General features: G+C 51.8%; 5 protein-coding genes across 18 annotated transcripts; 1 reads left to right on the top strand and 4 right to left on the bottom strand.

The window, feature by feature from the left end:
- Window positions 1–7,594: 7,594 nt before the first annotated feature.
- On the top strand, window positions 7,595–24,488 carry TBC1D20 (TBC1 domain family member 20). 3 transcript variants are annotated; one of them, XM_047852344.1, is made up of 9 exons: window positions 7,645–7,804; window positions 8,040–8,263; window positions 15,393–15,578; window positions 17,245–17,325; window positions 21,064–21,250; window positions 21,449–21,550; window positions 22,484–22,625; window positions 23,436–23,623; window positions 24,130–24,488. In XM_047852344.1, the coding sequence occupies exons 3-9, from the start codon at window positions 15,479–15,481 to the stop codon at window positions 24,383–24,385; spliced, it is 1,056 nt and encodes a 351-aa protein (XP_047708300.1). In that variant the 5' UTR covers window positions 7,645–7,804; window positions 8,040–8,263; window positions 15,393–15,478; the 3' UTR covers window positions 24,386–24,488. The 3 variants fall into 3 exon arrangements, with proteins under 3 accessions (XP_047708299.1, XP_047708300.1, XP_047708301.1); XM_047852343.1 differs by lacking the exon at window positions 8,040–8,263 and having other exon boundaries at window positions 7,595–7,804; XM_047852345.1 differs by lacking the exons at window positions 7,645–7,804; window positions 8,040–8,263 and adding an exon at window positions 9,300–9,419.
- A 5,028-nt stretch (window positions 24,489–29,516) lies between these two features.
- On the bottom strand, window positions 29,517–46,725 carry RBCK1 (RANBP2-type and C3HC4-type zinc finger containing 1). 10 transcript variants are annotated; one of them, XR_007150827.1, is made up of 13 exons: window positions 46,281–46,447; window positions 45,972–46,061; window positions 44,745–44,889; window positions 39,699–39,792; window positions 39,353–39,551; window positions 38,047–38,168; window positions 37,751–37,924; window positions 36,441–36,601; window positions 35,186–35,297; window positions 32,244–32,418; window positions 31,646–31,744; window positions 31,197–31,340; window positions 29,517–30,220 (listed from the first exon to the last, which is right to left on the bottom strand). XR_007150827.1 is itself a non-coding variant. In XM_047852335.1 (13 exons), the coding sequence occupies exons 2-13, from the start codon at window positions 45,991–45,993 to the stop codon at window positions 30,140–30,142; spliced, it is 1,572 nt and encodes a 523-aa protein (XP_047708291.1). In that variant the 5' UTR covers window positions 45,994–46,061; window positions 46,680–46,725; the 3' UTR covers window positions 29,517–30,139. The 10 variants fall into 10 exon arrangements, 8 of the variants coding, with proteins under 8 accessions (XP_047708291.1, XP_047708292.1, XP_047708293.1 ...); XR_007150828.1 differs by having other exon boundaries at window positions 31,197–31,301; XM_047852335.1 differs by lacking the exon at window positions 46,281–46,447 and adding an exon at window positions 46,680–46,725 and having other exon boundaries at window positions 31,646–31,788.
- Window positions 46,726–53,920: 7,195 nt separating this feature from the next.
- Window positions 53,921–63,127, bottom strand: TRIB3 (tribbles pseudokinase 3). Its single transcript, XM_047853042.1, has 4 exons — window positions 62,988–63,127; window positions 59,126–59,416; window positions 57,088–57,380; window positions 53,921–55,141 (listed from the first exon to the last, which is right to left on the bottom strand). The coding sequence occupies exons 2-4, from the start codon at window positions 59,414–59,416 to the stop codon at window positions 54,649–54,651; spliced, it is 1,077 nt and encodes a 358-aa protein (XP_047708998.1). The 5' UTR covers window positions 62,988–63,127; the 3' UTR covers window positions 53,921–54,648.
- Window positions 63,128–85,787: 22,660 nt separating this feature from the next.
- NRSN2 (neurensin 2) lies at window positions 85,788–98,828 on the bottom strand. Of its 3 annotated transcripts, none has more exons than XM_047853583.1 (5): window positions 98,676–98,828; window positions 98,410–98,476; window positions 95,081–95,515; window positions 89,886–90,080; window positions 85,788–87,436 (listed from the first exon to the last, which is right to left on the bottom strand). In XM_047853583.1, exons 3-5 carry the CDS (start codon window positions 95,168–95,170, stop codon window positions 87,011–87,013), a joined length of 711 nt encoding a protein of 236 aa, XP_047709539.1. In that variant the 5' UTR covers window positions 95,171–95,515; window positions 98,410–98,476; window positions 98,676–98,828; the 3' UTR covers window positions 85,788–87,010. The 3 variants fall into 3 exon arrangements, with proteins under 3 accessions (XP_047709539.1, XP_047709541.1, XP_047709540.1); XM_047853585.1 differs by having other exon boundaries at window positions 95,081–95,279; XM_047853584.1 differs by lacking the exon at window positions 98,410–98,476.
- Window positions 98,829–102,756: 3,928 nt separating this feature from the next.
- SOX12 (SRY-box transcription factor 12) lies at window positions 102,757–107,759 on the bottom strand. The gene has a single exon (XM_047854232.1). It carries the CDS (start codon window positions 107,332–107,334, stop codon window positions 106,390–106,392), a length of 945 nt encoding a protein of 314 aa, XP_047710188.1. The 5' UTR covers window positions 107,335–107,759; the 3' UTR covers window positions 102,757–106,389.
- Between the last annotated feature and the right edge of the window lie 13,286 nt (window positions 107,760–121,045).

The raw sequence follows: 121,045 nt of genomic DNA, 5'->3' as shown, positions 1-121,045 counted from the left end.
TATCCCCTTGCCCTTCTGCCTGGTTACACTTGAACGTTGATTGTATTGTTGTCTCTCTCGGCCTACACGTAAACTCCCGCTGACCTTGTAGGTCTTACTAATCTGTGTATCCTCATAAAAACTTTTCAGAAAGTATGCCAATATCCCTGAGGATGGAAGAGGATTGAATAGAGTAGCACAGGGAAAATGCTTAGCACCATACCAGGCTCATAATAGATGCTCAGTAAATGGTAATTCCATCCTCGGCTCCCACTTCCACCTTCCCACACACACGCACACATTCCACCACACGTGTGTGCACGCGCACACACAGTAAGTAATAAAAGTACTACTGCATAAAGGGCATCTCAGATCAGAAGAATCTGGCTCTTAAGTTTGCGGCTGTAATTATAAGCCACAGGCCAGACTGAACTAACGTGACAAGAAAATGTTTATTTAATGAGGCCTTGGTGAAATCGTAAGTGGCTGAAGACTAAGCAGTGATCCTTACCAATTTAGTAGACTTGGATGCTAAGGGAGTCCTGCTTTCCACCATTGTATATAGTAATAGGAAATTCAGGCTGTTCTCTGGGTAAAATAGATGTATAGTGGGTGTCACAAGATAGTCTGGTTCTGGAATCAATCTTCACGTATTCAAGTACTTTCTAGATTTTATACCTTACTATGATGCTGTGCTAAATGTCAGAGAAATAACCTAGTAGAACTTAAGTGTCCTGGTTCTAAACAGAGTTCTGTCTGGGTGTATGGTTTGGGGTCAGTTAGTTAATCTCTGAATCTTCACAAGTGATTTAAATTACCATATAACACTTTGGACCTGTGCCAGTTACAAAGAAGCTATAACACACCCGTGAGCCTACCGTTCAGGTTAGGTCTGCATTACCAATACAGATGAAGCCCCCTTTGCCCTTTATTTCCTGATCACATCCTCCTCCTCTCTTCCCCTCTGCCCCAGAAGTCCTAACGTTTTCTGCATCTGTAAAATTGAGGTCTAAATACCTGCTTCATAGGGTGGTGGTTCAGACTCAACAGTCAGTGCTTGGAAAGTGCCTGGCACACGCTGCAGGCGAACTCCATGCTCCTTTCCACTCTGAATTGTACAGTTGTGCAGATTCATATGCAGAAAGACAATGTCACATGTATAGGGAGGCCATAGATTTGTGCATTCATCCCTACAGTTTCACAGTAGATGATTGTAAAGTGTCTTCTTTAAGGAAAAAAAAAAAAAAAAAAATCCAGGGCGCCTGGGTGGCTCAGTCGGTTAAGTGTCAGACTTCAGCTCAGGTCGTGATCTCATGGCTTGTGGGTTCGGGCCCCACGGTGGGCTCTGTGCTGACAGCTCAGAGCCTGGAGCCTGCTTCGGATTCTGTGTCTCCCTCTCTCTCTACCCCTCCCCTGTTCATGCTCACTCGCTCGCTCTCTCAAAATAAAATAAACATTAAAAAAAAAATCCATGCATTAAATGTGACAGATTTTTAACAATGTAAGTCGTTTCTAATTAGCATGTAGGCCAGCATTACCTTGTCTGCGCCCACCCCATCTCACTCATTTCCCTCTAAGACTATCATTCTGTCGTCTTTGAATTTTTAATTAATCTTCTGAAAGCTAAATAATCTTGCAGTATAGCAAATTTCAGTGTGGATTTGCCTCCCTGTGGCCATGATAATCACCAGGGATTCTTCGTGGTCTCGCTATAATGTCTCCAGATGGGAGTTTATAAAATGGCCAATCCATTTCTTGGAGAAGTTCCTGAGGGGATTGGGTATTTCTGAGTCAACTTCATTCTTGCATCACCCGCTTTGACGGAGTTTTCTTGCCTTCTCTAATGAGAAAAAGGAAAAGCAGCAGCAGCTGGTAAATGATTTCCTGGTCTCACCCTGTGAGTCAGTCTCAGCTACAGATTTGTAGTCGTCCCCAGAAAGGGAGGACCTTGCTTCTCTCTGTATGAACAGTTCTGGGAACCCCACGGTGAATTTCCCACGAAGAAGCTTACATACCCACAGCTCTCCACACTCTGATAAATACTTTCTTCCGTTCCCTGCTCACCCACTCAGCTCCGTCCCCCTCAGCCCAGTGTCCTTTATACATTCACCTGATTGACTGGTCTTTCCAGACGTCATGTGTTTATATGAGAGGCCCTTCAGCAAACATTAGTTGGTGTTCGTGAACCTGGCCCTGTGCTAAACAGTGGAGATTGAAAGAGATGAGACATAAGCCCAAGGGGAAACGTGTTCTTGTCAAACAGAAAAGTGGGAAACAAAACTGTGCAAATGGGGCACCTGTACTCAAAAGAAAATGTTTCCAGGAAAAATCACATTGCCAATCAACATAGTAGACCCAGCTAACTGCCTCTTGTTCTAAATACATGAGGATGCTGACTAAAATAACACTTTACTTTCAAGTACATAGCCAATTTCAAAGAAAGAAATGGAAATTCCCAGGTGGCAGAAGGGAAGACCATTCATTCTGAAGGTAAGTGGATTTTGGAAGTCACAGTGACCCCCAAGACCCCAGGCATGGAGACAGATGGGCCACAGAGGCTAGGGGGTAGGGTTTGAATGCCCCGAGGGAGATAGGAGACAGCCTCAGGGCCTTTCAAGGTAGAAACTGAAACAGACTGCCCCTAAGAAAAAGATTGGAAGAAAATAAAATACTAGCTGTAGTCGCCTCTGGGAGGTGAGGTTAAGATAAATGTCAGAAAAACTCAATCTGCAGAAAGGAATCCTGAGCACTTGGGGCAGAGAGAACAGTCAAGGAAGCCTTCCCAGAGGTAGGGCTGCTGGAGCTGGTTAGGAAAGCGGCTCAGCCTGAGCAAGTTTGAGCTACCACGGCCTGCACCTGGGATCAGACCCCATGTCTCCCGGCCCAGTTCTTCCTGGACTGCCTTTCCATAGCTGCACTGCCGAGAATCTCTGTCCAGGTTTCTAGCCAGTCATTATAAACTTTTTCTTTCTCTCTTTTGCTCTCTGTTCCTTTCACCAAAAACACTAACTCTTCACACAGATCTCTAGGTCAACTGTAACTATAGTTCAGCTGATCTAAACTGGATTCAGCCAAACAGCTCTGCTTCAGGTTAAGGCTGGGCCGGGCTCCTGTGTTTTTGGACTCTGGTTTGCTCCATGTGGTTCCTTTTGGGACCCATGCCGAAGCTACCCAGGGTATGCTCTTCTCACGGTGGGTTGTTGGAGCACAAGAGGCCAAATGAATTCATACAAGCAAGGAAATACTTGAAGAAATAAAGGTTGGGAATTTTCCAGTATTAAGGACAGACGCCAAGCCACAGATCCAAGAAGTTCAGAGAACACCAAACAAATCTATACACACACTAAGCATTTCAAAAATGCTAAAACAAAGAATCTTAGAGGCCAGCCCAGAGGGAAAATAACTTATGATATACCGGGGAAGCCAAAAATTACCAAATGATGCAAGACAGAAGACAATGGAGTGACCAGTGCTGAAAGAAGAAAACCTATCAGCCCAGAGCCCCACACCCAGTGAAAATATCCTTGAAAATAAAGGACAAATAAAGCCTTTTCTAACTAAAAAAGAACTGGAGGGATACATTGCCAGAAGATCTGTTTCTACAAGAAATACTGAAGTTCTTCAGGGAGAAGGAATATGAAACCAGACAGAAATGTGAGCGAGCCTACCATGAAATACAGAGTGCCGGAAATGGAATAAATGAAAGCAAAATTTCAAAATTTTGAATTGCCTTAAGTCTAAAGAGGTCAGCAAGCCTATAAAGGAGCAGGTAAATATTTTAGGTTTTGCGTGTCCTCTTGTAAGCACTCTAACGCTGTGGCATGAAATGAGTCGTAGACAATAGGTAGATGTGCATGGCTGTGTTTCAATAAAACTGTGGACTCTGAGATTTGAGTTTCATGTAATATTTATGTGCTACAAGTTAATGCTTTTGACTTTTTCCCCCAAATCATTTAAAATTGTTTTAAAGCCATTCTTGGCTCATGGGCCACCCTTTAGAATGTGTATTTATAGCATATGTAAAAATAAAAAATGTGTATACATGAATGGTGGTATATCTGTACAATGAAATACTGAGCAATAAAAGGAATAACCTTATCCAATAACATGGATTGGTTTTGAAATAACTCTGAGTGAAAGCCAGGCAAAAGTATGTACTGTTTGAGTTCATCCATGTAAAATTCTAGAAAATGCAAACTAATCTCCAGCGACAGAATGTGGTTTAGTAGTTCTCTGCAAGTGCAGGGTGGGGGCCAGGGGTGGGAGAAGGGGAAGAGAAGGAAGGAATTTAAAGTAGTAAAGAACAGGAGCACCTGGGTGGCTCAGTCAGTGGAGCCTCCGACTTCGGCTCCGGTCATGATCTCGCGGTCTGTGAGTTCGAGCCCCGCGTCGGGCTCTGTGCTGACAGCTGGGAGCCTGGAGCCGGCTTCAGATTCTGTGTCCCCCTCTCTCTCTGCCCCTCCCCTCCTTGCACTCCGTCTCTGTCTTTCGAAAATAAATAAACATAATTTTTTTTTTTTTTTTAAGGAATAGGGGCGCCTGGTGGCTCAGTCGGTTAAGCGGCCGACTTCAGCTCAGGTCATGATCTCACGGCCCCACGTGGGGTTTGGGCCCCACGTCGGGCTCTGTGCTGACAGGTCAGAGCCTGGAGCCCGCTTCGGATTCTGTGTCTCCCTCTCTCTCTCTGCCCCTCCCCCACTCGTGCTCAGTCGCACGCTCTCGCGCTCTCTCTCTCTCTCAAAAATAAACATTAAAAAAATTTTTTTTAGTAATAAAGAATAAAGTATATGACCACAGCATGAAGAACAGAAGGGAAGAAATGGGAATCCACTTTTTTAAGGCCTTATACTGTACACGAAGCAGGATATCCTTTGAAGGCAAACTGGTTAAAGAGGTGTGTTGTAAATCCGAGGTCAATCACTAAAATTGGTCTCTCCATCTCTTTCCCACTCTCAGCCCGAGTTTGGTACAGGGTTCCACCCTGGCTTAGTGGTGGAGCAGGAGACTCAGGCCTAACCAATCAGCATGTAGAGGCCACAGTGACTGGTCCAGGCCCAGGCAGGTGGCAGCGCCAATGACACATGTTCTGGCTGTTCTCGGGAATTCTGGGACAAAGACAAATCCACTGTTATTTCACAGAGTCAGACGTAGAACTATGTGAGACCCTGCCAGAGGCACTGCCAGAGCCCTGTTGTGACCCAAGACCTGTAGGTGAGTGCAGTCAACAGGAAGGGGCGAGCAGCTGAGAGATGGAGAGAGGACACAGAAGGGCAAGAGCCTTTCAGTTCTGTGAGCCAATAAGGCTTTTGGCCTGAGTTTGTTTGGGCTGCGATTTTCAGTCACTTGCTGTGTAACAAAGTACCACAAATGTATTCTCTTTCCCACGGCTCCGGCACCTGAGTGCGGGTTAGCTGGGTCCTTTGCCCTGGGTCTCACCAGTCTAAAATCAAGCTGTCCACCAAGTCTCTGATCTCAAATGAGGCTCAGGGTCCTCTTCAAGCTTACTGTTGGCCAAATTCAGTTCCTTGTGGTGTGGAACGGAGCCCCTCCCTACCTAGAGGCTGCTCGCCTCCCTGCCACGTGTCCCTCTCCGCAGCATGGAAGTTTACGTCTTCAAGGTGAACAAGAGAATGTCTCTGCTGCTTTGACTTTCTCCTGCAGGAAGGCCTGCACCTTCTTTTGAAGGACTTCTCTGATGAAGTCCACCCAGGCCAATTTCCCTTATGACTACTTCAGAGTCAACTCATTTGGAACCTTCATCATGTCTGCGTAATCCCTTTACCTTTGCCGTGTAACATTGTGTATTCATGAGAGAAAAACCCATCATATCCACAAGTCCTGCCCACACTCAAAGGGAAGGGATTATTCAGCCACGTACACCATGGAGTGGGAATCTTGGGGACCACTTTAGAATTCTGCATACCACAGACACCTGATGCCCTTGTGCCTTACACTCAGTCATGAATCCGTTTCTGGAATTTTCCATGTTCTACTAGACTTCAAGGTTGTTTCCTGTCTGACCTCTTTTCACTTGGCTTTACAATTACCTGGTTACTTGTCTCTCTTCCCCATCAGAAGCTAAAAAACCGAACGAATATTCATCATTCTACATCCCAGCTCACAACCTGGCTCCATAAACATTTGTATGGATAAGTGGAGGTGATTCTTACACTGAGGATGAGGATTAATCTAGATGGCTTTAAGGACCACACTGATTGTGAAAATTCTTTAATCCCACCCTGCTGACTGCATCCAGTCCAAACTCAAGTATGGTTTAAGAGGTCCTACTGACTTGCCCCATGCACACTTCTCTGCCCTCACCACGGTCAAAGTCCACTTCCCTATCATACTATGCTGTAAGAAAGAACATTAAACCACTTCATTTCTAGGCTATGGTTTGCTTAGTTGTTTCCTTAGCCTAGAACGCTCTTCCCTACGTCAACTGACTTAATCCTGCTGTTCATCATCTAAATAAACAGAAATCACCACCCCAGGAAATTTTTCTTCATCACCCTCTCCTGCCTCTGTGTGTGGCTGATGCCCCTCCCTGGGCTTCTATAGCCCTCTAAGCTTCTTTCCCGCTTTCCTAGAACTTGGTATCTCTTGTAAGTTGAGTCCACCTCCCCTACCAACTTGAGCTGTCCTGGAGAGCAGAGAACAAAGCTTCGTTATTTGGGGTCCCAACACTGGCCTGGTGTGGGTAAGGACCACGAATAGTTGTTGGACAAAGAAATGCGTTCCATCTCTATTTTGTGATTTAGGGTCTTTCAAGATATTCATACTTCTCGGTGTCCTGGGCCCCGGGGCAGGCCAGCCTAGCAGGCCCTGGCTTACCTACAGGTTCCAAGCCCAGGCCACAGGGCAATGGGCATTGGCCATCACAATGTTCAAGCGACAGGCTGGTTTCTATTGGCCCGGGAAGGCTTTTTAAAAATTCTCGTTCACCACCTAGTGCTCCTTTCAAAAAGAATAGGCATGGGGAATTATGAGGCTGGTATTTCTGGTCCTGCTCTCACTTAGAGCTTCACGGTGATGAACTGTAGTTAGACAACGTGCTGCCCAGAGATGAGGAACCAGCCTGAGACAAGAACTGGTTACCTCCTCTGGGACACCTTGTTCCAGTTGCTGAGCATTTGACAGTAGCTTTTCCCTTTCCCTTTTCCCCGAGAGCCAGCCACTCCCCTGTTTTACAGAGCATCAAAGTTGGCCCAAGCCTTGCTAGGACCACACACTTTAGCCCTAGAGCTGTGACGGGGAGGAGAGCCTGTCTCGGTCCCATCATTCCCGCAGGCAAGAATTGAGCTGTGTCCCTGTGCTCTACACTCAATCACGAGTCTCGGTTTCTGGGATTTTCTATATTCAAAGACCTGGTTAAGACAGTACTTTTATCATCATTATCATTTTACAGATAGGAAAAGCAAAAGAAATGACAAAATCTGGTCCCGTACACACCTACTCAAGTGTGCCGCGCGCTATAGCTCGGCTAGAACTCCGGGGCGCGCGCTTCCTCTCGCCGCTTAGGGCGCCCGCGCGCGTGTCCCCCGACAGCCGTCGGCCTAGCGTAGCGGCTGGTCACGTGCAGGCGCGGGGGCGGGGCCCGCGCGGACGCCTGCGCGCCTGCGCGCTTGCGCGCCGCGGGCTGACCGATCCCTACCCTGTCCGGCGGAGCCGGCGCTGGGTCCCGCGGCCATAGCCGCGTCTTCTCTCGGCTCTGCCACCAGCCGGGGCTCGGGCCCGGGCCCGGGCCCCCGGGACATGGCCCTTCGGAGTGCGCAAGGCGACGGCCCCACCTCCAGCCGCTGGGACGGCGGCGCCGAGAAGACAGGTACGGAAGCCGGCGGGGGTGCCGAGGAGCGGCCTTCGGGGACGACGCGAGGGGCAGGGGCGGCCCTGCGGGTGGAGAAGGGGGGAGGCAAGGAACAGCTGTCGGAGGAGCGGCCCCGGGCGCAGGCGGCGTCCAGGAGGGGCCCGAGGGACCGCGCGGGGTGCGCCCAGCGCCGCGGGCCGGGGTCGGGACGGCGGGAGAGGAAAAGGGTGATGGGCCCGGTCACGTCTGAAAGGGAAGCGATCCTGGAACTGGGGAGTCAGCGGATGCTGAGACCACAGGAACCCTGCTGGCAGACTGGCGTCCCCTGTGCGAAGGAAGGGCGGGGGAATCTGGTCCGGCTTCGTCACGTCTGGAGAGAATTGGGTCTCCCGGAGAACTGAGGCCAAGCCTCCACCCCCGGCCCGAGGCTGTCCGGCCACGTCCGCACGCTCCTGGTGCCTCCTCCCTAGTTGTAAGGCAAGTTTCCCAAACTTCATTCATCGCTCACCCGCTTGATTTACGCGGTGTACGTGTACCACCTATTTGTTTTAATTGCCATAAAAATCCAGCCTTTTAAAATGTCCAGTTCACTGGTTCTTAGCACATTTACAGTGTTGTGCAATCATAGCCGCTGTCTGATTCCGGGACGTTTCTAATTCCCAAAAGAAATCCATCACTCCCCATTCCCCAGTCTCCACAGCTCCTGGCAACCACTAATCTACTTTCTGCCTCAGTCCTGTGCCACCTATTTGAATGTTACTTAATTTTGTAGGAGAAAGCGATTCTCCCAAGTTTTCATAGTTTCATACCAAGCAGTAATTTCTGCGAAACCATGGTTTCATTGTGCACTGGTTTTGAATATGTTTTACGGACAGTTAAAATACGGCACTTAAAATTATTCACGTTTACTCTGTACCGAGTAAAATAATCTCGTTGTCCCCTAAGACTAAGGTAACTTTCCCACCTTTCCGTCCTCTGATGGGCGCTGCCCAGAATAGAACCAACCAGGTATTCAACCCACATTTTTGGTGAAGCACCTGGTGTCCACACTTTGTTTCTCTGGGCTCATTTTCTGTTATTTTCTTTTTCTCCTGTTCTAATCCTGGATGGAAGTGGAGCTCACTCGTATTATTTCTTTGGGCTCTTTGGCCTTTGTAAACCCTTTGCTGGTGTTTTAGTATGACTGGCATCTGTCCTCATGGCGTAGTAGTGCCCCAAGTCGTATGGGTTTTGTGACCTGTTATATCGTGTGGCTGTGCCTAGGTTGTGAGACCTAGTTTCCTTGATGTTTTGCTTCTCTGGATGAATGGGAGGAATTTAGAGATGAGAGTTTTTGTTTTTGTTAAATGTTTTTGTTCTGTTTTTAATCCTATTGGAGACTTGGTGGCAAAGTTACTAATACTGGAAGCCCCCCTTTGTAGACTTTACGATCAGAGTGGTTTACTCTCTAGAATATTTTTTCTTTATTGTTAGGGTAAAGCAGTCTTTCTTAATACATACTTGTCTTCATGTTTCAGGTAGTTAATGGATCTCTGCTAATTTGGATACTGTTTGTTGAAACTAATTAGGACTTCCAGAAACAGAGGCTACTTTGTTTTCTTTTGTTTTTAATAGGAACCTTACTCCAAGTAAGGTAAGGCGTTCCTCTCCCACTGTCTTTATCTGGTACAGATATGAAGTTCAAACATAAAACTTTAAGTTATTTTCCAGTGTCAACATTAGGAGTTCAAGGGATGGGGCAGGGGCGTGTCTGTTTAGGGGGACTCTCTATCCCCTCTGGCCGGGCCTTCCATTGTTTTGATTAAGGCTAGCGTTGCTTGATTTGAGTTTGACTTCTGTTTAAAAGCTGTCAAGCTTTCTCAGGGTGCCTGGCTAGCTCAGTCGGTAGAGCATGAGACTCTTGATCTCAAAGTCGTGAGTTTGAGGAGGTAGAGTTTACTTAAAAAAAAAAAAAAGAAGAAGAAGAAGGCTAAAGCATTCTTGATATGCAAACTTAAACCGAATAATCGGTATGGAATTTTGTACTCTCACACAGATTTCGTTATTAAGTGTCTAGCATCATTTACCTCATCTAAGTCACTAATATGTATTGTGCTGATATGGAAAAACTTTTAGAGGAAGCATAGCTAGTGTTTGTTTATCTTTTCTCATTGTCCTTTCCCTGTATATTAAGGTATATCTTAATATACCATCTGTATACATCAGATGGTTTTGGGAGATACTTATTGCTTAGAGGATCTTTACCTGGGTTCTGCAGCCAGAGTTGAGAGAGGTGTGAGAAAGTAATGGGTTCAGCCATCCTTCTCTGAACTGTTAAGAACCACTGTTTCAATTCTCTTATTAAAATAATTTTCACGGAGAACAGGTCAAATAGCACTTATATCATTGTTCCCCCTTTGTTGAGGGAATTACTTTTCAGATATCAGGCTTTTTTTTTTTTAATAGCAATGTCTTACATTTTGCAGCCAGTTGTAGGATAGTTACTTCATTCTGTCATGGTTATGATAGCCAAGACCTCTACTGTAAAGGAATTTGGAAGTATCAGCTTCGGAATATATATATAATACATCTCTCTCTTAAGTGGGGGCAAAACGAAACTGGAGAAGAAAGGATTCAGGGGACTTTGGATGACCTATATGCAGATGTCTCAAGTGTAGCAATGTGCGTCTCACCCCAAAATCCATACATAAAATTTCTCTTGAAGTAGATCGTAGATGTTAAACCTCGGTGTTTTCCTGCACATCCCCAGAATAGGACTATGATTTTTCTCTCTGAGGTCAAATTAGCTGTTTAGCTGACACCACTAACCTTTTCTTCCTTGTTGTGTAGCTTAGCAGTTGACCTTATCACTCTGTGCTTTCTCCGTCTGCAATTCACTTGAGTTTTCTCGTTTCTCCTTTTTTACATCACAACGAGAGCCTATATATTAGGTGCAGTAAATATTTGTTGAAGGAGGGGAGTGGCACACACAGGCGTGCCTTTGATATTGGACCCTAAATATCAGCAGCTAAAGTCCACATTGGAGCAGTATCCTACTCTGGGAAGTACCAGTAACTTTAGAAAAAGGCCAAAGAGTCTAGAAACCTATGTAGAGTTGTGCAGTGTGCCCGTTCTTAACAGGAGCATGGGGAAAAAGAATGTCATTTGCTGTAGGCCAGTTTTTCCAGAGGAGCAGTGGCTGAGCTAAATTATTTATTTTATTCTGCACATATTTGTTGGGTTCCCACAGAGTGCCAAAAACCAAGAAGACAGGAGTGCATTTTGAAATGCAGGATTAAAAACAAAATCAGAGTAGAGTGTTAGGAGAGATAAGTGTTGGAGCTGTGGTTCCGAATTAGTTAAAGTTCTGGCAGATTATTTGCCAAAGCATAATGGGAATCTGGCTGATTGCAGACAGTGTTATTTCCCCCAAGTTACTAGCAACAGTTTTCCTTTCCCTCAGATTGCCAAGCAGCTTACTTGGGAAGAGGGGTGATATGGATAGATATCTAAACAAATTGAGGAGATCTTTCCACACTCTTAACAAGTAGGTTAACAAGATTTCTAAATGTCAGCTTACCTCAAGCAGTATTCAGTGTTATCATTCTAAGTGTTCTTAGTTTGTGATGTGTAGAAAGTACAAGGGCACTCTAAATTGGGGGGGGGGGGAATATATATATAAAATATCTGCTGCTTTTTCTTTCTTTGCCAGAACTTAATCCAATCCCTGCCATATTTCGTCCCAGCCTATGTTGTTATATAAAAAGTCTTCTTTTCGGGGCACCTGGGTGTCTCAGTCGGTTAAGCATCTGGTTTCGGCTCAGGTCGTGATCACAGTTCGTGAGTTCGAACCCCATGTCGGGCTCCGTGCTGACATCTGGGAACCTGAAGCCTGCTTCAGGTTTCTGTGTGTGTGTCTCTCTCTCCCTCCACCCCTCTCCTGCTCACACTCTGTCTCTGTCTCTCTCGCAAAAACAAATATTTAGGGGCGCCTGGGTGGCTCAGTCGGTTAAGCGCTGACTTCAGCTCAGGTCATGATCTCACAGTCCGTGGGTTCGAGCCCCGCATCGGGCTCTGTGCTGGCAGCTCGGAGCCTGGAGCCTGTTTCAGATTCTGAAACAGAACCCTCCCCTGTTCATGCTCTCTCTCTGTCTCAAAAATAAATAAATGTTAAAAAAATTAAAAAATAATAATAAATAAATAAATACTAAAAAATTTTTAAATAAATAAACATTAAAAAAGTCTTGGGGCTCCTGGGTGGCTCAGTCAGTTAAGCGTCTGGCTCTTGACTTCGGCTCAGGTCATGATCTCACAGTTCATGGGTCTGAGCCCCAATTGGACACTGTGCTGGTGGTGCAGAGCCTGCTTGGGATTCTCTCTCTTCCCCCTCTCTCTGCCCCTCCCCTGCTTGTGTGCTCAGCCTCTCTCTCTCTCTCAAAATAAATACATAAACTTAAAAAAAAAAAAAGTCTTCTTTTCTTCCACATGTCTACATGTCTTCTCCTCCAAAGGATGGCCCTTTGACCATCCTTCCTTGTCTTCCTCTTGAGTGCAGGATAAAACCCAGACTCATTTATGACCCACATTTCCTGCAGTCCTCCCAGGTTCTGTTTTCTCTCTTTACCTAACACTTGAGCCTCACAGACTCTCTCTGTGTTTTCTGGACATGGTGGTGTTTCTCTCATGTGATAAGGTCTTTGCACGTACTCTTTCCTCTGCCTGGAATGCTCTCCAGCACAGTCTTCCATGTGCAAAATTTGCTTTAAGAAGGTGGCAGAATATATTTTCATTGAAGCCTTTCCTGATTGCCCCAGGAGTAGGCATTCTTTCCTCTGGATTTTCATAATTCGTCATGATTCTGTTCTATCATGATTGTGTTCCTCCCCAACGTGAGCCTCTCAAAGGCTGAGGGGTCATATTCATCTTTTTATCCCAGTGTGGTGCTTAACTACCAGTAGATGCTCATTAGGTGATGGACTGATACATGGATGGATAGACTAATGAGTGGCTGGGGAGACGGAAGGGAGGAAGGAAGGAGGGAAGGACGGACGGACAGACGGACACACACTCAAGCCAAGAACTTGAAGCACCTTATAAACAAACGTCTGACTAGCTAGGTGCTCTGCTAACAGAGGGCATTGGGACTTGTTTTTTCATGATTTCTAGGTAGAGTAACCATTTAACTGAGCATCCAAACTGGGACGTTTCTGAGAGTGCAGCTGGCAGGAAGGATTTACGTGGATGATTATACTGGGACTCTAGGCGCAAACCAGGAATGTCTCAGACAAATAGGAGCAGACGGTCATCCTACTAGGTGAAAATAACAGTCTAGCCAGGAGGACAGGTTTCCCCGGGGTGAAGAGTCACCTGTGTTGCATTTGTAGCTGCACCTCCGGTTGCATGTGACCGCAGTGCAGTGATACCTGTTTATGTGGTTAGTGTGTCACAACTGTGGTAGGAAGGTAACCAGGACCACCTTTCATTGGTGTTAATAATGTGCATCTTTGTCCCGGAAACAGTTTGTGGACTGTTGTCTCAGAATAAACTACTACTCAGGAAAGTTGCTTTGTGGCTCTCCTTTTTTTGTTTTTAATTTTTATTTTATTTAAATGTTTATATTAGAGAGAGCACGCAAGCCGCAAGCCAGGAGGGCTAGAGAGAGAGGGAGACAGAATCCAAAGCAGACTCCAGGCTCCTGCGGTCAGCACAGAGCCTGACACAGGGCTCGAACTCATGAGCTGTGAGATCATGACCTGAGCCGAAGTTGGATGCCTAACCGACTAAGCCACCCAGGCATCCCCCCCCCCCTTTTTTTATTTTAATGTTTATAGTTGAGAGAGAGCGGCTTTGTGGCCCTTCTAAAGCCTAACCGACTTCCAGCGTTCATCTTCTCTAAAGCCCAAACTTCTTCCAGTGTTACCTTCCACTTACATTAAGTGTAGTGTCTTGCACCTCGTATTTGCTACGTAAACATTTTTTAAGGAGTCGATTTACGTTAGATGGAAGGGACTTGTGTTTCTTATCTCTCGGCCTTTCTTCTCTCTACCCTGCCCCCTGCCTCTTGAAATCCTCCCCTTCCTTTTGAAATTGCACTCTCCGGTAATGCCTTCTCAAGTTAGCCTGACCTACAATGGTCTCTTTGAGCTCTTGGTGTCCGCACATCCCTTTTTTGGGGCAATTATGGTACACTGCTTTGTAACATCTCTTTGGTATTGGCTTGTTTAACTTGCGTTTGCAGTTCGCAGTTCCGAAAGTTAGGCATTCCACATTAAATTGTGAAAGCATGTTTTCTGCGTTATTTTCTTTTCCTTTTTTTTTTTTCTTTTAAGGAGATGGCTTATTTATTTATTTATTTGTTTATTTATTTATTTTTAAGTTGATGTATTTATTTTTGAGATAGAACATACCAGCAGGGGAGGAGCAGAGAAAGACAGAGGATATGAAGTGGGTTCTGTGCTGACAGCAGAGAGCCCAGCATGGGGCTTGAACTCATGAACCGTGAGATCATGACCTGAGCCCAAGTCGGATGCTTCCGCTAAGCCACCCAGGTGTCCCTCCACATAATTTTCAATAGAAAAATTATAATATGATACACATCAACCACAAATCTCAGCCAATTTCCTAAAAAGGAATTTAAACACAGTAAAATGCCAGTGTATAAATAAACTATCACATAGGGATGTAAGATGCTTAGAACATCACCCTTACTTAATATGGTCATCAGGAAACAGTTGCTTTGTGTGCAACTATCATGCCTGTCTTATCACCAGCCACGCTGGAGACCCAAGTATACCCTTTGATCTTTTTTTGAAAATATGTAGGGTCTCCTGTCTGGCTCAGTTAATAAACTGTGCAACTCTTGATCTCGGGGTCGTGAGTTCAAGCCCCATATTGAGTGTGGAGCTTAAAAAAAAAGAAAGGGGCACCTGCATGGCTCCATTGGTTGAGCATTGGACTCTTGGTTTCAGCTCAGGTCATGATCTCATGGTTCGTGAGTTCGAGCCCTACATCGGGCTCTGCGCTGACAGTGTGGAACATGCTTGGGGGCACTCTCTTTCCCCTGTCTCTGCCCATTCCCTACTCGCTCTCTCTGTCTCTTAAATAAACTTAGGGAAAAAAAAGAAAGAAAGAAAATGTCTCTGTGTAATTCTGAAATGTTACCAGTTGTATTAGCATGTAACTGGAAAATTTTTGTCTCGTGGTTTTATTTTAAAATGCAGTATTGAATTTTGGCGATATGCATATAAACAGGAAAATTATTATATAAAGAGATATATATGTTCTGTGAAGTTTGGGATTAAGAAAGAACAAGCATTGTATTCTATTCTGTCCTATCCTATCCTATCTTATACTATACTATCCTATTCTATCTTATCCTAAAACATTAACAGTAAATGTTAGATGTGCCTGAGTTTAATGAGCACTTACTGTAATTGTAATTCCTTGCTTGTTACTTACATGGTATATCTCCTTAGTGTTTTGCACATTATGTGCTAATTACATGTTTGTAGGTGGACTTTAAGAATATCTACCTGTACCCCAAATCAAATAAGGAGGTTGAGCCCTGCGCAGAAAATGTACACATGCTGAATACGTGCCTAATGCCTTTTTCCCCTTTGTTTTGCAGACTTCACTGCCAAAAGGAAAAAGAAAGTGGCAGAGATTTACCAGGCTCTGAACAGTGATCCCACTGATGTGGCTGCCCTTAGACGCATGGCTATCAGTGAAGGAGGGCTCCTGACTGATGAGATCAGGCAGAAAGTGTGGCCCAAGCTCCTCAATGTCAATACCAATGACCCACCTCCTATATCAGGTAATGGTGGGGAGTGTTTGTGAGGGGAACTTGTCTAAGATGCGAGGACAAAAGAATTTCAGGATCTTTCATTCTTAATGCTCATTTTAAACCAGTTGTAGATGAGTAAATCTGAAGCATTTTAGGGCCCACTCTAAAAATTGGGCCCACTCTGAAAATAAGGCCAAACTGATAAGACTTTTCTTCAAAAATGGAGTGAGCTTTTACGAGGTTGATAGGTAGCTTTTATCGGCTAAGTGGTGGAGTTTATATTCTGGTCTGTGTTCACTTAGAGGTGGGTTGTAGGAATCTGTATTTTAACAAGCACCCCAGCTGGTTCTGGTGCAAATGAACTCCATTTTGAGAAACTTTAGGCCATGGGGAGAGAGAATATTTCTCCGGTCCTTAAGAAAAACAAGGCCAAACGAAACTTTTTTGTTGGGAAATACTAAGATTCTTTTGAAAGCTCAAATTCTGTAACTGTATGAAAAGCTGTTCCTTAACTAGTTTGCAAGGCCCATGCAGTCGAAGGAGTTTCTTGGAATATAGCACAACATACGAAGAAAGTACTGTGAAATAAAGAATCCGCTTTGTCATTCGTTCACTCAACACTGGTGGCTTTCCTGCCGTGTATAGCAGAAGTCCAGGTGCTGGAGAGTCTTCCACTCATTTGGCAGGTGGTCCTTGTGCTCCTGTTGTGCGCCAGGTACTAGAGATGATTAAAACAGCCTCTGCTGATCAAAAGCTCGCAGTGTCACGGTGCACACTGCAGCCGAGTGGGTGTTAAGTCGCCTCTTGTTAGTCTCTTTGAAACCGGCTGCCTCGGCGCAGTCAGCTGTGGGTTGGAAGGAAGAGACATCACCGTATTCACACCCTTAACTCCTGGGATGATGTCCTTCTCTCAGATCGCAAACTTCCCAGATCTTTATAAGATGAAGTCTGTATGTGGGGATGTGTTACACCTGCTCCTCGGTAGCTTTCGGTTGTAGTTGTGATGGAAATGCGCACTTGTTACAGAACAGTCGGTTCAGTTGAGGGAAGTGTGCGCTTGCTGCGTATATACAGCAGCTAGAGGCTGCCGCACTATTTTCAGTGTTGGATTGGCAGCTGAACACAAGGACCCGCTCCTGTTTGCACTCAGTCCTAGAATTTCAGGGTCAAGAGAGGTGAGGTACTTCTTTGTGTGCGTTTATCTTAATACTCCTTTCTGAGCAGCTCAGTGCTCCCTAGGCTGTACAGATGTTTGAGTTTCTCCAGCAGTCTGTGGTTTCCCCATCCGCGATCTCAACTGATCCTTGCAGTGACCTGAGAGGTGCATATGGAAGGAAATATCCCCATTTTACGGACGTGGACCTTGAAGTTCAGGGCCGTCCCCTGGTGACACACGGTAGCAGCCTCCAATAGGCCCCTGGCCTCCTGACTCCTTGTGCACTGCTCCTTCTGTCTCAGGGTTGCCTCCTGGACAGTCCGTGTCCCTCCGCTTACGGTCACTTTAGCTTGAATGAAACGGCGGGTTTGGAGCTAACCTGGGGGTTCCTCTCCCCACGTTGTCTCTCGTGTCATATGTCCTCTTGAGGAAAAAGCTTAAGTGTGCCCTCCCGGCCTTTGGTGCCATAGCAGAATGTTCTTGTCCCTGCTCCGGCTTCTCAGACTTTGCTGCGGTAACGCGTTCCTTTTCCTCCCACAGGGAAGGACCTGCGGCAGGTGAGCAAGGACTACCAGCAAGTGCTGCTGGACGTCCGCCGGTCCTTACGGCGCTTCCCGCCCGGTGAGAAGCAAGTGCTCCCTCGGTCTTGCCGCCCCAGGAGCTCCCGCCCCAACTGCACCCAGCGGGACCCGGTCGGGGACCTTGTACTCACGACTGGGTCACCTTCAGACCCCGCACTGCCAAAGTCTGAGCCAGAAGTCCTTTCTCTTGGCCTAGAGGTGGTGGGTGAAAACCCTAGGGGTTTTTCCCCCTTCAGAGCCACGGGAGAGACTCCGTAGGGACCGCTGTAGCCATTGTCTGGCTTTAAAGAGCAGCTTGGCTGACCAGTGGGCGCTAACAAGAGCCAGGCATACCTTCATCCGATTGGATTTCTAAGTAGGGATTTCTCTCACATGCCTCTGTTGGGTCCCTGGACTGGAAGGGAGGCCATTCCCTGCGTGGTTAAAGGGGCTGTTTGAGAAACTGCTTCCCACGCTGGGGAGAAGGAGAACAGTGGCCGGCTCTGGTCTCTGTCTTCGCAACAGAGGAAGCTGGGCGACAGACCTCGTGCTTCTGATCCCGTCCTCTCCCTCTGGCGGCCTCGCCTTTGCGTAGGTCCGGGGAGGAAGGAGAATTGCTGCAGGGGACGAGAGCCTCTAAACCCCTTGCCTCCCTCTTCCAAAACCGTGCTCTGGCTCAGATTTTGCCCATTAAAGCACCTTCTTCGCCGCTTGCAGCCTTGCTCCAAGGCGGTGACACTCGCCATCCCTGTGTGGCCGGTAGCTTTTAAGAACGTGTGCCCGTGGCCCAGTCCCCTTTCCCTGGGCTACAAGTCCACATCAGACTGCACGGGCCAAGGCCCCATTTCCCCCCAGCTAATCTTTTCCTTGGAACCCTTTCTGCTTCTTCCGTTTGTGGACCGATGGTGCGTGAGGCTCTTTGTATGGGCTGACCTTTCCACGTGCTTTCATATTCTTCTCGCGTCCGTGTTGTTCTGAGCTTAGCCGACCTCTCTTACTCTGAAACTTCAGAGTTTAGGTTAGTCTCTCTGCCTTGATTACTTTCCCTAACCATCGTAGCTGGTCTGCTCCATTTTCTTTTTGGCTTATCTTTTACAGTATGCCTTTTTGAGAAGAGGTGGTGTAAACACGAGCAACAGATGAATTTGCTTTTACCTTAAACCCTTTGTTCAGGGTCGTTTGGGCGCTTCCATGAACTGTTTTCTCTCAATGTCTGTCGTAACTGGAAGGGCTAATGGTGTGGGAGAGCGGTGCTGGGGCCACTCCTCCAAAGCAGCTCACAAGGCCACGTTTTGGCAGTTTCCTTCTTTCTTCCTTTCTCTCTCTCTCTTTCTTTCTTTCCTTTTTTTTTTATTTATTTTTATTTTTTCTTTAATGTTTATTTTTGAGAGAGAGAGCAAGAGAGAGAGAGCAAGCAGGGGAGGGGCAGAGAGAGGGAGACCCAGAAGCAGGCTCCAGGCTCTGAGCTGTTAGCACAGAGCCCCACGCAGGGCTCGAAATCACGAACCGCGAGATCATGACCTGAGCTGAAATTGGCGGCTTAACCGACCCTGCTACCCAGACGCTTTTTTTGGCATTTTCTTTTTAAAAATTTTTTTTTTTTTTTCAACGTTTATTTTATTTTTGGGAGAGAGAGAGAGACAGAGCATGAACGGGGGAGGGGCAGAGAGAGAGGGAGACACAGAATCGGAAACAGGCTCCAGGCTCTGAGCCATCAGCCCAGAGCCCGACGCGGGGCTTGAACTCACGGACCGCAAGATCGTGACCTGGCTGAAGTCGGACGCTTAACCGACTGCGCCACCCAGGCGCCCCATTTTTGGCATTTTCATACTAAAAGCCACATGAGAGGCACCTGGGTGGCTCAGTTGGTTAAAGGTCTGACTCTTGGTTTCGGCTGTGGTCACAATCTCATGGTTCTTGAGCCCCGACTCAGACTCTGAGTAACAGCAGGGAGCCTGCTTGGGGATTCTCTCTTCTCCCCCCTCCTTCTCTGCCCCTCCCCAACTCACGCAAGCTCTCTCTCTCTCTCTCAAAATAAATAAACTTCCAAAAAATAAAAAAATAAAAGTCACATGAGCAGAGGAGCCATACTGACCACTGCCAGAACCAGCTGCGTTATCTGCACTATCTCCTGAGGCAGGCGCCCCCATTTCTGGAATATCTTAGATCAAGATATAGTCCTGGGGGAGTGCCTAAGTTGGTCAGGTGTCGTGATTCTTGATTTCAGCTCAGGTCATGATCTCACGGTTCAAGAGTTCGAGCCCTGTGTCGGGCTCTGTGCCGACAGTGCAGAGCCTGCTTGGGATTTTCTCCCTCTCTCTCTAACTCTCCCTGCCTCACATGCATGCGTTCGCTCTCTCTCTCTCTCTCTCTCTCTCTCTCTCTCTCTCTCAAAAATAAACTTAAAAAAAAGGGGGGGGCGCCTGGGTGGTTCAGTCGGTTGAGCGTCTGACTTCGGCTCAGGTCATGATTTCATGGTCTGTGAGTTCAAGCCCCGTGTCAGGCTCTGTGCTGACAGCTGGGAGCCTGGAGCCTGCTTCGGATTCTGTGTCTCCCTCTCTCTCTCTGCCCCTCCCCCATTCATGCTCTGTCTCTCTCTGTCTCAAAAATAAATAAACATTAAAAAAAATTAAAAAAAAAAGGTTAGATTCCTGTGATGCTTAGGTTGGCTTAAAGGGGAACACACAATTCTTAAATTTTTTATTTTTATGTAGTTTCATACCTATAGAAAAGTTGCAAAAATAAGACAAATGATTCCTCATAACTTTTACCCAGATTTCCTTATATGTTAGCATTTTACTATATCTGTTTTCATATTGCTTTGTGTCTTTCTTACACACACACATACACACACACACACACACACACACTTTTTTTTTCTGAACTATTTAGGAATAAAGTACAGACCTGCTGCCCCTTTACCCCTAAATATTTCAAGGTGTGGTTCCTAAAACAAGGCCCTTACATAATCACAGTGCACTTATTAAAATCAGTAACACACTGAAAAATACTGCTTCTCGTGTATATCTTATTCAGGTCTCACCGTTTACTGCAATAATGTCCTTCACAGGAAAAGGAGATACAGATGCATTCATTTCCCATTTAGTCATTGTTTCTCTTTAGCCTTCTTTAACCTGGAAGAGTTCCTTTGTGTTTTATGACTCAGTTATTTTTGTAAAATTTCCCTTGGTTTGGGCTTGTCTAGTATTTCCTTATGATTAGATTCAGGTTTGTGTGCTTTTTTGTTGTTGTTTATTTATTTTTGAGAGAGAGCACAAGCGAGGGAGGGGTGGACAGAGAGGGAGACACAGAATCCGAAGCCGGCTCCAGGCTCCGAGCTGTCGGCGCAGAGCCCGACGCGGGGCTCCAACTCCCGTGCCCTGAGATCCTGGCCCGAGCCGGTCAGACGCTCAGCCGACTGAGCCCCCAGGCGCCCCAGGTTTATGCGCTCTCGATGGGAATTCCACGGAAGCGATCCTGTGTTCTCGGCGCGCACATCAGGAGGCTCGTGCCGTCACATAGCCACACCCCTGGCAGTGTCCGCCGCGGGGACCTGGTTAGGAAGGCGTCTGCGGGCTCGCCCGCCGTGAGGTGGCTGCTCTCTGGCTCTTTCCCGTGTGCCAGGTGCTATCGATGGTGTGTGGATTCCAGCGTGTTGCCCAATTGTTCCTAATTCGGTTTTTTGTTTTTGTTTTTGTTTTTAATTAAACGCTTTGGAACTCCTTTGCTGCGCGTCCTAACCTCCTGGTTACCAGGCTGCTTGCTGTGTTCAAGTGCATCTCCCCTCCCCCCTCCGCAGGCATGCCAGAGGAACAGAGGGAGGGGCTGCAGGAGGAGCTGATCGACATCATCCTGCTCATCTTGGAGCGCAACCCCCAGCTGCACTACTATCAGGGCTACCATGACATCGTGGTCACGTTTCTGCTGGTGGTCGGCGAGGGGCTGGCGACATCTCTGGTAGAAAAATTGTCCACCCACCACCTCAGGTACCGGTGCAGAGGAACAGAGGAGGAAGGCGATCTCTGCTCGAGCCCCACCCCCACCCCCGCCCCGCCCCCGGGGAGAACTCCTCGGCCCAGTGGCCCAGTGTCCGCTCATTGTTTTCAGCGTGGGAGCCCCGTTCTGCCCCCTCAGCCCGATCCGGTGTCCGGTTGGACCGAGCTCAGTGCGTTGTCTCCCTCTAGGGATTTCATGGACCCCACAATGGACAACACCAAGCACATATTAAACTGTCTGATGCCCATCATCGACCAGGTGAATCCAGAGCTCCACGACTTCATGCAGAGGTATATACGCCCCTCCGTGCACGCACAGACGCACCCCTTCGGCTTTCTCCTGGCCCGTGTGTCTTCCCCGCGAGTCTGGCTCGGTGTCCCCATCATTGTATGTTGATGAGCGTTAAGTTCTTCCAGGTCGTCCTTTCTGTCTGCCAGCGACCTGGATAATCCAGTTCTGTACATTCTGGGAGCATTTGGGGGGTACCGTGCTCCTGTGGGGATACAAGAGATGTCACAGCACAGGCCCTTGAGGACTTTACATCTGGTGAGGAGAGGTCGGTGAGGTCCGCGTGCCGAGGTAGACTCTGAGGTTACTACCACCAGAGAAGTACATAACTACTGTGGGATGCCCAGGCGTGAAAGACAAAGTCAGCTGTGGGTGGTTTTACTCACCAGATACCAAGGAGAAGAAATATTTCTTTGCAAATCTCACGGGACTTTTTTCTCTTCTGTGTAATTGGCAATGTGTCTTTGACCGGCACCTCACCCTTTTTTTTTTTTTTTTTTTTTTTTTAAATAGTATCTGTGTCTTAAGGTGTTTCAGTGATCTCTTAACTGAACAGTTAATACAATTATGTCTTTAAGCCTGAGAATATGTATATTGCCTGTGCCCCCAGACGGATATATGACTTTCTCAGAAGGAAAATGATGGTACATTGTGAAAACAGCTACTTCTTCTTGTATATGACATTTTTTGGCCATTAAGAAAACACCCAGTGAGATAAGGCAACCAGGACCCTATCATAGTATTAGTGTCATGATGGTGGGTATGTTTTAAGGACTTTGTATTTTGTGAGAAGACGCTGAATTCCTCGGTGGCTGAATTTTCCAGAGAGTGTCTTTCTCAAATTCTTCTCATAAGCGCGGAGGACAAAGACACCCCCGACAGTGGGAAGGGACAGCCCAGCAGGGAACCTAACATCTGGATTTCCTTGCCCCTAGTGCCGAGGTGGGAACCATCTTTGCCCTCAGCTGGCTCATCACCTGGTTTGGGCATGTCCTGTCTGACTTCAGGCACGTTGTGCGGTTATACGACTTCTTCCTCGCCTGCCACCCGCTGATGCCCATTTACTTTGCCGCCGTGGTAAGTACAGGCCGTGAGCCGGCAACTAGGTTCACCGTCCATGATCATTTTCCCTCAAGGGAGACCTGGTGACGAGGGAAAGATGGGAAAAACAGCATTTCCCAGACTGACGTCCCTGGACACCGTTCCGTGCATTGTTAATGGGACTGTCATGGGAAACGAAGGTTCTGTGTAAAATAGGCTTGCTAAATGCTTGGTTGGACCAAGTGAAACCAGTCTGTTGACCGCATGTCTCCTCTGAACCTTTAAAACGCTCGCGTGCGTTAGGGATGGTCAGTGTTCCTGTTGACGTCTTCCGGAAGTGGTATAGACCGCAGCTCCAGACTCGGGAAGAGGCGAGGTGCGGTATGACGAGAGGACACTGACGTGGCCTGGTGGGGGCTCCAGTTAGGAGGGCCTGGATCGTGGAGGTCAGAGTGGAAGTGGGAGCACACGGGAACCCTTCGCTGTTTTGGGGAGGGGAGCAAGCCTGTTCTTTCTACTGCTTTGATCCATTTCTTCCGTGTCGGAGCTCCAGGGATCTCCCCGATACCCCTTTCCCTTCTTCCCCCCGAAAGAACCTCGCTCATTTTATTGGTCAGCCTTCCACATCCCGGGGTGGGAGTTTGCCGGTTGTAGGAAGGACGAGCTCACCGGGAAAAGCACTCGGATACGTGCGTTATTGCTTCCTAGATGGACACGAGACTTTGTTGAAGGTGCAGGGCCAGCCCAGTCTGTCACCAATTTAAATTCATCGCTAAGGAGAATGACGTGCCAGTGGCGAAGGCCCCGTATGTTCTGGTCTCTGACGCAAGGCCTTGCTCCCCACAGATCGTGTTGCATCGAGAGCAGGAGGTCCTGGATTGCGACTGCGACATGGCCTCGGTCCACCACCTGTTGTCCCAGATCCCTCAGGACCTGCCCTACGAGACACTGATCAGTAGAGCCGGAGACCTGTTCGTTCAGTTTCCCCCGTCCAAGCTGGCTCTGGATGCAGCTGCCCAGCAGCAGGCCGAGAAGTGAGTGAGGCCAAGGCTCCGGTTGAACCGGGGGTGTTTGTACGTGAGCAGGAGCGGTGAAGACCGTGTCTGCTGGGGACAGGGCTGGGCCGTGTTTCTAGAGATCTAAGCTTACGCCAGCAGGACCCCCACTTTGGTCTTCGTGAGTCTTTATCAAGAAGAGCCTTCGGGGGCGCCTGGGTGGCGCAGTCGGTTGGGCGTCCGACTTCAGCCGGGTCACGATCTCGCGGTCCGTGAGTTCGAGCCCCGCGTCGGGCTCTGGGCTGACGGCTCAGAGCCTGGAGCCTGTTTCCGATTCTGTGTCTCCCTCTCTCTCTGCCCCTCCCCCGTTCATGCTCTGTCTCTCTCTGTCCCAAAAATAAAAATAAACGTTGAAAAAAAAAATTTAGAAAGAAGAGCCTTCGAAGCAGTGGGTGGCTCTGCCCTCAGCCTCTTTCATAATCCAGTTTTTCTTTCCTTGTCTTCTTTCGAGCCATCTCGTTCTTTCCGTCTTCTTCCCTCTGCAGGACGGCAGCCTCTACCTTCAAAGACTTCGAGCTGGCGTCGGCCCAGCAGAGGCCTGACACGGTGCTGCGGCAGCGGTTTCGGGGCCTTCTGCGGCCTGAGGAGCGAACGAAAGATGTCCTGACCAAACCAAGGACCAACCACTTTGTGAAACTGGCGGTGATGGGGCTGACGGTGGCGCTCGGAGCGGCCGCCCTGGCCGTGGTGAAGAGCGCCCTGGAGTGGGCCCCGAAGTTTCAACTGCAGCTCTTCCCCTAGACACCAGAGAGGACGCTTCCTCTTCCGTGACATTAAGGTCTCACCCTTCCATGGAAGGATTGGGAGGGGGTGGAATTTCCTTTATTAAAAGGGTTTCTGTCAAGGGTTTTCTATTCCTGCCGGCCCTCCCTCCCTGCCTGTGGTTTGCCTTTGCTTCAGAGGCCGAGAGGGGAGCCCGCCTGGCATCTGGCGCCGGCACTTGGAGGCCTGGCTGCGGACTCCTCTCCTTCCGGGGGGGTTACTCAGCGTCCGCCCCCACCCCCACCCCCCCCCCCACCCCCCCCCGCTGCCACCTCTCGTGTTGGAGGAACTGGGTTTCTTGAGCTGCCCACGGCTGTGGGAACCCGCTGGGCCTGGTGCCTGGGGACCCTCTCGGCTGCCCAGTGGTAAGTAAGCTGGGCCACCGAGCGCCCGCCTCACGGCTCCTCCGGTTCTGTCTGCGGCAGCCGGTCAGACACGGAGGGAGCCGCTGCTGAGGAAGTCGGACCTTGGAGCAAAGGCGAGGACAGAGGCTGCCGGCCGGGACCAAGACCGGCCCCTCTCAAGAGCAGCTCTGCTAGCTGGCGGAGCTGGTCAGAGATCAGACAGGCGTGAACTAGATTCCTAGGTAAATCCTGCCTGTTTTCAACCTAGAAGGCACTTGGGCATCTCCAGTCGAACAGGAAGGGACATCAAGTTGTAGGGCCCAGATACAAACTGGTTTTGCCTGCCTTGTTTCTTTTTTTCCTGTCTGTTCTCTTGCACACGCCACATGATGTTGCTTTTAAAGGACATTTTTATTACTGTTTTTAGAATTACACATACCCAACGTGTAAAGTGCCCTCACTTTAAAAATGATAGTTCCTTCATGGGAAAAATAGTTCTCATCAGAAGGATGAGCTTCTAAGACCCTGAACTTCCTTTCTCCCCAGTTATTTAACACCTCACTTGGGGCGCTCGAGTTGCTGTGTGCTAACAGCCCCGCTCCTCCGGAGTGCCCACGTGCCCAGCTTTCCTTCCTTCCTGTTTCCCTCAGACCACTTTCCTGCTCCCATGTAGGCACCCGCTCACCACGCTGGCTTCATTTGGGGGGGTTCAGTTTATGCCCTCGACTGCTGGTCTCTCTTTCCTGGTTGGAGATGTCACTGGAAACTCGTCAGCAACCAGAAAGGGACACACTGCAGCCTGCAGAGGTTGGGGGAAGCCAAGAGCAGCCAGCTTCCGCCCTGAGCTTCTTGGGGACCCTCCAGGACTTAAGGGACAAGATGGATCGTTCGGTCCTTCCTGGACGGCTTTTCCCGTAAGCGAAGCCAAGTTTCTTTGAGATTAACTCTGGCTTGAAAACAAAAGTGCCTTCTGCTGCTCTGAAGAGTTGAGGCGTATGGTATGAAGCAGCAATGTCCTTTCATTTCCCTGGTCTCTGGGGCACTGTTCTCTTGGCAGGTGTTTTCTTAACGTGAACATGCCAGAAGTCCTCTCCCTTGGCGTACCCAGACCACAGAGTGGAGTGCATGTAGTGTGCCAGGCAGCCAGCGGGCCCAGAGCAGTGGGGAGTGGTGTCTACGCCAAGTCACGTGAAGTGACACTAAGCACTTTAAAACAGAAGGTCAAAGTGATGGGTCATTCTCTGTAGCAGGAGCCCCACTTGGGGTGAGTGTAATGTGGGTGGGTTAATCTAGACAGTGGGGGATTCGTGAAGACCAAGGAAATTCTTCCAGGACCCTGAGGTGGTGATGTGACAGATAGTCCCAGTCTTCTCCCCCCAGCAAGTTTGTCCCCTGTCATCTTTACGGACAGATGGCAGCACGGGCGCCTCCTGCCCCAGCACTGGGGCCTGGAAGGAATTGATGGGGAAGAGGGAAGGAGGGCATGTGATCAGGGTCCCAGGGCCACGGCCTTCAGATGCCAGGAAGCAAGTGTCATATGCTCCCGCCGTGGCCTAAGGAGGGGGTTCGTTTGTTTTGTGGCTTTGCTGACATCAGGGTTCCCCCTGCCAATGAGAGGAAAGCATTATCCTTTACCTTCAGGTGGTTTACTGTTCTGTAAAGAATACATGTAAATATTTTGTACAGTGCCCTGTATAAAATAAATAGCCATATGTGGTTACTAATCAGTCTCCTGACATGGTGTCCTGCATACCACTTGTGGGGAGTAGACTCTGGCCTTACGCACCTGGCCTTGGGGCGCTCCCTTCTTCCACCTCGGGCCTGGGACTGCGCTGTAGTCTGCAGACTCTTGGTTGGCCTTGACTTGCCTGGGGAGCTTGGGGATTACCTGCCACCGTTTCTCTTTCAGCCGCACACCAGGTGCTGCCTGGGGGTACTGGTCACCGCTGAGCAGCGCAGGCCACGTGGGGTATTAGTCTGGGGTTGTCTTGCCTATTCTCCACATATTTCTGGAGATGCCTTTGGCTCTAAAGGCAAGGCTGACATTTGGTTTGGGACCTTCATCGGAGTCTGATGTGAATGTAACTTTATTTCCACATGTGATTTCCAGCCACAGAGGAGCCATCGAGAGCTATTCTTGCCAAGCTCCTCCAACATCCTCAACACTCCCAGCCGTTGGGTAGTGGGGGCCCAGGGCAGTGCCAGGTGCCCGTGGCCTCCACCTTGAGGATGGGGCCATCCTGGAGGAAGCATCTGAGTTGTCTGGGATGCTCGTTAGCGTTTCCCTGGCCCAGAGGGGAGGGGCACCCGAGACGGAGCAGGCACCGCTCAGCTCTTGGACCTTGCCCCACCACCGCGGGCCAGCTGCCCCTTGACCCGAAGCGATGCAGAGCACGGGGCTGGCTGGGAACTGCCCCGCCCATGGGAGCTCATGCACCAGACCACTACATTGAACAAGCAACTTGTTTTGAGAGGCAGATTTGGCGTCTGTTTCATCAGAGTTGATGGTTAAATATAAAGAGAATTTTGGTCCTTCCAACATTGAAGGAAGCGTATGTGTGGCATAAGAAGAAATAACTGCGTTTTGTCCCCTAAAAGCCTTGGAATTTCCCGATAGGAGCGTCTTTTGTTCACGGTGATTCCGTTTGATTCCCTGTGAGTTTCTGCTAATGAGGTGATGAGGTGGGATCACTAGAGTTTCCAGAATGGACAGGTTTGGAGGGTGGGACTTTTACCCTTCCCACTGACTTCCAAGGAGGAGAGGGGACTGGCGGGGGGGGGGGGGGGGGGGGCGCGGCGGGGGGAGGGGGCAGTAGCTGGGGAGCCATGGCTACACCAGCTCCGGATTCAGAGATTTGGAAAACTTCTGGATGAACACCTCACAGTGCCAGGAGGCGATGCACCCAGAGGGTTTGGGGGCGCTGCACCTCCCTCCCCTAAGCCTTGCCCCCTGCGTCTCTTCCATTTTAGTTTGGGGAGTTGTATCCTTTATAGTTGGTAAATGTAAGTAAAGTGTTCTGTGAGCCCTTCTAGCAAAGTATTGAACCCGAGGGGGTGTTGTAGAAACCCTTGAATTTGTGGTTGACCGGAGAGAAGTGTGGGCAGCCTGGGCGCCCCATTTGCGGCTGCATCTGAAGTGGGACCCAGTTAACCTGTGAGGTCTCCAGGTAGTGTCAGAATTGAGTTGTATTGTTGGGCCAGTTGGTGTTGGGGAACTGGAGAAGCGGTGTCAGAAAATGCCACGTGATAGGCGAGTAGAGGGGGAAATAGTGTAAAAACAACAGCCGACTAAAGTGTGGGTGGAGGGTGCCTGGCTGACTCCGCTAGAGGACGTGCGTCTCTTGATCTCAGGGGTCGTGAGTTGGAGCCCCACATCGGGTGTGGAGCTTACTGGGGAAAAGTGTGGTGGTTTTATAGAGATGAAGTAGGTCATGCCAGTGGAAGGGGACTTGGGGTTCAGGCCAGGGACAGCTCTGAGCCCTAGAGAAGGGAGCTGGGACTGGGTGTGAGAGAGCTAATGGTGGCATGATGGCTGGTGTGTCACTTCCTGGCAGTGTGAGCTGCTCTGAGTTGCACCGTCCCTGAGACTCAATGTCAAGAACAGTAAAATAGGGATAGTCCCATCCCACATGGGCAGTTTAATGAGACGAGCTTTGTGGAAATGTACAAACTGTGAGGCGCTGGGAGTGTTCTAATTCGGTGGGGGTGAACGTTTATTGATCCATAAACGCCTTTAGCCAGCCCGGAGCTAGGACCCCCAAGTTCACCCAGGGAGCGGGCGGTGCCTGCAGGGAAGAACAGGCGGGAGGCTTTTGCCAAATCCGACCAAGAGACCATGGGGCCTGAGGCTCAGCCTGGCTTTATCTTCTTTCCCTGCCCCGCCTTCTCCTGCAGCCTTCATTCCTGTCCTTACAAAGGCCCTCCAGTTGCTCGGAGTCTTTTCTCCACACTTCCATGTGCTGGGATCTGCCCAGCAGCCTTTGTGAGCCAGCAGGCCTGTGGGCTTGCCTCCAGCTTCCTGCCTTTTAAGCGAGTGGCTTTGATGCCTGCCCCAGACCCTCAAGGAAGATGTGTCGCCTCCGGCAGGGGCTGTGAAGCCCATCCTCCGCTTCCTGCCCATACCAGCAGCAGCTGCTCTTAGCAGCGGGCTTCCTCTTGTCTTCCCCTGCTCTGGGAGAGACAGGCTGTCCCGCAAGTCCCACAAGTCCACGGGGCCTCCTGCTGCTTCCTCGGGCAGGTGGCTTGAGTCCAAAGCCCATGGGGTTTGGTTGCAAGTCCGCCCTGGTGAGCTGGCACGGGGCTGTCTGTGGTCAGGGCCCCCGGAAATGGGCTGTCCCCTTGGGAGTAGAGGCATCTGCACTTGACCCACAGTAGGGAGCACTTGCAGCCTGCCCATCTAGGATCCTTCACCCGCTGGCACGGAAGGTGCTGGAGGCCGGAACCTGGGCCAGCCCTGCACCCCTCCGTTTGTACTCCTGACCCTCTCTGCTTGGCTGCAGTCAGACTCTGCTCTGTGCACCCTTGCCACCCTGCAAACTGCCTGTCCAGTTGCGATTGGCCCAAGAGCATCCTGCCCCTCAAGGTGGGCACAGGGGCGCCTAGACGGAGCGAGGACCCCAATGCTCCATCACGCCTTCGCTCCACCACTGACAGAGGCCAACCTATCAATTTCCTGCTGCAATTCCCAGATGGCTGGGGATCCCGCCTGCGTGTAGAGTCCCAGCCCACCGCCCTTTCACTCCCTCTCACGACATCATACTCATCCCTTCCTGAAAAGCCATTTTAATTAGCTTACACAGCAGCAGAGAGGGAGCCATGGACGATGAACCCGATGGGCTGTGCTTTAGAAACCGCCAGGTCTCTCTCGGGGCTCTGAACAGGACTAGCAGCAGTTCTATAAGAGGCCCCAGGCCTCTGACCGCAAAGGCAGGGAAAAGCCGGCCCCACAACGCCGCTGGCGAAGCGGTGGGCTACACGTGTTCAGCAGACGAGGGTGGTGGAAGCGAGTGTGGACTCACACGAGGCTCTCAGAGATTCCATCCTGCAAGACCTCTGGCCAGGGCCGTGTTTAAGTCTGGGTCAGGCAGAGTTCCGAAGAGCCACAGAGAAGAGCTGAGAGGTCTGGCCAGCAAGCCCCAGAGGGAGGGCAAAGGCACTGGGGCAGATGCAGCCAGGGACAACACGCACTGGGAGCTCAGGCTGCAACATCCCTTGCAAACAAAGCCATCCACGTAGCTCAGGGGCCTTGGTCTCCACAAGGCCTCCGTCTCAGCCAAGCACAACGGGCATCTCCCAGGCCACAAATGAGAGCCAAAGCACCAGCCCTGTCCCACAGCAGCATGGGGATGGATGGGGGGCTGGGTCAGCGTGGGGACCGGACCATCCTCAGCTAGTGGCAGTTCTGACAGCTGGGGTGGCAAGGAATCCCATTCACCCGGCAGCGGCAGCCCCCACTGGTGTCTCCTGGGCCCTAGAGGATGGGGAGGAGAGAAGGTCATGGCAGTGAAAACAGTGGCCCGCCCCGCTGCTCCATCACACCCTCAAACCCCTGCACACCCCCACTCCGGCTCTTCGCTCGGGCAGGGCCGCCTGCCATGAATGGCTTTCTTGGCCTCAGCTACCTGGCGGAGGCAGTCAGTTAAGATCTTTCTGGGCTCCCGCAGCACCCCTAATTACAGGGTCCCAGTCTGTGCTCCCCTAGACCCAGAGCAGGCAAGGGACGTGATGGCTGTCTCCAAATCCTGGGTGGGTCGGCACATTGGCAGCTTGAGAGACGCTCCCTCTGCCTCCGTCCGTCCCGGGGTCCACCCGGATACAACTACGTGCCCCCGACCCCAGGAACTCAGCCCTGATAAACACCGCTGCCTTTGGCGGAGCCCTTCCCTTGCATGCTTTCATTTGGTTTTGAGGACAAGCCTGCAAGACGCCTGCCATCATCTCCATTTCACAGATGAAGAAACCGAGGCTCAGAACAGCCTAACCACACAGCCGGCGTGCACCAGAGCCGGGGACCCGCTCTGCCTCTGAGCCCAGACTGAATCCTCACTCACTGCCCTCTAGGGTGCGGTCAGCAAACTTTTTCCGCAAAGTGCCGCTTCCATCAGGTGTCTGGGGCCATCGGGTCTCGGCCTTTGTAGTGCAAAAGCGGCCACGGACGGTACACAACGAATGCACGCGGCCGTGCTCCCAGAACACGCTGCTTGTGGACGCGAAACTCGCGTCTCGCATCATTTTCACGTGTCGCACCAAACAACTTCTTTTCTCGATACTTTTCAACCGTTTAAAAAATGTAAAAACCGTCCTCACTTTACAAACTGGACGGATCCAGGCAGGGAGTTGGATTTGGCCCAGGGGCTGTTCCCCACTCTGGGGGGAGGCGCCCGGGCGCCTCCCCGTCATGCTCCCCAGCCTCTGCTTCCGCCCGCCCGCCCGCCCCCAAGACTCACCCCAGGCCCCCAGCGTGGGCCCTTGGTGACCCAGCAGATTTCGGTGTGGCAGACGGTGCAGCGGATCCAGTCACAGCCGTCCTTCTTCTGCACCACGATGCGGCACTGTGGGCAGTGCATGGCCTCGCCCTGCTGCAGCATGGACTGGGGCACGGCAGGTGCCAGCCTTCAGCCAGGCTGGGGCGGCTGCCGGCCGGAGCCCTCCCTGACCCCCGGCCCACCGCAGGGACAAACCGGCTGGCCCTCTGGGGGTGTGGGGTCACTCTCCTACGCTCTCCTGCCTTTTGTAGACGTGCTCCCCGCTGCTCACCCCGTGACCGCTTGTCCTAAGCAGTCCCGCTTCTGGATGGCAGTGACCAGCCCTTTCTGAGAACTGAGAAGCCCCCAACCCACGGACCGAACCCTCCCAGAACCCAAATCCCCAGGCCTCAGCCTTGACCCTGCCTCACCCTGAGCATCTCTGTTGTCTGCCTGGCGGCCACATCGTTCTGGGCCCGCAGGGCCAGGTCGTCCTGGTACTCCTTGCAGTTCATCTGCTCGTGGATGGCCTGTGGCGGGCGAGGGGCTCGATGTGAGAAGGCTGCAGACCAGTCTGGAGAGACCAGAGACGGGCATCGTCTCGTCTGGCCTCGAGACCAGTCTCGTTAGGGGTCAGCCACTGAGCCGATGAGGGCGGGGAGCGGCCTGAGGTCAGGGTCCGGCAAGACTCAGTCTGGGTTTGGGGTCCGGGCTCAATTCAGGACAGGGGTTGAGCATCAGTCTGGGGCCAGGGGCGGGTTGGTGTGTGACTAGGAGGCCAGGGTCAGGGCTCAGTTTCGGGCCGAGGCTCAGGCTAGGCTGAGGTTCCATCGAGAGCCAGGGCTCGGTCCAAGGGTCAGGCTCAGTTTGGGGCCCGGACCAGGCCCCGCCATCGACGTGCGGCTGTCCGTGGTGAAACGACCAGGCTGGGGTCACAGCTCCCTTGCCAGGAGAACAAGCACCGAGGTGCAGTGAGCTCCTGGCAGGACTAGGGTGACTGGACAGCGTGGGCCCCTGTCCCCACCTTACACAGCAAGCAGTTGACGTGGAAGCACACTGGGCAGGTGAACTCGTTGACATCATCCTCAAAGAAGCACCATCCCTTACAGTCCGGGGTCTTGCAGTGGTAGCTGAAGGCACTGCGGTTTTCCGCGATGGAGACGCCCAGGTCCAGAAATCGCTGGTAATCCTCGGGGGGCAGCAGCTGCCGAGAGGCCACAACCTTGTTTGCTCGGGGTTCAGAACAGCTGACGAGGGCCCTCCCAGCCACCAAATATCCTCCAGGAAGCCCTCGACCCATGAAGTCCAACCCAGCCCTGCTCCGTGTTTAAAAACTCCATTCAAGGGGCGCCTGGGTGGCTCAGTTGGTTAAACATCCAACTTTGGCTCGGGTCATGATCTCACGGTTCGTGGGTTTGAGCCCTGCATCGGGCCCTGTGCTAACAGCTCAGAGCCTGGAGCCTGCTTCGGATTCTGTGTCTCCCTCTCTCTCTCTCTGCCCTTCCCCTGCTGGCACTCTGTCTCTTTCTCTCTCAAAAATAAAAGCATTAAAAAAAAAAAACTTTTTTTTTAAATAAAAACTCTCATTCAAAAAGTGGATTAGAAGTTCTGGAGATGGACAGTGGTGATAGGTGCACAATGTGAGTGTACTTAATGCCACAGACCTGTACACTTAACATGGTAAAAATGGGGGGAAAAAAGAAAAGAAAAACGGTAAAAATGGGAAATTCTGTTATGTATATTCTACAATTTAAAAAAAAAAAAAGGAAAAGTGAACAAAAATAATAACCAGCAATGCTGGCGAAGATGTGGTTAAACTAGTATCCTGGTATATGGCACTGGGAGACAGCGGTGTGGCAATTATGTTTCAACAAAACTTCTCTGACCCTTTAGGACTCACTCCCCATCTACAGGTTCATCCCAAGAAAATAATGTACAAGAAGAGACACCATTCAAAAAGTTCTTGAAGCGTTCGTTACAAACTGAGAAACTGGAATTATTAAGAGAAGAGATATAAGCAGGATACATGCCATAGAGATTTATAATAATCCTCAGAAAAGTTCTATAGCAACATAGCAAAAGGTGTATCTATGCTGGTCACAAGTAAAAACCATGCCTACATTCCCCATGTTGACTGGGGGCTGATTACGAGAGTTACGTCTGTCAAAATTCACCCAACTGCATGCTTACAGTGGGTGCTTTTTATTGCCTGCAAAGTTCACCTTAGTAAAGCTGATTTAAAAAGGAATAAAATCATGTCTGCCCACAGACACCAAGGGAAACGGAAAAAAATGTATCCAGGGATTTTCTGGGATGCGGGGGTTGTGGGTGACTTTTCTCTTTGATTTCTGTTCCGGTTCTATGTGGTTTAGGCATGTTTTTTGTAAAGATAAACTCCACTGCGTCACCCTGCTGATCTCTGCCCCTTTCTCCCTCTGCCACACCTGAGCATTCTGAGTCTTGGGTCAACTCCCAAGGCCTCTGGGGAAGTACGGGGCCCTGCGGCCCCCTGGAAGGAGCTCTGGCCCCATCACAATGCCCTTGGCAGGGGTGGACCTCAAGGGAAAAACCCCTGGATGATGACCATGGGTGCCGGGACATCTGGAAGGACTCTATGTCTGGGGGCCTTTCCAGGCCCGGGTGAGAAGGCCTCAGCAACCACCCGGAGCCACCCTTCCCCGGTGCCCCACAGACAACAGATAAAAACGAGGCTGTTCTTGGATGTGGGGAGAAGTTCCCCAAGTTCTACCCTTTCTGCCTCCCCTTTTGGAGCAGAGGTAGACCCCTTGGGCTCCAGGAAATACTTGGTGCAGTCAGGGACGTTCTCGGAAGCAGGATCCTAAGAGAGAGGCAGGAGGTACAGAGGTCTCGCGGATGTGCCTGTTGTCGGGGAGGGGGGGGGGTCTCCCATTTGGACCTCAGCCACTTTGACCCTGCCTCCATGTTTTGGTCTGGGAACCCCAAGATGCCCAATTCTGAGAAGGCCAGTCCCGAGCAGTTTAAAAACCACGAATCAGGCCCAGCAGTCGATTTTCCGGGGGGGGGGGGGAATGGAGACTCCGAGAAGGGTGGGATCTTGATGACAATCATAATAGTAACAGCGAACACACTCGTGCAGATGTGTGCAACACTGGAATGGATTGCTGGAGAAAGGGCCCCGATTTATTCGTGTCTCCCTGACTCCACACCCTTGGATGGTGCCCTCGCGGGGACTATGGGCTCAAGCATGCTCACTGGGATGGCAGCAAGTAAAAAGAGCAGACGCGTGGCAAGGACTCTTGCACTGGAGCTCCCTGCTGGCTGCTCCGGGACCCTGGAGGCCACCAGCCCGGGAGCAGGCCTTGGCCAGCCTGCCGGTGGGTGACAGAGCACAGCGGAAACAGGCCCAGCCGCCCCGCCATTGCAAATAAGGCCATCATAAATCAGCCCGTGACAGCTGATCCATCGGCTAAACCCACATGGGACCAGCCAGGCCCAGCTGGAGCTAGAAGAATCATCTGGCTAAGTCCAACCTCGATGACTCACTTGCAGATTCGTGAACTAAATAAACAGTGGTTGTTTGAAGACACTACGTCTGGGATAACTTGTCAGGCGGCAAAAGCAAACGGATGCGAGGCCTCACCCATTACTCTGAAGTCTTTTACACATACACTCTACTATATTCTTCACAACCTTCGAAGAAGCTAACTGCGACCCTAGCTGAGATGAGAAAACCAAGGCACGGGGTGAGGATCTGACCGGAGGTCACCCAGGCCAATGGCCCCAGAATTTCCCCATTCTTAATGGCTCTGCTGTCTTTCCTTCCCAAGAGTCCTTTCTTTACCGCCTACTTCCCCCAAGTCCCGTCCTGTTCACTGCTTGGCCCTCAGCAGCCCACACAGAAGGCTCCGGATAAATGTGTGCTGAGACCGGTGCCCCCAACCCCATCCCCACCTGCCAGCTCAGGGTGCGCCCTCCGCCCCTGGCCTTACCGCCCGGATCTCCCTCTCCAGCAGCTTGCCCGAGCACGAGTACGTGTTGTCAATGAAGGGGCAGGAGACCTCGGCCTCCTGGCTGTTGCGGATGGTGCCCTGCAGACACTCCCTGGAGGGGGTGAAGGGCGGGAGGGGGAGGTTAGGGTCATCTGAACCCCATCCACCTGGATTCCACCCCTCACGTAGTGAGGCCTGACCCCAGGTGGGCTTCTCTTCAATTCCCCTCTTCCTTCATATCCCTCCCATAAACCCATCTCCAAAGCGTCCACTTCTGTGCACCCCACAGCCACCCCCCATTGCTCTGGTCCAGGCCCCCATCACTCCTTGCCTGGAGCAGAGCAGAAGCATCCTTCCCGGGTTCCCTGGGCCCACCTCGCCCTCCGACACCATTCCCAACACACTGGCCTCACAATCCCCAGCAGCCCCCATCCGGATCCGCCCAGAACAAACCTGCTCGCCTCGCTACGACTCACAAGAGCCCTGAGGACTTGTCCTCTCTAACTAATCTCTCGGTCCATCTCTGCTCCAGGCACACCGACACCTGCTTGGCCACAGACAGGCCGGGCACACCGCTGCAGCAGACCCCCGGGTCTCTGCTCAAATGCTACCCCCTTAGGGGCTCTCCTGACCCGCTCCTGGAGCAGGGCCCCTGTTCTTTGATCAGAATCCACTAATCACAATCCGCTGGTGCTTAGCATTTGACACAATTTACAATTCCATCAGCGATTATTCAATTAATATCAGACTCTCTCCACCGGAACGTAAGCTCCAAGGAGGCAGGAACTGAGCTTCTTTGTTCCCTCCTGGATCCCCAGGCCTGGCACAGTCCCTGGCACCCAGGGGCCGTGCGAATGTCCGCTGTGGTGAAGGCGGACATGGTCTGCACAGCCCAGGACCGGTGGCCTGGCGGAGCCTCAGAGAAGGACGGTCTGCCCACCAGCCAGGCGGAGAGCGGGGCTGGCTCAGTCTGCCGGCGATAGGGCCTCAGTGCCCTTGGCTGGGCCTGCCGCAGAGAGCGGCAAAGGGCGCAGGCTCTGGAACCAGAATGCCTGAGCAGTGTGGCCTTGAGCAAGCGGCTGGCCTCCGAACCTCACATTCCCCCTCTGCAAAATGGGGAGACAGCGCCTACCTCGCAGGTTTTTGTGAGCGTCCAATGAGATGTAAGCGCACAGGCCCCACCCACTCTCAGCCCTCCGGTAATCGGCGGCTGCGACAAACGCTGCGTTGCTGGGGGTGGGGTTGGGGGCCGCACCTGCAGAAGGCGTGCAGACACTCACGCAGCACCACGGCATCGCCGGGCGCCAGCACCAAGTAGCACACGGGGCACTCGGTGGGCTCGGTGTTCAGCACCAGGCTCCTCTGATCCAGCTGGACGTGTTGCAGGTAGTTTCCCTCCTGCTGCTGCTGCTTCCGCTGGGCACACGGGGCGGGGCCGCGGGGCGGGTCAGGGTCTCGGGGGAGGGTCAGACCAGGAAGGGGGCAGGACCAGGGGGCCAGGTCAGACCCCGGAGGCGGGGCAAAGCTGGGGGAGAGTCAGGATCCCTGGGTGGGGGTGGAGGTGGCCTGGCAGTGGGCGGGAGACGAGATGATGGGAAGGATGGGGCCAGGGCAGGAGGGGAGGCGGGGAAGCCAATGACAGGAGGCGGGCCAGGCAGAGGCAGGTTGGAGCTGCAACCAGGGGTCAAGCCACGAGAGGGAGTGATGGCAATAGTGAAGGGAAGGAGTCTGAGGAGGTAGTCTGGGGGTCTTAAGAGAGTTCACATCCCCGCCCAGAAGCAGGGCGGAGGGTGGTGGAGTAGGAGCCCGTCAAGGTCACAGAGTGGGTCAGGGGTATGCGGGTGGTGGTAAAGCTAGAGAGCAAAGCAAGACCGGAGAGAGGACGGGGTCTGGGCCAAGGTTGTAGGTAAGACCACGAATGACGTCATGGCTGGGGTGGGGCAAGGGCAGCACTGGGTCCGAGGAGAAAGCAGGTGGGGGGCATCCAATCAGAATGGGGGACACTCAGGGTCTGGCATCTGTGTAATCAGGGCTTGTGTCAGGATCGGGGGGCATAACTACGGAAGGGGCAGGACAGAGGGCGGGGCCAATCTTACAGGGAGCAGTGAAGGGCCCGGTCCAGGCTCCTAGGAAGTCAGGGGTGAACCCCAACAGGGAGGGAGGAGGTCGGGAGTAGCAGGGTCCAGGGTGAGGTCATGTCTAAGTGGAGCAGTAACTATCACAGGTGGGTAAGGGGAAGGTGGATACGAGCGTGGTCGGAAACAGGGTGCGGGAGTCACAGCCTGGGGCAGTCGTGTGCACAGTGGGTGTGTGTCAAGGCTAGGGGCGGAGCCACAGCCGAAGTGGGGGCGGGGCATGTGATCACAGCCTGGGAGCAGGGTCTCAGCACTTAAGACCTCCAGGAGAGGGCGGGCCACAGTCAAGTGCGGGGTCAACAGCAGCGGGGGGGTCAGGAGGGGGCAAGGCAGCCACGGGGTTGGAGCGGCAATGCGGAGGTGCCTCCCGTCCCACCGTACGCCTCCCCGCCCGGTCCACAGGTGTTTGGTCCGAGGCCGCCGCGCCCACCTGCTGGTACTGGCGCAGCGCCTCCTCCTCGCCCGCCAGGCGCGCTCTCTCCTCCTCGTCCGGCTGGTACGAGGCGGGAACCTGGTAGGCCTCAGGCCGCGCCCGGCAGCACATCTCGCAGCCAGGCCTCGTGGGCTTGTTAATGAAGGTGCAGCCGGGGCACTGCCAGCCCACCTGGGGGCAGAGTCGGAGGGTGTGGGGCTGAGCACGGCGCGGGGAGGGGTCCGGGAGCGTGGAGGCGGAGTCGGGGGCGGGGCGCGCGGTCAAGGGCGCGCGCCGAGGTGGGGGCGGCTTACCGGCGGGGGTTCGGGCGCGGCTTCGGGCTGGCCCCGCCCCGGCTCCTGGGGGGCTCCGGACTTGGTGGGGGCTGGCTCCAGGGGGCCCCGGGGCTGAAGCGTGAGGTCCTTGAAGCCCAGATCTAGGGAGGAGGATTTAGGGCGTGGCAGATCCACGCAGCCCACTTGGCACATATTCTGTGCCGGCCGCGCGCCCCGCACAGCTCCGCTCCTCGGTCCTCTCCCTCCTCCCTGGGGGAGTCTCCAGCTCGGTTCGCCAGGTGAGCCCAGACCTGGCTGAGTGTCGGGCTCCCACAAAGTCAGAGTCCCTCCTCCACCCGTGAATGCTCCCGCGTGCTCCCGGCTTAAAACCCCGCCGCCTAAAGACAGGCCTCCTATGCTCAAGTTATGCACCTAGAGGGACAAACACTTCAGTCCTGCTCCTGCCAAATCCTGAATCTGCATCCATTCATGAAGGGCCATCGGACAGAAAAGCGGAAAAACAAACAAACAAACAAACAAACAAACAAACAAAACTGGCTGGAGTCTTCAAGTATCAGGACAGTCACAGGAAGACTAGGGCACCAAAGACTGAAAGACCCTGGGAGACACGACGCCACGGCCAGGTCTCCTGCTATAAAGGGCATTAGTGAGACAACTGGTCAAATCTGGGTAACATGTGTGGATTAGATAACAGTACTTTATCATTGTTGGTTTCCAAAATTTGGTAGCTGTATGTGGTAATGTAAGAAAATGACCCTATTTTAAAGAAAATGCACACTGAAATTTTTAGGGGAGAGGGATACATCATGTCTGCACTTCAGAACCGTTCAGAAAACAGGAGTATTTATGCATATAAAAACAGTTGTGTATAGAGAATGATAAAGCAAAGCAGCTGTGGTGAAATGTTAATATTTGGGGGAATACACGCGAAAGGTCCTTGGGAATTTGTTATGCAATTCTTCGTACAACTTTGCACCTTTTCTGTCTGTCTGAACGATTTCCAGATAAAAATTTTAAAAATTGAGAATAAATGCTATTATTATCATGGTATCCAATTTACAGATTTAGAAACTGAGGAGTGGAGACAGGAAGGGACTGGCCCAAGGTCACACAGCTGATAAATGCTGGGGCCGGGGGTTGGACTCAGCCCCTCTCCCCCAGACCGCCGGCTCCAGAAATGGCTCCCTCCGGGGGGGGGGTGTCCTTTGTGCACTATGGATAAGGTCCTCCTGGCGAGAGTTCCTGACCAAAAGTCCACGGACTCTGCTCCCTCTTGCCCTGCGACCTCAGATGAGTCCCGTGCCACTCAGAGGCAGAGTCTCACCTTCCAGCATCCGCAACTGCCTCTCCCGCTGCAGCTCCTGAGGGTTAAGTGAGGTGTTGCAGGCTGACAGCAGGTAGAGGTAGGCGCTGTCCCCATTCCGCCGCACCCCATGGGAGTGCAGGGTTTCCTGGTCCCGGGCCAGCCGCTGCCCAATGACCCACTGCTGTAGGACGGGTGGAAAGCCGTAGTCCAGGAATACCTGGCGGGGACATGGAGAGAGGGAGAGGGGAAAGGGAGGACCAGAGTAAAGAGAAGTGGACGTAAAATGGGAAGCGTCTGCCCTGATGTTTCCCTTTCGTGTACCCCCTCCACTTCCGCCTGCACCCCCCCCCCCCCCCGAACTCACCATGTCCTTGAGGGAAGCCACTGTCATGTCCGGACGCACTGTGAGCCAGATGGTGACTGTGTGCATCTGAGCATCCTCCACACTCACCCACAGCCTGCGGAGAAGGTCACAGGTCCAACCTCAGCCACCAGCTGCTGGCACGTACCTGTCTGCACGCTTGTGCACGCAGCTGCACGTGTACATATACACGCGCACGCGCCCACAGACGCCCAGTCTGGGTTAGGGGGCCTTTCCTGGATTCCCGCAGCCCTGTGCTTCCTCCTGAATCAGAACCCGCTGCTTAAACCCCTGCGGTGGCTCCACGCTCTTCTGAGAATCCAATCCGGACTCACTGCGGCACACGAGGGCCTCCGTGATCCGAGCCCCTCCCTACTCTCCAGCCTCCTGTCATTCCCTCCTTTGCTCTTTAGCCAAACCACCAATCGTTGTTATTTACTATATGCCACGATGCTTCAAAGCACTAAATATGTTTCTTTTTAAACATTTTTTTAAACATTTATTATTGAGAGACAGAGCATGAGCAGGGAGGGGCAGAGAGAGGAGGAGACACAGAATCCGAAGCAGGCTCCGGGCTCTGGGCTGTCAGCACAGAACCCGATGCGGGGCTTGAACGCACAAACCGCGAGATCGTGACCTGAGTCGAAGTCGGACGCTTAACCGACTGAGCCACCCAGGCGCCCCAGCACTTAGTATGTTTTAGCCCGTTTAATCCTCTCCACAAACCCAGGAGGCAGATACTGTTGTCACTGCTGTTTTACAGATAAAAACACGAGGCACGGACAGGTTACGCTGAGGCTACCAAGTAACACTGAGACTGTGAGAGGCAGAACTTCAACCCAGTGTTATTCCAGAGAAACACCAGCTTTCTCAAGGAAGGACCCTTCAACATTTCTGGAAGATCAAAAGCACGAAAGGGAAGGGCTACGATGAAAAAAACCAGAACTGGATCCCAAAGGACACAGACACATCAGAGCACAGAACAAGAACAGCAAGAAACAATCAGTAAATGAGGACGAGTTCCTGGAAATGTACAAAGTGACTCCGGACTAACCTACCCTTTAGATCCAACTACAAGTTCACAAGAAAAACTGGAGATACTTAAATGACACCCCGAGGTGGCAGTTAATAAATCCAGCATGTGGGGGAATTCTGGAGGACCAAGACCAAGGTTCTTAAATTAATGGCATAAAAATAAAGAGGAGGAATTAAAAAGACAAGATTAAGAAAGGATACATGTCGGGGCGCCTGGGTGGCTCAGTCGGTTGAGCGTCCAACTCCGGCTCAGGTCATGGTCTCGCAGTTCATGAGTTTGAGCCCCGCATCGGGCTCTGTGCTAACAAACAGCTCAGAGCCTGGAGCCTGCTTCGGATTCTGTGTCTCCCTCTCTCTCTCCCCCTCCCCTGCTCATGCTCTGTCTCTCAAAAATAAATAAGTGTTTAAAAAAAGAAGAAAGAAAGAAAGAAAGGATCTGTGTAGATCTTCTCTGGCTCCTAATTGGAATAACCCAACTATAAAAACTGTCAATGAGATAATCAGGGAAATTATACTATAAACTGTATTAGGGGAGTTTAAGGGATTACTCTTAATTTTTTAGATGTGATAATGGTATTGAGGCTAATAAGCAAGTCACAGGGAGGTAATGTACAGGCATGGTGACTATCGTTAACATTTCTGCCTCATGTATCTGAAACTGCAGGCAATAAAAATAATAAGGGCGGCTGGCTGGCTCAGGTAGAGCATGTGACTCTCGATCCCAGGGTGGTGAGTTCAAACCCCATGTGGGGTATAGAGAATACTTAAAAAAATAATACGTAAGTATGTGAGGCAATGGATGTTAACTTGCTGTGTTCATCACTGCCCAATTACATACATGTACCAAGTCATTATGTTGTGCATCTAAACTGGTTCCGAGACTCGATTTCCAACGTGTGGATGGGAAGAGGGAGGCTCCTGCAATTCTCAGGCACCAGCAGGGCGTCCTCCATTTCAACTCAGTTCTGACCCGATCTACCCAGAAACAGCAGCAGTGTCCGCAGCTTGAGGGCTCAGTCCTACGAGACCGCCCCCTCTCAAATGGCAGTCGTAAGCCGGTACTGCGTCATCGGATACAGAATCGGGAGTTCCAACAGCCCACTCCTGGGATTCCATTAATTTGCTAGAGCAGTTCACGGAACTCAAACATTTTGCTTACGAGACCACTGGTTTGTTATGGAAGGGCATAATTCGGGGACAGCCGGATGGAAGAATCTGGAAGAGATGCACAGTGCGAGGCACACCATCCGGGAAAGGGTGGTAGCTTCCCTGCCCTCTGGAGTGCTCTAGCGTCCCCAGATCTCTACGTGTTCACCAACCCAGAAGCTCTCTGAACCCCGCCCTTTTCAGTTTTTATGAAAATCTCATTACATAGGCGTGACTGATGAGACCACTGCCACTGGGGACTGATTCTACCTCCAGTCCCCGTCCCCTCCCAGGAGGTCAGGGGGATGGGACTGAACACTCCAACCCTCTAATCACACTGGCTGGTTTCTCTGGTGAGCAGCGGCCCCCATCCTTAGGTGATCTAGGGAGATTCCAAAGGTCACCTCATTTGCACAACAAAACGCACCTTTACCACTCGAAAAAACGTAAGAAGTTCCAAGGAGCTCTGTGCCAGGAAAGGACAAAGACCAAGAAAATATTCCTTATTATAAATCACAAGATCACAACACCTTAAACTAATACAATGTCCTGTGTCCATTACAGCTCGGTAAAACTCAAAAAGAAGACTAGGCACGAATGTTCACAGCATCATTATTCACGTTAGCCCCCAAGCGGGAAAACCCCAAATGTCCAGCAAATGATTAATAGAGAAAATGTGGTATAGTCGTACAATACGTTATCATCGAGCAACAGAAAGGAATAAAGTTCTGATACGCGCCACCACACGGATGAATCGAGAAAACAGGATGCTAAGTGAAAGGAGCCGGACACAAGAGGCCACATGCGGTATGATTCCATTTCTGCGAAATGTCCAGACGAGGCAAGTCCCTGGAGATAAGGCTGGGGTTGGGGAAAGGGAGGGAGATGAGCAGAGACTACAAATAAAAGCACAGACCGGGGTCCTTTACAAGGCGATAGAAAGTTACTAGGCAGCAATGAAAAAGCAGGGGGGGGGGCGGGAAGATAAGCACCACGATTCACTGAGTGACATGTGCCAGGCATTGTGCTAAGCATTCCGAGAGCAATTCGGTCTCCTGGGGAAAGATGACCAGCCTCCGTTCTCCCTTGCCTCTACTTGCTAACAGAAACCCTGAGTTCGGGGCGCGTGGGTGGCGCAGTCGGTTAAGCGTCCGACTTCAGCCAGGTCACGATCTCGAGGTCTGGGAGTTCGAGCCCCGCGTCGGGCTCTGGGCTGACTGCTCAGAGCCTGGAGCCTGTTTCCGATTCTGTGTCTCCCTCTCTCTCTGCCCCTCCCCCGTTCATGCTCTGTCTCTCTCTGTCCCAAAAATAAATAAACGTTGAAAAAAAAAAATTAAAAAAAAAAAAAAAAAAAAAAAAGAAACCCTGAGTTCTAGTTGGATGCCTGGTCGTGTTTCACAGCCTCCCTTCAAGCCGAGCGTGGCTGTGAGAATACCTTCTGGTCCGCAGGAATTGAGTGGAAGAAGTGTGTGCAACTCTCTGAGCTGTGCCCTCAAGGGTGGGAGCGGGGGTCCCTCTTCCCTTCTGCAAGGCCGCTTTTGGCCAACAGGCTTGAACGGCAACTTGAGTTAAGACAGACAGAAGGGGCCACAGCGACCATCACCGCGCTGAATGCAAACAGGCTCATTAAGCAACCCACCTCGAAATATCCCTAAGCCCCCGCTGACAAAGGGGTCACTCACACCAGGCACAGTGGCCAAAAAAGGGGAAACTCCAAACGTCCCCATATTCTCTCATTCTCCCCTGTAGCTCTAGCCCCCCACAGACAGTCCCTGCTTTGCTGTCCTGCCCACCGCCCCCTGGTGGTGTCTTCAATACAGTTCTCTTTTGTTCTGCACCTGCACAGCCAGCTTCTACCCAACTGGGTCGCCCCACATTTGGGGGCCCCCATCTGGCTGGGAGACACCACACCTTCCTCCCTACCGGCAAGAATGCTGATGGGACGGCCGGAGCTGGAACAGCCATTTTAGACCATGAAGCGAACCGCAGAATGGAGCCCATGAATGGCAGAGCAACAAGACAGAAGCCTGAGTCTCCGGGGACTTACAGGAAGCACAGCCCCCACATACAGACTGCCTGCCATCAAATTTATTTATGCCACCGTTACTATGTTTTTTCTGTTATATGAGGACCAACATTCTATATGTGTTGTTTTTTTTTTAATGTTTACTTATTTTTGGAAAAAGAGAGACAGAGCACGAACAGGGGAAGGGCAGAGAGACAGGGAGACACAGAATACCCAGCAGACTCCAGGCTCTGAGCTGTCAGCACAGAACCCAACACCGGGCTCGAACTCGCAAACCACGAGATCGTGACCTGAGCCGAAGTCGGACACTTAACCGACTGAGCCATCCAGGCGCCCCGAGGACTAACATTCTAATACACCTTCTAACAATCCTATGAGATGGCTTACTATTATTGCCTCATTTTTAAAATCAAAAAACCTCTGAAAATTCTGAGAGGTGAAGTGACTTGCTATAGATCTCACAGTGGATGACAGACAGAGCTCGGGTTTGAAGCTAGGTCTCCTGACACCAGAACCTGCCATTAAGAATAACTGGCAAGAGGGGCGCCTGGGTGGCTTAGTCGGTTGAGCCTCCGACTTCGGCTCAGGTCATGATCTCGCGGTCCGTGAGTTCGAGCCCCGCGTCGGGCTCTGTGGTGACAGCTCGGAGCCTGGAGCCTGCTTCGGATACCTTCGGAGCCTGTGTCTCCGTCTTTCTCTGCCCCTCCCCCGCTCATGCTCTGTCTCTCAAAGATGAATAAACATTAAAAAATTTTTTAAAAGGAGAATAACCGGCAAGAATATACTGCGGCCCACTGGGTTTCAGGAAGCCCTAAGACTTAGGCCAGTCGTGCCCTCCTCACCTGATGTCCTGTGTTGGGGAGACCTCAGGCTTCAGTTGCACACTCAGGGGCACCCGTTGCTCTGCCAGCCAGATGGCACACTGCACTGCCACGTGTTCATCCCCGCCTGCCACTGCTCGGGTGAGTCTCAGGGCCATCTCCTCGGCTGAAATCCAGTACAATGGAAGCAGGTTAGCACACGGTTTATTTTCCAGGAGCTGGGGGAGAGGGAGGTGGTAGTCCCTTGCACCTACTGCTTCCTCTGTCTCCCTGGTGAACTCCTACATATCCTTTAGCACCCAGCTTAAAAATCCCTTTCTCTGATACTCCCCATTCCCCCTCCCTGTTCATTTAGTTCTATTTGTCCTTCAGACTCCCAGGCCCCCAAACTTCCATTCATTTATGTGACAAGGATTTACTGAGCTCCTACTGTGTACCAGCTGCTGTCCCAGAAACTGGGATTCGGCAGTGAATAAGATAAATGGGTCCCTGTGCTGACGGACCTCCCGGCCCAGCAAGGAGATAGACAACAGAAAAGAATTCAGGTTGTGAACCACGCTGGCAAGGAAATAAACAGCATAAGGAGATCAGGGAAGGCCTCTAGGAGGAGGGGACACTGAAGCTGAGACCAGGAAAAGCTAGATGTGTCCAAACCCGGTTAGGGAAAAGTATTCCTGGTGGAGAGAAAGGTCAGGGCAAAGGCCTTGAGCCAGAAATGATTGGATGGGAACAGAAAGAAGCCAGTGGGGCTCCATCAGAATGAACAAGGGGGTGAATGGGGTAAGACTGTGAGGTCAGTGAAGCCAGAAGGGAACTGTGGGCTAACCGAGGGCTCTGGCCTAAGAACACAGAGGGACACAGGGTGGGTTTTGAGCAGGGTGATGACATGACCTGACATGTTCTACAATGCTGGGTGGAGGGGGCAAGAGGGGGCGCAAGGACCCCTGGTATTTAGGTCAACTGAGATCTGTCTCCTGCACCAGGCCTGAGAGATCTCCTGTGTTCTCTGGGAGCTCTCCACCCCATCACAACACAGTGCTGGCTCGTGGTGGCCTCAGGGACACGCCATAGTTGAAGGACCAGCCCCTAGAAGCAACCAGGCCCCAAAGAAGGAAACTGAGGGGCAGGTGGATAGAGGGAGGGTGCGGTTAAAGCCACCTCTCCCACCCTTCAGGGCAGGGGAGGCCAGGTCCTGCCGGGGCCCACCGCCTAAAGGAAGTTTCCCAGCCGCTTCCAGGCTGTGCCCACCTTTCTTGGTCTTCTCGTCCATCTGGTGTGGTTGCGCCCATGCCCCCAGGCGGGGGCAGCAGCTCCGGAGAAATGTTATCCCTGGGTCACCTGGGAGAGGGCGGATGACCACAAGTAATTCAGTCGCGGCCGGTGGCCTCCGGCCCGGCCCGAACCCTCTTTATGCCTTGGTGTCCCCGGATGGGATCGGGTAACATCACAAGCACCGGAGACCGGGTATGGGAACGGGCTGGGACCCTGCGTGGGAGGTGAAAGGGCAAAGGGCACCGAGCCAAGCCCACAATGGGCGACAGAGGAAGCGGGACAGACCTGGTGCAGGGATGAGGGTGACGCCGCACAGCCGGGCGCTGTTAGTCCCTGGGGAGGGCCCTCCCCCCAACTTCTCGCTTCTGGGAACACCCCTGGCGCCAGGGATTGCAGCCACACTCCCTCCCCTGCGGGGCGGCCCCAGACAGTCGGGAGGGGTGGGGAGCAGCTACAGCGAAAGGGAAAGTGAAAGTGGAGGCCCCGGAAGTGGGGCAGCAGACTGTCGGGACATCCGGACACCCTCCCCCCTCAACCGCCCGGCACACCCGGCGGCGACTGGCACCTACGCAGTCCCCGGCGGCGCCCGTCCTGCGCCGGGGTCGCGGTGGTCCGGGGTGCTCAAGGACCTTGACCGGGGTGACCCCTGTTGGGCTGATCCGGGACTCCCTGACCCTCACTCACCCGGCAGGCCGCGCCCGCACGGCCGCGGGAAGGGGCGGGGGGCGGGTCTGGAGGGGAGGGGCGGGGCAGTGGCCGCCGGGGGCGGGGATTGGACGGGATGGGGGCGGGGCTCAGCCCTGCATACTCACCGGCACCCAGGAGGGTCAGCCCCATCCTCAGCTCCGTTTGCGAAACACAAACCGAGGCTCTATCCGCATTAGGCTTCTTGCTTCTCCTTTTGGCCCCAACAGGGCCCCAGCCTGCTGCCAGACAGTCCCTAGAGTGTAAATCAAACCGCGTCACTCCTCAAAACACTCCCGATTCTTTCCAACACTCTCATAGCAAAGTAAAAACCGAGATCCTCTCCACAGCTGCAAACTGCCTCCCCTCCTCTTACTACTTTAAGCCTAAAAAATAAAATAGCCAGTTATTTTCCAAAAAAAAAAAAAGGGGGGGGGTTATTCAGGAATAGCCAAGAGTTGCAGTTTGGGACATTCAAGCTGTGAAAAGCCATGGGCAAATCTAACAACGCATAGAAACATTACTGAGATGGAGGGAATTGGGAGGCATGTTTTGAGCCAAAGTCCATTGGAGAAAAGCAAGAGTTCAGGGTGATGACACTTTCTCATTGGCTGAGTTACAGAGGTAGTGAATTTCTTGTAGGAGATCCAATGCACATCTTTTCCCTGTTGGGCTTGTAGTTGAGTCTTTCCTGTTGAGGACTCTGTTGGGGTATGTAATTGACAATTCTTCCCATAATAGACCTCCGCAGTGGTACCTGTCAGAGCTCCCCTTCCTGGATTCCCCACTCCACTTCCGGGAGGAATGTTCAACCCATGGCTCACCCCACTCAAACCCACTGGCCTCCTAGGTCCTGGAATAAGGCAGACACACTCCACCTCGGGATCTTTGCATGTGCCATAACCCCAGTATCGTCATGGCTTGCTCTCTCCCTTTAGTTTAGTCGTTACCCAAAACTCTTCCCTGTTCACTCTATCTGAAGTTTCATACACCCACATACATTCAGCATTTAATTTTTTTTAATGTTTATTTCCTGAGAGAGACAGACAGAAAGACAGACAGAGTGTGAGCGGGGAGGAGCAGAGAGAGAGAGGGAGACACAGAATCCGAAGCAGGTGCCAGAATCCGAATCTGAGTTGTCAGCACAGAGCCCAATGTGGGGCTCGAACCCACCAGCCACAAGATTGTGACCTGAGTCGAAGTTGGACACTTAACCGACTGAGCCACCCAGATTCCCCTTTCCAGCATTTTATATCCTCCTTCCTGGCTTCATTTTTTTTTTCTAAAGCATATACTACTGGGGTGCCTGGGTGCCTCAGTTGGTTGAGTGGCTGACTCTTGATTTCACTTAACCAACTGAGCCACCCAGCTGCCCCTGATCTGTGTCTGGTAATATTGCCATCTGAACTCTGAGTGTCTGTTTCTGCTGATTTTCACTTCTGTTGCCTTGTTTTCCTCTGGTGACCATTGCTGGTTTTTGACGGTCGTGGTCCCTTCAGCCCTGAGGTTACCTGCACAAATGTGTATTGAGGGCAGATATTTTCTTTCAGGTGTTCTTGTCCTACCCTTGGGCCTTCAAGGGCAGAGCTGGCAGTCACTTTGGACATCCTTCAACCCCGTGGGGAGACTCTTTGGTCATTCAAACCTGGGTTCAGCCCCGCTGTTCATGATGTACGTGACCCTGGACAAGATCCCCCCTCTCTGGGCCTTAGCTTCCTCCTCTGTACAATGGTGATCGTGATGGTCCCTCCTTCGTAAGGCTCTTTTGAGGATCTGTCTCAGTTCCTGGTTATTGATGTCTAACAAGTTACCCCAAAATTTAGGGGCTCAGAACAACAACAAACATGTAGATCTCACACAGTTTCCGGGGTTTAAGAATTCAGGAGCTTCTTAGGTGGTTTTGGCTCAAAGTCTCTCAGCGGTTTTAGTGAAGATGTTAGCTGAGGCTTCAGTGATCTGAAGGCTTGACCAGGGTGGAAGATCGGCCTTCGAGAAAGCTACGCCTATACCTGGTTGGCGCTGCTTTGCGGGATGTCTAAATTCCTTGCCACCTGTGCCTCCCCGAAGGGCTACTTGAGTGTCCTTGAAACATGGCTGCTGGCTTTCCCAAGAGCAGATGATCCTGGAGAGCAAGGCAGGAGCCATGGTATGTTTTATGGCCCAGCCTCCCTCCTTCAGACGGACAGTGGTCCCCATGACCCGGGAGGGCAGAGTGACCCCTGTGCGGGACTGAGGCATTGCTACAACCCTGGGCCACGAGTTCCAGGATCTGACACGGGTGCAGCACGTGACCACCTACAGCCTTGTTGCCCTGCGAGCACCGCCTTCCCGCACAACTTCGGCAAGGCCATCCCCAGCATTCGGTGCCACACTCGGGCATGCATCTTGGATGTCGTGCCGCCATTTGTAGCGTTTTATCCTGTCTACACACGGGGGACCCAGGAGTTTGTGAAAGCCAAGCGGAAGAATACGGCTGCTTATGAGAATGACAAACGAGCCACTCATCTGGGTGATGGCTCCCTGGGCCGGAAAGATCCTTCTCTGGGAGAAGAGCCTACACTGTAGTGTCTTGAAGACATAATACACTTCATGGGGCGCCTGGGTGGCTCAGTCGGTTAAGCGGCCGACTTCAGCTCAGGTCACGATCTCGCGGTCCGTGAGTTTGAGCCCCGCGTCGGGCTCTGGGCTGATGGCTCAGAGCCTGGAGCCTGCTTCCGATTCTGTGTCTCCCTCTCTCTCTGCCCCTCCCCCCTTCATGCTCTGTCTCTCTCTGTCTCAAAAATAAATAAAAAGTTAAAAAAAAAATAAAAAAAAAAGACGTAATACACTTCTTGTGGGAAGCAAAAAAAAAAAGAAAAAGAAAAAAGCCATATTCTTTCATTTTCGTAATATCCTATTTGTTACACCTATCGACCCGGCTCAGGATGGGAGGGAACTACACAAAGGCATGGATTCCATGTGTCAAGGATCATAGGAGGCCATCTTGGAGGCCAGCCATCACATGCCAAATGAGATAATGCGGGTAAAGCGCTTAGAACCATGCCTGACACGTGATGTGACCTCAGTAAACACGAACCATCCCTAACAAGTGCCCTGCTTTGTTCGGGGCATATAGCAACCGCTTAATTTAGTCATTCAACAAACATTTATTGAGCAGCTCCGTGCGCCAGGCACTGTTCTAGGAGCCGGGGAGACTGCGGTGAACAAAACATAGCCCCTGGCCTCATGAAAGTCCCAGACATAGAGTGTCCTGCCACGTGGGGCTAAGTGCTATGACGACTGGCCTCACAGGCAGGTGGGACTTCGACCCATTTTATACCTGGGCCCGGGGTCAAACAAGCTCTGCGAGGAGCCGAAATGAGCTCTGAGTCCCCAAGGAGTTCAGGATTTCACCAAACACAGAGGTTCTCCAAATTGGCTGCTCGGTCGCATCGCCCCGGGGAGCTTGTTAAGGCGCACACCCGAGGCAGTCTGACTCACAGGTCAGGAGAGAGTTTGGGGATCTGCCTTGTAAACAAGCACCCCAGGGGACCGATGCAGGCGACTGACCCACCACCTCTGAGACTCTGTTCTGCGTGAGTCAGTGATGCAGGGCAGGGCCAGTCCTGCTCCAAGGAGGGTCCAGCCTCCAAGGAGGGGCAGGGCTTAGCCACACAGAGAGGAGGGGAACTGGCTGGAGCCCAGAGACACGGAGCAATTTGTCCAGGGACACACAGCCTGCAGGGGCAGTTCGAAGCACACGGTGGTCGGCTTAGTCAGTTGATCAAGTATATCCCGTGTTGTGTATTTAAATCAATCCATCAATCAATAGCCATAAATTCTTTTCAGGGACTCCCAGCAAGAGGGAGAATCTATTTTCCCACCTCCCGAATCTGGCTTCGGGGCACGCTTTGGCCAATGGGACATTTGCTGATGCAACACAAACACAACAAGCACCTTGGTCCCTGCCCTCTCTTGTTTTTTTGAAACCCAAGAGCACGACAGGAGGGGGCCCGGGGCTAAGCCTGTTGGAGGCTGAGACTTCCTGGAGCAGAGGTGACCCACCCAGGTGGGCATCCCTACAGCCTGCTGACTGACAGACAACGGGGCTGTGAGTGAGCCTGGGCGCCCCTCTAAGCAGCAGCTGCCTGGGGCGCCTGGGTGGCTCAGTTGGTTACGTGACCAAGTCTTGATTTCAGCTCAGGTCATGATCTCATTGTGAGATCAAACCCCATGTCAGGCTGCGCTGAGCATGGGCCTACTTGGGATTCTCTCCCTGCCCCTCCCCTGCTCTGTCTCTCTCAAAATAAAATAAATGTTTGTTTGTTTTTTAAAAGAATTGGCGGCCTGCCACAGTGCGAGTGAGCCAGCTGAGCCCAGCCCAAACTGCTGAGCCAGAGAATCAGGGACCATTAAGTTTTGGGGTTTGCAATGCAGCAAAGACCTGCGACAGCCTAGTTATGGGGGGGGGGGGGCGGGGGAAATTTCCTCCCTTCACTTGGGGCAAACTGTCCTTAGTCGCGGTCATTAACACTAACTGCCCAACAGACAAACTCCAGATCACCAAGATCTCACACAGGAAGCCTCGTGTGTTGCTCAGTAAAATCCAGTGTGGATCTGGTGGTCCTCCTCCAACTTGTAGCTAAGGGCACCGGGGGCCTCGAGGTGGCCTGCGTCAGGGACAAGAGGGGTGGAGGCTCACCAGCTCTCAGCGCCCTCACAGTGGGCGTTTCCAAGCACGCACAGCCCCCCATTGGTCAGAACTGGTCACATGATTGTAAGGTGGGGCAGGGCAGCTAGGGGAGCCCTTGAAGTACTGGGGACGCCCACCGCCCTACCTTAGCCACAAAGAACTCACTAACCGCAGATGTCATTAGTTTTTTATTTGTGTGGTTACTTGTTTCACAGCTGGCTTCTCCATTAGACTGAGTCCATCTGGCATGATGCCCGGCCTGTAGCCACCGTCCATAAGAGTGGTTGAATGGCGGGCTAAGCGAGCGAATACAATACTGTATTCGAATACAATACTGCGAGGTCGCAATACTGTCGTTTGTATTTAGCCCCCAGTTACAGAGAAAATCCCCAGTTAGATTTCCTAGAGCCCCTCACTCCCGATATACTCAGAATACACTTGCACTACGTTTGATTCTGTAAAAGTTTTATGATGATCATTATCTGGGTATAAATGGAGCGTGGAAGTGCTCTGTAATCGCGGCCATGTGCGTTACTTGGGGAGAGTGGATTTTACATTTTTACCTGTCCGTTGACTGAGCAGCCTTGTGGAAAAGTTCCTGCTTCGCGGCAAAACCAGGTGAGTCTTTTTGTCTGCTGTGTCGTCTTGGACGAGTCTTCTGCTCTCTAAACCACATTTTTCTTACCTGTAAAGTGACCGGCGCATTTACCTTACAGGGTCGTCCTGAGAATTAAAGGGGGTCTCTAGGTGTAAGCCAGGAGGGGAAAGAGGAAAGCTTGGGGGACCGCCTGCCCCATGAGACCCGAAACACAGCTGGGCCCTGCCCCGGGGAATGCTGGCTGCACACAGATGAGGCTGACTTCTCCCAGTCTATCAGTTAGCTTTCGCCGCCTAACAAAACACCGCAAAACTCAGAGGCTTGAAACAACGATCACTTTATTTAATTCATGATTCTGTGAGTCAGCTGGGCAAGTCTTCCGGCCTCCATCGGCCTGACCGATCTCTGCATTTGCGGACTGGTGGCCGGGTGGTCCCGGGATGGCTTTCGTGACATGTCTGCAGCCAGCAGGCTATTGACCTCAGTGCTCGTGCTTTCTCCCAACTATCTCCCCTCCCACGTGTAGCGTGAGCCTCGGGGAGGCTGTACCCACCTACAGCTGGGGGATTGGCGTGGTTAATTAGCGGGACTGCATTTCCCTTGCTGGTGATTGGTCAGGAAAGGGCAGGTGACCCAGCTCTGGCCAATGAGCTATGTGGGAAAGTCTGTTGGGCGCGCTTCTGGGAAAACTTTGCCCGTCCCGAGAGAGAGCTGTGGGGCTCATAGGAACAGCTAACCCTTATGGAGGGTTTAAGTGCTTTACGTGAAATAACTCATTGAACTCCCGTGAGTTAGGCACTGTTGCCCTCATCGCAGAGATGAATCATCTCAGGCATAGAATAGGGTGGTTAAGAAACAGAGGGTCAAACCGCCAGTGAGTGCGGGAGCCAGGATTTAATTCCAGGCAACCTGACTCCAGAATACTGAGTTGTTCGGTACTACGGAGCTGCCCTCCTGCCTCCTCTGGTCGTGGATCGCTTATGTGACACCTGGGACTTGCTGTGGCCGTTGTGCCAGTAGTCACCAGGGACAACAGAGCAGAGACGGAATGAGCCTGGAGAGCCAGAGTCCTTGCTGACAGTTCTGAGAGCTGAATCAACCAGCCCAGAAGCCCATCCCATCTCCTGACTTCTTGCTTTGTGTGAAATACATTTCCTTCTTTTATTTCTATTATTTTTTTGTGTTTATTTTTGAGAGAGAGATAGAAAGACAGAGCATAAGCAGGGGAGGGGCAGAGAGAGAGGGAGACACAAAATCCGAAGCAGGCTGCAGGCTCTGAGCTGTCAGCACAGAGCCCAACGCAGGGCTTGAACTCACGAACCATGAGATTGGGACCTGAGCTGAAGTGAGACACTTAACCCACTGAGCCCCCAGGCGCCCCCTTCCTTTATTTATTTATTTTGTGAAGTTTATTTATTTATTTTTAAAAATTGTTTTTTAACGTTGTTTTTATTTTTGAGACAGAGAGAGACAGAGCATGAACGGGGGAGGGTCAGAGAGAGAGGGAGACACAGCATCTGAAACAGGCTCCAGGCTCTGAGCCGTCAGCACAGAGCCCGACGCGGGGCTCGAACTCACAGACTGTGAGATCATGACCTGAGCCGAAGTCGGACGCTCCACCGACTGAGCCACCCAGGCGCCCCTGAAGTTTATTTATTTTGAGACAGGGAGAGAGAGAGAGTATGTGCACGAGTGAGTGGGGGAGGGGCAGAGAGGAGGAGAGGGAGGGAGGGAGAGAGAGAGAGAGAGAGAGAGAGAGAGAGAGAATCCCAAACAGGCTCCCCACCGTCAGTGCAGAGCCTGACTCGCGACTGGAACTCACGTACTCGGGGCTGGATCATGACCTGAGCCGAGACGTTAAGAGCCCAACGCTCCACCAACTGAACCACCCAGGTGCCACCATTCCATGAGAGGCTAGAAGGAATGTCCCGGAGAAATTAAACTATCTCACCACTCCTTTATTAGGCACAAGGTAAAAATAGATTCTTCTGGCATCCAAAACCCGTAGTATTGGTCCAAAACCCAGAACAGGGCTTGGGACTTTCCAGGAGGCCAGGGGGAGACGACCGTGTCCCCTCCATCCCCCAACTCTGGTGCTCAGGCCAGAGGTGGACAGGCGCGGGCCCTCGCTCCAAACCGCTCCTTGAGTTAGGCGAGGACCAGCCTCATAGTCTGAACTGGGGCTCCTCCAGCCCAGTCCTTGGCTCGGAGAAGAGAGCGGCTGGGAGCCCAATTCCCAGCACGGCCTGGGCTCTGGAGTCCTGAGTTGCAAGGGAGAGGCCAGCAGCCTTTGTTTGGCACAGGGATTTGTGAGAGGCACTGTCCCAGGTCGGAAGTGCCTGGGCACCAGCACGAGTGGATGCGGACACCTGTGCTGAGAGGGCCCAGTGTGGACACTGACCGTGGGCTGGAGATGTGTCGTCCGCAGGAGCTTCGTCTTTTGTTCACTGCGGCGCTCCCAGCACCGAGAACAGGGCTCGGCGCGCAGTGAGCTCCCAGGATTTGTTAAATGCGCAAGCCTGTGTGCACAGGTGTGCGGAACCACACAGGTGTGCATACAGCACACTCCACACATGCCTCCTTTCTCCCTTCTAGAAGGCACTAAGGTTTGGCTCAGTGCAAAAACAAAAAAAGGCAGGAGAGAGCTTGGAGATGCCCCAAACTCAATTCCACTGCTGCAGCTGCGAGTCCAGGGCTACCTAGCCATATAGACCAGCTTCTCTTACCCCCTCCTCTTCCTCGGCCTCCTCCAGCCCCGGCCCTTCAGGGACCACCTGATCGGCCTCCCAGAGGTGGGATCGGGGTGGAGCTGAGGGGATGGGCTTCTCCCGCAGCCAGGGATGCAGCAGGATGCCCGTGGCCGTGAGGCGTTCGGCTGGCTCCCGTCGAAGGAGACAGCGGACCAGGCAGCGAGCGGGAGCCGAGAGGCCCTCGGGCAGGGCAAAGGCACCGCGGCGGATCTTGCCAAAGAGCAGGGCAGGCTCTGAGTCTTGGAAGGGGTAGTGGCCAGCCAGCATGGTGAAGAGCGCCACGCCCAGGCTCCACACATCGGCCGCCTTGCCTGAGTAGGATGCCCGGGAGCTGAGGATTTCAGGTCCCACGTAGGCCGGGCACGCGTGTTTGTCCCACAGGGAGTCGTCGGGCCCGTTCAGCACACAGGCATCCTCCAGGTTCTCCAGCACCAGCTTTGTCCTGTGGCAGGTGGAGAGACAGAAGGGTCACCTCCTATTGGGCCCCCGGTGCCCCCACATGCCCCCACGCTGTCACCCTTAATGGCACCCACTTCCTGAGTGCCTGCTGGCATGGGGCAGAATTGAGCCAGTCTTGGGTCGCCCGGGGGGCTCAGTTGGTTAAATGGCCGACTCTTGACCTCGGCTCAGGTCGTGAGCTCGTGGTTCGTGAGTTCGAGCCCCGCATCGGGCTCTGTGCTGACGGCATGGAGCCTGCTTGAGATTCTCCCTCCCTGCCCCTATCCCACTCATGCTGTCTCTCTCAAAATAAATACGTTTAAAAAAATAATAGTAATAAATAAAAATAAAAAAGAATTGAGCCGGTCCTATGAGGCTGGTTGACCGACCTCATTTTCCACATGAGGAAGCCCAGGCTCAGAGACATTAGTCATTTCTCAAGGCCACAGAGCAATTCAGTTCGAACTAGGACTCTGAGAGGAGCACATTTCCCAGTAGTCCCTTGGAGAGGCGGCTGAGATGGGTGGGGGCCTTAAGGCTCTTCTAAATATTTATTTATTTATTTATTTATTTATTTATTTATTTATTTTAATGTTTATTTATTTTTGAAGGAGAGCGAGAGAGAGACAGAGCATGAGCGCAGGAGGGGCAGAGAGGGAGGGAAACACAGAATCCGAAGCGGGCTCCAGGCCCTGAGCTGTCAGCACAGAGCCCGCCGCGGGGCTCGAACTCACGAACCGCGAGATCATGACCTGAGCGGAAGTCGGACACTTAACTGACTGAGCCACCCAGGAGCCCCCTGGCTGGTACTCTTCTAAAGTGTCAAGGTCAAGGAAGACAAGGAAAGACTGAGGAACAGTTTCAGACTGGGGGAGACTAAGGAGTATGACAACTGAATGCAAGCTGGGCTTCTGGACTGGATGCCAGACAGGAAACGAGTATTAGCGGGAAACTAGCGAAATTGGAATCAATCCGTGGTTCAGTGAATAGGTACTAGACCCAGGTTAATTTCTTAGTTTTGATGGCTGTTCTGTGGTTGAGAAGTTAATATTAGGGGAAACTGGGTGAAAACAATATGAAAACTCTTGGCACTATTTTTGCAACTTTTCTGCACGTCTAAAACTATTTCAAAAAGTTTAAAGGGTACGATGGGGTCACCCTTCTTCTCCCCACTCCCCCCCCCCCACAAAAAAAATCTTGAAATGAAATTCATGCTCCTGATGGATGTTCGCATGCACCTGATTGGCTTGGCATGCTCCCTGACACGTCCTGCCCCCCCCCCCCCCCGGGGAGTCTAGGGGAGGGGACAGAATGCCAGGTCCTCCCTCCAAAAATCACTGATCCTCAGCGTCACAGAAATAGTTCCCATGTGAGGAGCTTCAGGGCCTTTTTGGCTTGTTGTCTGTGGCCCTGACATCCTGGAAGCATCTTGACAACCTGGCCCTTTCCCCTACCAGTGGGGAAACTGACGCCCAGAGACTCCGGGTCACCCAGAGTCAGCAGGTAAGGCCAGCCAGACTCCCGCCTCTCAAGTTTAAGGTGAATTAGGACCTCTCTGGAGTCACCTCTGGGGTCAGTTCCCAGCTCTGCTATATATTTAGCTGTGGGGTCTTGGGCCTTACTTGACTTCTCTGGGCCTGTTTTGTCCCCTGACCTAGAGGAAGCAATACTAGCCCGCCTCCTATTCGTAAGGATCCCAGCCAAGTCAGACAGGGCAGCCAAGCTGCTCATCACCGTCGTCGGGTACTGTGACTGTCACAGAGGCAATGCTCCACCTCAGGGGCTTTGCATTCGGTCTGAGTCAGCCTTTTCCTGGGGCCCGGGCGGAGGTGCTCGTCCAGGCTTCTCCATTCCTTGCGTAAGTTACTTTACCCTCCTGGGCCTCGGTTTCCCCAGCATGGCTCACCTCTCAGGCGTGTCTGTGCGCAGGGTCTCTGTGCCCACACTCACCTCTCCTCGTTGGTGAAGACAAAGCGCCGCAGCTTGAGATCGCGCAGGACCAGGCCGTGCTGGTGACAGTGCGCCAGGGCGGCGGCCATCTGGCGGAAGAGCGCGGCGGCCTCGGGCTCGGGGAGGCGGCGGCGGCGGCGCACCAGGCTGTGCATGTCCCCGTGCGGCCGTGGGAAAAAGGTGTAGAGGTGGCGGGGGCCCGCCACGACGTCGGCCGGCCGCGCCACGTGTCCCCGCGGGGGCAGCCTCGAGTAGGGCTCCAGCACCGCCTGGGCCTCGCGGGCCGGGTACACCTGTGGGCGGGGCGGGGCGGGGCGTGAGCGCAGGTGGGGGCCGCCCCGCGGAGCCCGGCCTGGCCTTGGAAGCAGTCACGGCCAACCATTCAGGCACTGTGTGCTCGGCACTGTGCCACGCCAGCGAGCCGCTCCACCCGGACGAAGCTGAGAGGCCGCACAGCCAGCGGGCGGCAGGCCTGAGACCTGAATCCGTGCTCCACGGTCTGTGCCCTCAACTGCTACCTTAGACGCCCTTAAACTTCAGGCAACTGGGAAATGACAGGGAACCCAAACGGAAATAGCCCAAGGCCGTGGAAATGCAGAAGAGTAGATAGCCCACGAGTCACTTTATGCATAGCATCCGGTGCTCATAGCTATTCCGTTCCCTAGGATGCACCGCCTGCCCGCTCTCTCATTCACTCCACAAGGAGACACTGGCGGCTGCCTGTGCCTGCCTTGGGGATCCAACCTGGCTGACGGCCGTGGCCCCTGCCCTCCTGATGCCCACGGTCCAATACAGGAGACAAGGAAACAAGCCAACAGACAACATATTTACAAATTCTCATGAGCATCCTCCAGAAAGATGTTGGAGGAGAGAATATTTTGGAAGGGGGCACCTACCCGGAAAGGTGTGGTCTAAAAGGGACTCTGGGGAAGTGACCTGAATGATTCAGAGATGCCCACGGGATAAGCTTTCCAGGTGGGGGACACGGGCAGTGCAAGGGCCCTGAGGCAAGAAAGCGTTTGAGCCACTTCAGAAAAACCAGCCCAAGATCAGTTCAGCTGGAGTGGGGCAGGGGAGGGAAGGGGGCAGTGGTGAGTGTGGTGAGGGTGTTGGAAAATGTGCTCGGGGCTCTACGGACATCAGATGGAAACCTCCCCACAGCCCTGAAAGGTGTGTTCCGTTTTACCGATGGTGAAACTGATGTTCAGAGAAGGAAGGTCACCTGTGGGAAGCCATACAGCTGACCAGAGGCGGAGCTGGTATACTGACTTCGTCTGCCTTTAAACCCTTCCCATGTTATTTTGGCCATGCCCACACAGAAAATAAAAATAAATAAAGCGCATACATATTTAATTCATGAAAAAAAAAAGTAAGCATATGTTTAAAAAAAGAAAAGAAAAGAAAAGAAAAGAAAACCAAACAGCTGGGTGGCACGGAAGAAAGAATTCAAAAAAACAGAGACTACTTTTTTTTAAGTCAGGGTAAACATTCCTGCCTCTGTGCATTCGAACTTGCCTGTCCTGCCGCCGGAATGCTCTTTCCTAGAGACCCACAGGGCTGCCCCCCCCCCCCCATTCACATAAGTCACCGCTTGAATGTCACCTCCTCAGAGAGGGCTTCCTGGACTAAAATCACCTGCTCCCCCATAATCCCTGTCCCCCTCTCTTTCAGCTCCCAGCTTTCTCTCCAAAGCACTTACGATCCCCCTTATTCTCTTGTTTACTGTCCATGTCCTCCACGTAAGCATCGGCTTGATGAGAGCAGGACTCGGTCTATGTTAGAGCCACAGCAGGGTGCATGGCACCAGGTTTGTTGAATGAATGAATAGGTGATCCTCTACAGACAGGCCGATGATCCTTCTGCACACTGACCAGAAAAGCCTAGGCGATGGGGAAAGCTGGAGGCTCACTGGCTGCTTCCCCAACAAACACAGGAATAAAGTAATATAAGGACCCCTCAGCCCTGGCAATCCTCTAGAGCCAAGGCCCTTTCCAGGCCCCCTGTGATGCTGGGGGAGAATGACCCTGGGGGAACGTACCTTGCAGGTGTACTCGGTGCCTGAGGGGCAGTGCAGGGCCCAGTAGGCCCGGCCACCCTCCTCAGGCTCCAGGAGGACATAGGGCCCAAGACGGGAAGCAGTGGTCCCAGCACAGGCACGGGCTGGAGCAGGAAGTGGGCTCGGGGGCAGCGGGCAGGAGGGCAGCCTGGGCTGGGGCCCGATTCGCGCTTGTTTCCGGATGGGACACTCGGTGTCTAGGTCATTGTCCAACTCCCACCGCTTCCTCCTGGAGGGGGCACCCGCAGCAGCAGCCAGAGGGGTGGCTCGCATCTGCAAAGAAGAGAAAAAGCACTGAAGTGAGGCTGTTTGGAGCCCCCCCCCTCTTCCCTAGCCTTTATGGAGGAGGACTTGGCAGTGTGCATCAAAGTGACAAACGCCCTTAACCTTGACTGCGTGTCCCGCTTCTGGGGATTTATCCTCCAATTAAAATGCCCACCAAAAAATTAAACATGTCAAGGGCTGTTCATCAGAGCCTTGCATCCAATAGCAAAAGGCAGGAAACACCCAAACGTCCAGCAGTATGGGGCTGGTTAAACGCCATGATACAAGCCACATGGTGGAATATTATACAGCCCCGGAAAGGGACCAGCAAGCCCTGTACACACCGATATAATGATGTCGGTACACGGTTATCCTGCACCCACGTGATAGAAACCACTAAATGTCCATCATTGGGGAACTGGTTAAGTCAATTATATGTCATCCGTACATGAAAAAACTGTAGCCATTTACGATTAAGAAAACTCTTTAGGGGCACCTGGCTGGCTCAGTCAGTAGAGCATGAGACTTTTTTTTTTTTTTCAGTTTATTTCTTTCTTTTGAGAGAGAGAGGCAGAGAGAAAGAGAGAGAATCTCAAGCAGGCTCCGTGCCGTCAGCATAGAGGCCAACATGGGGGTCCATCTCCTGAACCATGAGATCATGACCTGAACCAAATCCAAGAGTCGGATGCTTAACCGACCAAGCCACCCAAGTGCCCTGCATGTGACTCTTGATCTCAGGGTCGTAAATTCAAGACCCAAAATTTTAAAAGCTTACTGAAAGAAGGAAGAAAGAAAGAAAGGAAGGAAGGAAGAGGGAAAGAAAGAAAGAAAGAAAGAGCAAGGAAGGAAGGAAGAGGGAAAGAAAGAAAGGAAGAAAGAAAGAAAGAAAGAAAGAAGAGAGAGGAGCGCCTGGGTGGCTCAGTCGGTTAAGTGTCCGACTCTTGATTTCAGCTCAGGTCATGATCTCATAGTTTGTGAGTTCGAGCCCGCATCAGGCTCCGCGCTGACCGTGCAGAGCCTGCTTGGGATTCTCTCTTTCTCTCTGCCCCTCCCCAACTTGTGCTCACGCTCTTTCTCAAAAATAAAATAAATTGGGGAGGGGGGAAAAAAATAAAATAAAATAAAATAAAATAAAATAAAATAAACCTAAAAAAAAAGAAAGAGAAACTCCTTATGTGCTGATTAGAAAAACCTTCAGAGTGAACGGTTAAGTGGAATTAAAAAAAAGCAAAGTGGAGAATTGGCCTTGGCGGTGAGAGGAAGAGAGACTTTGCGCTCTATCTGCTGAGTGGTGTGGTGCAGGGAGCTATTACCTGGGGCCGGGAGGGAGGGATGATGCATGAATGAGGAAGGTATGAATGTACATATGAATGCGGGCTCTGGAATGGATATGTTGTCCAGTGCACAAAGTAAGCTGCTATAGGACAGATATACCCTGAGATGATTGAGACGATATCATTCATGTAAAAAACGCCACCAGCATATCAAAAAAATATCTCCATACTTGCTTATAGGTCGGTATGTAAATGCACAAGTTTTGGAAGGACCCAGACTAAACCGGCCACAGGAGCTCCTGGCCTCCTGGGAGGCCCAAGAGAGGAAGGGATTTGGTAGAAAGGCAAGGGCATTTTCAATTTCAGTATTTTTATTTATTTTTATTTATTCATTTATTATTATTTTTTATTTTATTCTTTAACATTTATTTATTTTTGAGAAGAGAGAGACAGAGCATGAGCCGGGGAGGCGAGAGAAAGAGGGAGACACAGAATCCGACACAGGCTCCAGGCTCCGAGCCGTCAGCCCAGAGCCCGACGCGGGGCTCGAACTCGCGGACCGCGAGATCGTGACCCGAGCCGAAGTCGGACGCTCCACCGACTGAGCCACCCAGGCGCCCCTCGAGTTCAGTATTTTAAAATAAAGATCCTGCACTCATGTATGGCTTGAGTATTTCAAAAATGAGTGTATTTCTTTTTTTGTTTTTTCAAATGTGAACTTTACTATTGCCTGATGACTCAAAGCTATCAGAATCACAGGTCCAGAGTTAGTCAACAATAGACAGTGCAGTTTCACCATCAGGTAAGAAGTAAGGCAGGGAGGGGATGTCTCTCAAAGGCGGTAAGATTCATTCATTCAGTTATGGAGGAAGCCACCCCCCCCCCCCGGGAGGGGGGGGGGATGCAGCTGTAAAACTGTGTGGTGGGTGGAGGAGAGGGCAATGGCATGCCAGAGCAGGGAGGTTCTCTCCTGGATCTATCTACCTACCCATTCCGGCTCCAGATGAGGGACACGGAGCCAAGGTATAAGACATTAGAGGGAGATAGACTTCAGCGCCGGTTAAAGACCTTCCCGAAGGTCTGAGCCAGGATCAATGGGGAAACATCACTCAGAGTCGGTTCTCAGACTGAGGACCACCTACTCCCAAGTCTGAGCGAGCGGTGGGAGCGAGGCAGGGAGACCTCAAATGGTGTGCAAGGCCATAATCCCCACGTAGTAAGAATGCAACAGCGGGTGGCTGTAGTCAGACATTCCCAGGTTCGAATCCTGGCCCAGACCCGGCCTGGCAGGGGTAGCCCTGGGCAATGGAGGCGGCCCCTAACACCTACCTCTTGCTGTTCCCTGACGCCTCTGGCGGAATAAGGGCAGGTCATGCCAAACACACACTCACAGAACCCAGAGCAGACAGCTGTACACACGCGCCTCAAAAACACTGTTTGTCCAAGCCGGCCAGCTGCGACACCACATCCAGGGCAGAGAGGGGCACACACATCATTAAGGGACACACACCTCGTCGTCCTTGGGCAAGTGGGCAGGCATACACACGCAGAGCCCTCCCAACTCTCCCACGCACCACTGACCGATACCTGTAAGGTCACAGGCAAGGTCTGACACGTGCCCCACCCCCTAGACGGCCCCGCCCCGCCTGCCGCCGCCGGGCTCCTCCCGTGGGAGCGGAAGCGGCGGGCCGCCGGTGTCCCGAGGCAGAAGATTCAGCGGAAACCGAGCAGCGGGAGGGGGAGAGGCGAGGAAAGGAGGCTGGGCCCCAGGGCTGTGAGAAGGGGCGGACCGGGGCCCTCCTCGCTCCTCACGCCCCAGAGTCTGCAGGGACAAAACGCAAGCGCGCACGGTGCAGCCCGCAACCCGCAGCCGCAGCGCCAGGTGCATACCTGCGGCCGACGCCCCGCACGCTCCGGGGGTCCCGCACCCTGCATCCTCGCTCCCTCTCCCCCTGCACCTGCCCCCAAGGTACCCGAGCCCGGCCCCAGCACAGCCCACACCTGCCACCGGCTCCTCGCGGCTCTGACCGTGCGCCGAGACACATCCCCTCCAACCCCGCAGGCCCACGCGGATCCCGCGCACACACCCCAGAGGGACACAGACCCTACGCGGTCCCCAGCGTCCCCCGCGGGCCCCTCACACACACGCCTCCCCCGCCCCACGCTCACCTCCCGGGGCCACACGCCCGCACCTCTGTCCCCTGCTCCCTCCGCCCCCAGGATATGCTCTACTTTCGCGGGTCCGCACCCTCCAACCCGTGCGCCCCCGACCCCCGGCCCGACCCCTCTCCGGCCCCGCAGGGTACCTTGCCCGGGCGTGCGGCGGGATCCTGAGTCTCCAGGGCACTCCCACGTGGCCGGGGGCCCGCTGCGACGCGGCTGCGCTCGGGACCCCGGACCCCGCAGCCGGACACGTGTGGAGCCGCCGCCGCTTCCGCTGCGAGTGTCTCCCGGCTCCAGAGCCGGCTCCGGCCCGGGCCCGGGTGATGCAAACCTGCGCTAATCCGCCGTCGCCTGATGCGCTCCAGCCCGGGATTGCAACATCCCGCGCGCTCCGCCCCCTGGGGGAGGGGAGGGGGGGGGTCACCGCCCCGGCGCGCCCCGCCCCCCACGGGTGTCTCGGCTCCACCCCCTCCCCCACCTGCCCCGCGCAGACACCAGCCACTGGCTCTCTCTCCTTCCTTGGAAAGAGCATTTTGCTTTTCTGAGCCTCGGTCTCCCCATATGGGAAATGGGGAGAACGTCCTTCCTTCTCAGGATGCAGAGGAGAAAAAGAGCAAACCGTGACAGTTCCCCGGGTGCTTTCCTGTTTTATAAAGTACCTTCCCACCAATGCTTTATTAACCTTTAGGAGGACTCTGGGCAGGCAGGAAGCTCCGCTTGCCCCATCCTAGCCCGAGGCCCAGGCATGGGAAAGCAGCCCGGGAGTTTTGCAAAGACCTCAGACTTTAGGATCTGAGTCGGGGCTCAGAAGCACCGATGTGGTCCCCCGGGGAGGCCTGGGGTCGGGCAGGCGTCACAGCGTCCCCTGGATACAGGCAGCGCAGCCTAATGATTAAGAGCCAGCGCCCTAGACCCAACCTGCCTAAGAGCGCACCCCACCTTTGCGCCGACGCACTGTGCAACCTCAGGAAAGTTACTTAAAACCCTGCTAGAGCCGAAAATTCCTCCTCTGTAAAATGGGCTTATAGGAGTACTCACTTCGTAAGGTTTTCGCTTGGACAAAATGCTTAGAGCTAGATGGCACAACCTAAGTGTTCAATAAATAGAATAGAGGCTCGGGGAGGGGAAGTCACCCATAACAGGACTGACACCCCAAGCCTAAGAGACCCTGGTGCCACTTCCTATGTGGTGAAGCATCCCCGTGCAGCCCCAGGGATCCAGTGCCTTTCTTGGAAATCCCTTTTAGGTCTTGATGTCTCTGAACGCACCAGTGTCAAAAAATAGCTTCTCCAGCAAGAGGTTGGATGGCGTTGGAAAGGTGGGTGAAGCTACCTTTGTTGCTCAGGTTCCAGAACCCCAGGGACCAGCTCACCTGTGTTTCAGGAACTTCAGGGCACACCAGGGGACTCTGGGATCTCATTTAACCCCGGAGACTCCCCTGCCAGGGAGGAACTAGTGAACTCATTTTCTACCCCCGGGGAAGTCTAGACTCGGTTCGAAAATCCCTCAGCAGTAAGGGACAAAGAAAAGTGGAATTGGTTGTTTTCTCTGTGCAGCCAGCACTGTGCTGGGTTTGCTCATACATTCCTTACTTTGTTCATGCTGTGTCAGACCCTGTTCTAAGTGCTGGGGACTCAGCAGTGACAAGAGTGACCCATCCCTGCCCTCACAGTTCTTATAAATCAGTGGGAAGACAGACCATTATCAAGAAAATAAAATCAATAACCAAGATCATTTAAAATTCAGGATAAATGTCATGTGTTTTCTTGAATTAACAAAAAGGATAAATTTGTCCTGGAGCACAGACGACTGAGGGGTGGCTATTTTCATTGGGGCTCGTCAAGAAGGCGATGTTTAAACTAAGATCCTACGGAAGAGACGGGCTGAGGATGCAAAGATCTGAGGGGACATAGAAAAAGTAACCGCAAAGACCCCGAGGCACCTAATGAACCATGACATGAACACTATGACCTCTATTCTACAGATGAGTGACGGTGAGAGGTTTACCCAAAAGCACCTGCCTTGTGGTATGAAGCAGATTTGAGATTTGAACCTGGGGCAGCTAATGCCAATGCTTATACTGTCCAGGGACATTTTACAAGCTTTGCCACCCGGCAGCCTCCACCTGGGCCAGTGGATATGGCTCCTGGAACTGCACCCTGGGAATGACTCCCCAGGTTTAGGAGGGCCTTGTCACATTTGGGGGGGGGGCGGTCAAATCCTGGTTTTCTAGACCAATGGAACATAAACTATAAGCCACATAATGTAGGATTAAATTTTCTTTTTTTTTCAACGTTTATTTATTTTTGGGACAGAGAGAGACAGAGCATGAACGGGGGAGGGGCAGAGAGAGAGGGAGACACAGAATCGGAAACAGGCTCCAGGCTCTGAGCCATCAGCCCAGAGCCTGACGCGGGGCTCGAACTCACAAACCGCGAGATCGTGACCTGGCTGAAGTCGGACGCTTAACCGACTGCGCCACCCAGGCACCCCTAAATTTTCTAGTCATGCATTAAAGAATACAAAGAGGGGCACCTGGGTGGTTCTGTTGGTTAAGCATCTGACTCTTGATTTTGGCTCAGGTCATGATCCCTGGGGTGGAGGGATTGGGGCCCCCCTCCCCCTGCCGCAGGAGCCCTGCTTTGAGCCCCACCTCCAGCTCCTTCAGCTGATAATGGAGCCTTCCTTAGATTCTCTCTTTCTCTGCCCCTCTCTCCCTGCTCTCTCTCTCTCTCTCTCAAATAATTTTTTTTTTAATTTAAAGAAGAATAAAAAGAAACAGGTGAGGGGCACCCGGATGGCTCAGTCAGTGGAATTTGTGACTCTTGATCTCAAGGTTGTAAGTTCGAGTCTCATGTTGGGCATAGAGATTGCTTAAAAAAAAAAAAATCTTTAAAAAAAATAGGTGAAACTAACATTAATAATATATTCAATTATCCAATATATCTAGCATGTGATCACCTCAACAAATAATTACGAAATTATTAATGATATACTCTAAAATTTTTTTTCCCCGCTAATGTCTTCAATATCCGGTGTTTTATACTTTGGAAACAAATCGGAACAGAAGCTAAATTGTGAGGGCTTAAAGTAAAATGCTGTGGGGCGCCTGGGTGGCTCAGTTGGTTAAGCGGCCGACTTCAGCTCAGGTCACGATCTCTCGGTCCTTGAGTTCGAGCCCCGCGTCGGGCTCTGTGCTGACAGCTCAGAGCCTGGAGCCTGTTTCAGATTCTGTGTCTCCCTCTCTCTCTGCCCCTCCCCCGTTCATGCTCTGTCTCTCCCTGTCTCAAAAATAAATAAATTTAAAAAAAAAAAGTAAAATGCTGTTCTACCAAGACAATTAAATTGTGTTTAGTGGACAACATGTTTTACTTGCTTTAAAATTAAAGTTAAATCACGTGCAAATTTTCAGCCTCTTAGCCATATTTTAAATGCTCAATAGCTTCGTGTAGTAAACGGCTACCACATTGAGGAGCACCCTAGAGCAAGAACTCCTGGTACATGATCCAGGGAGAACAGCAAAGAAGTTAAGACCTGTTGGGTTTACAGCATAGGTGCCAAATAGCCTTGAGCCTCAGTTTCCAACGCCTATAAAGTGGGATTAATTACACCTTTCCTAGCATGGTAGTCCTCCGGATTAAATGCACTAAGGCACCCTCAAGTCAGATCCCATTTCCCGGGTTCAAATCTCACCACTTCCAAGTGATGAGATTTTAGGTAAATGACTTAAGCTCTCTGTGCCTCAGGTTCCTCATCCACAAAATGGGGATAATAATAGCACCTACTTCATTGGTTTGTCATGAGAATCACATGACTTAATACCTGTGAAGTGTCTGGAATATAAATGCTGTCTAAGTATTTGTTAAAATGTAAAGAAAATAAATGGTGACCAGCTCCCTTCCCCAGTTAAATGCAAACCATGGGCACTTTCCTAGAGACAGAATTTGGCTTTCGTGAATTTCCTTCTCTCCAGGCTTAGAACATCCCCCTACCCTGGTTTCTCAGCCCAGCTGGTTGTGTTTCTTTCTTTTCTAAGGTTTTTTTAATTGTTATTTATTTTGAGAGGGAGAGAGAGATCACCAGCTGAGGAGGGGCAGAGAGAGAGAGAGAGAGAGAGAGGGAATCCCAAGCAAGCTCCACACTGTCAGCACAGAGCTGAACACGGGACTCAATCCCACCAACAGTGAGATCATGGCCTGAACTGAAACCAAGAGTCGGATGGTCAACCTACTGAGCCCCCAGGCGCCCCAAGGAGCCTGCGTTTCTATTTGCTGTAATTCTGCTGGCCCTCAGCTCTGGGCACAGGGACACAGAGGCTGTGCTCCAAGGGAGAAGAGGCGTGGGGGTCCAAGGGCCAATGACAGCAGCTGCTGGCCTCCTTCCTTTCCACCCCAGCTGGCTGGTGCCCGCCACATGCCTGAAATCCCACCACAGGCGTCCTTAAACCTTCCATCTTGATAAGTTCCTCCCACAGAAGCGGAATAATGCCTTAGAGCGCTGGTTGGATCCCAGGTCTGGCTAAAGCCACCGATCCCGATCCCGTGAGATGGTGGGCAAGTCACATCCCCTTTGGCGGTCTTACTGTTCTTCCCTGGGAAATAGGAAAAGAGAGTTGGATTAGGTCAGTGTTTTCCAGAACATAAAACGTACACCAATGGGGTTTTAGGGTCTCAAGACTCTATGACATAACACCGACTATCACAATATAGGCATTTCCTTTTGATTTTCTTCCTGTTCCTCCAATTACTAGGGAGAAAGTCTCATGTAACGGCTTCTATGTCTTTGACGCCTCACTTGTTAAGGAAAGGAGAGCAGGCTCCGTTCAGAGCCTTCAGCAAGAGACAGGACTTAGCCAGAATCTAAGAACCTTCTTGCTTGTTCTTATATTCAGTTTTACGGTCACTTTCTCTTTATGGAAACTGATAGCGTCTTTTCCATTTGAGGTTAGTGATTAAAATTTTCCATTTGAAAGAAATTTCCCTAAGTTTTTATTTTATTTTTTTTTCATTTTTATTTTATTTATTTTTAGTTTAGTTTTTCACGTGAAATGTATTGCCAAATTGGTTTCCATACATCCCTAAGTTTTTTTTTTTTTTTTTTATAAATTTTTTTTTCAACGTTTATTTATTTCTGGGACAGAGAGAGACAGAGCATGAACGGGGGAGGGGCAGAGAGAGAGGGAGACACAGAATCGGAAACAGGCTCCAGGCTCTGAGCCATCAGCCCAGAGCCCGACGCGGGGCTCGAACTCACAGACCGCGAGATCGTGACCTGGCTGAAGTCGGACGCTTAACCGACTGCGCCACCCAGGCGCCCCCATCCCTAAGTTTTTAAAAATGAGCTGACTGCAAGAAAAACCTTACAGAACCCATAATACAAATGGGTAAACGGATCTGGGCCAACGGATTTGGGAACGGCGGTGGCTGATTCAAGGGTTGCAGCTCTCAGCTCTGCTGGGGGAGCCCTTAGGAGACGACTGGGCACCTCCTTCTTCTCTGGGGCTTTGCAGAGATCTTTCATCATCTGAATCTGTGTCAGGCCGGGCCCCAGGAAAGGCTGGAAGGTCAGTGCCTGGGCACAACATCAGCCCAGCAGGGGTCCACTGACAGTCAGAGCCCTGCTGAGCTTGGGAGTGTGATTCTTTGCCCTTGGATGGAGCGTGGCCCTGTGTGGATGCTCCCCTTCCATCATCTTACTGCACCCTGAAACTTCCCCACCCAGTTCTTGTTTTCATGCCTGGAGGAGATGAGGAAACTGGGGCTCGGAGAGGTGACATCACTAGTCTACGGAGGTAGTGAGATTAGGAGCCAGTCAGTCTGGCTCAAACCCCGGGTGTCCTTTGTCTACGGCTTTGTGCCTTCTCCTTGGCCTTCTCCCTACCTGTATGACCCTGGGCAAGTCATTTAGCCACTGAGACCCAGAGCCCTTGTCTATAAAATGGAATTGACATCTATCCTCCTGAGAGGGGTGTTGAACAGCATCTTGCATCTGGGAACCGTTACTGGACTCAGTGGAGGGTTAAAGGAGTTAATACAAGGTGCTTAGAAGAGTTCCTGGCACAGGGTAAGCACTTGATGGTAAGTGGCTAACTTACCGCAACGTGGTAGTTTCCACAAAGCCTAAGATGCCATCTCTTAACCCCTTCCCCACCCCCCACCCCCCCCAACACACACCCTTGGAGAGCTGAGGGTGAAGGGAGAGGTAGGGACACATTTCCTGAGCATCCCCCATGTGGCCGGCCTGGACTGTGCCGTTCGTCTGCTTTCTCATACAATCCTGACCACAACCCGGTGAGCTAAGGACGAATTTATGCTCTTTTGACAAGTGAGAAAACCAGGTGTCAGAGAGGAGAAGTAACCAGCCTCGGATCACACAGCAAGCCAGAGGGGTTTGAGCCCAGGTCTGTATGGTTCCAAAGCCCTCGCCGTCGGCTGTTTCAGGAGCCTCCACCAGATCAGTCAGAAGTTCCTGGGGAAGTCCCATGCCTCCCTCAAAGGGTGAAGGGTCCTCTCCCCCAGTTGGTGGCAGGAGGAGCCAGAGACGGCAGGAGGAAAGCTGGGTTGCAGTTCTGACCTTGCAGCTGCCGGTTGGATGACCTTAGGCAGCCTCCGGTCCCTCTCCGGGCTCAGCCACATAATTACGGCTTTGTGTGTATTGGAGGTGGGGCTCTGGAACCTTCCAGAGATCCTCATTCTCTTCTTTGCCTTCCCGCTGGGAGGAGGAGGGAGCCCCAGATCCGAGTCCTCCCAATACTGGAGTCTTTGCTGAGTCATCCGATCCCTGCCCTGCCTTCCTTCCCCCCTGCCTGCTTCCTGCTGGCTCTGAAGCCGTCAGGGCCAGGAAGGAAAGGGATCGTGTGTTTGAATCAGGCCACTGTCCAGCCCTTCCGTTTCTGGGAAAAGCTTGAGGAGCGGGGTGGGGAGCAGGAGGGGGTACTGAGGTGTTCAGCCAGGCGCCAGTTGCATCAGAAAGCCTTGCGCAAGGTGCCCTCCCAGGTCGGGCACAGAGCCCTGCCCCATAGCCCCTACACCGACCCTGGTCTCCTGGGTGCCAGAATGAGGACTGCTAGGCCTTGTGGGGACACTGAGCCAGGCCTGGCCCGCATGGAGTGACGAGAGGGAAGACAGGGTTCGGGGCAGGTGCTCCTCATCTACCTGGGTGATGGCACTTTAGACTGGTCCGGAGCCAACCCATCCACTTTGTCCCTGGAGAAAGCCAAGACTAGGCCAGTGCCCTGGATACTGACTGAGCCCTGATCCTTGACTCTGGTCATAGACTGAGCCCTGTTCCAGACTTTACACTCTTACTGAACTCTGACCTAAAAACTTGGACGGAGACTGAGCCCCCATCACTGCTGACAGCCACAGCTAAATCCTGACCCTGCCCGCAAACCAAGCACTGACTTGGTCACTGAAGAGGCACCCACTTTTTCCCATCCTGACCCTTGACCTAAGTTGCAATTCCTGCTCGTGACTGAGTTACAATCCTCCAGGCAGACTTAGCTCTAATCCTTTACCCCTGACTCCAGTGCCCCCAGATAAACCCCCAACTGGAGCCCCAGGCCTGGTCTGTCAAGAATCAAGAGTGGTGCTCAGGCCCAGAAGTCAAGAGCTTGGCACTTGGGTGCCTGGGGGGCTCAGTTGGTTGGCGTCCCGCTCTTGGTTTCGGCTCAGGTCATGATCTCACGGCTCATGCGTTTGAGCCCCGCGTTGGGCTGGAACCTGCTCAGGATTCACTCTGTCTCCCCCTCTCTCACTGCCCCTCCCCTACTCTCACTCTGTCTCTCAAAATAAATAAACAAACTTAAAAGAAAAAAAGAGCTTGGCACTTGCTGGCCTCCCTTCTGGCAGTCTCACCACCACATCCCCTCCCCGCACCCCCCCCCCCCGCCGGCCCCCCTGCAAGGTTGAGGACGGCCAAAGGGCTGGATTGAACCACAAACCACAGCTCCATGGAGGTGTCCTCTGAGTAGCCCAAGACTGTGACTCAGCAGGGTAGGGGCAAGACGTGGAGTCAAGCAGGGCCACAGGGGATGGGCTAGGGCAGGTGCTGTGTCAGTACAGGGAGAGAGAGGACAGTCTCTCCGAGATTAGAGCTGCAGGTGAAGTGTGGGGAGACCCCGGGGTCTGGAGATGGATGGTGCGTGTGGCCGGCCAGGACCACTGAGGCAAAGCAGCCCGGTCTAAGTCCTATCCACCCCCAGCTACCCATTTATCGCCCATTTTTCCATCCCTCGTCCATATCATTCTTTCTCAGAACATCCTTTATTCCCTTCATAACACACAATAGAATTTGGAATTTCACATGTATTTAATTATACATAATCATTATATATTAATATTAAATCTATTAATTAGATACCATTGCATATATATTTTACATATATATGTTTGTCTCCCCCATGAAACTGTAAGCTCCTTTAGGGCAGGCACCTGCTGGTTGGGCTCACCAGCATATTGGTAAGTGCTCAGTAAATTGTAGGGAAATGGATTAAATCCCTCCACCTATCTATACATCCCTCATCCGTCCATCTACCATTTATTTATGACCTATTCCTCACCATCTATCCATTCAACTTTCTCCTACCATTACTCCATCCTTCCATCTACCCTCCATTTGATCATCATCCATCCATCCATCCATTCATCCATCCACCAGCTATATATCTTTCCAGCATCAAACCATTTATATATTCATTCATTCATTCATTCATTCAACAAATATGTATTGACTACCCACCTCTATGTCAGGCCCTGTTCTAAAGGCTGGGGATATTTCAGTGAAAATAACAGACAAAAACGGTGCTTATCTCCCAGTAGAAAGAAAATGTGCAAGGAATAATTAACACAATAAATGCTTACACGATAGGGCATGTTGGAAGGTGCGAGGTGCTAGGGGAGAATCGTGGGTAAAGAGGATCCTGAAGATCTTAATCAGTAAGGTGGTCCCCTGGATGCCACGAGACTATCTGGAGGACAAGTTGTTCAGGCCAGGGAATCACTTCTGCAAAGCTCTCAAGGGAAGGCTCGACTGGTTTGCTGAGGCCAAAGGGGGTCAGTGTGGCTGGAGCGGAACAGGTGAGGGGAGGTGGTGGTAGATGACGTCATCGCTAATACAGATTTAGACCATCTGGAGCTTTGAAGGCCTTCGAAAAGACTCTGGGGAGAAAGGAGCGGATGTTGCAATAATTCTGTTGGGAAACGCTGGTGGCTCAGAGCAGAGCAGGGGTGAGATGAGATTGGACTCTGGATATATGTAAAAGGTGGGGACAGCAGGGTCGCTGATGTCTCAGATACGGAGAGGAAATGAGAGTTGTCAAGGGCGCCTCCGAGGTTCCTGGGCCTGAACACCTGCAAGTGTGAATTTGCCATCCGAGGAACGGGGCAAGGTGGTGGATCGGAAGGTCAGCTTTGAGTTTGAGTCTCAGATGTCGTCCCAACGTCTTCAAGGAGATGTTGGGCAGGCCATCGGATGTGTGCACTGGAGTTCAGGGGAGAGGACTAGGCTGACGATGTACATCTGGAGCCACGGGCAGGAAGGAGCGAACGGGGAAGTAGGGGGACAGCCATCAGACTGTGGAGTTCCGGACACCAAGCGAAGAGAGGTGTATCGGGGAGCAGGGAGGGGTCAACTATCAAAAACTGTCGATCAGGGGCGCCTGGGTGGCGCAGTCGGTTAAGCGTCTGACTTCAGCCAGGTCACGATCTCGCAGTCTGTGAGTTCGAGCCCCGCATCAGGCTCTGGGCTGATGGCTCAGAGCCTGGAGCCTGTTCCGATTCTGTGTCTCCCTCTCTCTCTGCCCCTCCCCCGTTCATGCTCTGTCTCTCTCTGTCCCAAAAATAAATAAACGTTGAAAAAAAAATTAAAAAAAAAAAGCTGTCGATCAGTCGAGAAGATGAAGGCTGAGAATTGAGTGTTGAATTTTGAATCACGGTACCCTTGACAACTGCCGTTTCAACGGGTGTGGGATGGGGTGGGCAGGTAGCCACATGATTGAGGTGGATTGAAGAGAGAAGAGGAATTAGAGACAGTGAGAGGATAGACACTTTTTCAAAGACCTTTGCTGCCAAAAGGGGGCTAAAAAAAATGAATGGTAGCTGTGGGGAGGGCTGTAGGATCAAGTGAAGGCCATTGTCTTGAAGATCCATCCACTTGCGACTCAGCCATGAATCTACTCAGCTGCCATCTACTATCCGCTATGCACCATGCATCTATCCCAATATCCATTCGTCACTTGGAAGCTAAGAAACCTGTCCTGAATTTCTACGGGGTACCAACTTCTATGCCCGGGCACTGGAGCTGGGGGCTTGTAGGGCAAGAAACGGGGACCCCGGAATCTGGCACATAGGAGGTATTCCGTTTAGGTGGATTGGATGATTTAAGACGCAAGGAGACCTGGTGCTCGTCTTCTAGGCGCTGGGTCCAGCAGGAGGACACAGAATGCCTGAGCCAGAGGCATGGTCTGGGTGCCGTATAATACGAACCAGAGAGGGAAAGCATTTTGCTCCAGGACGCACTGTGCGTCTGTGATGGAACGGAGATTCACACTCAGGCCTCTTGTCTTTTTTTCTCTTCCAGGATGTTCCGTCCAAGGGGACAGAAGTTAGCTGGGAGCAAGGAGCGTGTAGGAATGTGGCACTTGCGAGAGGATAGATTTTGATTTTGATTTATTTAATTTATTTTTTAAAGTAATCTCTACATCCAACATGGGGCTGAAATTCACAACCCTAAGGTCAAGGGTCAGGCAGGCTCCACTGACTGAGCCAGCCAGGTGCCCCAGGAGGATAGATTTTTAAATATTTGTATTTATTTCTGTTTTGGCTCAGAACTCAAAAGGTACCAGGGGTAATACTTGAAAAGTCTCCCTCCCATTCCTATCTCCAGCCGCCTACTGCCTCTTTCTGGGGGCAACCAATTTTCTCATGTTTCCTTAAAGACGTAAGGGATGACTATTTCCCCTTTATTTTTTTTTAACTTTTTTTTTTTTAACGTTTATTTATTTTTGGGACAGAGAGAGACAGAGCATGAACAGGGGAGGGGCAGAGAGAGAGGGAGACATAGAATCGGAAACAGGCTCCAGGCTCTGAGCCATCAGCCCAGGAGCCCTATGCGGGGCTCGAACTCACGGACCGCGAGATCGTGACCTGGCTGAAGTCGGACGCTTAACCGACTGTGCCACCCAGGCGCCCCCAATTTTTTTTTTTTTTTAGCGTTTTATTTATTTATTTATTTTTTGAGACAGAGAGAGACAGAGCATGAACAGGGGAGGGGCAGAGAGAGAGGGAGACACAGAATCTGAAACAGGCTCCAGGCTCTGAGCGGTCAGCACAGAGCCCGACGCGGGGCTCAAACTCACGGACTGCGAGATCATGACCTGAGCCGAAGTCAGAGGCTTAACCGACTAAGCCACCCAGGCGCCCCTATTTTCCCCTTTAAATACAGATGGGAGCATCCATTCGCTCCTTCAGATTGCTTTTTTTCTTCCTATTTGACAATTTGTCTTGGGGATTATTTCACATCGGTTCAGAAAAAACTTCCCGGGGGCGCCTGAGTGGCTCAGTCGGTTAAGCGTCCGACTGACTTTGGCTCAGGTCATGATCTCACAGTTTGTGAGTTCGAGCCCCGCATCAGGCTCTGTGCTGACAGCTCAGAGCCTGGAGCCTGCTTTGTGGATTCTGTCTCCTGCTGTCTCTGCCTCTCCCCCGCTCGTACTCTGTCTCTCTCTCAAAAATAAATAAAACGTTAACGTTAAAAAAAAATTTTTTTTTAAAGTTTGGGCATTTGCACTTTTAATGGAACTTTCTGGGTGATCATCCATCGAGAGTGTGCCAATCTACCCCCTGCTAACAGAGCGTGTGACTGCTTGTTTGCCCACAACTTCGACAGCACAGTGCCTTATCAACGTTTTTCGATCTTTACTAATCTGATTCCGAAAAACGAAAGTGTCTTCACGCAGCTTCCGTGTGTTTCTCTTGTTCTGATGGACGAATCTTTTCCCATTTTACAGGCACAAAGACGGATGGGGAAGAGGAACTTCTCAGGGCCGGCACCTGCCTTGCTGGGCGCTGAGTACCCCGTCTTGGGAGGTGACCCAGCAGAGGTAAGAGGAGGCCAGGTGTTGGCCTGGCAGGGACTAGGCTTCTAACAACAGTTTCAACTCCCTCTGCTTCCTCCGTTCTCTCCTCCCCCTCCTTCCAGACGTGCTTCGTGGGCTGTCCAGGGTGTCTGTATCTCCACAGGCCACCCCAAGGGTCCTGCCCCCTCCCTTAGGAAACCTCTTCCTTCTTCCTGTCATTTGACCTTTTGTCGGCCCAGAGCTTCTGGAATGCTGGGCTAAGGTGACATCTAACCCTTCTACTTGGCCCCACAAGACGGAGAAAGCCGTAGAATCGTAGGCTATTTCTGCTACTCTGACACTTAGTGACGGTCAAGCCCACACCCCCTCGCCGTGGGGGGAGGCAGGCAGAGTCGTGTAGTGTGTAAGTGCCCATGTGCGTATATTGATGTGTATATTCCATAGATGGTATATCTCTGTGGCAGCCTGCGGTCCAAGGAAAAAAATGCCTGGGTCTGGAGCCTAGCCGGGCCCGAGTTCGAATCCTCGCTTAGCCTCTAACCAGCCATGCTGTTGGGACAGTCAACTGCCCTCTCTGAGCAACAGGTCCCTTGCTTCTGCTTTTTTTTTTTAATTAAAAAATTTTTGGGGGGCTCCTGGGTGGCTCAGTCGGTTGGGCGGCCGACTTCAGCTCAGGTCATGATCTCGCGGTCCGTGAGTTCGAGCCCCGCGTCGGGCTCTGGGCTGACAGCTCAGAGCCTGGTGCCTGTTTCGGATTCTGTGTCTCCCTCTCTCTGACCCTCCCCCATTCATGCTCTGTCTCTCTCTCTCTATCTCAAAAATAAATAAACGTTAAAAAAAATTTATAAAAAAAAATTTTTTTTTAACCTTTATTTTTGAGAGAGAGAGACAGACAGACAGAGTGCGAGGAGAGAAGGAACAGAGAGACAGGGAGGCACAGAGGGAGACACTGAGCTGTCAGCGCAGAGCCCGACGCGGGGCTCGAACCCACAGAGCATGAGATCATGACCTGAACCGAAGTCGGCCGCTTAACCGACGGGGCCACCCAGGCGCCCCGCGCTCCCTTTTTTCTAGTTTGTACAAACCAAATTCTTCCTGCCTCAGCGTTTTCATCCTTACTGCTCCATCTGCCTGGAACTTTTCCACACCTTCCCCACTTCCTCCTCCTCCTTTGGGTCTCAGGTCAAATGTCACCTCCTCAGAGAGGCCCTCCCTGACCACTCATGAAGCATCAGTCTGCCCCAGTCCCTGGGGTCTGTCTCTATTCCGTAACCCTGTCTTAATTTATTCACAGCCCTTGCCAAGGTTTGAGAGGACCTCACGCGTGTAGTGAATTGTGTATCATCTGTCCCTCCTGCCCCCACCAGAAAGGAAGAACCCAGAAAGCAACAATGTTGCATCCTTATATCTAGCACAGAGTGGGGGGGGGGGGGCTTACTGGGTGTTCAGTGAATAATTGTCTAGAATGAATGAATGTGAAAGTGCTCAGCATCATAAAAGCTCAGAATTGCTGGGCATTTTTTATTCTATAAATGCAAACCTTTACCCCTGGGCTCCGAGGTCTGAGTTGAGGAGAGCCTTTGTCCTGTGATTGGAAGGGGCAGGACGGGGTCAGGCGGAGGCCTGGGGAGGGGAAAAAACGAGGCCACGCTCATGCTCACAGGACACATGTAGACACCAGGCTGTGCAGGTGCTTGTGTGCACACACACACACACACACACACCTCTTGCACACTCTTCTCCCTGCAGGCACACTGATGACTGCCCAGACTGGCTGGGCCCTCCCAGCTGCCTGGCCTGACTGGTGTCATGTGAGCTCTGAGCTTTGCAACAGCAGGGCTCAGTCCACCCGGCATCCGTAGTCCCCAGCCCAGGGCGGGCACTCACGATCGGTGGAGAAGATACATTCGCTTCCTTCCTCTTTCCATCTTCTATTTATTACCCTTCCTGCTCCCCCTCCCCGCCTCCCTCAGGGCCTCCAGTATCAGGCAAGGCGCAGCCCCGATCCCTCCCTCTGCCCTCTCCCCTTCCCTCACACAAGTCTCCACTGAGTGGGTATTAGATGCTGAGGCCTGGCAACTCTTCCTCTGCCGAACTCAGCCCGTGGGCCCCACCGGGACACACATCTGGTGAATATCCTGTTTTCTTCCCTCCCTCTCCCTGCCTTGACCGCATGTCCTGGGCCAGATGCTTATCAAATCCTATGGGTTCTTCCAGCACCAGACTCCTGATGGCCTGGTGCCCGGGGCTTGGCTTTGAGTCATGGGCTTTGAGGTTTGGTGAGGCTGGGGCAGGAAGCTCATGGGCCCCTGGTGATGCCAACCCAGGCTGAGACTTGGCCCCACCACCACGCGGGCCCACGGAGCACACCTGTGATTAGACACGTGAAGACGTGGCCTGTAACGGGACATGATGTGTCCGAGGTCACAGGGAATGTCAATGTGGAAATTCAACCACGGCGCTGCCCACTTTTGAACACATCTGCTCGGCAGTGGAGACACAGACAGCGCTGCCCAGTATTACAGGACCAGGGTTTGAATCCCAGACATTTACTAGCCGTGTGACCTTGGGCAAACCGCAGAGCATGAACGGGGGAGGGGCAGAGAGAGAGGCAGACACAGAACCGGAAGCAGGCTCCAGGCTCTGAGCCATCAGCCCAGAGCCCGACGCGGGGCTCGAACTCACAGACCGCGAGATCGTGACCTGGCTGAAGTCGGACGCTTAACCGACTAAGCCACCCAGGCACCCCTCTGAGCTTTATTTTTACTTACACACGGCAGATCTTCAATACACGTAGCTGCTAAAGAAAGGCAATGCGAGTCAGGGCAAATACGCTCTTGAGGGTCTCAATGCGTCCACAAACACACCATTATAATAATTTACACGCCGGCTGGTGTGCGCACGAATGGGTCGCGGTACACGCCCACACAGGCACCATGCTCACTCAAGGGCTTGGGCAGGGGTCGGCCAATTCGCACATGGATGCGTGTGTCTGTGAATTCATTCGGGCAGATTGTTTTTCCCCAACAATGTACACCATACTTGGGGGGCGGGGGGTTCCAGAGGCTTCTCTGGGCACTTGTCACAGGCAGGACAGACTAAGGTGTCTACCTGGGTAAACGTGATATCTGGATATCTACCCAACACCCATATGCTTGCCTGTGTCCGTGTGGGCCTGGGTGAGGGGTTATGCAGATGACCTCATCCTTTATCGGGTTGATTAGTTGGTACACTCTGGGGGGCATTGGGGTTATTTCTACATCCACAGATGCCAGAGTTATGGAACATTTTGAACCTGGACGTTTGGGTTCAATGTCACCTGTGTAGCCCGGGGCAAGAGGCCTAAGCACTGTGCTCAGGTTCCTTTTCTACGAGTTGGAGATAGTGGTTACCTCGTTATGGTGGCACAAGGGTGAAAAGAGTTTGTGTGAAATACTACCTGCACCGCATGGCACGGACTGGTGCGGTATGTGCTTCTCTCTTAATCTCCCCGCGTCTGTCCTCTGTGATGTGACCTCACCTGGTCCTTCAATTGCGGCCCTTCCTCTATTTTACTGCCATCATCAGTCTGCAGGGCTGTCCTTTTCCGCTAGACTGTGATGGCGGGCAGGACCACGTCTGAGTCATCCATAATTATAACTTGTACATTGCCTGCTAATCTGGACCTCAGATTTCTCCTCTGGCATAACAATAGCTAGCATTTATCGGGCGCTCCTACGTGCCAAGCTCTGTGTTAAGTTCATCCGGTCTTCCAAGTATCTCAAGAGGTTTGTGTCCTTGTTGTCCTCCTTAAAAAAATTTTTTTGGGGGCGCCTGGGTGGCGAGGTCAGTTAAGTCTCAGACTTCAGCTCAGGTCATGATCTCGTGGTTTGTGAGTTCGAGCCCCACGTCGGGCTCTGTGCTGACAGCTCGGAGCCTGGAGCCTGCTTCGGATTCTGTGTCTCCCCCTCTCTCTGCCCCTCCCATGCTCATGCTCTGTCTCTCTCTGTCTCTCAATAACAAATAAACCTTAAAAAGAATTAAAAAATTTTTTTAATGTGTATTTATTTTTGAGCCTGAGCAGGGAGGGGCAGAGAGAGAGTGGGAAACACAGAATCCGAAGCAGGCTCCAGGCTCTGAGCTGTCAGCACAGAGCCCCACTGGGGCCCAAACTCACGAAACTTGAGATCATGATCTGAGCCAAAATCAAGAGCTGGACGCTCAACCCACCGTCCCTTGTTGTCCCCTATTTTAGAGGAAAAGAAACGGAGACTCAGAAGGGTTAGGGAATTGCCTCGACTGACACAGGGACTTGAACCCTGGCCGACTGTCCCCCTGTCAGCCTGCCCTCAATATAAGATTTGGGACAAAGAGTTGGGGCAGGAATGTCGCTGATAGTCTGCCTCACAGCTGGCTCTCTCCCTCCACCTCCCAGGAATACCTTCCCCATCTCTGTCAATATCGCTTTGTTTGTTTCACCCTGGGGCATCTCCCTGCCCTGGCACAGCGCCCCCAGAGGCCAGACAGTGGCCTCAGATCACCTCTTCTTAGATCCAGTTGGGGGTGAGGTGGAGGAGCTCCCCTGGAACTGGGCTTGAGAAGTAACCTTGCCCCCGGGACCATAGGGGTGGGGAGGGTATACAGGACTCAACAGGAGGGAGGGTAGCCCCTGGGGTGATGTGGGTTGGGTGCTCAGGCTCTGGAATAAAAGGGGGTGAGGCAGAAGGTGAACCTCCCCCACCAGCCCGTCGGTCCCTCTCCAGCTCAGGTCTCCCCACCTCAGAGAGCAGGGAACGCAGGCTAAAGGAAGAGGGGCTTCCCTCGGATGTAGGGGAGAAGCTGTCAACCGGCTGAGCCGCCACCACCTTGAAGGAACACCAGAGGGCGCCCGAGGCAGCTATATGCTCTGTGTCTCTTCTGTACCCCCAAGCGCCCCTTGGGTCTCCAGGAGCCACCAAAGCCCAAGGCCCTGTTGTGTTCGGCTCTTGGGGTGGGGGGAGCACCCTCTACATGTCAATTAGGTCAAGCTGGGGGACAGTGTCCAAATTACTGATTTGCTGTCTACTTGTCTCCTCATTTATTTATTTTTTTTTAAATGCTTTTTTCAACGTTTATTTATTTTTGGGACAGAGAGAGACAGAGCATGAACAGGCGAGGGGCAGAGAGAGAGGGAGACACAGAATCGGAAACAGGCTCCAGGCTCTGAGCCATCAGCCCAGAGCCCGACGCGGGGCTCGAACTCACGGACTGCGAGATCGTGACCTGGCTGAAGTCGGACGCTTAACCGACTGCGCCACCCAGGCGCCAATAAATTGAATCCTCATTTATTGAGAGGATTCAAATCCGTGCCACAGCCTGGAAGCTCCCAGGGAAGTGCCCTGGGGCAACCGGGGGAGGGGGGAGCTCTTCTCACTTGTTTCCTGGTCTTTTTCAGATGGGAGGGTGAACCTAATTCCTGTTACTCCTTTTTTTTTTGATGTTTATTTGTTTTTGAAGGAGCCAGAGACCGAGCATGAGCAGGGGAGGGGCAGAGAGGGAGACACAGAATCCAAAGCAGACCCCAGGCCCCCAGCTGTCAGCACCGACCCCACTCGGGGCTCGAACTCACGGGCCCTGAAGCAAAGTCTGCCGCTTAACCCGGGCGCCCCCTCTGTTACTCCATCTTGACAAGAACAATCGTTACCATCATGATTATTTTTACTTGAAAATAATTTCCGATCTATAGGAGAGTGGCGAAGGCAATACAGAGAGTTCCTATATACCTTTCAGCCGCCTCTCCTCACTGTCCTCCAATCAGCGACAGTCTCTTGGTCTTTCTTGGTCTTTCGTGACCTTGACACTTCCGAAGAGTGCTGGCCAGATGTTTCGTTTCCCAAGGTCAGGTTGGGAAACCCCTTGGGTTTCCCAAGGTCAGGTTGAAGTTATGGAAGTTGGGGAGGAAGAACACCAAGGGTGAAGTGCCTGTCTCCATCACACCATTTCAGGGGGCCATGCTATCACGAGACGTGTTACCAGGGATGCTAACCTGATCCTTTGGTTCAGGTGGTGCCTGACAGATCTCTCCACTGTCACGTCTCTTATTTTTCCCCTTTCTACATTCCATCTGTGGGAAGCAAAGTGCAACTCACGCTCCAGGGGAGGGGAACCAAGCTTCACCGCCTGGAGAGGAGGACATCGGAGGACAGGTTAAAGCCACCACAGAAATTACACGTGTTTGTGGGGGGAGGGAGCTAGAGACCGTGCAAATATCCTCTCTCACTTTAAAGTTTCACCCATTGGGGTGCCTGGGTGGCGCAGTCGGTTAAGTGTCCGACTTCAGTCAGGTCACGATCTCACGGTCCGCGAGTTCGAGCCCCGCGTCGGGCTCTGGGCTGACGGCTCAGAGCCTGGAGCCTGTTTCTGATTCTGTGTCTCCCTCTCTCTCTGCCCCTCCCCCGTTCATGCTCTGTCTCTCTCTGTCCCAAAAATAAATAAACGTTGAAAAAAAAATTAAAAAAAATAATAATAAAGTTTCACCCACTAATTTGAGCTTTCATAGGTGGGTTTGGCCTGCAGAAATTCTTCCTGTGGTGCTCTGGGGGTGATTTTTCTAATTCTCTCAATAATCCGTTATGCGTATTTTTTTTACATTTTATAATTAATCATGCTTTTATTTTTTAATTTTTTTTTAATGTTTATTTATTTTTGAGACAGAGAGAGACAGAGTATGAACGGGGGAGGGGCAGAGAGAGAGGGAGACACAGAATCTGAAACAGGCTCCAGGCTCTGAGCGGTCAGCACAGAGCCCGACGCGGGGCTCGAACTCACAGACCATGAGATCATGACCTGGGCCGAAGTCGGATGCTTAACCGACCGAGCCACCCAGGCGCCCCAATCATGCTTTTTTTAAAGTGTATTTATTTTGAGAGAGAGAGAGAGAGAGAGAAGATGCACACCAGCGGGGGAGGGGCAGAGAGAGAGGGAGAGAAAGAATCCCAAGCAGGCTCCATCCACACTGTCAGCGCAGAGCCCATTGTGGGGTTCGAACCCACAAACAGTGACTGAGCCCCCCAGGCGCTCCTACCGGTAATCATGTTTTAAAGTGTAGTACATCCTACGTGGTTGAAAAGTGAAAGGGAGTGGAAGCTTACGCGGTGCCGGTCTCCCTTCCAGTCCCACCCCCGCCACCCTGTCCCCGGTCTCCTCCCCGAGGCAACCAGTCAACAGGGATTTCACGCATGCACAGGCCACGTCCGCCAATATTCTCCTTTCTCCACAAACGGTTTGAAAGTATTCATAGAATTCCGCACCCTATACCTTTCCATCTAACAATATAACTTGGACATCAGTCCAGATCAGTACTCAAGGACCTTGTCATTCTTTTACACGGTGTCCCGGTGTTCCTGCAACATAGATGCGCCCCGCTTTATTAACTAAGTCCCCTACCAATGAGCATGTCGGCTGTTTCCAAATGTCTTCTCTTACAAACGATACTGCGGTGTTCCTGCATGTGGAATTGAACCTATAGGTATACCCGCGTGAGAGGGAGGGACCAAAGGGCATGTGTATTTTCCATTTGGATATTGCCATACTGCGTGTCTTGGAGTCGGGGCTGGTTTACACCCTGTGTTAATTTCCTAGGGCTCCTCTGCAAAGTACCGCAAACTACGTGGCTTAAAACAACAAAAATGTATTGTCTTACAGTTTAGGAGTCTGGAAGTCTGAAATCTGAAGTCAGTTTAGGAGTCTGGAAGTCTGAATGGGAGGCCATTCTCCCTCGGAAGCCTTTAGGGAAGAAGGCTTTTTTGTTTCTTCTAGCTGCTGGAAGTTACAGGCAACCCCTAGTTTTCTTGGGCTTATAGACGTATCACTCCAGACTCTGCCTGTCTTCACATGGCCGCCTGCCCTCTGTGTGTGTCATCTCCAAATTGCCCTTTCTTACTGGAACACTGATTATTGGATTAGGGCCCATCCTAATCTAATAGGACCTCATATTAACTTTATTATATTTGCAAAGACTCTATTTCTTTAAAAAAAAAAAAAGGATTTTATTTTTAAGTAATCCTTACACCCAACGTGGGACTCGAACTCACAACCCTGAGATCAAGAATCACATGCTCTACTGACTGAGCCAGCCAGCTGTCCCACAAAGACCCTATTTCCAAATAAAGTCACAGTCACCGACTCCAGGTGGACATGAACTTTAGGGAAACAGTATTCAACCCGGTACATATTCCCACTGGCAAACTATAACAGTGAAACAGCCTGCTTTGACATTCTTCAAGGATTCACGTGACGGTTGGGAATTCACTTTGGTTATTGGATTCTGCTTCTCGGAAATAAGATACTCTGTGGGGATGGGGCTCTGTGGGGGCGTGGGATTTATTGGGGTTACAAGAGCAGGGTCGGCTTCCTACATGGCAGCTGGAAAGAAAAGCTCATGTGACATAGATCTTCTGGGGTGGATGTCCACCTCCCTTTTCTGGGCCATTTTGTCAATGTGAAATTCTATCCCTGGTCCTGATCAGCTGTGGGCACTAACCCAGAGTACCCAGGTCAGAGGTCACACACGGCCACTCACGGGTTGTTCCCTGGGAATGTTTTGTCTTGGGCAGCACCTAGTCAAATGCTGAAACAGATACAAATGTTTTTGTTTTAAATTTTTTTTTCAACGTTTTTATTTATTTTTGGGACAGAGAGAGACAGAGCATGAACGGGGGAGGGGCAGAGAGAGAGGGAGACACAGAATTGGAAACAGGCTCCAGGCTCCGAGCCATCAGCCCAGAGCCTGACGCGGGGCTCGAACTCATGGACCGCGAGATCGTGACCTGGCTGAAGTCGGACGCTTAACCGACTGCGCCACCCAGGCGCCCCTAAATGTTTAAAAATAGGTACATTTCAGATAAAAATTTGGATTCTAACTTCTCTGGAAAGAAATGTCGGTTAACACTGTGCTCGCATTTCCACAGGGCAAGAAACATTCCTGAATACACTTATTGGCATTTGATATCATCTCCCCAGCTCTGGGCCTTCAAACCAAGGGGCAGTTCAGTGCGGTGGTGCAGGTTGTGGACTCAGGAGCCCGACTGCCTGCATTTGAATCCCATCTCTTCCCCTTGCTACCTGTGTGTCCTTGGGCAAGCTGCTCCGTGTTCCTGAGCCTCACCATCGTTCTCTGTAAAACTATGATTGATTGATTCAACCCATTTTATTGAGTATCTACTATGTGCCAGACATTTTCTAGGCACTTGGGACATGCCAGTAAATAGAGCAAGGAAAGATCCTCCTTCTTGTGGAGATCATACTGCGGCAGGGGGTAGACAAGTGGCAAACACTAATAGGTAAGTGATATAGTATACTGAAAGGTGATAAATGCTATAGGAAAGCAAAAACCAAACTCCAAAGGGAATAAGGAATGGGGGCAAGGTCGCATTTTACAACAGGCTGTTCAGGGAAGGCCTCGCTGAAAAGGGGGGCGTTTGTGCAGGCTTGAAGCGGGTGAGGGAGTTGGCCCGCTGGTGAGCTGGGGGAAATGTACCAGCAGAAGGAACAGCTATGCAAAGGCCTGGAGCAGGAGCTGGCCTTGATGTTGGAAGAACAACAAAGAGGCGGGAGAGGAGACAAGGAGGGAGAGAGCTGAGGTCACAGGGGAAGAAAGGGGGAAGGGAGTGTCAGTAAATCATGTAAGACCTTACAGGCCACCCAAGACTTTGGTGTTACTGTGTGAGATGGAAGCCATGGGAGGTTCTGAGCAGAGAAAGGGTATGGTTATACCCGGATCTGTCTGCTCTGCTGAGGTTAGACTTGGGGGGGGCGGGTGGCGGTGAGGGAGCACAGAGGGGGAAAGCCGGGAGACCGGGGAGACCAGGGAGAAGCTGGTGCAATAATCTCAGAGAAAGTCGATGGTGGCTTAGGCCAGGGAGAAGCTGAAAGGAGGGTGAGGAGGGGTGGGGTCAGGCTGTATTCCCAAGGTGGGCTAGCCTCCGGGTTGGAATAGAGCATGAGGAAAAGACAGGAGCCAAGTTCACTCCAGGGGTTTGGCTAGAGCAAGCAGGGGGGTGGGGGTGGGTAGTTCCTGCAGGGGTGGATCTGGAGGGGAGGGTTGACAGAAACAGTTTGGGATAGGGGCGCCTGGGTGGCTCAGTCGGTTACGCGTCCGATTTCAGCTCAGGTCACGATCTCGCGGTCCGTGAGTTCGAGCCCCGCGTCGGGCTCTGGGCTGACGGCTCAGAGCCTGGAGCCTGCTTCCGATTCTGTGTCTCCCTCTCTCTCTGCCCCTCCCCCGTTCATGCTCTGTCTCTCTCTGTCCCAAAAATAAATAAACGTTAAAAAAAAAAATTAAAAAAAAAAAAAAAAGATCCAGTTTGGGATAGTTGGGCGAGGCCTCAACACTCAGGCGAAGGCAGTTAGAAATACATACCTGCAGCCTGGGAGCAGGGTTTGGGGAAAATAATCTGTCTGTAAGGCACTGAGAGCGCCTGGTGCTCCTTAAGTGTTAGTAGGGGTTAGCTGTTCCTGTTGTCCAGCTTTGGCTCCGGCTCTCTCTCCCAGTACTCCTGGCCTCATATCCCTCTCGGGGGTGGGAGCAGTGAGGATGCTGGAGAAATTTCCTTCCCAACAAATTAGCATGTAAACCCACCCTTGGGTCACTTCTCTGACCATTAGTTAAGTCATCTGTAAAACGAAAACGATAGTCCCCTTTCTCGGAGAATTAGCGTGAGACGCGAATGCGAAATAGTGGATGTAAGTGCCCAGCACCTGGGAGGTGCTTTACCAGTCTTTTCTCCTCCTTACCCTTGCCCCATGCTCAGGGAGAAAAGAAGCAAAGTCAGTATCCATCCCAGCTGTTTATTGAAAGGGAAGGCAAGACGGAAGGGGTGGGCAGGATGGGGAAGGGGCGTGGGGCACAAGGGCAGTAGTGCCGGCCGGGTGGGGGAGAACAGAGGACCCTCCCGGGAGACCCCCTCCAGGCTGGAGGTGCGACCGAGGTGGGGAGGGTATGGGGCGGAGGCCATCGGCGCCTCTCTCCGGCTGTCTTGGAGCTCCCTCTAGTGGTGAGAATGGAGATGATGCGTCTGGCCAGGGAGGCTGCAGGACCGAGGTGCTTGCTGGGGGCCCAGCAGGGCACATTTGTTACAGGGTGAGGTCAGGACCTGTGGGTAACCTGTGGGTGACGGTTTCTAGATGAGTGGATTTTCAGCGGCAAAGACATCCCAGTTCTCCTGACCCCTGGCTCTTATAAACCATTTAAGCGCATGTCCAAATCATCTTCTGAGCCACCGGGGACCATCAAGCCTGCAGCCAGGCTCTCTGGGCCCAAACTGTCCCCCAACCCTTGAGGCCCCCTGGAAGCCAGGAAGGTGTCCAGCAGGCCCCCTGTTCCATATGTGTAGAACAAGAGATGGCCCAGGAGGAGGCTGAAGATGTGGGTCCTGATTCCTGCAGACTGCCAGCCTCCCCCAGTCACCTCATCTGTAAACTGGGGCTAATAATAGCTCACGATTTGGGGGGGGGGGACTGAGGGGCTCTGATGCCAACATGGACGTAGAAAACGTTCTGAAGGAGGTGACTGTGTTCGCACCATCCTGGAGAAGTCCAAGTGGGGGGTTTTGACCCATCCTCAGGCACCCTGGGGCAGCTGACAGATGAAGGGTTTAGGGAAAGAGGATGACCCTACCACCTTTCCCCACAACATTGCCTATGGAGAGTAGTGCTTTTATCTGGGTAGAATAGGAAAGTCATGGAACTCCAGAATCTGAGCCAATCCCCTCATAGTAGATAGACAGGAACTGATGGTCTGCAAGGGTAAGGGGTTTGGCCAAGGTCGGAGTAGAGCAAGGATAGATTGAGGGGGATGTTTTCTACTCCTGAAGGGCCTTGAAAAGGAGGGAAGTTTGGGGAGGACTTGGGGAAAGTTGGCATCTTGGATGAGTTGGGGCCCAATCCCTGGGAAGGGGCACTGGGATCTGAGCTCCAGCCTCTCTGACCTGGAGCTGGATCTTATGGGGGCATAGGTGAAAGGGACCTGCTTCTCAGGGAGAAGTTAGGGACACAGTTGGAGGGCAGGGTGTGATGGGACAGAGGCATGGTCCAGACCCCAGGTCTGGCTCCCCCTCTAGCCTTGTGGGCAGCTCAAGAGTCCCTCTTGGGCTGGATGGTCTGCACAGAGGATTGCCCAAAGGGGCTGGCAGGTGGTGAAAACCAAGACTGGCCATTGGCATCGCGGAAGATGGGGGACAGCTGTTGCTCTGGCTCGTCCCCGAAGATCTCCACGTGGCCATCAGCTTCGGCGTCCAAGGGTTCTGCCTTGGTGTCCTGGCTCAGCCAGCCGGCCACAGCCCAAACCAGGCAAATGGCCAGCAGGATCCCAGCCGCCACGCAGAGTACCGTGCCTGCCAAACGGCAGGTGCCCAGGGCCTGGTTGTAATCGGCTGCCCGCTGATCCAGCACCAGGAATTCCCCCTCTCCGATGCCCTCCAGCTTGGGGGGCACTGCATAGCCAGTGGTCAGGGCCGCCACACCCAGCAACAGAAGAAGGGTCCCCGTAGACAGGCTGATCTGGAGAGAGGCAGACAGATTGGGAGGTAGTCAGGGTCAGTGGGGGGCCCCAAGGTGATCCCAAGTGGACTTAAAGGTAACTCCGTGGTCTAACCTTAGAGATGGGAATCACAGAGGAGTCACAGAACATACCTTCTAGGACCTAACTGATGAGGGGCACAAGATATCATGTTCTGTTGGGAATCTTGAGGCCCCTTGATCAATGTCCTTCCCGACTCCCACTTAGGAACCATTTAGTAGGTTTCTCCTGCCCACCTTGAGTTTCCTGCCATCATTATTTAGGTCCCATCTCTTCTCTCTGTCCCATCTACCCCCATCTCTCTGTTGGGATAACTCTTACACATCCCCCAGATCTCATCTCAAACCTCACCTCCTCAGGGAAGCCTTCCAGGATGCTCCTGGAGTGGGTCACGTCCCCTGCTTTGGATTCATACAAACACTGCACGTTTGTTCTTCAGTGCACTCACCTTGGTGCACACTTGAACATCTACTTTCTTGCCCATTTATTTATTTTCTAAACTTGATTTCTTTATGTTGAGAGAGGGAGCACACACGCTCAAGAATGAGTGGGGGAGGGGCAGACGAGAGAGAGAGAGAGAGAGAGAGAGAGAGAGAGAAGCCCAAGCAGGCTCCGTGCTCAGCACGGAATCTAGACTCAGGGCTTGATCTCACGAACCGTGAGATCATGACCTCAGCTGAAATCAAGAGCTGGACACTTAACCAACTGAGCCCCCCAGATGCCCCTTACACATGTACTTTCGTTACCGTGTAAGCGAGGTCTGCCTGCCCCGCTGGAAAGAGGGCCCAGGGAGCTATGACAACAGACACTGTCTGTTTTGGGTCACGCGGTGTCTTCCTAGCACGGTGCCGGTAAAGAGCAGGAGCTGAGGGAATGTTTGCAGAATGACTAAACGAAGCACAGCTAGGAGCTGCTAGAGAACAGGGGCCTCATCTTAAATTCTCTGTGCACAAGAGCCTCGCTCCCTGCCCGGGAATTAGAAGATGCTCAAAATTTTAAGCTACGGACTCACTTTTCTTTTGCTCTTCCCTGATCACCCCAGGCACTGACAGTCTCTCCTCTCCTGGCACCCTCTGATCCTTTGGCCTGGGGTTGTGCATTCACTGTAGATAGGTTGACACTTTGCCTCCCCCCCTGGAGAGAAGCCATTTGAAAGCAGAGGGAAAGGGACCCCTGCCTCGGTCTCTGTACAGTATTTAGCAAAGAGCTACGCTCAGGGTAGGCACTCAGCCTACTGTCATCTCCACGCCTTTCCCCACACTGTGTGCCCTGACTGACCTCTCTCCCTGGTTGTTAGAGACACCGATTGTTTCTCCCCTGTCTTCCCCGGCCCTGGCAACAGTACCCCAATATATCATTGTGAAACCACAGTAAGATTTAACTGAGATGAGCCCCAGTTCATGCCAGTCAGTATCTATTTTCCCTGTGGCCATAGCGATCAGTTGAGAGACGGGCAAGGGACCCAGTCAGAGCCAATGCAATGCTTGACAGGACTTCTGGAAATGAAAAGCATTGTTTTTGTTTTTGTTTCTGAAAGAAAGGCTGGAGGAAATTCTGATTTCCCATGGGTAGTGCGGAGGGAAACCCAGAGGGTCAGCAAGGTGGCAGCTATCTGGGGATCCTGAAACCTAGCAGGGGCCACCTGGATGGGGGCGCCACGGGGAGCCTAAAGACTAAGAGAAATCTTGAGTCCTCGGGGTGCCGGTTTGAACTGCTGGATTGAACCTCACCTGAAGTGGCTCAACCTCTGGTCTACTGTTTAAATCCATTTGAGTTGTGTGTGTGTGTGTGTGTTTTCAAGATTTTTTTTTTAATTTTTTTTTAACGTTTATTTATTTTTGAGACAGAGAGAGACAGAGCATGAACGGGGGAGGGGCAGAGAGAGAGGGAGACACAGAACCGGAAGCAGGCTCCAGGCTCCGAGCCATCAGCCCAGAGCCCGATGCGGGGCTCGAACTCACGGTCGGTGAGATCGTGACCTGAGCCGAAGTCGGACGCTCAACCGACTGAGCCACCCAGGCGCCCCTCAAGATTTTATTTTTAAGTAATCTCTACACCCAGTGTGGGGCTCAAACCTACAACCCAAAGATCAAGAGCTGCACGCTCTACCGGCTGAGCCGGCCAGGCGCCCCAAATTTGTATGGTGTTGAATGACTTATCAACAGTAGCCATTTGGCAATTTTTTTTTAAGTAGGCTCCACACCCAAGGTGGGGCTTGAACTCATGACCCTGAGGTCAAGAGTCGCATGCTCTACCGACTGAGCCAGGCAGGCACCCCCCCCCCCAGGTGGGTGTTTGTTGCTGTTGTTGTTTGTTGCACAAGCAAGACGCCTCTATCTGCTATATCATCCCTCTCCTTTCTATCCACTGATCCCATGTCCTCTCTGCAGTCACAGGAAATCACATGAGTTGCTCCTCCTCTGGCCTTACCTTCCAGCACAGTGAGGGCCAGGGTCGGCGGGGACACAGGACAGGAGGCCCCTCGGGGTCATCGCTGAGGGCCATACCTGCACAGTCTTCATAGAAAAGGTGCAGATAGGAGCGGACCCCATACCATTTGCCGTCTTCCACGCTGGGGCCGCGGCTACAGCCGCAGGAACGGTCACAGTTTGGCATCATGGATCTCTGTGGAGGAAGCAAGGTGCAGTGGGCAGAGGGCCCAGTGAAACCCTCCCAGGCCCCCTGAATCTTTGTACCTCCTCCGCTCTTCCTCCCATTTGAGATAACCCACACTCGTAACACAGCCCGGCCTTCTGGATGCTGGTTTGTCTTTCCCTACGTACACTGTGAATGAGCCAATGCGCAGGAACACTGAGCCCAGTGCTTGACAATTGTAGGTGCCAACAAATTGTACTTGTTTAGTCTGGAGGCCACCCAGTGGCTGGCACTGTGGGTTCTGGAGCCTGACTGACTGGGTTGGAATCCCAGATCCACCACTTCCTGGCTGTGTGACTTTAGACAAATGCTTTCACCTCTCCAAACCTCGGTTTCCTCATCTGTAAAGCAAGGCTGATAATCACACCTGCTTCACACTGTATCTGAGGCCAAGGAATGGCAGCTGTTGTAGTTACTATTCCTGTAATTTCTTCATTATTATTTTTAATCCTAAACCTTTTGAGCTCCGTATCCATCCCTATCTCCCCTCAAAATCTTCCCCGTTTTCAGGGTACTCTTGGGGGTGACTGTCATGGCTGACACTTTGCCTAATCAGGCCGAGCTCCCAAGGTGCAAGGCTCTAAAAAAAAAAAAATCCCTCCCCAGGGCTGCCCCTCACAAAGCAACAGCCTCCAAGTCCCAGGAAATCTTGACTCCAGAGGTGGTGAAAGCCAGGGGCCCTCTGAGGCTCAAGGGTTGTTAGATTTCTAGGGAAACCTATCTACCAGCCCCTCTTTTTTTTTTAATTTTTTTTACTCTTTATTTATTTATTTATTTTTTTGAGACAGAGAGAGACAGAGCATGAACGGGGGAGGGTCAGAGAGAGAGGGAGACACAGAATCTGAAACAGGCTCCAGGATCTGAGCTGTCAGCACAGAGCCCGACGCGGGGCTCGAACTCACGGACCGTGAGATCACGACCTGAGCCAAAGTCGGATGCTCAACCAACTGAGCCACCCAGGCGCCCTGAACCCCTCTTTTTTAATAAGACTTTTTTATTGAGGTATAATTGACATGTAACGTCATATTAGTTTCAGGTGTACAGCATAATGATTTGGTATTTGTAATGACCGCCGTAAGTCTAGTTAACATCTGTTACCATGCGTAGTTACCAATAAATTTCTTTCCTTGTAATGAGAACTTTTAAGAGCAACTCTCTTAGCAACTTTCAAATATGCAGGACAGCATTATTAACTGCAGTCACCATGCTGTACATCATGTCCTCATAACTTACTTGTTTTCTAACTGGAGTTTGTACCTTTGACCACCTTCACCCGTTTTGCCCACCCCCCACCCCCGCCTCTGGCAACCGCTAATCTTAAGAATCTCTCTTTTCACAGATGGAGACCCTGAGGACTGAGTCACGGAAAGTACTTGCGTATGCACACACGGAGAGGACTAAAACCAAAGTGGGGAATGGGGAGAGGGGTGGGTTGGGGGGAAGAGGGGTTTGTGAGGGGGACGGACTGGGCTCCTGCACCAACACCCCTGAACAGCTTCAAACAAAATAAAGCAAGGCACTTCTACTGAAAGATAAGATCATTTCTAGCCCCCCCCCCCAATTTCCAATCAATGTGGCCTTCAGTTTCCTGCATAGAGAGACTCACCAGCACACACATACACACACAGCACAGACAGGCGCGCGCGCGCGCACGCGCACACACACACACACACATCAGAGACGCACAGATTGACGCACAGACACACAGCAACACGGATACACAAACATGGCAGAAACATACCCCCGCAGGCACACATTCACCACATAGAGACACGGACAGGATACAGAAACAGACACACAGACACCCACATTCAAAGACACGCCACAGAGAAACAAGAACACACAAAGACACGCAGAACGTAAGTGTGTGTTGGGGCGATTCTTGGAGTCCCCAGGGATCCACATAAGCGCCAGAAGGGCTCTTCTCAAGGCCTGTCTATAAATCGCGGTTCTTCATCATCCTCACTCAAAACTCGGGGAAAAGGAAGAAAAGGAAAGGGCACAATTTTTTTTCTTTGGACAGAGGATGGGAAAAGGCATAGACCAAAAACGAAAGACGGAGGAAGAGGGCGAGTGGTCCCTGGAGAGAACAGGAATCTCCCTGAGAGGTGGGGGGCGGGGTTCCCAGGGGGTGTGGCCAGCGAGGCACCCGCCCCCCGGCCGCAGCTGTCTGGAGGCCCCGGGTAGGGGGGCATGCTTGGGGGCCAAAGGGGCAGTCAGAGTCAAAGCGGCGACTATTAAAAGACCCTAGGGGAAGGGGCAGGGAGGGGACGCCGCGGAATTGCTGGTCTGGATTAGCTCCTCCCCTGCAACTCTCACGGTCCCTCTCCCCCAAATACACCTAATCACTCAATCTTGCTGGCAATGGGGAAGGAAGGTGACCTTGGCGCTGCCTCCCCGTCAGCCTGGCCCCTCCTCCTCCCCTGCCCGAGGTTGCGGGGAGGGGGTCGGGCGGTCAGGGGGAGGGAGAGGGAGGATGCTCGGGACACCACGCGGATACCCGGGACGTGGGTTGCCATAGGAAACGCTGGGGAGGTGTCCCTAGAAGGGAGGAGGGAGGAGCTCGGCGAGGGGGGGGAGCGGGAAGAGGAGGGGGCTGCAGAGTCCGAGGGGGGAGACTGCGGCGGAGGCCGGCGGAGGGAGGCGTACGCGAGAGTGACAGGCGGGACGGCCTGAAGATGGATGGAATCTCTCGCCGGCACGGCCTCGCTCAGTTCTCCTTCCCAGACCCCCAGACCCGCCCGCCTCAGTGTCCGGCGCAGCCCAGGCTGGGAGTAGGGGCTCCCTCCTGGGGGGGGTGGCGAGGCCAGCGAAATCCGGCCAGTTCCTCCCCTCTCTCCACCGCACCACTGTTTCTGACCGGACCACCAGTTCCCTGGGCGAGATTAACTGCATCCTTTCTCCCAGGGGGAAACCGAGGCACGGAGGGGTGGGGATGGGTTTTAGGAGAGAGGTGGCTACGGGTCTGGTCCTCTGAAGCCTCCTCCCATCCTCTCAGCCCTGAGGGGTCTCGGGGCGAGGCGGCTGGTGTGACCTCTGCCCCCTGCTGCTTCTCTGGGACCTCACCTCCTAAAGCCCGAGGCAACGCCGAGGCTTAGGCGCCGCCGTCCCGTCCGGGGCTGGACGTGGCCGTGCTGGGGATGCGGGCGGGGGTGGGGTTCCCCGGAACCCGGGAGAAGGCGGAGTGGGGGTCGGGCCCCGCGCGGAGCAGGGCTGAGCTCACCTCTCTGCCTGCGGTCTCCGCGGAGCGGGAGCCGGAGCGAGAGAGCCGAGCCGAAGCTGGTTCTGTCGGCGCCTGCGCCGCAGTCGGGGGCGGGGGTGACACGAGGGTGGGAGGGGGGCGCCCGCCCCACGGCCTGGCTCTGCAGATGGCGCACCCCTGCAGGATGGAGAGCCCCTGTCTCTTTCCAGAGTTCCCTTCTCTCCTCTGAGACCCCAGACCCCTCGCGGAAACCCCCAGGCCTCCCTGGAACCCACCCCCTCCCGCGGCCCCTGAAACTCCACATCTGACTCTCCATCACTCCCTCAATCTCCCATCCCTCTGCCTGAACACCCTCGTCTTCGCTGACCCCTCACTTCCTCCTTGTAGCCTCACTCCCCTCTCTGGTTCTCCGTCCCCTGCATGGAGCCCCCAAGCCAGTAGACAAACGCTCCTCTTGCAGAGCACCCCCCCCCCCTTCTCCAGAGACTCCTGCTCTCTCTCTCTCAGCCCTCACCCATGGCTGAGCCCCATCTCGCTCTCAGGAGCCCCCTACCTCTCCCTGGGGCCCTCACCTCTCACTGAGTCCCCTACCCTCTCTCCACTCTCTTTTCCTCTTTGAACCCCTGTCCCTTGCTAAGGATCAGCCCCTCTCATCTTGAGAAGGGAGCTGGGGTTGGGGAGAAGGGGTTGGGAGAGAAGCTTCAGGTCTCCTCTGGAAGGAGCCAATGAGATGGCCTCCCTTGTTCTTGCTTCTAACCTACGGCGAGTTCCGCCCTGGGCAGCGCGTGCCTATGGCCCATCTCTCTGGACAGCCAGGCCTTGGCAATTGTGTCTACTTCATTCCGTGTCATGTGCCCACAGCCTTGGTTTTGTCCCACACTTGGTGCTGTGTGCTCTTAGGAAAGTCACCGCACTGCTCTGAGCTTCTTCAGGCACCATTGCACAAACATGCCTTCATGCCTTGAGCATGCATTCTATCTCTCCATGCGCTGGGGGCAGGGACACAGGGATGAATGAACTCTGCGAGATGAGGCCAGATCTTTTTCGTTCACTGCTGTATCCCAGAGCCTCACGTATTGCTTGGCATTGAGTAGGCAGCTCAACAAACATTCACTGAACACAGACCAGTAATAGTAACAAATATATGCTGCTTGTTATGTGTGAAGGGCTTGTCTAAGTGCTTTACATGTACTACTTACTCTAACTATGTGTGTGTGTGAGAGACAGAGGCAGGCAGACAGACAGATGGACAGAGACAGGAAGTCGTGGAGCCCCAAACTAAAGGCCTCAAAGAGTGACAGGAGGTGAAGCTGAAGAGGCATTGGAAACGACCTGTGCTGGTTTTAAAACATGGCAACAAATTCTTTAGCACTTCTCCCATGGAGGGCTGGGGTCCACGCACCCTCTGTTAGTATCTTGGGTGAGCTGATGACTGCCTGGGACAAGTGAGGCTCTGACTCCCAAGGCTAGGACATAAAAGAACATGCAGGGGGGCGCCTGGGTGGCTTAGTCGGTTTGGGCATCTGACTTCGGCTCAGGTCACGATCTCGCGGTTCTTGAGTTCGAGCCTCGCGTCAGGCTCTGCGCTGACAATTCAGAGCCTGGAACCTGCTTCGGATTCTGGGTCTCCCTCCCTCCCTGCTCATGCTGTCTGTCTCTGTCTCTCAAAAATAAATAAATGTTTAAAAAAAGAAAAAAAAAGGACGTGTACTTCCCCTGAAACTCTAGCTCTTGGAGACGAGAGGAGCCATGCAAGAAGTCTGTTTACCTTGAGGCTGCCATGCTGTGAGGAAGCCAAAACCACACGGAGAGCCCACGTGAAGCGACCATTCCCAGCAGACCTTGCTCTTTCAGTCATTCCAGTTCAGGCATCAGGTAAGTGAGTGAAGAAGCAACCAGATGATTCCAGTCCACAGCTGTTCAAATCAGTTTCAGCTCCGATGGTAGTGGAGAGGGTTCTGGAAGTTCTGGAGGCAACAGGAAGGGATGAGGTCAAGCGTACAGGAGGATAGGTTGGCCTTGAGCCAGCACAGGAAGGATCCAGTATTCTCTGAGACCCGGGGAAAGGAGAGAGGGTGGCCACTGAGAAGAGATACAGGGTAGTGGTTGTGAGTTGAACTCTGGAGTCTTTCAGGTCCAGGTGTGAATCTTGGTTCTGCCACTTGGTACTTCCATGATTTAACGGCTCTGAGCCTCAGTTTCCCTGACCGTAAAATAGAAGTAATATTAGTAGTTGCCTCTCAGAAGAGTTGTAAGAGTGAAATGAGATGTTCATATAAGACCCTTAGTGTAGCACCTGGACCAGAGTAATAACTCAACAAATTGTCCCTAATACTAGTATGGTCACCTTAGTTTATAGGTGACGAGGGTAGGAAGTTGAGTGACAAGACATCTGATAAATCGAATGCTCTGGAGAAAAACAAGAAACATCATCCACTAAGAGGAAGGTTTATGGGTGGCTCAGTCAGGTAAGCGGTTAAGTGTCTGACTCTCGATTCTGGCTCAGGTCAGGATCTCACGGTTCATGGGTTCAAGTGCCATGTTGGGCTGTGCGCTGACAGTGTGGAGCCTGCTTGGGATTCTCTCTCTCCCTCTCTCTCTCTCTGCCCCACCCCTCCTTGCATTCTCTAGGCAAACAAACAAAGAAACAAACTGAAAAAAAAAAAAAGAAAGAGCAAGGTTTTAGGAGTACTGGATGGCTCAGTCAGTGGAACATGCGACTCTTGGATCTTGGAGTTGATCTTAATTACTTTAAATTTTTTAAACAGTCACATGTGGCTAGTGGCCATCATATTGGACAGTCAGGCGTCGGTGGGACAAATTTGCTGCCAAACTTGACCGTGGGGTAGTGAGTTTGAGCCCCACGTTGGGTTTAGAGGTTACTTAAAAAATAAAATACGAAATAAAAAGAAAGAGAAAGTTTTAGTTCAACAGGAGGCTTAAAAAGGGTGGTGAACCAGCCACAAAAGGCCATATATTGTATGTTTCCATATATATGAAATACCCAGAGTCCAAAAATCCAGAGACAGAAAACAGATTAGTGGTTCCTAGAGGCTAGGGGAAGGGAGGAATGGAGAGTGACTGCTTAATGGGTTTCCTTTCGGAGTGATGGAAATATTCTAGAACGAGATAGCGGCGATGGATGCACAACATCGTGAATGTACTATCGTTAGGGAGAAATTTTATGTTATGTATGTTTTACCACAATTTTTAAAGGGTGGTAAAGATTTGGAATGATCAGTAATAATGATGGTGGTGGTGGGGACGGATATCACTTACTGAGCATTTACTATGTGCCAGGGTAATTTATCTTCTCAGCAACCTTATGACGCCACTTGCCTGAGGTCATTCAGTCACAATGTGGCAGAATCTGAATTTGCTCTGATGGCTCTGAGGCCACGATCTGGAGAGGCCACAGCGTGCGCGGCTGTGACTTTCTTCGGCAGTGTCAGGAGACCTGGGAATGAAGAAAGAGGCTGCTGGTACCCCAACTCCTGGGGTAGGTCCTCCTGGACAGGTGGGGCAGAAGATGCAGGGGTTCCAGACAGAGGAGCTCAGTGAGGTCCAAAAATAGGTGGATGGGAAGAAAAGGAGTCTGAGGTCAGAGTGTGGGATACTGTAGTCAAAGACTTTAGATGTAGAACCCGGTAAGAGGTGAGAAGGTTCACTAAGCCAGTGCTATCCAATAGAAGTTTCTGCAAAGAAGGGAATGTCCTAGATCTGTGCTGCCTGAACAAGCCATATTTAGCTATTAAGCATTTGCAATGGGGCTAGTGTGACTGATGAATCGAATTGTATTTAACCTTATTTATTTAAATGTTTATTTTTGAGAGAGAGAGAGAAGTGGGGGAGGGGCAGAGAGAGAGGGGGACACATGATCTGGAGCAGGCTCTGTGCTGACAGCAGAGAGCCCGATGTGGGGCTCCAATTCATGAGCTGTGAGATCATGACCAGAGCTGAAGTCGGATGCTTAACCAACGGAGCCACCCCAGCACCCCTTTATTTATTTATTTATTTATTTATTTATTTGGAAGTACGATTTACACCCAACGTGGGGCTTGAACTCACGACCTGACATCAAGAGTCACACGCTCTACTGACTGAGCCCCCCAGGTGCCCCCTAACCTTAAGTACTTTTTAAAAAAATTTTTTAAGTTTATTTATTTTGAGAGAGACAGAGACAGCACGAGTGGGGGAAGGGCAGAGAGAGAGAGGGAGAGAGAGAATCTCAAGCAGGCTCCCAGCAGCCAGCGCGGAGCCCGATGTGGGGCTTGAACTCACGAAACCACGAGATCGTGACCCAAGCTGAAACCAAGCGTCGGTCGCTTAACCGACTGAGCCACCCAAGCGCCCCAACCTTAATTACTTTAAATTTAAGTTTAAATAGTCACATGTGGCTAGTGGCCACCTTATTGGACAGTCAGGTGTCAGTGGGACAAACTTGCTGCCACGGCCCTACTTTGGGCATGACTGCCATCTCAGACTCCCATCATCTATCCCTTTTCACCTAGTGCTTCTGCCCTGCCCCCCTCTTGGGTCCCTTCTCTACACTGTAGCCACAGGGATCCTTAAAGCATGAGTCAGATTCTCATAGGGGAGTCTCATTCCCTGCCCCAAACCCTGTACTGACATCTCATCTTACTCAGGGTAAGAGGGAGAAAACTGGTGGAATAAATATGGCCACGAACTCTCTGTCCCTTTGCCCTTCAAGAGCTGGAGTTCATTTCTCTTCAGAGCTGGCCCTGGCGACTGCTTCAACCAACCCAGTGTGGTGGGAGCAATGTCGTGCCTGTTCTGGACTTAAGCTTTCAAGAAGACCAGCTTCCTCTTCTCCCTCTTGGGACACTCCCTTCTGGAAAGCTCCTTCTTGGACTCCAGTCCAGGTGAGTCATCTTAGACGTGTAAGCCCACTCGAGCCCCCAGATGACATCATGTGAGTGGAATTATCCCATTGAATCCCATAAACCCACAGTATCTTGAGAGAGAATAAAAGTGTTGGGCCATTAAGTTGACAGACGGTCTGTTACACACCAATGACTATGCCAAACCAGTTCTTACTAGGACCTACGGTTGCCCCTCCCCCACAACCTTACCTACCTCCTTGATTTCGTCTTCTTCCGTTCCCTCTCTCACTACTCCAGCCACACTGGCATCCTTGCTATTCCTAGAATGAGCCAAGCACATCAGGCAAACTCCTATCTCAAGGCTTCAGAGCCTTTGTACTTGTTTGTTTCTCTGCCTTGATTGATCTTTCTCCAGATATCTGCATGACTAGCTTCTGGCTTTATTCAGATCTCTGCTCATATGTCACCTTGTCGAAGAGGTTTTATTTAAACACTGTCGTAGGGACATGGACTGCTCACCAAATTTCCATGTGCTTCACATATATTTCCCAGTTCCCTTGAAGTTAGACAAAGCCATGTGATTAGTTCTGGCCAATGAGACCCAGGTCTCCAAAGAGATCCTTGGCCGCAGAATTTCTTGGAGGAGAAAGAGCAGAACTTAGCATTCATTTAGTTAACAGGAAACCTTGAAAACAACCGAGGGTGAGAAACTGGGTTGCTAAGAAACCTTCTAGAATGGGGGAGACGGTTGGCATCCATTGCTAGGCAACCTAAAAGAAGCTAGACAGGCAGGTTTGGGTTGCAAGCAGCTTTCCCCCTCCTTTTCATAGTCTCCCTGAACGCCAGACTGGATATGCTCTTAGACACTTCTGCTCCAACCCCCTAACTGAATAGATAGGGAAACTAAGGCCTCAAAAGGCAAGATGATTAGCCCAAATTCCCTCCGGTTTCTCAACAAGAGCAAAGACAAATGGCATAGGAGGGCATCGTCATGGGGAGTGACCTGGCATGGCTGAGGCAGAGTTTTAGGGTAGAGCTGATAGCTGAAGAAGAGTCCATAAAACAATAAGGAAGTCAACTGCGAAAGGCCTTGAATGCCAGGCCAAGAATCTTAGACTTGATCCTGAGGGTAATGGGGAGTCACTGAATGGTTTTCAGTGGTGGTCCCATTTGTTTTCCAAAGACCCCTCGGGCTGCAGTGTGGAGACCCAGGACAAAGTCTCAGTGCCCTCAAGGCCCTTCATGCTCTTGTCAGTCTGTCTCCTCTCTCCTCACCACCCCCTCCAGCCAGCCACAGCCAACTCTGTCCCATGCCATTTTCTTTGGCGGAGCCTTTCCCCTTGCGGTTGCTGGTGTCTAGAAAGCTTTTTCCTTCACCTGAATCTGCTTAATCTTATTGTTCTAGTTATAATTGCTATATACTGAACTGCCCCCAAAACTCAGTAGTGTGAATAACCACCCTTCCATTATGTCCATGGACTCTGAGGGTCAGGAATTTAGACAAGGTAAGAGGGGATGGCTTGTCTCTGCTCCCTGGTGGCTGGGCCTCAGTCGGGAAGACGCTGCTTCAGCTGGGAGTGACTTAAATGACTATGGGCTAGAATCACCTGGAGGCTTCTTCACTCGTCTGGCACCTGGGCAGGTGCCCTTGCCACCTGGAGCACCTGCATGGAGTCTCTCCATAGGTTTTGGGCTTCTTCACTGCATGACGACCTTAGGGGTGTTGGACTTCTTAGGTGGTGGTTCAGTGTAGAAACCTACAGCATCTTTCTGCTACATCTTATTGGTTACAACGTGGATCACGAAGGCCAGTCCAGACTCAAGAGGCAGGAAATTTATGGAAGGAATGTCAAAGAACTTGTAGCCATGTTCTAAAATGGCAACAACGTACTGAGGGGTCCGTTACAGCTTAAGCATCGCCTTCTCCGTGAAGTGACCTGACGCGCCCTGCCCCATGTCTGGATTAAGTGCCTCCTGTGTTCCCCGCCACCCCCCTCCCCACCCCGCCAGCCCCACTGTCCATCTCCAACAATGCATTTCCAGCCCTCTGTTTATGCGTCTTTCTCCTCCTCAGGACTGTGAGTTCAGTAAGGACAGACCATGTCTGTTTTTTTTTTCACCTTTGTACACCCAGCACAGAGCCTGGTAAAAGCAGACCCATAATAAATGTTTGTTGAATGGGTGAGCGAATGAGTGATTGAGGCAAGACCGTGATTGAGGCAAAGGAGAAAGCAAGGATGGGGCGGGGGGCGGGGATCATGAGGGTGGCCATTGAAAAGGTGAGAAGTGATAGGACACAGGACACACTTTGGAAGTGTAGTCAACAGGGATGAGGGATATGAAGCTATGGGGGAAAAGAGGAGCCAAGGATCACCAAGAGATTGTTGGCCTTTTAGTCTTTTAGCCAACAAAGATGTGGGTGCAGAGCAGGCTTGGGAGGACCACGGAAACCAGAATTCATGTTTAGCTATGCCAAGTTTGAGGTGCCAATTAAATACCCCGGTGGAGATGATAAGAAGGCAGCTAGACAGAAGCGTCTGGCAGCAGCAGGATGGAGATTCGGGCTTGAGAATCCACAGCTATGGTAAGTAGAATTCCAAGATAGCCTCAAGATTCCCACCTGCTGGGGCGCCTGGGTGGCGCAGTCGGTTAAGCGTCCGACTTCAGCCAGGTCACGATCTCGCGGTCCGGGAGTTCGAGCCCCGCGTCGGGCTCTGGGCTGATGGCTCAGAGCCTGGAGCCTGTTTCCGATTCTGTGTCTCCCTCTCTCTCTGCCCCTCCCCCGTTCATGCTCTGTCTCTCTCTGTCCCAAAAATAAATAAACGTTGAAAAAAAAAATTAAAAAAAAAAAAAAAGATTCCCACCTGCTGGTGTGGATGCCCAACAAAACCAGTTCCTCTCTGTATGGGTGAGACCAGGGAGCACGATGGATGTCATTCAGGCGATTAGGTTACATTATGTGACAAAGGGGAAGGGACTTTGCAGAAGTGAGGTCCCCAATCAGTTGATTTTTAATTCATCAAAAGAGAGATTTTCCTGGGTGGGCCCAATCTAATCAAGTGAGTCATTTGTTTATTTTTTTATGTTTATTTATTTTTGAGAGAAACAAAGTGTGAGCAGGGGCGGGGCAGAGAGAGAGAGAGAGAGAGAGAGAGAGAGAGGATCGGAAGTGGGCTCTATGCTCATAGCAGAGAGCCCGATGCTGGGCTCAAACTCCTGAACCGTGAGATGACCTGAGCCAAAGTCGATGCCCAACCAACTGAACCACCCAGGCGCCCCTCAAGCAAGCCCTTTAAAAGAGAGCCTTCCCTTAAAATTAAAATAAGTAACTACATAAATAAAAATAAAAGAGAGCCTTTCCTGGAATGTCTGGCTGATTCAGTCGGTAGAGCATATGACTCTTGATTTTGGGGGCACGAGGTCATGAGTTCCAGCCCCGTGTTGGATGCAGAAATTACTTTAAACATGAATGAGTGAGTGAATGAATGAATGAATGAATAAGATCCTTCCCTGGACCAAGCAACTAGAAGCTGCAAGAAGATTCTCTTCGCTGTCCTTGGCAAAATAAGGTGCCACTCTGTGAGAGCACCTGGGAAGACAGAAACTGTGAGTGGCCCTCACAATAATGGCACCAGCTGACAGCCCAGAAGAACACAGGGACTTTGACCCCAGGGAACTGAACTCTGCCCACCACCAGGTGAATCTGGAAGCAGACGCTGAGTTCCGTAAAGGAATGCAGCCCCAGCCAACACCTTGACGCAGCCCTGTGAGATTCTGAGCAGAGAGCCCGGCTAAGCCTTGCCTGGCCCACAGACTCAAACAACAAATGCATGTTGTTTTAGGCTGTTTGTGGCACTTTGTTACCCAGCAATAGATAACTAACCCATCAACATACAGGTGTTTTTGAAACCTTGGAACCAAGATGGTGCAAATAGCCCAGGCCTGGGACCCCACAGAGATGAGTCAATGACCGCGTGAACAGAGTGAGACTGGAGGGGGACACACCCCGCCCCTCACCCTCAAATGCTTCTTACTCCTTCCAGCCTCTAGGTGTCTCCAGAGTCCGCATAAGCAGGTCTCTCCCCACCTCTTACAGGTCAGAATCCATTTCCTTCTGAAATGGAAAGACCCAGATAACATAACAATAAATGGTCTCCCGTAACAATAAGTGGGCCCCTCCCCAACTTTGCGTCTGGGAACTAAGGCCTGCAAAGGAGCCTTGCCCAAGGTCCCACAGAGATCTAGGACTATTCCCTCCCCCCCCCCCCCCCCCCACCGCCAGGCGCTTGACCCGCCCCCACATTCCCAAGGGCAAAAAGACAGACAACCTCCCTGTTTCCAGCTTTCACTGGGGGAGAGATCCGGGGTGACTGGTAGGCTGAGACTGCAGTTTCTAATTGATCCCAACTGGAAAGGGTGCAGCCTTGAGCTTGCGGTTGCCGGTGTGTGTGGAGAAGGGAAGGAACCCCTCCAGGGGACGGAGCCAGCAGAAGTGCCCAGCTGTGGTTATAGGGCCAGTGGCCCAAGTCCCGCTGTCCAGCCCCTGGCACCCTTCGTTGCAGATTGACTTTCCCCCAAAGTAGACACTGAGACGGGAGACTGGGGTGCAAGAGATTTATTAGGGATATAAACACCTGTGAAAAGAAGAGGGAGGGAGCAAGGTTGGGTACGGGAGATCAAACTGCACTTCAGGCCTGGCAAAACCTCGGCCACCCCGGAGGGGGCCTGGGTGAGTGTCCGGAGGGGTGGGTGGTGCAAGTACTGCCTGTCAGCGTGTCCCCACACTGGACAGGAATGGCCAGGCGTTTCCACCTGATCCCCCTGGGCCACCAGACACGGGCTGCCCTAGGGCGAGTGGATCTTGGCAGCTGGAGCCCATCCACTGACCAGATTGCTCACAGCCAGGGAAGTGCTCCTTAAAAGGGGTTCAAGGGTGACACCCATCTCTATCTTCCTCACCTTCTCAACTCTTCCTGGAGGGATTTTTTTTTTCCCATCTTGCTTTCAATCAGAGGCTGAGCCAAAGCACTGGAAATTCTTGCACCTCCCCCAAACAGACACCCCCCTTCTGTACACACCCAGCCCTCCTAAACCTGCTATCGTCCTCTTTTAACGCATCTATGTGTACCCCAGTCCACAAATACTCTCTCTCAATGAGGTCTGCACACTTGGCCTTCGTTCTTACAGGGGACACAGGCTCTGTCCAACCTCAGGAATCCACTGGACCTGGCAGTGGAGGCACGGGGGGGGGGGGGGGGGGGGGGGGGGGGGGAGGGAGACAGAGTTTGAAAAGGCTTTCCTCGGTTTCCAAAACACGCTGGTAAGAATCTCAAGGACAGGAATCGCTGTGGCTTCTGTTGCTCCTCTTTTAGTCATTCAATAAATCTACACTGCAGGCCAATGACGGGCCGGCTCTGGGACCAACCCCGCCAGCCCAGGGGTTGCGCTGACAGCCTAACGCCATCTGTAGATTCAAACAGGGAAGGAGAGGCAGCACCCTGACACGACACTCCGCCAGGGCAGAGAACCAAGATGCGGGGCCCTGACTTTGACCTTGGCCGCTTGCAGGCCCTCCTGCAGGTTGCTGCACCACCCTGACCCCGTTTCCTCTTCTGGACAATGGAGTAATATACTTCAGGGGGCACCTTGTTAAATGCTGCTCACCTCGAACTTCATTTCACCCTGAAGAAGGTACTGTTATCATCTTCATGTTATTCATATTGAGAGAAGAGTCAGGGTGAAGTGAATTTGCTCAAGGTCACAGAGATGCTCAGTGGTGGTGGTGCTGGGGCTTTTGCGCCCAGACGATGTGGCCCGACCCTTCTTAATTCTCATGAAGGGCAGGGTCAAACGGGCCCCCTTGGGCCAGGGATGCCTGCGACACTTGTTTCATTTGGTCCACGAGGATTTAAAGAGAGTTGCGTCAAAAAAATGAAACAAATAAAAATAAATAAATAAAAATAACGGAGTCAGCTTTCATTTTGTAGTTGAGATGTTCACAGAAACATCCAGATTTCTACCTCCAGATTTCAACCAGGCCACCGTGGGTTGCCTTCCCACAAGGTCACAACTGGCGGGAGGAGAGCAGCTGTCCCCACGGAGTGTCTACCCAGACTCTCTCGCGGACATGACCTGCCTGGCCCTGTGGGGGATGAATGTGTCACCCTTAATCAAGACCAGGGAGTCCTGAGACAGAGGGAGACAGAGGCCTAAAGGGGCCAGGTGCCTTGCCCAGCGACCCCCAGCTCTTCCTGCACATGGACTTCAATCTGGAAAACTGTCTGGGGGAGGGTTGAGGAAAGGCACAGACATGTAGAACCACAGGGCAAGGTCGGGGCAAATACACTTTATTCAGTCCTGGCATCAGACTGGCGAAGTCCTGCTGTGGGTGCCAGTGCCCCAGATAGGGGGACCCCTCCCCTCAGCTACTAGACTAGTTCTCCAAGACCACAGACAGTGACATCTCTTCACTCACATGACGTTTTCTGGGTTTTTTTCATTGTCTTTTTGTTGTTGTTGTTTTTCTTAAAAAAAAAAAAAAAAGAGAGAGAGAGAGAGAAAGAGAGAAAGAGAGAAAGAGAAAGACAGAGAGAGCGCGAGAAAGGCCCAGAGCCGGAGCACCAAGCTTAAAGGAGGCAGCTGGTGGCTTTGTCAGCGACGGGAACGCGTGGGGCAGAGACCTGCAGAGACCCTGGGCAGGGGTCCAGGAGGACTCTGGGACCGTTTGTTCCTGAGATTTGTGTGTGTGAATGAGAGTGTGTGCTCACCCGGGAGGGTGAACACACGCCGGTGAGATACAGGTAGTGAGGGCAAAAGGGGGTATGGGGAGGCCGGAGGGGCGGGACTTGAGCGGAGAGTTGGGGAGTAAGAGGGGGAATTTGGGGCAGGGGTCCCCGAGGGCACCTCGAACCGGACACAACCTCCTCCGACAGCAGCGCTATCCAGATTTTTCACATGGAAAAACAGGCGCAAACGGCACACCTCCACTACTCTGCCCCTCCCTTCAGTGTCACTGGCCCAGTCCATGGTCTCAAGCCAGCTGTTCAAAAGTGGGTCTCTTCTTGTCACTCCGTCTGCTCTCATGCCTCAGTCTCAACACCCCCGCCCCCGTACCAACATGCCTCAGCTTCTCCCACTGAATAGGGTCACTGTGGGCACAGGACTTGAGTGATAGAAAAGGGCGGTGGGCTTAAGGGAGGAGTCCAGGCTGGGAGTGTGCCTTAACGTAATGGGGCACTTGGGATGGGGGTGGAGAGCAGCAAGGCCCTTGTCCCCAAATAGACTGATAATTGCCTTGATTCAGAGCTTTCTTGGGCGGTCCTCTAGTGGTGCAGTTCCAGATGAAGACCCTATTCCCAATTCCCGGATGGGGGAAAGAAAAGGCAAGTTTCTGGGTGCCAAGGTAGACTGTGGAGGCAGTCTAGCGGTGTGTGTATAGCAGGCGGGAGGGTGCACGTCAGTCTGGGTAACCCCGCAAGGAAAAGGGGTTATGCCACTTAGGGAGAGTTCCAAGCGCCAAACCCAACCCTTCCGGGCCAGCTAGTCTCTTTCTCCCCCTTCCTAGTGCTCCTCCCATTAAGGCAGAGACGCCCCGTCGGGTTGAAAGGAAGCCGCGGCTCCCGGATCAAAAGATTTCTAAGGATCGCTCAATGCCCGCCCCACTTCTTCCCGGAGCGGGCCACAGAGGCTTGCGGTTCAACTGGGACCGGCCCCCTCCTCCTAAGAAGCATTAAGCATGCGCGAGAAGGGGGCGGGCCCCAGCGCTCGGGGGAGGGGAGCGAAGGGGTTTGGGAGGAGCGCGCGGTGCCGCCCAGCCGCAGCGCCCCCCTAAACCAGAGAGGAGGCGGGCTGGGCGAAGGCGGAGGGATCGGGAGCAAGGGCAGGGGCGTGTCCTCCGGCCACGAGGAGGGGCGTGTGCGAGGTGGGGGGAGGGGTGCAGGTCTGTAGGAGTGGACGGGAGGTGTAACGGAGGGGGGCTGGCTGCTGGTGGCTGTGCGGGAGGGGGCAAGACGGGGCGGGGCTTGGATGTCAGGGAAAGAGTGGGGGTTGGGCTGCCTTGGGGTGTGTCTGCGGGGGAGGGGCATGTCTGGGTTTGAGGGGGATGGGCACGTCTGGGAGGGGGGAGGCTGCGCGGGAGATGGGGTGCCAGCCTCGGCCTCCGAGGGGCCCCAATACCTGATTCCTGTATGTAAACAGCTGGTTTGGGGGCGTGCGCGCCCCGCTGACGGTGGGCTCAGTAGGTGAAAACCAGGTCGGCGATGCTAGACGGGCGCCAGTCCCCCGCGATCATCTCGGTAACTTCGGGGGTGCAGTAGTCCGGGAACTCGAAATGCGACGTGCCCGAGGGGGGCGGCAGGTCCGGGTCGCGGTCCAGGGCGCTGCAGTCCAGGCCGGCGGGGCCGGGGGGCAGTCTGGACAGAAAGCCCAGCGGCTCCTCCCCCGACGCCACCGTCTCCTCTTCGCCTTCCTCCACCGCCGCCGCCTCCTCCTCCTCTTCCTCTGGCTCCTCGTCCTCCGACGGAGTGGGGGAGGCGGCGGTGACAGCCGCCCCCTCGCCCGACGGCCCTTGGGCGCGCTCCGCGGGTCCCCGGGCAGCCCGCCCCGCTGGGACCATCCTCCACAGCTCCCTCCCTGGGGTCTCGACCAGGCGCACTTCCAGCAGCTCCTCGTCGTCGTCCTCGTCGTCGTCCTCGGGCGCCGCCGCGCTGCCCCCCAAAGGCCCGCCCGCTGCTCGGCGGCCCCCGCGGCCAGGCAGCTGCGGCCCGGGCTTGAGCCGGCTGCCGCCACCACCGCCGCCGGGGGGGCGGGGCCGCGCCTTGGCGGGCGCCCCCTTGCTCTTTTTGCGCGGCCGGTACTTGTAGTCCGGGTAATCCGCCATGTGCTTGAGGCGCAGCCGCTCCGCCTCCCGCACAAACGGGATCTTCTCCGAGTCCTGCAGCAGCTGCCAGCGGCGGCCCAGGCGCTTGGAGATCTCGGCGTTGTGCATGTCGGGCCACTGGTCCATGATCTTCCGCCGCTCGTGCTGCGACCACACCATGAACGCGTTCATCGGTCTCTTAATGTGGCCGCTCGGCGTCTTGCACCAGCCGGGCTCACGCGCCCCCTCCTCGGCCGGCCCGGGCCCCGGGGGCGGCGGCCCGCCGTCCCGCTTGGCCCTCGCGCCCCGCTGCTGCACCATCGCGCCTGGGCCCGGGGCCGCTAGACGCCGCCGGGGGCCGTCCGCATCCTCCGCGGCTGGGGGTGGGGGAGGAGGCAGCAGCGACGGAGGGGCGGCCCCGCCCCGCAGCTCGGCCCGGCCCCCGCGAGCTGGGGAGCGAGGAGCTGGGCGCTCGGGCCCAACGGACGGCGGGGGGAGAAGGTCAGCGGCGCGGTCTCAGGCGGGCTCGGCGCGCCCCCGCCGCCTCCGGCAAGTTGAGCCCAGCCGCACGCTGCACATTGTTTTGCGGGGGCGGAGGAATCGCACCCTCCGGCCCCCGCGGGCTCTCCTCTCAGTCTCCTGCTCCGCCGCGGCCCGCGCGCGCCGCTCCCCGCCCCGCCGCCTTCCAGTGTCTTTCTCCCCGCGCGGCCCCGCCGGCGCGCGCGCCACCCCTCCCCCTCGCCGTCTGCGGGCCGCTGCGGCGCGCGCGGGGCCGCCCCGTGTAAACACCGTGGTGCCCGCTTGGGCTGCGGCCGGGCCACGCCTCGCGCTCAGGCGGCGCGTCACCCGTTGCTGGGCAGAGAAGCTGGTATTTGCATCTCCCAATCGCTGGCTGCCGGGGCGGGGCGGAGCTCGGGCTGCGGGGCTGGGCGGTCTCGCTGGGTTGGAGGGTGTCGGATGAGGTTGGTTTCTTTTCTTAGGCTGGGGACTGGGAAGAGGGTGGGGGAACGCGGAGCGTGCTTCCCATCTGCCTCCGAAAGCTCCCGCCCCACGTTGCCTTTGAAATTTTAGCTTATTCTGTGACACCTGCCGCCAGGTGGGACATCCGCCCCCTCCTCTTTCAGGAGCGTCTTTCTGCACAGTCCCAGGACAGAATGTGGGGGCACTCAGGCTCGGGAAAGCTCAAGAGTACAGTCTCATCGTTTCAGAGATGTAGCCCCTGCCTACTACACGTAGGGTCCAGCCACACAGAGCCTCGACAAATGCTTTGAACTCAATGAACGAAGCGCTTTCATATTATTTTAAACCTCGTTTGAAGCCCCACAAGAGTCCTGAGAAAGAAAGGAATAGGACGCCTATTTTCCGGATTCAGAACAAGAAAGACACGCAGACTAGTAAGGCTCGAATCCTAGGCTCGCAGTCCCTCCCTCTCTTCCCAGCTCAGCGGATCTCGCTGGGGCGAGTCGCTGGATCATCTCGCCTACCAGCCAAGGGTCCTGAGCAGGGCTGACTAACTGATTTTTCACATTCCTCAGGCGAGGTTCGAGGATGCGTGAGTGTCCCATCCCCAGGTCTCTACCTACACAGCCACCCGCCGGGTGCGGACAAGGGCGCGACGCCCCTCCTGGGTCTGGAGAAGCGTGCGCGGGCACGGGGGCGGAGCCAGCGCGAGGGGCGTGTCCGCGACGCATGCTCTAGGCGCGTGGCGGGGAGGGGCTGCGCGCTCCCAGTTCACCACGTGTGAGCCGGCTCGGGAACCGCGGGCCCTGTGCTGCCCCCGGGGGAGGTCACCTTCACGGCGCCATGGGCCTGGGCGATGGGAGGGGGCGCGTAGGCCTCGCCCCTCAGGACTAGGAGCTGGGAGGGGTCGGGACGAGGTCCTCTAAAGTGTCTTTCTGCTGGGGCGTAGTGGGCACTGTCCGGGGCGGAGAGTGGAGAGCCTGGCGACAGACCTCACCCACCACTGGGCGGGTTGGGGCAGAGAGCCCAGTTGGAGGGTGTAGAGCTGGGAGGAAGGGCTGAGGTGCGGCTCCGCAGACGCGGGGGGCGGGGTGATGCTCTGGGTGCCCGGGAGGGAAATGGGAGCGTGTGGCCGGCGGGAGGGGGCGATTCTTAAAGGCACAAGGCGCTCGGAAGGAGAAGGCCGCGCTCCCGACCAAATGGTCCTTCCTCGGATTTACTGGACGCTGAGATTCGGAGCTTCCCTGAGTTTGAACCTTCAGAACTGGAGCCTGGCCTGTTCCATCCTCCATGGAGTCAGAATTACAGTATTCGTATCCCGATTCCTCCTCCTTGTCCTTGAAATGGGGGAAAAAACCATTTCTCCCTCATATGGTTGTTTTACAAGTTAAATGGGGATACTGGCTGTGAACAAATCTGACACCTAGTAAATGCTCAATAAATATTAGTTATCTGGGACTCTGGGCACCAACAACGTAGAGACACCAACATAATTTTTTAAAATTGGCGAGGTGGGGATGGGTTTATTTCAAAAAGGGCATCCGGGCACTTGGGGGGGGGGCACAGTCAGTTAAGCTACTGACTTGATTTTGGCTCAGGTCCTGACCTCCGGGTTCCTGAGCTCCAGCCCTGGGTAGGATGCTGCACTGACAGCACGGAGCCCGCTTCTCTCTCTCTCTCTCTCTCTCTCTCTCTCTCTCTGCCCACTCCGTGCTCATGCTCTCTCTCAAAGAAACATTAAAAAAAAAAAGTGTGCAAGTGCACTGCAATCAATTTTAGGATATTTTCATCAACCCCCAAGGAAATTCTGTGCTTGTTTTCCGTATCTCCACCTCTGTCTCAATGGATTTGCTGCACCATTTTATATTCCTACCAGCATGTGTGAGGGATGCAATGTCTCCTTGCTCTTACTTTTGAAAATATGGCTCTTGGGGCGCCTGGGTGGCTCAGTCGGTTAAGCGTCCGACTTCGGCTCAGGTCACGATCTCTCGGTCTGTGGGTTCGAGCCCCGCGTCAGGCTCTGGGCTGATGGCTCAGAGCCTGGAGCCTGTTTCTGATTCTGTGTCTCCCTCTCTCTCTCTCTGTCCCTCCCCCATTCATGCTCTGTCTCTCTCTGTCTCAAAAATAAATAAACGTTAAAAAAAATGAAAAAAAAAAAGAAAATACGGCTCTTAAAAATGTATTCTCTTGCCTCTAGCTTTGTCAAAAAGGTATCATGCTGTTATATATCCTGGTATTTACTTTCTTATTCAGTGTTATAGTGCTAAGGTTCACCTAAAGTATTGCACCCATATGGGGTTGGTTCATTTTCCACTGTGGGGATATGCTACAATTTTCCTATCTGTTGTCCTGTCCATGGACAGTTGGATTATTGCCAGGCTTTTGCTCTTATAAAGAGTGTTACTGTTAACAATCCTAGATGTGTCCCTGGAGTTCAAGTGCAGGGTCTCCAGAGTATATATCATGGAAAGTGTGATGGCTACATCTGAGGACGTGTGAATGCTAACTTTTACAAGGTAATGTTGTAAAACTGCCAACTTGCACCAATTTACTTTTTCACTAGGAGCAGAGAAGATATTCTTTTCATCCACATCTTGTCCAAAGTTTGGTATTATCAAGCATCTTAATGCTTGCTTGCATTATTCTCTCTCATCATGATTTCCGTCTGCTCTATGGCACTTACCACCTTCTGGAATTATTTTATTTGTTCACTCGGTTTTTGCCCATCTTCCCTCCACGAAAATGTAAGATCCACGAGGGCAGAGATTTTTGTCTGTTTTGTTTTATGGCTCTATCCCTAGGAGGGTGCCTAGCACATCATAAGTACGGATTAAATATTTACTGAGTGAATCAAAGTCAGTGTTCTATCAAGAGTACACTCAAATTCCTACGGGAGCCCAGAGAAGAAAGTAAAATTTTGAAAAAGAAAACCTAAAACTCAGATCCGCTGCTGAGATGCAGCGGTTATCAGTGCATACAGACTACCTTGAGTCCTTTCTAATGGGTGCCCCAGAGTCTAAATCTTGTAGGTCACAGGTGTTCAAGGCTGGGCTCACCACTGAGCTGTTCAGTGTAGACTGCAGTAGGAAGACAGTGAGTTTCTTGGAGAGATGCTGACCACCACTACCCAATGGTCCAGGCCACCATCACCTCTCATCGGGCACCTGTCCAGCCTCCTTTCTGGTCCCTGCAACCACCAGGTCTCCTTCCATTTCATTCTCTTTCCTGAAGCCAGAGCAATGGTATGTTTTACTCACAAATCTGATTGTGTATCATCCCTTTTTAAAAACCTTCATTGGTTTCTTCATCACTCTCAAGATGAACACCAGGCTTTTATTGGCCCAGCAGGCTTGGTCTGACCCCTCCTCACCAATTTGACCTCCTCTCTTACTTTTCTTTGTCCTGAGCCAGTTTCCAGCCACACTGGCCCTCCTCCCTTTGTGGAACAAGCTGGGCTGCCTCCCCACACAGGGTGTTGAGAAGTCCGTTCCCTCACCCTTCCAGCACTCCTACCTCTGTCTCCCTCCTTGTAGCCCTCCTAGCCCCATGTCCCTTGCCTTCAGTGCACCAGTGGCCTACCTGGCCCATGTGACACTTGGGATAGAGAACTTTTTAACACCTATATCCTCTAAATGGCAGTATTTTCAATAACAGTTATAAAATATAATAAATAATATTAATGATAATGGCCAGAGAAGAAATGTAGATGGTGAAAATATTCTTTGAACTTTTTATATGTAAGCATGTCAGCAAAAATAAACATGACAATACAAAAAAGGGAAAAGAGTATTGAATCAATAGTTTTCAGTTACATTAATATATTTCTTTGAAAAATAAAAGAAAATAAAGAACACACCTACATAGTCGTATATTGCAATAATGATTACGTTACGTTGCGTTACAGTTTAAAAACACGAGAATGCTTTAAAAATAACAATCAGGGGCACCTGGGTGGCTCAGTCAGTTAGGCATCTGACTCTTGATCTCAGCTCAGGTCTTGAGCTCAGGGTCGTGAGTTCAAGCCCTGTGTTGGGCTCCATATTGGGCATGGAGCCTACTTAAAAAAAAAAAATTTTTTTTAAAGATTCAATTTTAAGATTAAATATATTATTCAAGTTTGGTAAAACATAATTTTACCAGGGGCACCTGGCTGGCTCAGTCAGCAGAGCATGAGACTCTTGATCTCACGGTTGTGAGTTTAAGCCCCACGTTGGGCAAGGAGCCTACTCAAAAAATGCCACCAAAAAAACCCACATAATTTTACCAAATGAAAATTATAATGTAATGTAATCTAATATAGCATAATAATATAATTTTACTAAATAATAAAATCTGCAGTTACCACACAGCGATTCACTCTTTGTTTCCTTGTTTCAGCTTAAATACGAAAGCTTCAAGTGGTCACATAGGATGACAGAATTGAAGCAACTCAAGCTTCATAATCACTGTGCTATCATTGTTTATTTTGAATCTATTGTTTAAACAGAGACATATGTTGTACCAAAGGGGCTGCAGACACAAGTGCTCAGGAAGCTAGCTGGAATAATTCTGTACTGTTACGTGCTTATTTTCAAAACTAACATGTGTAGCTGCATCTGACTCGGCATGTGTTAGGGGCTGACTGAACGGATAGTGCTCTGAATTAACTTCCTTGTAGAATATAATGTTTATTAGTGCACAAGTAATTAAAGTAGGCTGATTTGAAGCTTACAAATATATTATTAAGACTCAAGTTAGACCAACAAATTGATCTTCGGGGAGGAGTATTTTACCACTGACAAGGTTTAGAAGGGTGGGCCCATGGAGGAGATAATAAAAGGCAGGCTGACTTTCAATCCGTTTTATTATTGTTTTTAAATTCTCTGCAGACGACACACCCTCTCGTTGCCTGCACAGCCCCACTTGGAACGCTACGGCAGAGCAAAAGCTCCATGAGATCAGAAGAACCGCCGAATTTCCACTCGCACCATTGTGTCCCCAGCACCTAGCAGATCTTGACACAACAGAGACTCTGAGTATCTGTTCAAATAAGGGAGGAAGGAGCCAACCCAGACACCATCATGCAACTCCACGCACCCCAACTCTATCTTGCTCCAAAACATCAGTGTGTGAACTGACATGATCATCAAGGATGTTCCTAACGAAGAGAGAGGACAGTAAGAACAAGGTAATTCGCTTTTTTTTTTTTTTAATTTTTTTTTCAACGTTTATTTATTTTTTTGGGGGACAGAGAGAGACAGAGCATGAACGGGGGAGGGGCAGAGAGAGAGGGAGACACAGAATCGGAAACAGGCTCCAGGCTCCGAGCCATCAGCCCAGAGCCTGACGCGGGGCTCGAACTCACGGACCGCGAGATCATGACCTGGCTGAAGTCAGACGCTTAACCGACTGCGGCACCCAGGCGCCCCATTTCGCTTTTTGATTTACCTGACTGTCTGCTTTAAAAATTCAGAGATTAAAGGCATGCCTGGGTGGCTCGGTCGGTTAAGCATCCGACTTCGGCTCAGGTCATGATCTCACAGCTGGTGGGTTTGTAAGTTCGAGCCCCACATCGGGCTCTGTGCTGACCGATCAGAGCCTGGAGCCTGCTTCGCATTCTGTGTCTCCTTGTCTCTCTGCTCCTTCCCTGCTCATGCTTTGTCTCTCTCTGTCTCAAGAATAAGCAAAACTCGGGGCGCCTGGGTGGCGCAGTCGGTTAAGCGTCCGACTTCAGCCAGGTCACGATCTCGCGGTCCGTGAGTTCCAGCCCCGCATCAGGCTCTGGGCTGACGGCTCAGAGCCTGGAGCCTGCTTCCGATTCTGTGTCTCCCTCTCTCTCTGCCCCTCCCCCGTTCATGCTCTGTCTCTCTCTGTCCCAAAAATAAATAAACGTTGAAAAAAAAATTAAAAAAAAAAAAAGAATAAGCAAAACATTAAAAAAAAAATGGCTAGTGCAAATCAAAATGTGCCATAGTGCAAAATTTTCACTGTTTTTCAAAGACCGCATAAAAAATGTAAAATATTGCATTAACATTTTTCTCTTGATTTTGTGTTGAGATTATAATATTTTGTATGTATTAGTTAAATAAAATACGTTAAGATTAGTTTCACCTTGTTTTACCATTTTATTTATTTATGTATTCATTTATTTTTAATTAATTAAGTTTAAAAAAAATTTTTTTTTGAGAGAATGCAAGTAGGGGAGAGGGGAAAAGGAATAGGGAGAGAGAGAATCTTAAGCAGGTTCCACACCCAGGTCAGGGGCTCAGTATCACGACTGTGAGATCATAACCAGAATCAAAATCAAGAGTCTGACACTCAACCCACTGAGCCACCCAGGCACCCGCTTTTTTTAACCTTTTAAAATGTGGCTTCTGGAAAATTAAAAAAATAATAATGTTTATTTATTTTTGAGAGAGATAGAGAGACAGAACGCAAGCAGGGGAGGGGCAGAGAGAGACAGAGACACAGAATCTAAGGCAGGCTCCAGGCTGTGAGCTGTCAGCACAGAGTCTGATGTGGGGCTCGAACCCACAAACTGTGAGATCATGACCTGAGCTAAAGTTGGTTGCTTAGCCAACTGAGCCACCCAGGTGCCCTTGGAAAATTTTAAATTACACTTAAGGCTTGCATTATATTGCCAATAGATAAGACTAATATAGAAGGTGGAGGTTTTTCTCATCTTATTTTATTTATTTGATTATTTATTTTAAATGTTTATTTTTGAGCGAGAGCGTGAGCGGGGGAGGGGCTGAGAGAGGGAGACCGAGGGTCCAAAGCCAGCTCCGCGCTGACAGCGGAGAGCCCGATGCGGGGTTTGATCTCAGGAACGGTGACCTCATGACTTGAGCTGAAATCAAGAGTTGGACACTTAACCAACTGAACCACCCAGGGGACCCAGTTTTCCCCATTTTAGCAAAATTAAAAGTGGGCCATCTTTTTCCTATCCCCCAATTTTAAAATGTGTGTTTTGAGTTTCGTTTTGTTTTGTTTTGTTTTGTTTGGTTTTGGTTTTGTTTTTGTTTTTTAAACTTGTCTGTGAAATTCCCAAGTTTTAAAAATCCTGCTGGAATACTGGATGGTCAATCCATGAGATGTAGTGTGAGATTCAGAAAAACACAAGGCAGAAAGGAGAGACCAGAATTGGGGACAGGTTTACGGAGAGAAGAGGACAGCGGGAGAGTCATTTTAACAGCACCAGCATGACTGATGGAATGGGGAATAATCATATTGGAGAAGGAAGGGAAGGTGACTGAACGGGGAGGGGATTTTATCTGTGTAGTGGGTCCCACCTGGTGACTCTGAAATCACACACCACTGGTAAATCCCCGCATCTCCTGGAGTATATAATCTTTACCCCCAAAACCTGACTCTGAAATTCATCAGACTTTTTCTTTTGGGGGTGACCATATTATTTATGATGAAAGGGACACTGTTAATAATTATGCTGGAACAACAGAAATAAACTGGGTAAACTGGGAAGCAGGTTATCCTCATCTCATTGGCTAAATGTCGGGGACTCCCCTTCGATGAGCTAGAAGTCAAGCAGGCAGATACTGGAGTTTTAAACAATCAAAGTGTCCAGGGTTTGAAATGAAAATTTGTTCAATATTATTAATCTTTGGGATGTTATTTCAACTCCTTTGTTTCGATTTTCTCATCTGCAAAATGGGAGAGTATAATAGGTTAGGACATGGGACGTGATAAAAGGCTCAGTAAATGGTAGCTATAACAAAAGCAACAAAAAGATACAAAAGGCAAAACTATAAAGATAGTAAAAAGATCTATGGTTGTCGGGGTTTGAGGGAGAAAAGGTTGACTAGGTGAAGCACAGAAGACTTAAATCCTAATGCATGAGAATATTAAAAGATCATTTTAAACATCTGGAGAATCTCAAGATGGAATGAAGAATTCGACAAAACAGTCGAATTGTATTAGAAATGTATGAAGCGGGGCGCCTGGGTGGCTCAGTCAGTTAAGTGGCCGACTTCAGCTCAGGTCACGATCTCACGGTCCGTGAGTTCAAGCCCCGCGTCGGGCTCTGGGCTGACGGCTCAGAGCCTGGAGCCTGCTTCCGATTCTGTGTCTCCGTCTCTCTCTGCCCCTCCCCCGTTCATGCTCTGTCTCTCTCTGTCTCAAAAATAAATAAACGTTAAAAAAAAAAATATGGGGCGCCTGGGTGGCACAGTCGGTTAAGCGTCAGACTTCAGCCAGGTCACGATCTTGCGGTCCGCGAGTTCGAGCCCCACGTCGGGCTCTGGGCTGATGGCTCAGAGCCTGGAGCCTGTTTCCGATTCTGTGTCTCCCTCTCTCTCTGCCCCTCCCCCGTTCATGCTCTGTCTCTCTCTGTCCCAAAAATAAATAAACGTTGGAAAAAAAAAAAAAGCCCTTTTAAAAAAAAAAAAAAAAAAAAAAAGTAATGTATGAAGCAACCCCACTGAAGAGGGTGGGGAAAGGGTGCCGACTTAAGTAACTTTAGAAATGAGTGGCTCCTGTAAAACTAAACAGTAACGAAGTACTGTCCTCTAGTTGTTTCCCACAGGGCTATGGGTTAACAATGCTGATACTGCTGTATATGTATACTGGAAATGAACAATTAGGTAAATGGATGGTGGAGAGTGGGAGCCAGGTCTCTCATTGTTGGAGTGGGAATGTACAGGTAGACAAGGAGAGAAGGCTATAATGACTCGTGGTAACGGATTAGAATTGGAAATAGAAATAGGAACTCACGTTTAGCTTACTACAGATACAGATGGTTACATGCAGAAATATTTATACATGTGTGTACACACACAAGTTAGCATATACACATATACTTCTTTGTTCTGTTAGTTGAAAAGGCTTCAAAGAAATGACACTTCAGTAGCAATGAGCACCCTTAGCGTCCCAGTCTTGGTTTCTAATATCATTCTCCAATGGGAGGAATCGGGCCTTTTGCGAAACAGCTGATTCTAGGACTGGGGCGGGAAATATGCAAGATAAGCCTGGGGCGAAGATAAGTGCCCCAAAACAACAACAGTATGAAGGAAAGACACACAAAGACGCGGGATATGTCAAAGGGACACAGGAGTTACTTAAAAGAGCCCCCAAAGGCCAAAGCTGGAACAATCTGAGCAACAAAATTAAGTAGTATTGGATTATAACCTAATGTATGAAATAAATATCTATGAGTCCATACTGGTATAAATAAATAACTGAATAAATCAATAGAAAGGACAAATCTTGAGCGCAGAAAAACTCCAAATAACTATGTATATACTCTACTCTTTTTTTTTTTTTTTATGTTTGTTTATGTTTGACAGAGAGAGCCCCAGCAGGGGAGATGCAGAGGGAGGGACAGAAGCAGCAAGCTATGCACCCACAGCAGAGAGCTCAATGGGAGACTCAAACTCATGAACGGTGAGATCATGACCTGAGCCCAAGTCAGGCACTTAAACCACTGAGCCACCCAGGCGCCACTAAATACTCCACTCTTAAAGGGGTGGAACAAAAATCCCACCCTTACGTGTGGCCTGAGCATAGTCACTTCATTCCAAAGAGGACAGTATGAAAAAGGGTAAAAGTAACTTTCCAGTGGAGAAATCTGACAAATTCCTCTTCATCCAGGTGTTCGAGGTCAACACCAACAGTGATAAGTCATGTTGATGTCTGAGAAACTGCCACAGCCCAGAGGAACCTAAGGGGTCGTGAGATAAATGCTAAGTGGCATCCTGGATGGGATGCTGGCATAGAAAAAAGACATCAGGTAAAAACTAAGGAAGTTTGAATAAACTATGAACTTTAGCTACTAACAGTGTATCATTATTTAACAAATCTATCATGTTAATATAACATGTTAATAGGAGAGGAGAGAGGGTGGGTGGGGGATAAAGAATTTTGTATTATCTTCACAATTTTTCTATAAATGTAAAAGTGTTCTAAAACATAAGGTTTATTTTTAAAAACACGGCACAAGGCTTTATTTAGTTTATTTACACTTTAGAATGTCAAAGCCATTACACTGCCTACCTTGAAAATGGAATTTCCTCAATGGATTAAAATAAATATTCATTTATCCTACAGTTTTAATATGTTTTGAATCCAGGAGTTAAATTGATCAATAAAAGTTGGCTACCAATTACTTAGGTCAATGTCTTATGAACTCAGCATCAAAAACGCAGCGTCGTTAATTTGTATGTAGTTGTAATACAAACAAGGAAAGACGACTGGTTCCTTGATCATTTTAACTTCGATGAAAATACCTGTAATGAAAGAAATCCACATAGAGCAGATATCAACCCCAATGCTTGCATTTTGCTTGCCTAAAATTGTTTAGTACAGAACGACTTATATTGTTGTGTAATTGGAACAATTTTGTTCTCCTTAAATAAAATACCAGCCAAAGATCATTCAGGCTGCAACTGACAAAAGGCGTTACTACTAGTTTCTTCTAATTTAGAGAATTCCCTTTTTTTTTTTTTTTTTTTTTTTTAAATCGAGAGTCTGTTGCTACATTGAAGCTAAAAGGAGAGCGGGGTCGAAGCCCATTGGTGGTGTCCCTGGGCCGAGGGCAGGACTCTAAGCCAAGGGGCCTGCCCATTGGTGGGCTGCCCGGCAGCTGTGGGGCAGGGGCGCCTGGGATGGAGCTCGGAACCCATTGGCTGCGTCGCTGGAGGATGGTGTAATGGACCGCCAAGGCCTGTGCAGCCGGTTTCTACAGCAACGGAGGCTTGAAAGAGCCACTCAGATTTCGGCGTTCACCCCCAACTCCCCCTTCCGGAGGGGGCAGGGCGGCCTGGATTTGAGGGCCGGAGAGGAAGGCGTGGGGGATGGGAGTTAAGGGGACAGAGCCTTCCTCCGACCAAAGCTACCTTGCAAAGCAGCATTTGAACTGGGTTCGAGGAACCTGGCCTGCGTGTTCACTGGGGGCGGGGGGAATCTGCCAAACAGCCATAAAGAAGAAAGCGGAAAATGATATATAATACCGTCCCTCCCTGATTTTTCCATTGGTAATATCTTGCATGTGAACGAGCACAAAGCCCGGCACAGAGTAGGGCCTCAATACTTAATGGGAGGGAGAAAGAAAAGGAAGGGAGGAAGGAAGAGAAAGGGGAGACGGAGGGAGGAGGATCCATGATGTGGGCAACGTGGCGTGAGACAAAGTGCCCGCCCTACTGGGCTGAAATTCCACAGTCAGACCCCGAGAACTGAGGGGGAATGATGGCCTTAGGAATGGGGGCTCGAAGGAGAGTGGGGTCGCCGGGGCGCTGGCGGAGGGAGGGGCGGCTTACAGGCTCCTGGCTCTGGATATTTGGAAGACCTGACTCTGCAGTAAGACGCCCTGGGTTCACATTCCCGCGAGCTCTCTCACTTGCCAGCTGCCAGTGCTTCAAACTCTCCGGATCCCGGTGTCTTTGTGTTTGGGGAGTAATCATACTTCATTGAGTTGGTGTCAGAACTGAGTTAAGATAATGCATGTCAAGTTCTTAAAACAATGCCTGAAACATAATAAATGTGCAATCACCAGTAGCTGTTTTCCCAATTGAAGAGGGGTGGGATCTAAGTGGAGAGAATAGGGCGGTCGACATTGTTGGGTAAGGAGGGAGGCGGGAGGAGCAGTGTGGAAATCCTACAAAAGAGACCAGTTTGGATGTCATAGAGAAAAATCACCGGAGAGGATAGCCAGGGGGCAAAAAAGGAAGAAAAATGAAAACAAACAAACAACAACAACAAAAAACAAGGTTGGTAGCTACTGTTTGCTGAGGGTCTGGCATTCTGCCAGATCCTTTGCATGAAGTGTTTCATTTCATTTTCCCACCAGCCCTGATGAGACAGTTATCATTAAACCCATTTTTCTGGTAGGGAAACAGGCCCAGAGAGGTTATGTGGCTTGTCTGAGCTGAGAAATGACAAAACCAAACAGGGGCAGTTGTGAGTCCCGGGACAAGAGTGCAATTGGAGGTCTATATGTCTCTAGTTAGAAGTTACACATCAGTATAATGTGCTGAATGAAATATGTTTAACTCTCCTTCTTGATGAATATACTTTCAGAAAAGCCTGGAAGGCCAGGTTCGAATTAGAATTACTGGACTGAAGGCTCAGTCGGCCAAGCATCAGACTCTCGGTTTCTGCTAAGGTCATGATCTCAGGGTTTTGTGAGTTCGAGCCCCGAGTTGGGCTCTGACCTGATGGTGCGGAGCCTGCTTGAGATTCTCTCTCTCTCTCTCTCTCTCTCTCTCTCTCCCTCTATCCCTCCCTCTCTCTCTCTCCCTCTCTCTCTGCCCCTCCCCTGCTCATGCTGTCTCTGTCTCTCTCAAATATATAAACTTAAAAAAAAAAAAAAACGGGTGCCTAGGTGGCTCAGTCCGTTAAGCATCTGACTTTGGCTCAGGTCATGATCTCATGGCTCGTGGGTTCAAGCCCCACGTCGGGCTGTGGGCTGACAGCTCAGAGCCTAGAGCCCGCTTTGGATTCTGTGTCTCCCGCTCCCTCTCTGCCCCTCCCCCACTCACAGTCTGTCTCTCTCTCCTCCAAAAAAAAATTAAAAAAAATTTTTTTTTAACCTTAAAAAAAACAAAAAGAATTCCAGGACCTTTGGAATTCTGTGCCAGGATGTGTTGGCCCAAGGAGCAACTGAATCCTGCCCTTGTCCAGCTACCTCCCCTCCCACCCATCCCACCAGGGAGGGACCCAGCATCCATGAGTGGACAACCCAGCCCCCACGTCCGAGCTGCCTCTTACAAACAGCTACTTTAAGAACTAAGCCTCCGGTCTATAAGGTGTGCATTAGGCAGTGTAGTTTGCCCTCAGCTGAGCAGGACCCAGGGATGAGACCCCCACGGGTGAGACCCGTCAAGGCTCTGTAAACGAGCTCAGGGATATTTTGGAAGGGAATTCTGGGGTCTCGGGAAATGTTCTAGAAAGGGAGGGCACAGACTCTGGTGGGCAGGTCCTCTTGTGCCTAGGAATCCTCACCCCCACCTCCTGGGGAGGAGCAATCAGGCCTCAGGGCAATGGCTATTCTTGCCAGTGGTAAGGGAGTGTTGAAGCCGGGCACTTGGAATCCAGGAACTAACTGCGTGCTCTCCCGGGTCCTCACTGTGCCAGGGGACTG

This window comes from Prionailurus viverrinus, chromosome A3, assembly GCF_022837055.1.
Source record: "Prionailurus viverrinus isolate Anna chromosome A3, UM_Priviv_1.0, whole genome shotgun sequence".
Taxonomy (NCBI): Eukaryota; Metazoa; Chordata; class Mammalia; order Carnivora; family Felidae; genus Prionailurus; species Prionailurus viverrinus.
Note: the sequence above shows the minus strand (reverse complement) of the source record. Positions and strands in the feature narration are given on the sequence as shown.

Bases quoted from the DNA above. Each gene is read 5' to 3' on its own strand.
- RBCK1 (XM_047852335.1), bottom strand. From the start codon at position 45,993: ATGGACGAGAAGACCAAGAAAG. The intron at 37,925-38,046 runs GTAAGCCGCCCC...CTCTGCCCCCAG, and splicing joins CCGCGCCCGAACCCCCGCCG to GTGGGCTGGCAGTGCCCCGG. The intron at 30,221-31,196 runs GTGAGTCTTGGG...CCCATCCTCTAG, and splicing joins GCCCACGCTGGGGGCCTGGG to GGCCCAGGAGACACCAGTGG.
- SOX12 (XM_047854232.1), bottom strand. From the start codon at position 107,334: ATGGTGCAGCAGCGGGGCGCGAGGGCCAAGCGGGACGGCGGGCCGCCG.
- NRSN2 (XM_047853583.1), bottom strand. From the start codon at position 95,170: ATGACTGAAAGAGCAAGGTCTGCTGGGAATGGTCGCTTCACGTGGGCT. The intron at 90,081-95,080 runs GTAAACAGACTT...CTTCCTCCACAG, and splicing joins CACAGCATGGCAGCCTCAAG to AGATCCATGATGCCAAACTG. The intron at 87,437-89,885 runs GTAAGGCCAGAG...GCCTCTCTCCAG, and splicing joins GGCCCTCACTGTGCTGGAAG to ATCAGCCTGTCTACGGGGAC.
- TRIB3 (XM_047853042.1), bottom strand. From the start codon at position 59,416: ATGCGAGCCACCCCTCTGGCTGCTGCTGCGGGTGCCCCCTCCAGGAGG. The intron at 57,381-59,125 runs GTACGTTCCCCC...CCCCGCCCACAG, and splicing joins GCACCGAGTACACCTGCAAG to GTGTACCCGGCCCGCGAGGC. The intron at 55,142-57,087 runs GTGAGTGTGGGC...CACCTGCCACAG, and splicing joins GTCTTCACCAACGAGGAGAG to GACAAAGCTGGTGCTGGAGA.
- TBC1D20 (XM_047852343.1), top strand. From the start codon at position 7,735: ATGGCCCTTCGGAGTGCGCAAGGCGACGGCCCCACCTCCAGCCGCTGG. The intron at 15,579-17,244 runs GTAATGGTGGGG...TTCCTCCCACAG, and splicing joins TGACCCACCTCCTATATCAG to GGAAGGACCTGCGGCAGGTG. The intron at 22,626-23,435 runs GTAAGTACAGGC...TGCTCCCCACAG, and splicing joins CCATTTACTTTGCCGCCGTG to ATCGTGTTGCATCGAGAGCA.